This window comes from Sturnus vulgaris, chromosome 2, assembly GCF_052056855.1.
Source record: "Sturnus vulgaris isolate bStuVul1 chromosome 2, bStuVul1.hap1, whole genome shotgun sequence".
NCBI lineage: Eukaryota > Metazoa > Chordata > Aves > Passeriformes > Sturnidae > Sturnus > Sturnus vulgaris.
Window position 1 is genome coordinate 3,934,693 of NC_142244.1, and position 142,477 is coordinate 4,077,169.

A 142,477-nucleotide genomic window follows, 5' to 3' on the forward strand; every position below is an offset into this window, starting at 1 on the left:
CCAGAAGCATGAAGTAACGTTTAACAGAAAGTTGTTGCTTTTAGCTCTGGGAAAACTTGGCAGCCTCTCCAGAAATGAAGGGGGAGGGGGAACCTGAAGCCTCCGTTAACTAAAGAGGAGATGGGAGGCATAAAGAAACATTTTTCCCCTGTTAAAATTCTGAAGTTTAAAAAAATACACTAATGACAAACTGTTTCTAAGTCTAATGAGGATCTGCTGTCATTACTCCTCTCTCTTTATGCATTAATCTCCTGGCTCCTATAGGCTACTTTTGTGTCCTCATTTCATATTGCGTAGTAATTCATGTCCTGTTAGCAACGTGTATCACTGAAATAGTGCATTTCTCTTTTTGTTTAGAACGGGTTTCTAGTTCACAGGATGGTCTGAGGAGCTTGCAACTGAGATGCCTCCCTTTGAGTGCTTTAAGGTTTCAGTAGCACAAAGAAGGAGGGAAAAAAAGCAACATGTAAACAAGGCATTATGACAAAGACGCCAGACTACCCCCAGCTTCCTATCTCAGATTTTACAGTGGTCTTTAAACTACAGTACAAAATCAGAATTTATTAAAACAATGTGTTAAGGATTGTCATATGTTAATTTCCTGTGATACTGTGGGATCAACAAGCATATTTTATTGCTTCCTGTGGGCCTAATCCTACATCAGTCAGTGGGAATTTCATGGGAAACGTGTGATGTTGTGGCCACAGCAGTGCAGGGACAGGTGCTCTGTGAGGAGCAGCGTAGACAAGGACATGTGCATAAGACAGCAGACTATACAGCTCCTGTAAAACAGCATTTTCAAACCACTCATATTCCCAAAATATCTGTGTTTATTTGCTTTTCAGTTTACCTTGTACCATTAGCTGGGGTGCTGCCCTGTAAAGCTTTAGCTTCTGGTTAAAGAGCAGAGTTCCCACCAAGCACGGGCTGGGCAGATGCAGAGATGCAGAGCTCTGAATCTGAAGTACCCAAGTGCTTTACTTTCTTTACAGCTCAGGTGCCAAAAAGCTCTTCCAGCAGTTTGCAGCCTGCACAAAGGGCAAGGTGACCCAGAGCCCTCCCAGAGTTCCATCCCCTGCCCAGCCTGGCAGAACCCAGCCCTGCTCCTGGCCTGTGGCAGACCCTGTAAGGCAGGGATGGTGGCACATCCAACACAGGCACAGGGAACAGTGCTGCCTGTAGGATGGCTGGGCACAGTCCCCCACTGCTCCCCAGGGTAACCCAAACTGGGGCTGACATAAGGAGGAAAGGGAAGAACAGAATACAGATCACTCTGGCACAGGGCATCTGTATCCTAGCCTTAGGAGCCAGATTTGTAGAGCACCCATCCATTAAAAACCTGTGGGGAAATGCTGGGCCATCCTCCCCTTTCACTTGCATATTCTGTTGGGAGATGAACGTGGTGTATTCTTCTAGGATTTTGTTGAAGGGGGTGCAAGAGCAGTGAAAAGCTAGTGGGCTGTTGTTTGACTTGTATTTTGGTTCAGGTTGATTTTACCTTGGGTATTAGTGCATCTTCAGGATGTCTGTCTTTGGGTTTAGTACATTTTGTGTAAGCATTTAAGGCAATCTTAAGTATCTCTGTGTAGGGAGAGAATTGTCATAATTTACATTTTTCAGATGCTTTTAATCCTGCCTCTGTTAGGAGAAAAAAAGCCCTCAGAAATCTGAGGCTAAAATATATCCCTGCATCTTATTCTGCCCCTATTACCGTGAGAAAGTAGTAGCAATATTGTGTCATCCCTTGTGCTGCTAATGGGACATAATTCCACATTTGGGGGCCATCTGCTGAAAAGAAAACCTCTACAGCCCTTCTGAATGCACATATAAAAACTTGTCAGCAAAACCAGCTTCATTAATATGTTGTAAGAATATATTTTATCTAAACTTCATTAGGCAAAGCTTTTTCCTTTACAAAGGCCCAAGTGACTCTGAATAGAATCAAAGAAGTTTTGGCAACCATCTTTCTTTTTGGTACAAATACATTGTTTTACCTCTTTTGACTCCATACTAATTAATTTAATTTCACTTGAAGGGAAAGAATACTTTTTTGCAGGAGGAAGAAAACAAATGAGAATTTATTTCAACACAAAGAGATCCATCTTTACCCTGTGACATTAAAGTAGTAACTTTGGTTCTTCTGTTCCATACCATGCCCCCATTGAGATTTCTTGTGTGACCTTGGGCAAATAGCTTAAATTGCTTTAGATTTCTTCTCACTTCACATTCACAAAGGAAGTACTGTCTTACTGATATGACCCACAGTATTGTTATATATGCATCCAGATTTGATAAATAGAGACCAAAGGAGAATAGAAAACTTCCCTGGCTTGGTTTCAGAAGAAAATCATAAGGTCCCAAACTTCGGTGCATTTAAGGACTTATGAATCAGCCTATTGCTTGCTGGGTAAAAGACTAGAAGAGGAAACTCTGAAATGAAGGTACCCATGTATCCAATCACTGAGTACAAAACAAGTAGCTGTCCTAATCTGTGACTATAATTGTACACCAGTGTAGCTACAGAATTTACACCATCTCTTGTGCCAACTGCTTTCCTACTGCTTTGGCATTTAGGAGGAACACTGACCAAGGTTTTGCTAGTGCTTGTAGTTTTCAACATGTTTTCTCACAGATCATATATCAAAAATGTACTTGTGTACAGGAAAAAAACCACTTTACTGCCACTGTAGAGAGCTTAGCAGCAGTAGCAGAGCTGGCTGATGAAGCCCTGAGCCACCCCCACTGGCCAGTGCACACGCTGATTCTAGGAAAGGGAAGCAATTAATCAGCTGTGAAGACAGAGAACCATACACAAGCTAATAGGGGAGTGCTCTTGTGATTTGAAGCAATGTCCATCCTGTGGTAGCAAAAATTCTTTTGATTACTAAAATACCCTATTTAATGAAGAAATAGCGTGCTCTTCTATTGCATTAAATGGTCCAGTTGCTTAATAAAAATGGCTCCTTCTCCAACAAATCTTGTTTATGTCTTTAGGCCATTATGGATACAACACTCTTGCTACTTAAATTAGTCATTTTGAGTTGTGCAATTATAGACAGAGGGATTTTTTTTAAGGTAACTACTTATTATTAACAGAAAGTTAATTTTAAAATTAAAAATAGTCTCCTTTTAATGGTAGTTCTGCAACACAATTTTACTGTGGGCTGGTCAATCAGCATAAAGGAAGAGCAAACCTCCCAAATGTGTTGTAAATCTAGGCAAAAACTCACAGACGTGCAATAAAACTCACCTACCAGACCTGTCCCTTAAGCTCTGAATCCAGCTGAAAAGCAGCCAGTGCCTGACAACTCAGAAAAATGCAAAATATAAACGCTTTTTTTGCCTTGCAATTGCAACCTAATTAATTGTGTACAACTGTGCAAAGGAAGGGAGTAAGGAAATTCCTTTCTTGACCCTTCCAGCAATTGACTTGTACCCTGAAGCATAAGATTTGATTACTCATGTAACTCATTTTCCCCAGGCAGTTTCTTCTTGATAGCTCTTGTGTGACAGTTCAAGAAAGTTTCAGAACGAGTCACAAGAACACTGCTCTGGTTGAACCTCAGCCTCTTTTATTACGGATATACTTCTACTGTGTGCTGCATTAAGAGATTTTTAGATTTTTATCTAGGATGACCAGTGCAACTACAGGGTGTGGGGTTTTTTCACCAGAATGGTACTGATAAACGCAGTCATCCTCCACATTACCTTTTGATTTTGCAGAGATTCCCAACAAGTTTTAAAAATCAAGATTTTTTTCATAACCTAGAATCCAGCCTGCTACGCTGCCTCAAAATGTTTTTGAGGAAGTTACAGCAGAGGAATCACTGCTTGCTTTGAAGTTTCACCCAAAGTTCTGGTATTCAAGTTATAAACAAGTGCTTCAAAATGCTCTGGTTACATGCTGGAGAGCATTGAATCCTTACTACTTCCTTTGTTGTGACAGATTTGTTCAAAAAGGGTGCAACTTAATAATCCATTGGTGTGTTGGTGATGCTGGTTCAAGAAACAGGTTCAGTCTCAAGCACAACTGCTCAGATCTATTTGTTTCTCTTCTCATCAATCATTCAATGCAAGTTCTTTTTGGACCTTTTTCAGACAAAGTTTCACCTGGGTCATTTTCTTGATCTGGCTTTCATAAATAATTGCATCATCCCACCAAAGAATGTAACAAATCACAGACTGTGAATCCAAATGAATAGTTATGGCACAAAACGGAAGACACCAGACCAGTTTTGCCACCAAAGAAAAGGCTGGGTGTAACAGCACCCAGTCATCAATGGGAAGCTTTATCTCAACCGATTCTGTCAGGCTGGGAATCTCCTCTCCTCCTGCAGGTAACATAAAGCCTGAACCAACTCCCAGCTGTGGGCTCTGGCTCATTTGACAGAAATGCAGTCATGTCCACACCTGATGTGGATAAAATCTGTGAAGGTAAGGGACCAGGTAACACAGAGGTTGTGACTGTGGGTGCCTGATCAGAGATAACTTCAGCAGCTGAAGTGATCTCTCATATCTTATAGGAACATGGCATTGAAGTATGGTTACAAAATGCCATTTTATTACCATTTTCAATGCTCCCGATTAAAGCATGGTTTTTTTGTAAACATTCCAACATTTGATTTCTACTTACATGAATTACCATGGAAACCAAACTTTTATTGGGCATGCTTGCATACTGAAGGGTGAAGAATTTTAAAAGCCTCTGTGATATGCAGTACAGTTGATGTTGAAGTGCAATTGCCATGAAAACTGTTAATGCTAGCTAGATGGATCACTGAACCCCTCTATGACTTGTAGCTCTCGTGCAAGTTTCCATTTACTTTTTCCTGACTTGTTTTTAATAGAAGCATTGCTTCTTTTGTTCCAACAGGAGTTTTCAGCTCTTTAGTTTATGGAAGTTTACTTGCTTTCTAATTTTTAAGTATTTCCTACTCATAAAATGTATGACAGGGGGTTTTTGTTCCTGTTAAACACTACAACTTACCAAGTTATTTTAGAGCCTCAGCTCTGTCTGCTTTTGAGTACTTATTAATATTTTAGAAATAAGTCCTATTCTGTATTTTTATTTCTCTTGCTGAAGAGAAACAGATGACACTGATTTAGACAAAGTTTTCCCAGCATACAGGTATCAAGGGAAACATATGGTCTGCCTTACCCAGCTTTGCTGCCTCCTCACCTACTGGGTAGGAACTAAGTGAGGGAACATTTCATCTGACATATCATGCGTCCTTTATAGCAATAGTTTGACCGCAAGAGAAAAGTTTGTAGCTTTCTGTACTCCTAGGCTTCATGTTCCCTAGGGAGATTTTTGCAGACTATTACTTACAGTTTTTCCCACTTAAAAGGAAAAGGAAGATCATGTGAGATGAAGGGAAGGCTGGCTGCTTTTGGTTCTGGCTGTGGCAGGATTAAAAGTAATTTTCAGTTCTACCAACTGTGAGCATGTCCTTAACTCTGCATTTATTACAGGCATATGCCTTTATTTTTTATGTGTGTGTACTTCTCCTTGCTTGCTAAGTGAACAAAACAGAAGGGCCAGGTTCAATCCTAGTGGAAAATGAAACACTGGGATGTCTGTGGAGGCATCACAGAGGAGACCATCTAGGTTCTGGCCCGTTTAGAGTAATTAGTCTCAAAGCTTGTCTTTTTATAGCAAACTGGAGTAGACCTCAGGACAGTCAAGGGCGCGTTTAAAAAATGTTCTCTAGTATTGTGGGTGTCACTATACAGATTCCAGGTATTAACGAGTTATTGCCAAGTTTATATTGCAGTAAAGTTATGGTTCTAGCCAAGTAAAATATCCCCTGGAATATGTAAGGCAGGAAGTGTATCACAGCAGCTCCGTTTCCTCGTGGCACACGGGAACAGCGGCAGCAGTGGCAGCAGTGGCAGCAGTGGCAGCAGTGACTGACCTGGCCGAGCGCTGGGTGAGCTTTGACCCATCCCGCAGGAGCCCTGCACAGCAGGTAAGTGCTGCTATTCCCGAATTCCCTCGTGCGGAAACAAACGGGGAAAGGTGGAGTGCCGAGGCCACACAGCACGAAACAAGATCGCCGTGCAGGATACTCTGGCTCCCTGCCCCGAGTCCTGCAGGCTGGCTCGCATCTCTCAGCGCCGGGCTTTCCTTACCCAGCCTAACGCTGCACAGGCGCTCGGGAAGCGAAGCTTGGTTATGCTGGGCTGCCAGCACCGGTGATCCCGGGCGAGGGACGATCTATTCCCGGAGGCTCTGTCCCCGTTTTTTCCCCTTGTAAGAGCTCCAGCCCCGCCTCACTGCCCGTGTCACCGAGCAGCCTCCTGAGCCGGGACCTCTGAAGAGTCCGGGCTGGCACCTCCAGCCGCTTGCCAAACACGGGGCGGGCTGCTGTGGCAAACAGGCTTTGCCGAGCTGGTGCTGGTTTGTAGGATTGCTTTGGCGTGAAAAGCCCTCCAGCGAGGGCTCACCAGCCCGTTCCGTGCTTTGGGAACAGCAAAATGCTGCTGGCGGCAGCTGCATCCTCCGGTGATGCATGGGATGGGGTTCTTTCTGGGAGCCCCGTGTGTGTATATACACCATGGTATCTATGTATTACGCACATACTTTCACGGGTGTATTTCTCTCAGGTAAGAGAAAATCTTGAATTTCAGGACACCTCAGGCAGAGGCAACAGCAGGGTGTGACCCCGGGCTGGGTGAATGGCAGGGGCGCCCAGGGAACGGAGACAAGCCGGCTCCGCTCCGGGATCGGGAGGGCGGAGGGCAGCCCCCCGGAAACGCGGCTTCCCTAGTGATGAGGAGGAGGAGGAGGAAGGTGAGGTGGGGGGCGGGCGCAGGTAAAGCGCACCCCAGCCCCAGGCACGGAAAACGGGGCCCGCGCCCTGCCAGCGCCGCCCTGTTTGCTCAGCTAATCTCGCGGGCAGGAAATTGCCTGGCGACTCATATTTATGGATCGTGAAGAGCTCCACGGCGGCCCCTCCGGGGATATCCCCGTGCCCGTTTCCCCGTTCTCACCCGTGCACCCCTTGCTCCGTCCCCTCCCCCCCCCATCCCGGCTGCCCTTTGCCCGCCCCGCTCCCGCGACCCCGGCCTGAGGGGGAGCGAACCATTCGGCCCGCGGGGGTGCCCCGGCCCCGCCGGGGGGCGGGCGCTGCGGCGGGGGGCGGCTCCCGGGGGCGGCGGCGCTCCTGCAGCCGGGCGGGCGGCAGGGACCGGGATGCGCGGGGAGCGGCGGCGGGAGGCGGCGGTGAGTGCCGGGGAAGCGCCGTCCCGCGGGGTGGGGGAAGCCCTCCCGGGCCGCCAGGATGGGAAGAGGCGGCGGGGCCCCGCGGGGATGGGAAGAGGGTCCCTCTAGGGCACGCAGAGCCTGGGCTGACGCCGGCTCAGCTGCTCGCAACCGTCCCTGGTTTTTGGGTTACTTTTAAGGGAGTTTGTGCCACCACCACCCCCATCCACTCTCCCGCCTCCGGTCCCTTCGCACGTCTGACTGGTGGGGGCGGTGGGGTCCCCCCTTGCCGCCCGGCTCGGCAGGGACCCCGCAGCTGAAAGAGACAGGGCTCCCTCCCTGTCTTATCCCTTCCGTCGCCAGACGCTTCTCCCTCTTTGTCCGGGTGTTCGCCCCGGTTCTGCCGCGTCCCCGCGGGCGAACAAAGCCTCTGCCCCGGGGGCGCCGGGGACATCCGTCCGAGGAAGCGAGGGAGGAACGGCGGGGCTTGGCTTTGCTTGGTTTGATTTTCCGCCGTAAATAATCTACCTGGTGGAGGGGAAGACGTGGGACGAGGCTCTTTGTCCGCGATCCTTTGTTCGGCTGGTGGCTTCGGAAGGCTCCTGCGGCTGTGCGAGGGCTGCCGTGCCCGGCGGGGATGGGTTCCCGGCGGGGATGGATGGGTTCCCGGCGCTGAGCCGGCGATGGATGGATGCCGTCTCGGCATCGCTGGAGTTTAGCGACAGGACCCCGGCGGATCGGCTTGCGGACGGAAATCGGGGGTTTGGGCTCCATCTCCGTTGACAGATTCAGGGCTCCCGAGTCCCCCCTCATCTCCCTGTCAGCAGCCGGGTGGGATTCGGCGGCGCCCGCAGCCCCGCGCTCGGTGGTGAGTTCAGCTTGGAGATCTGAGCTTTTCTCGGCAACGTACCTGCTCCCCAAAGGGAGGAAGGAACAACGGGCTGGAAACTACTGTCCCCGCTCCTTCTCCTGCCCCAAAGCTGCCTGAGAAATTTATCCATGTGCAGAAGTGTAAATAGACTGTCTGCGCTTACATAAAGACTCGAGAGATGGGCTTTCTGCTCCTGCCACTGAGTGCTTGCTTGATCTCACACGCATGGCTTTTGTCACCAGTTCCTTTTCCCCCAAATGCTCATCCTGTCAACCTGTCATCTTGTCTCTGTGCCTTGACTCTGCACGTGCCCGAATCCTCCGTGTCTGCATCTTCAGGGCATCTGGGTGAACATGTTGCCAGTCAGAACATAGTGAATATTTCATTTTTGTGCCACACCTTCCCTCTTTTTCGGAGGAAGAGGGACACAAGAGCAGCCTTCATTGCAAATTTTCATGTTTAGTGAACTTTTTAGTTATTGCATTCTCTCTATTCTTGCGGATAATGTCCTGAAAAATAATTTAGTAACCTGGGAAAGGATCAGAGATGGGAGGAAGAAAGGCATGATAGAATAGAATTGCAAAGGGTGAGGATAGGCTTGCTTTCCCAGCAGAAGGAAGCAGTGTAGGAAAGAAAGGAGATTAAGTGATCAGAAGATGGGAGAGTGCCTACCTTTGCTGTCATGGGCAAGGGGTAGTCTGAACTAAGAGAATTAAAGACATACCTTAGGGCTGTCAAGCAGTAACATCCTACCATTTCTGTATAGTTCATTTTACACAGTTCCTTTTCTACACCAGCAATTTATTCTGCTTCCATTTTGACAAATGCTAAATCGACTCATTAGTGTGTCTCTTTTTACTGAGGAAATGGAAATCTTTGCCATCAGCCAGGGCAGGAAGAGTGGTCATTTTTTTCCATATCAGTTACTGTCTATGCTTATTAGGTACAATTATCAACCATATCCTTGGAAGTAGTCAAAGGCATCAGTTGACTATTGCTGAGAAGGAACAAAGCCCATCAGGAAAAAATTAAAGTATTTTGGATTTAGATGGGAAATGGAGATTGAGTGAGCTAAAGGTTGCAGATCCATCTTGAGGCTGGAGTTGGTTCAGAAGTACTGGAGATGTTTTAATGGGAAGATCTTTTTTGTCTTTTCCACTTGAAGATCCAGAGAATAGCTGAAATAATCAAAGTAGGTGTGGGCAAGTGCTGGTGGTTGTTAATGAAGAGGTTAATGCTGTCTTCACTGCACATGTAGTGTATTATTTCCATTTTAATTTGTTAAAATGAATGGTTAATTCTGGTGTGTAGCAACTGCCGGCTAGGCAAACAGTGTTTCCCACTGAATTAAACAAGCAGCTATAAAACGGTGTTCTGGGTGTTTTGAGCAGGTGCAGTTCATTTAGGATTTGTTTTAGACTGGTGGAGCACATCCAAGATGCCACAGAAATCCAAGGGGAGTTTTCCTTTGTAGAAAGAAGGTCAACCAGAGACTACAGTGTAGAGTGAACTGCATAAACATGCCCAAGTTTGGGGCTTTTTTCTTACTCAGGTCTCGTTCAGGTGGAGTCAGATTTTAACTGAACCACTTCATTTAACCTCCTTTATTGTAGTAAATGGTGTAACTGCAGGTGTAGCACCTGTGTTCCTCATCTGAGGGAACACAGTCCTGGGACCTGCTGGTAACTGCTGCCCCATGTTGGCCCAGGCAGACCCATGGCTTGGTAGCCCAGCAGCCAGGGCAGGTGCCACTGCAGCTGTCACTGCCAGGGTGAGGTTTGCCAGACACATGTGATGAGAAGCATTCAGTCTGGGGGCATGCTTGCTGCCCGGACAGTGCTGGGGAAGAAGGAGTGGTACAGAGCCAGAGGGGATGTTTGGAAATATGGGGCAAGCATCCCAGGAAGGAGACAAATTGAGGAGAAATGGACAAGTGAAACAGGAGAGACACAAGCTGTCAGAGTAAGTGGGCACTGGAGAGAACTGATTAATGGAAGGAAGTGACAGGCACAAAGTGGCAGTGAAAGAAATCAGCACAGAGGAAAGCAGATTGTGGGCAAAGGTTGCCTGAGAGTGGGAAAATGCAGTAGATAGGAGAAAAATCGTAAGGACATCCAAGGAAAACAAAACAAAACAAAACAAGAGTGGATGAAGCTGTTTTGATCGGTTTTTCTATCTGCTTAGATTTTCTGGGCCTTACCTACCTGTTCTCATTGAATTTGTCAGGGGTGCCCTAGGGGCAAGTTTGTCACAAGTAGGATGGGAACAGAGAAACTTCTCTTTAAGGTCCTTCTGCTCTTGTACAGACATAATTTCCGTTCCTGTATGATATGAATTTGGATACATAATTGTTTTGCTCTCAATCCCCTTCCTGGAATTTTAGGTGAAGAAAATCTGTATTTATTTGGCTTCAGGAATGAGAATTATGTTGGTCTAGAGTATTTAAGTGTATTTATTTGTACCAGCTATGTTGTTTGGTTTGGGTTTTCTTAGTCTGCAGAGTAAGCAGTCACAGCCCACCAGCAGAGCTTTCTATTTGCCATCTCTGTGTGAAACTTTAGAGTTTCAGTTTGCAAATCTTTTGAGCATACTCAACTTTTCAATAGGAAAGGAGTTAATGAAATAGCTTCAGAATGATACCAGGGAGCTTGTCACTGCTGTCATGAGATGATACAGTCATTGGGTCAGATAATTGACTCTGCAGCTTAACTACCAGAAAGGTACCAAAATAGAAGAGATGAGTATGACTGGAGTTTGGCTTGTCCTCTGTCAACCCTGTTTTTCTGCATGATGAAAGGAGTTCATTGTTTTAAGAGAAATCTCTTCAAGTGTGTTTCTACCTGTCCGTGGCTTTTGTTTGAGCAGAAAAGAATTAACTCTCCTTCCTTCAGCTTATCTCAGTGAACTTCTCCAGATGAAACAGTGGTTGGTGTGACTGTAAGGTAAGGAGGAGGCAGTGATGTCTGCTAAAGAAATGCTGATTGAGTAGGTGGTCTAGGATCTTGTCTTACATAATAGGAATTAGTTTAGATTCATTGAAATCAGTGCTTTAACAGTTTCCCTTTCAGGTAAGAGTAGCTGTTACGGCACAAAAGTTATAAAGCTTCAGCATTTTCCCCAGCATTTTTATTTGTGTCTCATATGTCAATGGCTTGACCCTCAGTTTGTGGTCACCCAGCTGCAGTATTTACATGGTAATGAATGTTTTCATTCTTGATGCACATTTAAAATTGTCAGCTGTTGTGACCTGATTAAAATGATTATGTCCATCTATTGGAAAGAGCAATTGATGTGACAAAGTCTGCAACATCAATCCTTATCAAATAGGAGAGAATCATGTTTTATCAGTAAGATAGAGTAATTAAAAATGTCATATTTAAGTGCAATTTTTGGGGTAGTCAGGTGGGTTATTACATACAGTAAAATATATGTGGTCTACGAGGGGGATAATGTTACTTAGGGTTTTTTCTGTTGTACTGTTTTTTATTTCTCCTCCTTCTCCAGTATCCAATGTGATAATTTCTCAGAGGAAGAGGTAAGCCATAAGTGACTTCCTCTGCCACTCCCTCTTCCACATCGGAAGCCTGCAGGATTGCAAGGGAGTGACTTAGTCAAATATGATTCACAGATATTTGACTTAATTTATTTCGTGCTCCTGAAAGTGCCAAGCTGTGAGTTTTAAGAACTAAAACACTCTTTGTCTGTAACCAGACCTTATGCTCACTTGCATGCAAGGACCTATGTGTTGCAGGATTTACATCTGGAAAAGACAAGGACTGAGCAGATTTCAGGGCTATGCTGGCAAGAAATTTGGTGTAGTTTGGGGTCTAGTGTATTACCGTGTGGGGGAGGAAGAGTCCAGTTTTTGGCAGAGATTAATTTCCTGTCCCTTAAGGATGTGTCCATTCATGGGTACAGAATCTCCATCAAATTATGCAGATGCCTTTCTGTGAATATATTGTTTTAAAATGACAGTGGGCTTGGGGAAAGGTGGATTTCCACCTAAGTGTTTTGGAGGTAAACAGTGGATTCCAGTGAGTTTTCCATTGCCATCAGATTGAGCCTATCAAGGCTTTTGTTTGTAAATAAACAGAGTAAGTCAGGAATAAAACCAGGTCTGATTTAATCAGGAGTAAGTACATTGTCCTCAGATTATGCAGGAAAAAGGTAAATGAGCTTGGTGATGGAACAGTCTGTTTATGCACGTAGGCATGCTGTACTGTGGGAAAATGAAATCTCCAGGCACTGAAGCCATCAGCACTCATTCACCAAATTTTGTTCAGAGTGTGAAAATTCAAGAGGCTTTCTTGGTTCCAAGACAGTGTGTGTTTTATTGAAATAGTTGAAACAGACCCCAATCATTTGAAGATCTCGTTGCAGAACAAATGAAACTCTAATGATGTGCAGACAGTGCCAGTGATGGGTTTTTGTCCTCACCCTCCATCAGCTGGGGTTTCATCTGTTTTCCAAAAGTGGTGATCCACTGCTGTGGGAGCTTCTGAAGAGAAGTGTCAGAGATAGTCGAGGTGCCAGGAGCTGTAGGGAGCCACTGTTAATGTTCAGCGAGAAACTGAAAATGAAAAAACAATGAAGAGCAGAAAAGCCTTAAAAGATAGATGGCCAAGTTTGAGAGTTTTGTTTAAAACTGTTTATTTTCAGTCAGAGAAGCGCCTTGGCAATGCCCGAGGCACTGCAACCCTCTTGTTTGGTAACATAAGGGCAAAGTGGGTGCCAGAGCAGGCTCTGCTGAAGGGAGGTGGGTACCAGCCCAGGCAGAAGTGAAGAAGAGGCGAGAAGCTTCTGTGCTGGGAAAAAAACTTTGCCCTAAATCTGTGGATGAAATGCTGTGTACACAGGTAGTGTACTTGTGGCTTGATTGAGCTGCAGGTTTTGGCTCCTACACTAAAGTGTCCTGGTTTTGGCTGGGGTACAGTTCATTTCTTCCTGGTAGCTGTTAGAGCATTGTGCTTTAGTGATTTTTGTGTTTTAGTGATTTAGTGTGAGAATAATGTTGCTAACACACTGGTGTTTTCAGTTGTTGCTGTGTAGTGTTTCTGTTGAGTCAAGGACTGTCCACCTTTTTATGCCACACCAGTGAGGAGGCTGGGGGGGCTTGGGAAGTTTGGAGGGGTCACAGCTGGGACAGCTGACCCAAGGGATAGCCCACATCCATCGTATGGCATCATAATCAGCATATAAAGCTGGGAGAAGAAGGAAAAAGGGTCTCAAACATTCAGAGTGATGGAACCCTACTTTCCTAGGGGTTTAATTCCTTATTTTGCTTTGCTTTGTACATGACTTCTGCTTTATCTATCAAACTGTCATTAATTTAATACATGTTTTCCCTCTTTCATGATTCCCTCCCCCATCCTGGGTGGGAGTTAGCAAGCAACTGGGGGGCCTGAGTTGCCAGCTGGGGTTAAACCACTGCACAAGGGAAAGGAGTTCTTACTGTAAAGCCACCCAGTGTTATAATATCTTAAAATTGGAATCCTTTGTTTGACTCTCTGCTTGAGTTGTGAATCACTGTTTCTTCTGGTCGTTAGTGAAACAAAACTTAATTTGGCCTGGGCACTGTAGGGATGAAACATGATTGGTAATGCTGTATACATTCACTTCAGATGACTTTATAAATCCCAGATGAAATCATTTTGCTTTGTTCCAGACAAGGCAGAGCGTGGCATGTGCTCTGTAACGAGAGTCAGCCTTGCTGGAGGCCGTGCATAACCTCATCTGAAAGGATATGATTTCAAGAGAGGAGATTCACTGTGGATTTTGAGCTGTTTGTTACGTTAGCCCATTAATTCATTGATTGTTTCTTGGCTTTGCACACAGTGGAAAGTTTTTTTAAAAGTTCTTTTCCCCTTCAAATCCAATTATTACTAAGTGATGACTTCTCTGATCTCTCATCCTCTAGGAAGGGAAATGCATAATGAGTTCTCAAACCTGAAATAAAACCATATAAATATTTAACCTTAAAAAAGGTTATTAACTAACCCAGGTATTCACCAGATTGAATAAAAGATTGAATTTGTAATTGCATAGAAACCCTTCCCATTCAGCTGTGCTCTCTTTAATGTTTGTCACATTGATTAAGTGGTAGCTATCACCTCATGAGATAGGAAGGACGGGGCTCCTGGTGATCTTAACCATAAATCAGTAATATTAGAGACATGGGAAATGCAATGAATCTTCCTATCTTTTTAACCAACCCCTTTGTTCTAATTCCAAGTTGTCCATGTTTTGTTTTTCTGTTCAATGATACGGTGACATCTTTGTTGCAGACAACTGTGAAATGTTGAGTGTCACTAGTTTTCTGTGTCAAGTTGAACATGGCCTGAAAAGTTAAAATTTTGGTCTTTTCCTGGGGACCTCTGAGCACAAAGTGCAGTATTTTTAGTAGAGATGGCACAAGCAATGTGCCAAGATGTCAATAGTGGCAGTATTAACTGGATTTGTGGCTGACCCTTCGGTGTTTGGTCTGCAGACAAGTGGGAGGAGAGCTGCTGTCACTTCTTGCTGGGGTCAGCTGCCTGTAGCTGCTGCTGTGCCAGGGCTCCGGGGCAGTCCCCAGCCCCAGTCCACCAAACCTGGGTGCCTGGGATGCTATGGACAACCTGAGGCAAGCTGGAATGAGCTAAGAAAGGGGTGTGACCATGGGTTGGAAGACGAATGAGATAAAAAGGGTGGTACATGTTTCGTGTCAATAAAATAACCTTTTGAGGATGAAAAGCTCTCTGCTGCCTAGGTCTTTCTCTGGAGAATTTCAGAATTTCAGCCTGGACATGCGGGTGAGTCCCTTCAGGAGCTGCAGTGCTCTGGGGTGTCTCCTGTTCTCTGGCTCCTTGGAGAGTAGTGCCATTTTCAGGGAACAGTGGATTATGTGACCTTGGAGCAAGCTGCATCTTGCTGTGAGGAGCCGAATGTGCACAGTGGGGTAAAAACTTACCTTAGGATTGAGAAGTGACCTCTACAGAGAAAGAAAAAGCGCTGCAAAGTGAGGCCAGCACAGGGGGATTCCTGGGGGAACAGAGTGGCCCCCAGGACTTGCCCCCTTGGGGGAGCAGCTTGGGGAGGGCAGGAGAGGCAGAAGCCAGAGGTCAGAGAGAAGGAGCCTCTCTCTGCAAGGATCAGCTGCCAGCTCCCTTCTCCCAGGGCTGTCCTCCCAGGAGAATAACATGAAAAAGCATGGCACGGAAAGTCTGTGCTCCACAGACCTGTAACCTTGGGGCTGTGATGACTGCAGTTAATTAAATAGGTGGCTTGTCTCTAGACAGCCCCAGACATCTGTCTCCATTCTTCACTTGTTTTTCTGACACATTTCTATTTGCTTGTCCAGAGCTAAGCCCAGAGGACCTACAGATGGTCGCCATTAATTTTGTCACTTGATGCAATTTAATTTTTTTTCTCAACCTTTTAAAAACAGATGTGTATAAAAAATAAATCTTTTAATAGAGCAACTCACTAGAGGTCTTCTATTTACATTTAGATTTAATTTTAGTTTTTAGTGGCTGGGATTCAATTTTGGCATTTCTTTTAAACCAAGTCTCTCTTGTAGCCATATCAGTTTCTAATTTGATCTTAAATGAACTTTCAAGATTCCCTTTGCATTCCTAGTCTGGCTTCTTTGGAAACTCAGAAGTCATTGCATGCCAAAACATTTTCTTTGTTTTGGATCACATACCTGGTTTTGTATAGGTTTATTCACGATTGCAGGATGCTGGTGTTGCGTGGGCTGAACTTGGGCTATGGGCTTTCCAAATAAAGTCTTCAGCAGCAAAGTGCAGCCTTGTTAGTGACTTCTTAAGGAAGCCACAGGATTACAGACACAACTCAGGAGCTGAGTAGTAACAGCCTGTACAGAGTCGGGATCATAGATAACGGCTTGTTATCAAAACTAATGATATGTACTTTTAAACAGATAAACCAGCCGCACACAGGTTTGGCACTTTTTTTTTTCCACAGTCACCATATTAAACATGGAGTGTTCTTTCCAAATATCTTTTAACATATTTCTCTTTGAATTGTCTCTGGAAATTTTACCATAAAAAAAGTTCTAGATTATGCACTCGAAAAATGTTCCCAAGATACTCTTAACACAATACTATTTTTTTTTCCTTTTTTTTTGCTTTATTTGCAGGTCAAAATTTATCTGGTTCACTCAAATTAGTGTCATTTTAACCATCCCGTAGAAGAGAAATATGATACCAAACAGAAGTAACCTCTCCTCCTTCCAGAATGTTGGATCAGGTAATCAATTAAAATGAAGTTTGTTTGTAATGCACTGAGATCTTTCAGAATTTTTAATTGACTTTGGCCCTTTAATTCTCCTGACATGTGGATAAGATCAGTGCTCTGTTCTTATTCCATGTCTAACTCCATTTACCAGGCAGAACAAGGCCACAGCTGGATATGCTGCAGACAGCCAACCCTCCCCCATCACTTCAGTGCCTGTCTGGAATAGATATCAGTGACCCCCAGCTAAACAACTCAGGAAAAGGAATGAGGGAGGGAAAATAAAATAAAAATAAAAAAAGGAAGAATTTCCTTCTGTAGCTCCAGGCAGCAAATACTTTGCTAGACAGAGGACCCTTGTGCTGAGCATGAAAGCTGGGTCTGACCTGGATGCAGGATGGGTTCAGGGCACATCACGAGCTGAAGCTCCCATCCTCAGTCTCTACAGCTGCATGCAGTTTCTACTCAAACGTTACCCTAAAAATAAACAAAACAAACAGGATCTGGTTGGTGGGAAGCAGCTATGGTTTATTTAAAAGTGTGCTGTCGTCCAGTTGAGATTTAACTGTATGAGTGTGATGCTGGAAGCAGAAACACAGAAGAACTGGCACATGGGACACTAGACAAAAGCTGAACTGGAATGGTTACGTGAAGGTATCATGACCTTTTCTTACTGTACTTGCTTGGATTTCAAGTACAATGAACCCTTCACTGCTGTGGTGAACAGGCATGAAAGTTTCCATGAGCTAACTTGTTTTTTGGCAAATGCACCCAGTCTTTGAAGGATTAAATGTGCCCTACTGCTGTTGCAAGGGAGTAATGAACAATTATTAATGTCCCATTAATATGTCTGCCAAGCTATTTATAGAGGAGCCAGTGAAATTTATGCAAAAATATTTGAACTTAGCTGTGTTAGTTAAGGTTTGGACAGTACAATTTTCATATGAAATTAGATTTCAGTTTTAAGAGAGATTTGGAAGAGGGGAGGAGAAAGGGAGACTGAGATGGAAATTAGGGTCAGTTCCACAGTGAAAGGTTAAGTATAAAAGGCATATGCATTGTGCTTTACATCTGGGATCTGAAATAACTTCTACATCTTATTCTCCTTCCTTAAAACACCACTAATATGATGAATGCTTGATTTACCCAGATGATGTTTTCTTGTCCTGACAAGAGTTCTTTTGAATCTGGGTCACATTTATTCTTTTGTTCATTTGGACTTCATCATTGCTGTTATCAAAATTTATGAATATAGCTAAAAAATGTCAAGTAAAATATCACAATATGAGAAGCTGCAGTTTCACTGCTCAAAGTGGTGATGATGTGATGGAGAACTCTGTGAACTCGCTGGTTCAAAGGCAACTTAGATAGTTGTATCATCATAATAAGTGTGTTAAAATTATAAATATAATATAAATCACATAATTACAGCCAGCATAAAAATATTAAATTCTGTGTAGTGGTTGACTTGAGGTTTAGTTTTGAAGGTGCAAGTTCATGCTTTTGGCCACTGTCAGAGTTTGTAATTAACAGCTGCTTAACTTGATCCACTATAGTCAAGAAGGTGTTGTATTTTACTTCGATTTTTGTGTGTGTCCCCTAATGCTGGCACCTTTTATTTTCTGCCTGTCAATTCCATTAGTAATGATGGTTACCTTTGTTCTCAAACTCATGGCTTTTTTCCTTAATAACTGAGGAGAGCCTGTTGTTGCATGCCTGGGTTGCAGCAGAGGATTGCTGATGCCCTGGGCAGTGGTGAATTCCATGGCATTGTGCCTTATCAGCAAGGAAGGTCCCAAAATCCAGGAGCCCTGTGAAGAATGGATTGCCACCTTCCATAAGATCTGAACCTAGTGATTCTCAGTGAAACCAGGTCATGTGAGCTCTGGTGATGGACAGGAATCCCAAATTCTGTCTCTTGGTTCATAGAATTGCCTGGAGCAGTACTTGGACCAAAGTATTACCCCTGAGGATGTTAAGGGCACTTTACACATTAGATTTGCCCACTGAGACAAGCTGAAGCTCAGTTTCTCATGAGGATGCTGAAGTCGCAGGTGAAATGTGACTGAGCCAAGAGTAAATTCCAGGTTTGACCCTTATTTTCAGAAACACCATTTGCTGGCACTGCAGTAGCTTACTCTCAGGAGTGCTTTATTAGTTCAAAGTGTAGACTAGCACATCCCAGGAGCTGCTGTGAATGTTAATGGTGTCATTTCTACATCAGCTGAGGTGTAAGTGTAAGCCTGCTGGGGGTCCTGTTTATGTTCTGCAGTAACTGGCACTGTCAGAAGCTGAATTCCTTTCTTTGCTTTTGGCAAAGTGGAGCTCAGAACTGTATGCTAGAGCTTCATACATTGTAGAACAGTGACATCCACCACAGCAAAGGCTTTTTTGGTCTGTGCTCTCTTCCCGAGTAGATTTCTGAAAAAGCATAAGGATCTGTAACCTTCCCCCAGCAGTATTTTTAAGTCATGGGTTTTTGTTGTTTTGAATGAAGTCGTGCAACCTAGCATTCTGCTTCCTTAAGGTTATCTTTTAACCAAAGTGCTCTTTGCTGATGCAGTTATAGCCTTGCATTTTTAGAGCAGTGAGCTGAAACACCTTGAAAAATATGCCTTGGTTTTGTACTTTACCACTAAGCTTTGCAGGACTATCCACAAAGTAAGCAGAAAGATGACAAACTCCTACTGAGCTTTAAATTGAGCTCCCTAGTGTGTCGGGGCTCAGATCCACTAGCAGCTGATTAAAGGAGGAGATGGTCCAGAGCAGTATCCGATGTCTTTGGCCTTGGGAGACCTGAGTTGGGTTCTTTACTCTGCTGTCTGTGTTGCATATTTTCCCTGTGCCTCGGTTCCTCAGCTGTAAAACATCAGGACAATAATTCTTCCTTACTTCATGGGTATCTCGAGAGGCCACAGGCTCCTGCAATGGATAGGATAGCAAAGAAAGGGTCTAGCCTCTTTCCAGTTGTGTTGCTGATTTTAGTATGGTTTTCTGCCTCTACCTCTTCTTTTTCAGTCTCCCATCTTTTGCAGAAACAGATGGGAAAATTATGATCTGAGACACATTTACTACAAGCACAGTAATTATTGCAAAAAGTGTTCACGTTATTTTGCAGGCATGCACGTGCAAGAGACTTCTTACTTGCTAAATTATTTTTCTTGTTTTGTCTTCTTTACAGATTCCAGTAAGATTATGGCAGACTATAGCCACTCACAAAAACAGATGGAATTACAAAATGCTAGTTTGGGAAAGGGTTCTGTGGCGAATTCCCTTGAAAATGGTCTCCAGGATATTATGGAAAACCTCAACACGAAGAAATATTCATCAACTCTTAAATTTAAAACAAATGGGGACTATGCTGGCTCTTATTTAACCCTTTCACAACCTATGCCAATTAAACCCAATCCTTCTACCAGTGTTAAAAATGCACACTCTATTAACAAAATACAAGGAGGCAAGCAGTTCCCCTGTGAAAGCCCATATCTTCCAGATAAAAGCATCTCTGTAAAGCATTTGGGTTCCATATCAGGCATGTCTCCATCCCTCAGCGGGTATAGTTCAGGAAGGACGGATTTTGACATTCATGCCAGCAGAGAAAATGAAAAATCCCTTGGACACATGGATAAGTTTCACTACTCAAAGTACAGTCAGAGAAATAAATCTTATGACAACATCTACTTCCCAGGAATGCTGGAGTCAAAGAAGATCTCAGGCTCTCTTCTGACTATGTGGAATGGAAGCTCGGGGAACGAGCTGGTGCTTTCACCTGGCAGCAGTTCAGGGGCAGCCAGCATGCCTTCTAGCCCAAAGCAAGGCAGGAGAATGACTGCTGAAAACAGTCTGGCCCTTCACATAAAGCCAGTGAAGTACAAGGATGGGATGATGGAAACCCTGGGTTCACGGCCTAGGAAATACTCTGGTGGATCTCTAAGTCATATGGGAATGTACAGTCGTTCCCTACCCAGACTTTATAAATCAACAGAAAACCAGCTGGTGCCATTAAGTTTGCCCCCCAGAAGCTCTCTGGGTAATAGTAAAAGGAAAAAACTTGGAGAAAAAGATCTACCTCAGAATGCTTTCGATGCTGATAATTACCTGAATTTTTCTTCTTGCAGCTCAGGGGTTTCACCACATGCAAACTCTGTCTCTGGGAGTAATCCCTATGTCAGTTCAACTCTTAGTGTTCCTGCAAGCCCTCGTGTTGCTAAAAAAATGCTTTTAGCACCTTCTTCCCCATATCTCCCTGATGATTTTGATAGACTTGGACTCTCAGGAACAAGTCCCAGTAGTTCTTTCTCCCCAGTGGACTTTGACAGGTCGTTCTCTGTCCGAAGAAACCTTTCCACCAGTTCCATGGAACTTGATGATCCAGATCTGGAAAGTTACAGGCAGACGCCAAATTCTCTGCAAACATCCATGCGAGAGCGGAAGAACAGCATCAGCTCCATTTCAGGGAGGGAAGATCTCATGGACTATCACAGGAGGCAGAGGGAAGAGAGGCTTCGGGAGCAGGAGATGGAACGCCTGGTAATTTGTTCTCTTCCTCTTAGTGTGATTATTTGTAAATACCTGTGATATTTAGCATTGGTGAAACACCCATCCCGGTCTAGCCATCAGGAAGGTACAGCAAAGAATAATAAGCTGATCTGTTTTGAAATTCAAATGCAGCCTGCTCCAGATACCTTGTTTATTATCACAGTCCATTAAGCCACCCTGAAAAAATGTTGGAACCCATGTAAATTGTGCTCAGTTATCCTGCAGGCTGTATTAAAATGTCTGCATACATAAAACCCACAAATTACACTGCAGGGATCCTGCAGGACTTTTTGGTTTAGATGATGGCACTGTTTTGTGATAAGTGGGCAAAGAAAAAGACATTCTGCTGTAAACTGCTCAGCCTTGTGTGCTGCAGTCAGGTATACATTGGTGTGGGCTAAAGTTTCTTCTGATTAGTTTTCATTTTTTCCTTCTGAGCACATTCATTAAAATAGAGGCCTCTTGCTTCTCCCCCTCCCAGGATGGAGAGTAGCAGAGGGAGACAGTTTCATTCTTTGTCTCAGTCAGTGTAAAGCAATGCATGCTGCCTCAGCTTGGGATTATCTAGGTAGTAAAATGTAATTTATGTATTACTGAAACAGCTCGTGGGTAGGAAAAGTAAAAAAAGTCTTCAGCACCCACAGAGATTTTTGAAACAGTTTTGTATTGCAGCTGTCTCTGGAAGAACACCTAACAGTTCTTCCAAAGGGTTTTCAAAGTAGCTTTGGGACTCTCTGACCGTATTAACATGCATTCATATTTTATCATCCACACAGAAACAGAGGTCATTAGGTGGGCCAGCTGGTATTCCCAAGTCTTAAATTTGAGATGTTAACTTTACATTTGTGTGCTTTAATGCACATATTATGAATTTGACTAAAGTGGCAATAGGATATTCTTAAAGCTGTCTAGTTTGCATACAGGCAGCAAGCCTGCAGGAAAATTCACTTTCTGGGCAGGTTGGGATGAAGAGCCTTGGGGAGGATGGATGCAGGGGTAGTGGGAATGTGGGAGAATGGAATGCCTGTCAACAACCACGAGCAATGACCTGGTGCCACAGTTCCCATCCTGAACTGAATGAGCGAGCAGGCTCAGGATAAAGAATTGTAACCCAGTGAGAAGTCTCCCCTCTCCCCATCTCTGTGCCCTTGATGCAGGTTGGTGAGGAGCCTGTTTCACAGACAGGAGAGTCTGCCTTTCCCCCCATTCACTGATCTCTGTAGTTTAAAAGATGCACATTGCTGTTTGCAAGATGTGAAAAAGTCTTTGCCTGCTCAAAGGCTGTAGAGTCGAGGCTGAGGTGTGAGAGGGGGGCAGGCACTGCCCCCTCCCCACTCCATGAGTGTCAGGGCAGGTCCACCCCTGCCCTGTTTTGCTCCCCAAAAACTCTGCTGGCACCCCTTGAAGCTGCAGCCTCTTGGGAGCAGGGACTGGGCTCCCCAAGGCAAAAGGACCAGCTGTGAGTGAAATGGCTGGGTGGCTTAGGACAAAGGTTTTGGGAAACATAAGAAGAAATCTTGTTTCTCCCTCTTCTTGCTGTCTTTGTCTTGCCATTCCTCTGCTCCTTTCAGTAATCTTCTCCGTGGTCCTGGTGTGTTGTGTGTGCAGTGGTGATTGCTTCTTTGCTTCTTATCAGAAGGTTTTGCAGGCAGTCATGCTGTAAAACCTGAGATAATCAGTCATAAAAGCAACGTATTTGTATTTCAAAGAGAACAGCCTTTCTTTTTTTGCTGTTTTAATTATTATTTGTAGTGAGTTACGAAAGATACTGGGTTGTTTCAATTCAGTGATGCTGATAATCATTCTGATTTTATATTTGGATGAAACGGCTACATTCCCATCCCTCAATATTTCCTCTTGCTCAACTACACTTCCTTCAACTCCCAATTCTTCAGGAAGAGAATTTGCTTACTGTTTTTCCAAAGCTTTTGAAAACAAGATTATGTTTTGTATATTGCATGTAATTTGAATGTGAAGAATTTTCCTCTTGCTTGAGTTCATCTTTATACTCAACATACTGCTTCATACCTGCTCCATTCTCCATTTGCTAGAGCTGTCTGGTAGAAGAGTGAAATATTAGGATAGTGCCTCCTTCCAGTGGTTTGAGTCTGAAAAATGCCATAAGCAAGTTTCTAGATTTCTGAGAAGTAGAAAGATATATATTAAAAAGTCCACACATCGGTTCTTTGTATGTTAGAGCCTTTCCTGTTCTGGTGTTATTTTATTTTGTCGTTCTGTGTGGATCCCTGTCCAAAGGATAGTCAAGGATCTGTTCAAACAGGGTCTCGATATATCCAGCCAGATCTTCCAAAGAACAATTTTGTTTGCCTTTGTGTGCTGACATGGGCAAAGGATCCATTTCTGCTCAGGTCACTCTTTTTTGTGGGGTTGGGGAAGGTGTGAACAAAAAACCCCAACTGAAGAAGCACTCATGGATACCAAAACTGTGTGCTCTGAGCTTTCAGTGGTGTGTAAATGCACAGGCTGAGTAGCTGGTAGGTAAATGGCAGGGGAAATGAAGTCTCACTGTGCACAAGTGTCAGGATTTTCCAAACTGGGTTTTTGTAGCACGCTAGGGAGAAGAGCAGTGTAGGAATACTCAAATAAGTCCATCAGAAAACTAACACCCTTTTTTAGAGGACTAGACTTCTCTGTGGCCCAGATAAGAAGTGGAGAGTGTCTTTCTTTGCACCAGCACTGCCCCTGTAGCTATTCTGCTGGCACAGAGTGGCTTGAAAATGTTACATTTGATAGCTGATACTTCCGGATTTTTTTTGGTAGTAAAATCCATGCACTCATTGCAATCTGACCTAGTATCTGCCCTTGAACTCTTCTGTTTACTTTCACTTGTTTACTTTTTCTTTTCCATATAAATTATTCAATGAGTTTTACTTGTGTTTAGTTTGCTTTTGAGTGTCAGAGGCTTCTCTGGAAGTTTGTGTTTAGAGTTGCTGCTGCAGCCTGCATACGAAAATAAATGATCTGCTGTCATTGCCTTACAAAATAACCGGAGATTTTTAAAAAAAAAAGAAGTAGAAATAGTGAAAATATGCAAGTTGTTTTTTTCTTTAATTATTTAAAAGTCCAAGTGTCAATTTGTTCCACCAAATACAAAAGATACATATGTACTTGTGTAGGATTTGGAGTTTTTCCATATCTATTTCTTTAGATCTGCTGTCTGTGGCTGGGTTCACATAAATTACCTGAAGACTGATGCCACTTCTGCTTTGCCAGACTTTTCCTGTGTGGCTTGAAGAGCAGGGGGAGCTGGCCTTGTCACTCCTGCCATCCCTCTGGGATGGGGGCTGGTGCTGGGGGCTGTGGGAGCAGGTGGGGCAGCACAGGGCTGCTCCTGGCACAGGAGCTGGGTCACGACCTGCTTCTGCTTCCTCTGCAGCCCAGCTGACCGGACACCACAGCCCGGCATGGGCTGCTCATGCCAGCTGCACACAAGGAGAAGCTGGAGCAGCTATTGCTGACACTAGCCCAGGAGCCTTATAAACAAGGGAGAAAGTTGCTGCTGGGATCTAATAATGTTCAATGTGGTTCAGCTAGCTTTTTTTTTTTTTAATTATTATTTAAAGAGGAAATCTCATTCTTTTATTTTCCTATCTGAGATGAGAGCCCAATTATGATAGGTGCTGGAACTAAAAGGGGCTCTTTTTCTTCAGCCGAGGGGGTGGTTGGGAGTGGAACTGCACAGGCAACATAGTTGGGTAGATATTAAGGGCCATCTGTTTTCTATGATAGCTGCTTGTTTAAATAGCACTAAAGTTTTCAGTTGCTGGTTTTTGGGCAGTTCAGTGTATTTCCTCTAGATGGTGGTAGGTACCTTAAAATTAGATGTGCACTAGGTTTGTGGTGCCTCCTGTTGCCCAGCTGTCTGTAGGGATTTGTGAACGTACATTAACATTGTTAATGAATTTCTACGAGATGCAGGATTTCTACTGGGAGAGGTTTCAATTTATCAGTGACTGAATGAGCAGTAATAAAATTCAAGGGTCTTATTCCGTAGTCCACTTTGTCACAGTCAGAAGAGCACTGAATTTCATTAGTTTATTCAGAAGTAGGGAATAATACAGAATATCCCAGTGCCTGGTTTGTATTGATGCCTTGCAATTTAGTAAGATGTGCTTATGCAAAGGAAAAATGAAATGGAACTAGAGTTTATGTAAATCTTCTTATGGTTTGTGTGAAACCTCATATGCATGTTTTGTAAATCTGTATTGGCACTGTGTCTTTCTATAGACCCTTTAAGCATAAAGTACCCAAGCTGTATGTAAAACTGCTAGTGATTAGCTCTTAAAGGAGCCTCAGCCAAGTAGACAAAGGCTAGCTTCAAAGTAATTTTTCCCTCTACTAGTATTTGACGGTCTCTATAGTGCTACAGAATGGCTACTTAACATCATTTAGTTTTGTAATTGAACAAGTGCTGTATAATTGGATAAAACCCCCTGCAGAATATAACTAATATTGATGACTCCATAACTTTCCAGGAGCATTCAGTTTCAATTGTGTTGTAAAACATTTCTGTGGGGTCTTTAATAAGCCAAAATCTGGATTACATGCGCTTAATTTTTGCAGCTGTATATATTATGAAAATTAACACTGCGGTCCAGGAAGAAATCAATTACAGGAGACCTGTTCTCATTTACAGAACTTAAGTACTGCTCTGTAACTCTGGTCTTCAGGCTCCTGCCCTCAGTGTGGTTCAAAAAGGAGCATCTGCATAGGTACTATAGGGAGAAAGGGGCTGAACAATGGTGTTATTTTGGCAGCCAGTGGCATTCCCTCAGGAGCAGGACACATGCCTCAGGTACGGGAGCTGATTCTTGGAAAGTCATCTGCTCAGCTCCTCCCTGCAGGCTGTCTGTGCTCTGTGCCACTGCTCTCTCCTGCTCTTACCAGTCCTTTTCTCCTGTGCCTGCTCTGGGGAGGAAAGGACCAGGCACAGCTGCTCCTCTGCTGTGACCTGTGCCTCTCCACTGCTTCTCTGTGCAGGTGTCTCTGCTGTCACATCTGCCTCTGGGAGAGGGGCATGAAATACAGGTGCTGCTGCTGGTAACTCTGGAGCTTGAGCACTGACTATAGCAAAACAAGGACTGGCAATGAGAAAACAAACAAGTCTGGAGTGAGAAACTGGTGCAAACTGGAGGGAAGGGAAAAACACTTGGCAAACTCTTCTCAGTCCCAGTTCAAGTTTATTGCTGAAATAAGTTCCTAAGAAATGTAAGAAAGAAAGAGAAAGCTTTCTCCAGCCTCTCATCCATGAATGTACTTGTAAGAAAGAAAGTTTGGGGGTTTTCTGCAGCCCTTCCCCAGTCTGTCTGCCTCTTTCCCCACCATCCTTTTTGACTAGCTGCTATTCCCAGCTTTTACTGAGAAGGTGGTGGTTTGTCTGTCTGAGCAATAGCAGGAAAACACTGTTCTTTGGCAGCTGAAAAGTGCAACAGCTTCTTCAGGCAAAGGGAACCTGGCTGCATGGAATAGCCCTAATTCATGTTAGTCTTTGTCACAAGGGATAGACTGCATATGTATTTTTAATGAAATTTGAGGTTAGCCAGTTCCTAATGGCACTTACCTGAAAAGCTTCCTGTTTACCACAGCTGATTAACCAAGGCTTGCCTTGGTATCCAGATATAGCAGCACTTCTACACATTTGTGAAATTCATAAATGTGATGTGTAGCAGATGAACAAATCTAGGAATCACCACATAGTTGCTGTTTAAAAAAGTGGGATATTAATCTCTGCTATTTTGGGATTTTTTTGCAGTGTACCTGGGATGTCTCTAAATGTCACTGATAAACAATAGCAATAGAGGTTATTATCTCCTTATCCCACCCTTGTCCTTCCTTAAATTTGCAGCCAGCCATGGGTGATGTGTTGCTTTCTCAAAGCCAGGAGTAGTGAAGCTGCTCAGGCAGAAGCTGCACAAGACCTGTTACCTCTTTTTGTAGTGGGGAAAAGAATTACAGAAAATAAACAGAGATCTGTTAGAAAGAACATTTTATGGAGAAACACACTGACCAGCTTACAAGGCTTGATTCAACATCCCCCCTTCCCACCAGAGCCATTTCCTGCTTTTGACATACCTTTTTTTTTTTTCCTCTGCTGTATTCAGTGTCACAAATAACTTGTGTTGTATCTCGTGCAAAATTATTGACTGGATTTTCCACTCGTTCTGTGTTTTTCATTGCAAGGGTGCTTTCCCAGCTTGCTTCTTCACTGAGAAATTAATTCTGGAAGCAGTTACATGCAGGTGTGCTGGAGCTGGAATGAGCTGGCTGAGATGAAATGATGAGAATAGAGTGTATAAAATAACCAGTGAGCTTCCTGTCCATAAGCCTCTCAGCTCATGTCAAAATAGAAGTGAGAAATATCAGTATTTCTGTAATGTGTCTGAAAGCTCATCAGGAATTTTTTGAAGACTGGTTTTCCTGCAATTTTTAAGCTTTTTCTGAGCAATTGAGACTTGATGGGGGGGGAAAAAAAGAATAATTTTTTTTCCTGACTGCTCAGCAAAGGGCTGGTTTGCAGCCAGAGCCCCTCACCTGAGCACTTAGGCTGGAATGAGCAGTGCCCTGCTTTGAAATTTGCCGTGTCCCAAGGGATGGAAGCTTGGCTGGGGTAACCCAATACAGCCTGTTGTTGCAGGAGGGGAGGGACCTCGTGTCCTGATGTCCATGTTTCCCATTAGGACAGGCCAGATGCTGTCACAGCAGGGAGAGCTGCATAATTACCAGCTGTCCCAGCCAGCCCTTGCACAGGGCTGTAGGAATTGGGTTGCCTGGCCAAAACACTTAGTGAAGGGGAGTTAGCAGCGTTGGAAGGGTAAGGGCAGAGCTTAGGGTCTGCCAGTGGTTGCCTGGAGGGAACAAGGCTTTGGGGAGTTATAATTATGTCGACTGTTTGGGGTTGGAGGATGTGTGAGAATCTGCTGGATGTATTTCGTGGAAAATAGAAGTTTGCTCCGTTATTTCAGCGGCTCATCTCGTACCAGGAGGATTCCGAGGGAAGCTGCAGTGGGAACCTGGGAATAAACCACCCAAAGGCAAAATTGCTCTCACAGCACTCTCTTGTTTGGGTAGTGCTTGGGAAGGGGTGGGTTCAGACAGGTTCTCCAGCTCAGAGGTTTTAGTATGCAGGTGATGTGCACGTGTGATGCTTACAGCCAGGTAATCTCTCAGCAGCCATATGAAACTCTGGGTGCCTGTAACCAGTGTTAAATTTTCATTCCATGCTTCATTTTCATTCCTTGCTGCAGGGAAAGCTGAGGCAGTGCATTGCCTGCCCTGTTTTGCTTGATCTTTGTTATCACTTGCTGTTGGGCATAGGAAATGCAGGGGCTGGCAGAAGTAGCTGCTGTGGAAAATCCTCTTTGCCAGGTGAAGGTAGTGCCAGGTGGAGCTGGGAAAGCAAATATGTCTCTAGGGGTTCCTGGGGAGGGAGGTTGAGGCCATTGGTTTTTTGGTCTTCTTTTTAAATGCTACTGTAGAAGGATTTCCTAGATCATTAGTGCAGATATTAATGCCAGGTATGGAACTCTCACAGTGGTCTTTTTTCCAGCAAAATTTTCCATAGACTTATGGTAAGCAACTTTTTGTTTATTTTTTTTCTCTTTAACAAAAGTAACATGAAATTACATAAATGCTTTATCTCTTAAAAATGAAAAGGTATTAAAAAAATCCATCTGAATAGAAGTTACCAGAAGCTGTGCGTACAGTAAAATAAAGCAAATATATCTTGCTAACAGTTGATAAAAGGTATCATAAAGATCTAGAAATCCTTCAGAAATTAAATGTTTACCACAACTTCAAGCATATCAAGTCAAATGGCACAGCTACTCTGAATCTCAAGTTTAAAATGTTCTATAAATCCATAGAGAATTTGAGTAAACTGTAAAAAAATATTTCCTTCACTTCTGTGCATTTGACAGATGTTGTATTTTAGATGTGATGCCTCTTTTTTTCTGTTAATGCTTCTAAAACTGTTTTTCAAAATGTGGATTAATTTTCTCAAAAGGAGAAATCACAGTTAACGAAATGGAAAATCTAAAAAAGTCAGGAATAGGTGAGTTCATGGAAAATCTGTGCAATATTTTGCAGCTTGGTAGGAATATAGCGTAAGTGTGAAGTGGAATTAGTGATTTACGTAGTGAGATCACTGGACATGTGTACATACAAATGGGGTGTGGACACAAAAACTTCAATAAAAAAATTTAAAAGTACATTCATTTCACAGAAATGAATAGCTAGTTAAATTAGATGTCCTAACTCTTACTTATCTTTCCAATGTAGAAAACGTTAGTATTCTTAAAATCTTCTTTCACATTAATTTTGATTTTTCATCTTGCACTGTAATTTATCTATTACAGTTTATTATCTCTGAGTGGTAGACGGATTTCACATGGACTTCAATCCTTCACTCTAAAATGAAAAAAACCAAACCCAAAGCAACGAACAACCCAAACAAACCAAAAAAGCCCAGCAAACTTCTTTGTAACTTCATCTTACTCTATCATTTTCTGAACTAGGAACGGCAGCGGCTTGAGACAATCCTCAATCTGTGTGCAGAATACTCCAAATCTGACAGCGACCCTGCTGCAGCCACTACAGTTGCTGACGTTCAAAAAATCAACAAAGAGCTCGAAAAGCTCCAGCTCTCTGATGAGGATTCGGTGTTTGAAGAGTCCCAGATGAATCTGGAGACGAGGTTCAGAGGCCACTTGAAATCATCGGCGAGCGACTCGGATTTCTCGGAGCTGAGCAGCCACAGCCGTGGCACTGCTGCTTTCCTGCCCTCACGGGGGCTCAGGGCTGATGAGCACTTCAGTGAAAGCACCAAGCCTCCTCCTTTTGCTGCTCCCAGCTTCCTGAAGGATGCCACTGAGTCATCCTACCTGAGCATCACACCAAAGGTAATGTTCTGTAGGAGGAGACTGTGTAATCCAGGCTTGAAGTCCTCCTCTAGGAGTTGGCTGTCCTGGTAGGGGCCACCATTAGGCTGGCTTAGGTATGAGAGTTAATCTCAGAACTCATACAGCTTTATAAGCCATCAAATGTAGAAAATACAGCCAGCAAAATGTAGCAGCCAGCAAATGTTTATTCCATATCTTGTGGAAGCTAATGGTTCTGGAAGTTGTTTTTTTTAGTGGGATGTACTGTTCATGAAGATAGATCTTCAAGATCTTCCAAGGGAGAAGGATTTGCTTGAACAATTATAGCTACTTAAATAAACCAAAACCCTGCTTAGCATCCTGCCGAGGTGTAGGAGGGAAGGGATGCTCTCCTGTTTTCTCCCTGAGGCTCTTGTAAGAGGAGTATGTTTTCTCACACTCACATGGGAGGTGAAGAGGAGTTGCCTGAGCTGAATTTACTGTCCTGTCTCCTTTCCTAGGGTTGGGCTTGAGGTACTTACCAGATCAGCTGTTGTCTCTTGGGGATGATGCCGTGGCAGCAAGCCTCCTGCCCCTCCAACCCAAGTGCTGCCTTCAAAAATAAGCTGCACCTCCTTTCCTGTGTGCTTCTCACTGCTGTTCCATTACCAAAAGCAAGTTGTTCTTTAATAAAGGAGCTGACAGCATCCCTAACCATTTCCTTGCTAGGGCAGCAGCAGCCTCCTCCAGGCTGTGCCAGAGCAGCAGTGTAGCAAATCCCAGTGACAGGCAGTGTGGTACATAACTGGATTCAAGAGCTGGAATCAGGAGCAAAATACAAACAAGCAAAGCCATAAAAAGAGGTTTCTGTTTAACAAGTTCACACCTTCAAATACTTAGTCTCTTCCATTTGCTGTTATTTACACACTGTATGATCTTCAGCATGGCTATATGTCTCAGGTGAATTGTATTTAACAACCCTGATACACTCACAACTTGAGAGTCAATAGTGTGTGTGTGTGTAGAAGAAGAGAGGGGTGTGATAGAAACACGTTTTCACTTCCAAAGGGTGATCTCTTTGGAAATCTGTCTGCTGAGTCTTCTGGTGTGAGATTGTGTTGAACAGAAACATGCTATTTATTATGGCTTGACTTGGTCTTTCCACGTTGAAAAGATGGTAACACATTTCACTTCCAAGCTGCTGTGGTCTTCCATTTCTTCCTCATTTGTTGCTTTCTTCATGCAAGTCAGGGATCCTATTTTAAATCCTTATTAGGAAGTTGAAATCAAAGATGTTAAGTCAGCATTATCCAAACAGGAGAGCAGACAAAAAGAGGCTTTGCTGCTAGGATTACTATTGCTAAATCAAGGAATACCATTCATTCATTCCTTGTAAAGGGAGTTCTGCTAAGCCCTGAGAAAAGCAGCAATAGCAAGCAACTGCCTCAGTGAAGTGCAGCTTGTTTTAAAATACTCAGCTCAGATTTGTTCAGGATAAAATGCCTGCTCTCAGAGTAGCCATTCAGTAGCTGACCTGAGCCTCTCTTGAGCAAGGCTGTGTGGCCCAGAGGTGCCTGCAAAGCCCTGCACTCAGCTCACCTCTAATCCTGCTTGGGCATAATGAGCCAGCAGCCTTCCCAGAGGAAGTGGATTGCAAACCCCTGGGGTCAGGTGAATGTGAAGAATGCATGTCAAACTCAGTGCTGTTTGATCTAGTGTTGGATGCTGTAAGATCACAGGAATTTTCTTCATCATCTTGTTTAATTCTTAACACAGGTATCTAGTAAGGAAATGGCAGTGAAAAGAGAAGCATTAAGGGTGCTACTTCCTCAGTGCTACCTGGGGAGATGGAACCAACTTTTGTCCTTACTTTACAGAAGCAGCCAATCTTAGTGGCTGGTTACAAAAATGTCCTGTCCTACCTCCTGGTCTCTATTAAACGAACAGCTGAAATTTACATAAAAAGCTTCTTCATCTATCTGTGTTATTTTTATAAGGGAAAAATGGGATTTTTACAACCTAAATAGCACAGCATGTAAAGTACTCTCAAAGGTTAAGTTTTAGTAATTCCTTTAGAATGAATAGTATTTACTGTTTAGTATTTACTTCCAATGCCTGGAAGTAAAGTATCATGTTTGTTTCTCTTGCACACCTCCTAAATATAGAAATAGCAATACAGTAGATAGGAAATATGCAAGGGTTCAAAACCAACAGTGCCATACTTGTCTAAAATGAAAACCATATGAAAGGAGGGAGGAAAAACAGTGTTTGCCTCTTTTTCTGATGAACCTCTTGTGATGTGCAACTGCAGATATCAGAATGCACCAGTGAAGAGCAGAGAAGGCAGGAGCTTGATCGACTGGAGGAGGAACGCATAGTAATACTGAATAACTTGGAAGAACTTGAGCAGAAGATCAAAGATTTAAATGACCAGATGGATGAATCCTCAAGAGAGGTATGAAACTACAGTTTTGGTTTTCAATGTCCTGTCTGTTACATGTGTCTACATAGCACAGGTCTGATGGGTTCAGCAAATACAACATGAGGGCACTTGTGGATGTGCATAGCCTTCATATTTCTGTGCTTTTTCACCAGAATGACAAACCTGGCAGTCTCCTGTTATGAAGGGTATTTTTCTCCAGCTGGGGGATGCTTATGATGCTTGGATTAGCCTTTCCCAGCTGTAACCATTACACTCTGAAGTGGAATTGGAACAATCTTGCTTGTTTAATGGTCACTCAGTTGATCCAAATACCTTGTGTCACTTGGGAGTTTTATGGTGGCATCTCCTGTGACTGTATAAAGAGAAAGGAAGTGAGACAACTTCCTTTCAATCCTCCTTGGCCTCACAGTGGCAAGGGTATGCTGGCACCCTCTTGGCTTCTGGAATCTCACAGTTGCAAACTAAGCTGGCCAGGCATTTGGGCTGTGCCTGCTCCAATTATCAGCAACAGGAAAGAAACAGCTGTTCCAGAAGGGTTTCCTACAGAGCCTGGGCACAGAGACAGTATCATAACAGGAGGAAGCACAGAGAAGAGTTAGAAAACAAAAAGTTTTGGAAAAAAGAATCTTCAAGCTAAAGTTGGTTTGGACTTTATTTTGCAGTGTTCTATGTTGCAGTTTTGCTTTTTCTCAAATTTGTGACCTCTTTTTAACTTTTGTGACAAAAAAAACCTATGGAGTTATTTTTTCCCCCCTCCCCTTTTTAAAAAATATTTCTCTCTTGTGAACCAACTCATTCCCCTCCCCCCAGAAAATAATGTGTATCAAGATTTCTTCTGAGTCTGGACTGCCTCTGAAAGATGTTTTGTGTTCCTAGTTGGATATGGAATGTGCCCTTTTGGATGGGGAACAGAAATCTGAAACAACAGAGCTGCTGAAAGAGAAGGAAATATTGGATCATCTAAACAGAAAAATAGCTGAACTGGAGAGAAATGTTATTGGTGAAAAGACAAAGGTAATTCAGTTATTGTAGCCTGCTATGTGCTCTATTCCCCTTGATTTTCAAAATATATTTATATGGTTAATATTAATGGAGCTTATTTGATGAAATACTGCCTGTAAGTAAATTTGCTTGATAAATATGGAAGAAAAAAATAATTGTTTCATCATAATTTGCCTTTAACAGTATTGTTTTCCAAGGTATGATTGACAAGCAAAATATAGTAAGCTAAAGTAAAAAGACCTGACCTACTGTGAAGATACTTTGATTAATAAAAACTCCATATAGGGCTTGTTACTTAGGTTTTCTGTTGTTTAAAAGAACAGTATTAACTGAACTGTTCCAGTACCCTTCATTATATAATTTGGGGGGAAAAAAATAAGTTATTTTCTCAGCAGAGGAGCATAATGAAAAAGGATGCAGTTTTTATCTAATGTCATATAGAATATATCAGACATCATCTAGTATGTAATTTTAAGGTAATTTCACTGTTTTGCTTTGTTTGCTGACTGACAATTTAAGCACTGTAGAATATTCCCTCTGTAATTAAGTCTCAGAAATCAATTAATTTTGATATACAGTCACATACTTAATTGCTCTCAACTACACAAGAAATAGATAGGCATATATTTCCAAAATAAGATGGCAGTATGAGAAGATTTTAAGTGCAGAAATGGAAAGGGCCTGCAAGATGAAGTTGCACCCCTCAAGGCAGGGAGTGCTGGTTCCCTCCAGTGAGTTTTTTGCTGGCCCCTCCAGGCATGCAGTGCCCTTCTCCACAGGGGATGTGCCATGGCCAATAATACCTCAAGGTCAGGAAGTTTTTCCAGGGATTTCAGCCAGTGTTGTTTCCTTTTTAAATTTCATCCTCTACCTCATAATTTAGAACTGTCACTTGTGGAAATGCTCTAGCTGGTCTCTTCTCTTCCCTTAAGCTTTCCAGAAATATCTGGCAGTCTTTGCATTTTTTGCTTAGAAAAGCTGCATGTTTTTAGCACTTTCACAGTTCCCATTTAATTCACACCTTACAGCTTGCATTGTTTTATTCTGAGCTTTCTGTTTTCGATTTCTGCCTGCCCTGTCAGGAGCCTGGCTGCTGTTTTGTGGCTGTCCTTATCAAGCCTGTGCCTGAAAAGGAGAATGGTGCTCCCACATCTCCACTCTGTGGGCAGACAGTGCACATCCAGTTCGAGTTTGAGCCTCCCTGGACTTCCCTGTCTGCACTTCTCCTTAGGCTTGGGTACCCCTCACTGATCCCTCAGCTCTCAGTGTTGCCTGTGGTCACATTTTAAGTTGCCTATGGGACAGGTTTCATATTTGCTTTTTAGCAGAAAGATGAGTTTATCGTGGGTATCAGCAGATAGGGTGTGCAACCAGATCCCCTTCAAAAGGATGCTTCTGGAAGTTTTGGTTGGTAAGTGGTAATAAATAACATTTTCAGAAATTCGAGAGATCTTTTGTCTTTTGTATTGGCTTTCCAGTAGCCTGAAAGTTCAGTTAAACTAATGGAAGTTACTGTGAAGTCTGGAGGAAATTTAAATTTCCTTGCAGCCGCTTGTTAGTGTGTAGGTAGCAGTCAGAAAATTCAAATGACAGGTCTAGTTTAAATTTTCAGTTGAAAGGAAACATGGAAAGCAGCCTATAAAAAGCACTTTTTGTTTAAAAGGCAAGTTCACTCAAGACGTTTTTTTCTGTATGAAGCATGGCACTAGTCAGATCAGCTGCAAAATTTTAGTTGTATTTTCTTTTGTGTTCCTCTTTGTTTTGAACAAACAAACAAACCCAGCTGTGAGTGTGTGCTCTAAACGTCAAGCCATGGCTCAGTTAATACTGAAATTATCTTTGATTTTGGGGGGGGTTGTTTTGTTTTTGGTTTTTTGTTTTTTGTTTTGGAGTATGTCTGAAAGAGTTGCATAAAAGTGAAAGTTGAAAATAGAAATGGGAGACAGGCTTCTACAAAGGCAGTAAAATCTAAAGTGACAGCTGAAGTGTTTTGGGGAATGTAGTGTCAGCCAGCAAAACAGATGGCACTGATCCTGTCAACAAATAAAAGTTCTGGCTGGCTTGAAACAGTAGTATTTTTTAAAGCTTGATTATTGTGTCTATGTTGAAATTCAGCTGTGCAGATCTGATGCAAGACAGTCAACATCTTGGCTCTGTAGTAATGCAGGATCAACCCCCACCCATAGAAAGGAGGCTCAGGTTGAAGTGATAGAAATAATTGAAATAGATAGAAACAATTTGCTGAAATAATTTGAAACTTAGGACAGAATTAAGGCCTGGGTTTGGACCAGGAGTTACCACTCTGCTAATGGTACTTTTTGTGTTGTGTCTTGCTAAAAACAAGTGTCCCAGTGTCCACTGGTTGGTCACAGTTTTTATTGGTTGCCTGAATATTTCACCCTTACTGATACCTGGGGTCTTGGTTTTGGTGGGCCTTCAAGGCAAGAAGCTGTTGGGGTCCCATATCTCAAACAGCAATTATATTTCTGCAGGGTAGGGGAGTGATATCTGAATACCCCACAAGGTGTTGGTTGGAGGTGAGAGGGAGAATTAATTTCACTTGTGAAACGATGGAGAGGCATTAGTGCTGTATATGATGGCACTTGTCTCTGGAGCAACTTGAGCATCTCATGGAATTTGCCACTGATCTTGGCACCTGTTTGACAGGAAACTTCTGCCTGCTTGAGTCTCATCCTTACTTGTGCACCTGTTTAAAAAACCTGTGAAATTCTTAAAAAGAGAGATAACAAATTGCAATCTATTTTTTGGGCCATGTTATGGACTTGAAATGGACTGTAGGTAGAAGCTCTTGTACTACCTTCTACCTGACTATTTGGGGTTTTTTAAATTACTATTTTTTTAAATGCCCTGTGCACATTTCATTTAGGTGAGGAAAAGTTTTGCCACCTTTTTAAGAGTGTTAAAGCCACAATTTTTAGTCCTTGCAAGGCAAAAGAATGACTGGAAAACATACTGGAAGTCAGAAGACAGGAGTGAGTTCAGGTTTGGGCTGTGCTCTTTGCTGTGGTGCAATGGTTCTGTGTCCCAGCCCCTTGTTATAAACCAGGGATGCATTTTGTGAGTGGGTTTGTACATTCCATGTGGAGCTGCATGCTGCTCTCATCCGAGTCCCATGCTCACCCCTCTTAGATCATGAGGCAGGACTAATGAGGGGAGAGAACAAGTGAGCCAGTGGGGAAGATGGTGTGGTGCACACCCTCAGGTGAGTTGAAAGCATTTCCCTTGCCTTTGTGATTATGCCACCGCACACCTTGTAAGGAGCGAAGCAACTCGTGTTGGTTTACTCGGGTTCTGCAGATCAGAACTATGGGTGATTGCCATTTCAAAAATGACAGAGCCTTTCAGCACCCCTGCAGGACTTGGCATAGTTCTGATGTGGTACCTGGCCTCTCTGCCAGCTACAGGTGCTGTCTGGACTGTTGTCCTGACTGGGGTAGCTACTTCCAGAGCTGGTTCACATGCTCTGTGCTTTCAGCTATGCTGGAAACCATGCTAGGATATGGAGAAAAGTCCATCTTTAGCTTAAGCCCTTCCTTAAGCCCTTATTAACACAATTTGACAGATACGGCTTGAAGCTCTCTGGGAAAGCTTAGTTATGGATCCTGAAACAACTACTGAGCACAGCCTGCTCTAGAGAGAGCTGGGCTGGGCAGTAGCCAAAACGAGCAAGCAGGTGAAGCTTTTCCCTTTTCCCTTCTCCCTGTCACCAGGGCCTAGCTGCCTGTAGTTTCCATGGCAGTACTGTCAGTGTACAATAATGATGCTGGTGTTCCCAGTGGAACAGCACCTCAGCTCCAGGGTGCTGTTCACATTTATGATTTCCTTCCAATGAACCTTCGCTCATGAGACTCAGATGAGGTTTGATGTTTGTCTATAAGGAAACTGGAGAAAATTGTATTTGCCCCATTGGATGCCATCCAGCTCTGCAATGTACTTTGTTTTTGCACAGGGCCTCCATAATCTGTGCCATTTTAAAGCTTGCCTATGTGAAGATGGTTAATGATTCCCCAAACCCCATGTCTCCAAGTAAATCGTGATGTTGAAAATAACAGATAGCCAGGGAAAGAAAAAATAGATCAGTAAGCATGAATAAACAAGAATAACTGAAAATTAGTAGTAAATTCTGCAGATGTGCTCTGGGAGGTAACCACAACTAAAAGGGAGTTTTGGGAGACTGTTTCGAAACAAGTATTTATGCAAAAGCTGAGACTCTTTAAAAAGAGAGGAAGATTATTCCTTTTCTTCTGGAGGACCTTTGCCTTATGTCATGGAGAAATTTGTACTCTGGAACTCCTTTATCAACCCAGGTTTCCTGTCACTCTTCAAGAGCAGAAAATGGGAACAGCTGGCAGGGGATAACTCATCTATTTTGGAATATATTTAATTTGGTCCACATGCTTTTGTGGAAATATTTTTTCAGTCATTAAGAGAAAATCCCAAACATGCCAAAATATTTCAAGCTCAACCTCTTTGCTGAATTAGTACTACAAAGAATTGCAAGAATAGAGTCAAGGAAAAAGCAGCTGTCTGGTGACCCACCAGCAATGAAAATTAAATATCCTGGTTGCCTCTCTCCTCAGTCCTTTCTCTTCTGGATGCAAAATTCCTGCAGCTGGATTTTATCCTGATGAATCTGAAAAAATTATGTCTTGTAGCATAACCTCTTAAATATTTACTGGTCAGATTCCAAGATACAAGATGTAAGCAAGTATTTTAAAAGGATGAGCTACCATGTCTAACATTATCTACCTCCTTAAGACACAACACACAAGATTAAATATTTAGAGGAATACTTGTATTGCTGGATATATCCACATAAGGATGTCCTGTAGAGAGAACACTAATGACCACAAAGATGATTACAAAGACTCAGGGAGAAAAACCTGAATTCACAAGCTTTCTTTTAAAACATTCATGAGAGAAATATCAGAATGGGTTACACTCCTCATGGGAATCCTCTTACTGTCATCTAGATGTTGAAGACTATAAGAATTTTAATTTTCTGACTTGAATGTTTTTTTCTTGTGGTTTGGATGATGATTTCCTTATTTACACTCGTGAAGGAACAGCACTTTAGAATCAAGACTTTCTTTTGCCCCCTTGCATCTGTTCACTAGGACAACACATTGCAATGGTCAGAGAATGAGCTTAGAAATTCCAAAAAACTTCAATTGTCTTAATAGCAGGTTAATGTGTTCACCTATTGGGATTTCTTTACTTGAAGCAGAGGGATCGCTTACTCTGATTTAAAATGCTTTTTAACAGTAGATTGATGCATGCATCTGAAATAAAATCTCTTGTATAGATGCCATCACTGAATACAAACTGTTATATAATAAATTAGTTACCACTCATACAGGGAAAAGAACTGTTATGAACAACCTTCTATCTCGCCATGCTTCTTTTCATATGCTTGGCATACTTTTTATTTTCTCCTCTTAAGAGCTTTTGTCATGAAAGTGACAGGGATTTAGTGACAAAGAATTCAATTGTGACAAGTTCAATGCATCTGTCCTTAAAGAGATTGAGGAATGCGAGAAAGAGTAGTCAGAAAGTACAGAAAAGGAGCATGTACAGTTTGCACAGGAGACTCTTTTTATTTCAGTGGGGTTTTCTGGTCAGTTGTATGCAGTTACATTTCTCAGAAAGCTGTGAGACTTATAAGATTAGCTGGTTCCATAATGAAAGGGACTGAGTGTACATGTCTGAAGTTTAGTGTGGATTGTGAGTTGTTGCTACCTTAAAACATGATGACTTATAGGTGAGTTGGACTGAAGAAGATCCTGGAGTACTTCAGACTGGATCATGGAAAGTATTAGAAGTGAATCATTCAGCTTCTTGGGGTTTTTTTCTTTCATTTGCCTTGTAGACTTATTCACAATTTCTCTCTAAAACATACCTAACACAGACCTTGGGTTTTGGAGAGGGACTTGTTGTTTGTTTTGGGGGTTTTTTATGTTATTTAGGGGGCAGGGAGATTTGGAACATAGATGAGTGAACCCAAATCACCTAGCCCTACAATTCATTTTACAGTGAGCTGGTAAAATTACAGGGTTCTTACTTGTTGAGGGGTTTTTTGTCCGGTTTTTAGCTGGGTTTTCAATAAGTTTTCTTTATTTCATCCAATTTAATTTATTCAGAGTTCCTATGAGTTTATGCAGGAAGGTTGGGTCAGAGGACACATGTCCATGCAGCCACATGTTGCTCTACAATTTTAGCCAGCCAACCTGCCTGCAATAGCAGACTGGGGTGAAAGACAAATTGACAAGTAGCAGTTCTCTGCAGAAAGGGTGTGGAAAAGCACTAAGGCTTGAAGTAGCAGTATTGATCAGGCATAGGCCATCTTTAACCACTGGAGACAACACTGAAGCAATTTGTTTCTCCTTCTTCCTGTTGTTCCCATTGCTGTACTGCCTATGATTGCCTTTGATCCTATCCTTTCCTCTCCTCTCTGGCATGATCATCTATGAGATGTGTTGTATATAAGTCTTTGGTTTTTTGCTCTTTCTTTGCCCTGAAATCAATTCTACCAGATCTAAAGATGGATTTCTTTTTCTGGCCCGTGTTGATCACTTATGGTCAATGTTCATACCGTGTGTTCTCTGCTGACATCCCATCTCTGCCTTTGGAGACAGTGTCATACATCAATTCTTTCTACTGCTATCCTTCACAATTGCCAGAAGTCCTCCAGAACTGACCCAAGCATTGCCCCTGCATCATCAAGCCCCAAATCAGTCCTCCTTTGTATTTGGGCTGACCCCAAATTTGTTCATAGCATGTATGCAGAGGCCAAGTTGGGCAGTAGGCAAAGACCAGATGTTGCACTTGTTTTCTCTGGAAACAGGATGTTAAGAATTCAGCCAGACTGCAGCTGATGTGCCTCTGGTGTCTGTGCTGGGGCTGTCTGCAGAGAAGTATGAACCAAGTCCCAGCCCCTGTGGTTAAATGAGGATGAGCAGCAGGAGCTTGGGTTCTGTTCCCAGCCGTGCCGCCGGCTGCTCTGCAGCAAACAGATGTGGAGCCAGCCACAGACCTTGCACTTGGCTTGCAAAGTCATGAACCTTTCCCCCTTCTAGAAGAACTTGCCTTGATTCACTCATAGAAAACCCTGTATGAAAAATTCCTCATTCGCATCTCTTTTCTCATTCTCATTCAAATTACTTTTTGTGAATTAAATGGACTTCACCAATGCACAGCCTGAGACGTCAGCAAACTTAACCCCACAGCTGCAAAACATGTAATGCCTCTCATTGCTGAAAGTGATATTTCCTGTTAAGACTGCACATTTTGGAGGGAGCCAGTTTGGTGGGATGTTAGCACTTCCTATGCTATAAATAGACCAGATGAGTATCACTTTCAATCTCAAAGGAATACATTTCTAATTTCTTGAGGCGTGTAACAGTATCTCCGGCAGGATTCTCAGGGAGTTTTATCCTGGCTGATGATGTCTCCTCACACTCGAGGTTTGACTTGCTGGTTGATGAATGAGCTTGCTTGTAGCAGTGTGTAGACATTTAGAGAGCTGTTTATAGCTTCAGAGGCACTGCAGCTAAGGTCAGAGAAGTCCTTGCTGCTTTGGATGGCTAGGTGGGCAGAAAAGGCAAGTGTGAAACAAGGTGGCAGACCGTGGGCTGAATGTTAAATGGGCAGCAGGGTTTGTGAGGAGGGGAACCACCAGTTTATTCACAGTTTTCCTTCCATGTTGGAAGTCGGGCTGATTCAGGAAATGGGGCTCCTTGGGGACAGTGTTCTGGAGGTGACCTCGCAGGAGCTGCATGCTTCTCCCTTATTGTGCAGCTCCCTCGTGCTAAATCCTCTGTATTCCTGATCCCTGCTGCTGCTGTTGTTAAGACAGAGTTAAGTACAAGAAGTTTAGGTCATAGAATATGCTGGTTCGGTTGCTCATTTTCACAAGCTTAATAAAATGTATTTGTGTTCAGCATATTGTTCATCTGATTGTATGAGCTGAGAAGCTGCACGTGCAAATGAACATAATGGAGCTGGGACTCTGGTTGACATTGGACTCGAATAAAAATTCTTCCTGTTGTTTTTAGATAGTGGGAAAACTGAATCCCAACGCCTGATCCCACTCAGATTTAGAGATAAAATAATAAAGAAAGCAGGCAGCTAATACATGTTCATTGCTATTCCTCTGCCATGCATAAGAGTTTGAGAAACTTGTGAGGCACAGCAAAGAGGAAGTTTTCCCACAGTTTGAAATGGCATGTACTGTATGCTGAAAGACATTCCTTCTCTGTGGCAAAGGGGATGCAATGTCCAATCATACAGCACCTGCTGCACCACACATTTGATCTCAAAATTAAATAATAGCTGGGATTGGAAAGAGTGGGAATGAGTAGATGCTGTGACAGAATTCAGCTGTTCTTGGAGTAATCAGAATACTGCTAATTTTTGAGTATTAAGGAGAGCTAGAGACCATCTGGAAGGAAATGCATTACCACAGAACAAGAAGTAGGAAAGGAGAGCTATACAGGTGTGATACTAGAATATAGCAGAGAGCCTGGCTTCAGGGACTTACTGGATTATTTATGCCTGGCATATCAGGCAAATTTTTTTTTCCCAGTTATTAATTGCTGAATTGTAGAAAATGCATCTGCCATGTCGGCCAGTGTAGAAAGACATTGGAAAAACGCTCTGTGCTCTGATTTATTGGTTCCCAAACTTTGGTCCACAGATAAATAACAGTCTAGAGGCAAGCTTTAAATGATGTACAGCCAGTCTTTGGAGCAGTGTTGCACAGGAAATCATGTAGTATTTGATTACAAAGATTAAAAGGCCAAAGGCTTTGGGGGGGTGAGAAGAAGGAGTGTGCTGAGTACTGTTGCTTGAGTGGAACAAAAGGAAAGCTGAACTAGTTAAGAAGATCAGGGGAACTGTCCCCAGTGATCCCCACAAACAGGTTACAGTTCCTATATCATCCTGAAGCAAATTTGCTGGATCACTTGATGTTTCTGCTGCAACAGGATTGCCTGCCCCAGAGTTATTTCTTTATAATGCTCTGTCTCATTCTGGCTTTTCACTGCTTGCTAAATGTACTTACCTGTACAGAGCCACACAGGCTTGAAATTCATTCTCTTGGGAAGGTCCATTTCTCCCTCACTGCCAAACTGCAGTCATTTTCCATCCACTTTGCTTTCTAAAAGCCACTCTTTCTCTCTCAGCTTCATTAGTTACCTCACTAACATGGCTACAGTTCCCTTATTTTTATTTTTTTTTTACATTAGGTGAGACAAGTGTTTGGGTGGGTGGCTTTAGCAGCATCATCCAGGTACAGATCCAAAGCTGAGTGATGAGGGAGAGAATTAATCGCCCCACTAAAATGATGAATATTTTGTTTTGATCCTTTTGCATCCCACCATTGCATTTCAACTAACGAGGTTTCTGTCTCTGACCTGTGTGCTTCAACTGTTCAGGAAGGTTTTGCCACACGCTGTCATAATCACTAACAACTGCTTCGGTTTGAAGGTAATTGTCTTTATTTTCTGGTTCATGCTTCAGGAAAAATTAAAACTTGATGCTGAGAGGGAAAAACTAGAGAGGCTTCAGGAGCTTTACTCCGAGCAGAAGACGCAGCTTGATAATTGCCCTGAGTCCATGAGGGAACAGTTACAGCAGCAGCTGAAGAGGGTCAGTAGCAAGTTTCAAGATTGCACTAATTTTTTTTTTTATTTTATTGACTTTTTTTTTTTTGGTAGTTAAGTGTAACATTTTCTTTTTTAAGTATTCAGTGTCTGAACATATTTGCAACTTAGAATTGTAATAGCCATGAGGGTTATGGATTTGGGGTTTTTTTTTATGGAATGCTTGTAATAGATAACGTGCATGATGGCAAACGAGTAATGTGCAAATGTGTGGATTAGAAATCATTTGGTGTTGAATATTTCTAAAGCTTTGGGTCACTCACTCACTGTAATTAGCCATTTAGGCCTGCTGGGTGATGTAGAATCTGTTGTGATGTTTAGATGGATGGTGGAACATCATTCTTTACCTGTGTGAGCAAAGACAGGAATTGACCATCTTGGTGAAACCATGGATAACTTCTTTTTTTCAATATATAACTTAGCTGTTAGCCTGAACTGTACTTGGAAAAATTAATTTTGAAGATTTTACCACTCACTAAAACGGCTTTATTTTGTTTTATATTTTCAACAGTGTCACGCTGGTATATACAAACTTTTCATAAAGTCTAACTGCAGCTTGATTTTAGTTTGTATTATTTGTAAGCAAAAAAACTGCAATATTTTCAGTGAAAGAAGCCTTAGTTTCTGTGGAAAAATCTTAGTATTCATTAGCCTTAAGTGGGTTACACAGCACATATAGTTAGCTTTAGTGGGTGGGGAAAATAATTTTAAAAGCATCGGTATGGGAAGCTCAAGAGGCCGTCTAAAAGTTAAATCTTTTTTTTCTGTCTTGTGTGTTCATATCAGGAATAAAGGCTGTAATAGCAGTAAGAAAAAAAGGCTTTTCTGCTTTATGGGAAATACTCTTTAGATGCTGTTTTATTTGCAGAATTGTTTTTTGTTTTTTCAAAGAGCAAAAAATTTAAAAGCCCAGCTTTGGAAACAACAATGTTAAATTCTCAGTTGCTAGAGAAGAAGTGTGCTGGTTTTTAGACACTTAAAGATTTTCATATGTTACCTTAAAAAAATGGGGGACTATTATGTAAGGTCTCATACATATTAAAAGGAAAGGAAGCTCTTTCTCTGCAGTCACATGCTTGAATGTATTAATTCATGAGATGCTGCAGTCTTGTTGCTCTGGGATGGTAGTAGATCTCTTTACATTATGGACCACAAAGAGGCTTCTAGAAATATGTTTGGTTAAATGTATTGTTTAATATTTTAAAATTTTTTTTTTTTGTTCCTTGAAAGTTGCCTTAATAATGATTCTGGATTTGAAAGTGGGACAAAACTTGAAACGTGGGGGTGTAGTTAAGTGTCCAGTCAGTTGTATTGCATATTATTCCAGGCCAGTTGTAGTGGGAGTTTGCTGTGGCTGCTTTATCAGTGAATTAGTGCCCAGTAGATCTCAAACTGATCTCAAGTGTGAGAGCAGTCATGAAATGATTGTAAGCATTGTACCCAAAATATAGAGAATATCTTCCCCAAAAATAACTGTGGCTCCCAACAAAAGAAAGGCATGGACCTGTGGGGGTGAGTTCAGAGGAGGCCACAAAGATGAGCATAGGGCTGGAGCACTGCTCCTGTGAGGAATGGCTGAGAGAGCTGGGAAAGAGAAGGCTCCAGGGAGCCCTTACAGCACCTTCCACTACCTAGAGGGGCCTTCTAGGAAATTGGAGAGGCACCTTTTAAAAGAGCAGGTAGTGATAACCCAAGGGGTAATGGCTTTAAACTGAAAGAGGGGAGGTTCATATTAGATGTTAGGAAGAAATTTTTTACTCAGAGGTCAGTAAGGCACCAGAACAGGTGGCCCAGAAATCCTGTAGACTCCTCATCCCTGAAAGTGTTAAAGGCTAGGTTGGATAGGACTTTGAGCAACTTGGTCTAGTGTAAGGTTCCCTGCCCATGGCAGGGCTTTGGAATGAGCTGATCTTTAAGGTCCCCTCCAACCCAAACCATCCTGTGAAATACCCGAGTCTGCAACAAGATTTGTTGTGCTACTTTACTGGCAATGAGGAAGGCATGAAGGAGACAAATTGCCTGGTGGTTCTCTGGTGACTTGTTATTTGTGCCCAGTAGCAGCAGGCTGCAGGATGGGTCTGGAGTTTGGGTTGGGGTGGGCAGCTGGCAAATTCTTGCTTCCCTGTGTCTGAAATGCATATACACTCTCCCTGTTAGGCAGGAAGTGTATTTTAAATACCCCAGTTGGCTTTTTCATTATTAGTTGCCTTCTCTGTGAAGTCTGTTCTGCTGTCTCAGTAGCAATTGTTGCTGTGTACAATAGGCTGAATTTACTGACTTTCATGGCCCAAGGGAAGCCCCTTTGGATTTTTGGGGATGCTGAAGATATCTGACCAGTCTGTACTGTAGGGTAACTGCTTTCCCGTAAATTTTAGCCCACACCTTTGCTTTTCATCTCTTCACTACCTCCGGCAAGTGAAAAGCACGTCTTAGGAGAGTAAGGGTAAGATGCTAGTATTCCATGTAGGAGCTTGGATTCTTCAGTTTCTGCATCCTGTGTCTTTCTCTGGTACACTGAAACCTGGTTTTGAATTCATTTTATAGAGACCTACCTTAGTAGTGGCATATCTTGGCCACTAACCTTTGCCTTAGGTTGAAATAAGAAAAGGAACAATTTTGCATTCCTTCCAGGATGTAGGTTTTCTTGTGTAGCAAGTCATGTGCAATGTGCTTATTTTAGACAGCCTTACTGTTTACTAATGCTTCAATTATTAAACGCACCCTTTTCTTCAGGATTCTGAAACTTGTAAGCAGGAATTCATATTATGAATGCACAGATGTTGCAGGAGGAAGATTAACATTGATTTCTTGTGCTGAAAAGCACTATGAGTTTTATCTCAGCATCCCTAAGCGGAAGGCACGTGTGTTCTTATTTCTTGGCTTATTTCTGCAGCATTCAACTTCTTCATTTTCTGACAAAACATGGTATCATTTCAGGGGAATGCCTAAAAGTGGGCTGATACTTTTTCTGAAGTACTGTACCTACTGGCTAGGGTGGAAGACTAGAGCCCTTAATTGCACAGAGAGCAACTTTCAGCAGTTAATTCTATGTGCAGTTCTCCTGGGTACTGGTGTGATACTTTGTCCATTTTGGTTGGAAAGCAAATGCCCTTTGAGTTTGGCATGTGACAGCCTCACCAGGTGGGTTCAGGCTTTGGTGGTGTCCCAGCCAGCTTGGGAGGCTCAGCTTGCTCTGAGTGCTGCAGAGCAGCTGCACTGTGCAGGTGCCTCTTAGCAAGGGGCACAGCAGGAGTGATGGAGAAAGCAACATCACAATAATAATTAGCCCTGTTTGCTCTCTCATTATGCAAGTGGGTCATTAAAAGTATTGAGATCCTGGTGAAACATGTTGTAGGAAATACGTAAATATAATTTGAGGTCCATTTTTGTGTTTGTTTGTAAGAACCTCTACTGTGGTATCACTGAAAGCATGATAATGGTTTTTTTTTAATATTACCTTTTTCTTTTTTTCCTTAAGGATGCTGATATTTTGGACATAGAAAGCAAACACTTTGAAGATTTAGAATTTCAGCAGCTTGAACATGAAAGCAGGTTAGATGAAGAGAAAGAAAATCTGACACAACAGCTCCTGCATGAAGTAGCTGAATATCAGCGCAGCATTGTCAGCAGAAAGGTGAGAGCACCAACACTCGATTAAGTTGTTCTCTGTTGCTGAGCATAAAGGCAAGGAAATGGAATCTACAACCTGCTCGTCTGCAAGAAATAATGCAAAATGTTCCTCTTTGAGAGAGTTTTTGAAGCAGAGCAAAGACATGGCCCAGTGACATCCTACACAGATCAAATAATGCACTTATCCAAGAAGAAAGTAATTAATAAATCCTTAAACCCTTTAATTTGCTCCAAAAATGTACCAAAGATATTTTTTTATCCTCTTTAAGAAAGGAGATTTGTACTCTCTGGACAAAACTACAGTTATTTTAGGCTTGTTCTTGATTTTGCTGTTTTGTTAAAATAATAGTAGAACACCAAATTAAGAAAACACTGTAGTTTAAAAAATTAGTTACAAAGGTCCTTTCACAATCAATTAAGTGCCTTTTTTTTTTCAGAAATCAAAAGTTGGATCCCTAAACCAGTTCTGTTCAGTATATGGATGCTTGTCACTACATTATCAAAGAATATATGCAATTATTCTTTTGTCTCTTGAATAAGTTTTCTTTTTACTGTCTAATTCTTATTTAATTATCTCCTTCAGAGCAGTGAGCTGTCTTATAAAAACTTATTTTCCTGCTGCTTAGTCATGCATATGAATAAGTGAACTTTCATGAATAGGATTTTTGCTGCAGGTTGTCTTGAGATTTGAAAATAAATCATGTAAATTGTGATTTTCTTATATTAGGAAAAGATTTCTGCTCTCAAAAAACAAGCCAATCATATTGTCCAACAAGCACAAAGAGAACAAGATCATTTTGTAAAAGAGAAAAACAACTTAATAATGATGCTGCAAAGGGTAAGTATTTTTTGTCTTTCAAACATTTTTAGCATGCAATAAATAGAGCATTTCGTAGAATAAATGAATGTAGAGCACAAGAAGACCATCAGTTGTGCGGAAGATAGCAAGTTGGTGATAATGTGGCAGACATTCACCTTTAAAGAAAAAGGAAAATCTTTTGCAGTCAATCAGCAGATATTCTTAAGAGAAAACACCACTGGTGTTTGATAATCAAGAGTGGTTTTAGAGGTGCCCTCTTTCCCCAGAAGCACCCACCCATGTGCTGAAGCTGGAGGCCTGTGCTCCCTGTGTGCCTGCTGGGACTGGGCAGAGAGTTCTCAGATTTTTGGCTTGTGACAGCCCCTGAGAGTCCATGAGATGAGCTACTTCACATCAGCTAACATCTGGTTAATGAGAAACTGGCATGAGCCCTTCACGTCTGTTTTATGTTCTGCTTTTAATCATGAGAGAAACCATGTTCAGCTCACTAAACAGAATCATCATTTTCAAAACGCTGGAGGAGCATTTACTTGGTTTGGCTGTGGTTGTTAAATAAAGTCTTTCATTTGTTTTTTGTTGTAAAAGGATAAAGCTGAAAGCTCTGCTGTGCAGTTTCACTCTTCTATCTCAATGTGTTTCTTCACATAGTTGAGGAAATGGCTAACATTTATTTTTCACTACATGGCTCTTGGTATTTAATATAAAATGTCTGGTTTTAACAGGAAAAAGAAAATCTCTGTAATCTGGAAAAGAAATATTCCACACTTTCCGGAGGAAAGGGATTTCCTGTCAGTCCCAATAGTCTGAAAGAGGTAAAGAGTTCCTCTGCTTTTGATATTACCATAACTAACTTTTAATAACACTTCATACAAAAGCACTTCAGTATGTAGTATTTAGTGAACTCTTAGTTATCAAATCTTTGCAAAGTAATTTCATACCATTTTTTAAACTTACTAATAGAAGTCTTAATTCATTAGTGAGCAAAAATAGCTTCTCTTGACGTTCTTCCAAATGCAACTGGTATCGCTTTAATCTCTTGCTGTGGAGAGATGATTGTTTTTATGTTTGTGGAATGTGTGTGTATGTTTAATTTTCTCAAAATAGACAATTAAACCTCATTGAAGTGAAGAAGAATGAGATCTGGGATTAGCTGTTCAAGTGAAAATACAGTTCGGTCTTATTTTTGCACTGTGGATTTTATCATTGCCTCCTCTCCCTATTCTAAGACTTTTTGCTAAAGCATGACAAATGTACATTTTGTTCTTTTTGAAAAGCATTGATTTGAAAACTTTGAGCTATTGTGGTTCTAAGATACATATTGAGCTATTTATTTCACTTTTTTGAACAGTTAGAGGAAGCAGAAAATTTAGCATTTAAAATACACTGACAAGCATCTATAGCTGCTTGATTAATTTCTGCTTAACAGTTCAGACTGGACTTGCTGGATCTGCTTGTATTGAAGCCCTGAACAAGGTCTCCCACATCTAATGATGTAGGTGTCACTCTGGCAAGTTGGGCTCTCAAAGTCTAAAGCAACCACATATCCTTTCAGCACCAGAGAACTGGGGTCTTGCTTATCTGTCTCCAAATTCCCAGTGTGCAGTTTCACATGCCAGTGGGATTGAGCACCCTCCCTTGCTTGGACTTTCAGTGTCCTAGGTTGTGTTCTGACCTGGACATCTGACCTCCCCCCAGGACATCTGGCAAGTCTAAGCTTCATTTTTTTTCCTTTTGAGATGGATCTACCCATTCTCTCACTAGAGAGTGGGTGCCATCTGGTTGGTTTTTTCACATACACTTCATGGCTTGTTTACTCACATGCTTCAAAAATGCAACTACATTAAGTGAGGCTACACTCTTTTTAACAAAATGGATTATTCAGTGATGTCATTCTGATCACTGCAGTGAAATCAGTCAGGACTTACTCCAAGGCAAATAAGAGAAGGAACAGCAAGGGTTATCTGTTTCATCCTCAATGTTTCCATAGGCTCTGTCCTACAAAAGAAATACCTTTGTCAGATGTCATATTTGTCTTGGTCCAGTTTAATTCTTCTCTGACTGTCCTCGTGCCTTTAAAAATCAGGCACCAAAGTCAGGCTTGGAGAGACTGCTGGCACAGCAGTTCATTTCACCATGGGGTTGCTCATGCCTCAGTCGAGTCTGTGGTCCAGTGTTTGCCAGCCCTCTTCACCAAAGCACACATTTGTAACCCTCTGCCATCCATTGTGAGCTGACTCACAGCCTGCACAGCAAGAGAGTAACACTGCCTCACGTAAAGAAGCAGGATGCTCATCCCAGTACTTAAAGAAGCAAGGAAAATCAATGCTGTTTAAAAGTTCAGCATTGAAAAAATTACTTGGATGACTTATCTGACTTGAAACCATTTATTTAATTAAATGTAACAGGGGTCTGAGCGAGTGTACAGCACAGTCATTTGTTCCTCACTTATTTTTTTATCCCCCTTCTAAATCCTCACTGGCATTGTGAGTCAGAACTGAATGTTGTTCATATAAAGGTGAAAGTGTTTATATCTTTAATATTAATGCAATATTGCGTTACAGAATTGCTGAGTTTTGGTTACTGATAAACTGCCACTACAAGATGGTTACGCAAGTTTTATGTTAATTCATACTGGATTCTATTTTACTGTACAGTTGTCACATGTTTTGAGAGATAAACTTTAGTATCTTAGCCAGTTTCCTCAATTAATGGGTTATCAAATAATATGAGAGTTAAGATCTGCCTCCCATTTGTAGAGTGCTTTGTTCACTGTATGATACATAATTTTCCAGAATTGTCTTCTCTGCTTGAAATAATTGATATCATACATTGAAAATTATGCTAATAGATAGTAATGTTGGCATTTCTTTTCAAGTTGTCTTCTATGATCATTGGTAAATTTAGGCATTTCTAAAAGGAAGAAATACTATAGCAGTCTGTGGCTTCTCTTATGGAATTGCTGAAGTATACACACTGGTATGTCACTATGTTGGTGCAGTAATAGAAACACAGCCCTTGCCACACACTGTCAGTGTGAAAGCAGCTTTACATCTTGATTTCAAAATAAACATATTTCTAGATCATCTTTATGACATTGCTTCAGCAGTGATTTATTCTTCCTTTTGCATAGCCTTGTTTTTCTATGGATAAGAAATTAGGACATTTGATTTTGTGCAGCCTAGTATCCTATGCACAGTGGATTAGAATCCATATTTTACTTTTTAAAAAACATTTGTGCAGTTAACACCGAAATACATGCAATAACTACATTTTGCCATCATATCTTCAATCTGCTTGCTTAAATCTTCTCAGCAGGCGGAAGCACACTGATGTTCCTGCCGTCCCTCAGTCCATCACTTTCTGTATGGCTGCTTAATTAAAAATAAAAAAAAAAAGAAGCAAATTGTAATGGCTGCAGGGCTAACACTAACAGCATCTTACCTGGTTCTTCTGGTAATGTATAAAAGTTAGAAGTGTCTTCCAGACAATGCAAAAGGAAGATGTGTTAGTGTAATTTTTGGGAATGGCCTGTCCTTATAGATGTTCTTCCCAGTTCTATTAGTCATTTAATTTACTCAAATTAGCCTAATTTGAGCCTAATTAGGCAAGAAACAAATCAGGTTACTTAATCGGAGACAAAAAAAAATTAAGATTTCAGAATAAGATTTATTCTTCCTTTTCGCCCAGCTGCTTTCCTGAGAAAGAGCTACATAATTTCTAAAGGGTATTTGCATTTTAGTAAAATCTTTTGGACACTTAATGTACAAATGCATTTTGATTACACAAATGCTTTTGGAATCAAATTAAGGACAATTTTCAGAATCCAAGTATTTAACATTTGAAAATCTTGATGCTAATTTTATTTTATGTATGATTAAGTAGTTCAATGATAACAAATATTTGGCTGAATCACTCTAAACTAACTTTCATTGTACTGGATACATTAATACTCTTGCATGTCTTTTGGCTTTTGCTCCTTTTAACTTCTGAATTCCTCCTTTTAGGGCTATATCAGTGTAAGTGAAATTAGTGAGCTGTATGGCAATTCCACGAATATATCCCCTTCCACTCAGACCCCCTCAGATGTTGAAGCAGTTGCCACTGAGCCTTCCACGGCTGTGCTGACGAGCCAGCCACAAAACAAAGAGGTTTGTTTGAGAGACATTTCCCTTTGTTTGCATTGTTCTTTCATGGCTGCATTTTTTATTTTCTTTATTTTTTATATTTTGGTAATTCAACATGTAACAAACTGACCCTAAAGCAAACTGCCCTCTGCCAGTTACCAAGTCAGGTAACAGGTTAATAGTAAAGCTGAAGGACTGCTCCAGCTGTAAAGTGTCTTTGAGGTAGATGGGACTCTGAAGGCCAAAAACCATGAATTCTTAAGACCCAAGCAGCACTAAGTGACAGATTTTGCCTGCCAAACACTATAATGTAATACACCTTTGGGAAACCATCTGTGGACAAGCCTATGACAACTTGATTAGTGGTGTTCAGGTGTTCATTTTGTGTCTTTTGTAACTTCTTATTCTTCCCCCCCTGTAACGTGGTAGAAGTATATCTTGAATTGTTATGGGAGATGAATAGCTTCTACCTATCTTAGCTATTCCATGGAGTCTGTCCAGTCTGTTTTCTAGCTTACTTTCTTTTCTTCATTCTTTGTGAAATTTTTGAATAAGTCCCCTTTTAAAGGAACAGAATAACCTTATAATTGTAAAGCCACGTACTTTTGCACTGCAGTAAGGCAGAAGCTGGTTTAGAATTTGGCATTTGTGTGCTGCTTCTGGTAGCTCAGTATGCCTTGAGAGTTGCAATAGAGTACACCTCCTTTCCTGCTAAACGCTCCAACAAACACAGTGCTAAAACTGCAGCTTTTATGTGCCGTATCTTTTGAGAAATTCCAAAAAGAAAACTCTGTGTGTAATTTCTCTTTTTTCTATAAAGCTAAGATCACCTCTCTGTTCTGGATTTGTGTTTCCTCACTCTCTTTCTCCTCGCTCTATTGCTCAACTTCCATCAGTCCATTGGCCTGAGGTCATGGCTACTCATGTAGATCCTATTCCTTTATCTGATACACCTCCACCTCTGCCAGCTAAGAAACACCGCAGGCAACAACAGGTAACAGATTCAAAGCTGATAACTTGGGATTATTTCGTTTTGTTTGCTTTTGTGATGGTGGCCACAAAGCTGATTTATGTGTGAGGATTTTAGAGTGGTAGGCTGTAAGTTGATTGTGCTTACAGAGTGTTGCACTTAAAGGTATTGTTCATTTAAAAATCAACATGATGCATTATAGAATGTTTCTGAACAAAAATTCACCTTATAATGCAGAGGCAAATATTAATATTCAGGAGCCATTGTAACTGTCAGAGGACTTGCAGCAATAATGCATGTGTGAAATCCTAAATTAATTTTTCATATGCATTTGAACAATGCCTTTCAAAAGCTGTATTGCTTTTAAGCCACCAATTCATTAGAATAACTTCTAAGGAAAAGTTTTTCTTTGTAATTGGGTTCCACTTGTATGCTAGACTTAAATATTTAACACAAAAGAAAAGGTACAGGGAGACGTGCATAAAATGTGCATATGACTTTAACGCATTTATTTAATCAGTATGACTTTAATGTGATGGAGAGCATTGTGAAGCAGGAGGCGCTCTGTATGTTAGATTTTGCTCTTTCCAGACTATCAGTATTTTCCATATAGAGTATAACTGAGCGAGTGCATCACTTCATTTTGTCGAAACTGTAACAAATTCCCCGTGAAGCATTTCAGAAGCCTGGAGGAGCGCAAGAAGCAGCACAGGGAGTGCTCGTACCTGAGCGATACCTTGCCCCGCAAGAAAACCGCGCCGGCCGTGTCTCCCCACTTCAGCAGTGCCACGCTGGGACGCAGCATTGCAAACAAAGTACGTGCCTGCTGCTAGCTACTGTTTCATTTCTGTTCTTTTATTTCCTCCGGCCTCTGCAGGAAATCCTCTGTTGGGTTAGAGGGAAGGCTGGGTAGTGCCCTAAGCATTATGTAACTCCCCCCAAATTCACGCGTGAAGTTGACTTTTTGAAATTACTTTGGGTTTATTAACAAATGGGAATGTATATGCAACCTGCTGTACTTCCAGCCATTCTTCTGACCTCTGGAAATGCAGTGCTGTTGTACATTAATCATAAATATGTGATTTCTGTCTCAAGGGTTGTATTTTTTGGGCTGCTTTAAATTGATTCTAGAGACACAACTTGTTGCTTTCTTTCCTACTGGAGGCCTCCAAATGGTAAAGATAAAGTTATATATAAAGTGAAAATACTCTTTATTTGTGACGTGGTGAATCAACAAACAGCAGGAAGGTGGAGGTACTACTTTGAAACATTTTGGCCTAATAGAGACTGTACATAATTGAAATATCAATGGCTGATTGACATGACATGACATTAATATCCATGGCAAAGCATATTATTTTGCCATTGCTGATAAAAAAAGGTCTTGAAATCAGTTTTAAGCAAGTATTTACAAAATTTCCTGCAGGGACATTTACCATTAGGACAGAGCAACAGCTGTGGCAGCGTTCTTCCTCACTGCCTGGCAACCATGACCAAAGAGTCAGAGTCGAGAAGGATGCACAAAGGTAAGACCTTTTCATTGTTTCATTTCTGTTTAAAATCAGTGTTCAGTTTTTCAGAAATAAGCCTAAAACTGGTGTTGCTATAATCAACAGGTCTGCAAAATAAAAGTTTACTTCTTGGTGACAAAAGCAAGCTCTAGGTGTAACTGATTTTTTTGATACTGGCAAAATAAGAGGTTAATATTATGATGTAGGTGCATGTGTAATTTTTAAGTACATGGTCACCAAATATAATTCAGTAAACAAGAAAAGTATATTGAAAATACATATTGTGTTAACTGGGTAATTTCTGTGAGTGATTTTGAAGCAATATATTACATGTTCTTCCTTTTTTTCCTTCCCTTTTTTTTATGTTGGGATCTTAAAAATTGTTTTTCACAGGCACATGTTTTTGCCTGGATAAACTCCACAGAGAGACATAACTTTGAGAAGCTGTGACTGTGGTATTATAAGTGGTCTTAAATATTTAGGCTACAAAATAGGAAGGAAGAGAGCTGTTCTGTTGTTGATAGATGGCTGTGTTTTTTAATAGGGACACAGCAATTCTGGATGCAAAAGCAAGCTACACCTCTGAAACATGATCTTGTAGGCTATGGAGTTCTGTGTCTGTTGTTTGCTGATTTGAGTCGATACATGCATTTTCTGCTTTAATGAGATGTATTATTCATCGGTGTCCCATCTTCAAAAGGAGGCACTCCTCAGTGCCATCTGTCCGTTTATTTTCTTTCCAGCATCTGCATCACCATTATTGATACCAGTGCAAGAGGTGCTTGTGTAGAACTGCACTAGCTGAGCCTGAGCTGAGCTAGATCCATGCTGCTGTTACAGGACTTGCCAGAGCTCTTAAAGGTCAAAGCGATGACTGAGGTCAGTCATACACACCGAGATGACTCAGGGATGGAACAAGCAAGCTGAAAAAGGATCATGACTTACTACAGCCCCTTTATAGAGCTGATCCACTTGGGATTTGTTGGTTTTGAGCTTTAGTTATGCAGCAGGCCTTACACAAACCTGCTGTGTTGTGGCTAACTTACCTTTACGTATTTCAGGTACAATACTAAAGGAGCTTCATGCTCATCTTGGAAAGTGTCTTCGATGTAATGTGTGTGCAAAGGTGGAATAGCTGGCAATTATGTTCAGACTCATCATTGTGATGATTTCAGTCTGAAAATCAATAGGGATGTTTTGGCTAAACTGCGACAAGAGATCAAGTATTTAAAATTGGAAATAATTCTGTTAAATGGTTGCAAGGAGTGTTAGTGTATGACCTAAAACACAATTTTAAAGTGTTACCAAACCTAACACAGGCAACGGTTTTAAAAATAAATCACTTTTATTGTTCAATTTTTGTCATTGTGCAATTAAGACAATCTAAAAGTAGGGTCAAATTTCTTAAGAGTGAGAAAGAGAGAAACCTCACGAATCAAAATCGAATTATGGTCTGACAAAGAAGAGAGGCAGGGGAGAAGGAGAGAGACGTATTCATTGGGCCAGTTGGCATAGCACTTTTCATATGCTCTTGAGGAATCATGTGCTGTACTGCTTGTCATACTAGTTGGCTGTTATTTTTTGAAAGATCCAGCAATTTGAATGGGAATAAAAAATTATGAAGAGAGCCTTAAGGGATGAATTTGTACTGGGAAAGAGGACAGTTCTACATGTCCTTTTCTAAAACATCAGCTTTGCCATAGGGAAACAGTGCTGCTCACAGGTGCTTTATTTGAACTGTCACAGGATTTTCAAAGTGTTAACAGGAAGATTTAGGAACACAAGGATCATTTGTGGCCTCTCTTAGTAGTTTATTCCCTTTCTGTTCAACCTCAAGCTCCTTGTGGCCTCTCTTAGTAGTTACTAAAGGGTTTATTCCCGTCCTGTTCAAGCTCAAGCTCCTACAATTTATTGCTGTGGGAGGAACTTGAAGAGTGTAACTGCTTTTGCACTGAAGTGCCACGTTTCTAGGTTGGGGAAAGTTCCTTTGTCTGGGTAACACATCACAAAAGTGTTTGCAGGGCTCTTTCTGCACTGCAGTGCAGAACTCAGCAAGCACAGGAATATCCAAGTCAGGTGGCTGGAGTCAGATCCCAGAGTATTTCTATCCAGCTATACAGGAGGGCCAGAGAAACAGCCTTCAGACACCTTTCATTCAGCCTTACAGGTAAAGCCTTAATAGAAGTCCCTTCGTGCTTTGAGCAGGGAAGGGACTGAGTTAAACTTGGTGGGATTTCTGGTTTCCCTTCACACTTCACACCCATACTCAGCACATGGAAGGAGAATAAACTTTCTCCAAAGTCAAAAGTAAAGAAAGTTAATTTCTGTGGAATAGTGAGATTTGGGTAATGTTCTGAACAGGATGTACTGCTTCAATGCACCATACAAGGCCACTGAAATGGAATATCATTGTCCATTAAAATTATGAAATCTTACTTGTCTTGCACTAAAATAAACAGGACTTGAGTCTGACTAACAACGATTAATTTAATCAGACATTTTTAAATACATCTTTGAAAACCAAGCCAGATGTCATGTCGGTGGACATCCTTGGAGATGTTTTTTTATTCCATCACTCAGTGCTAAATGTTTATATTACAGTAAATACAGTTTGTTTATTTATTGTAAAAGCATTCTCGAGGTAGGTCAGGTTTGCCTTTTCTGAATAAGTGAGTATTTTTCAGAAGATTTACTGACAAATCAGTGGAACTCCGTAAATGTATAGAGACTGATTATAGAGATAAATATGAGCTCTCTAATCTTTTCCTGCTCCAAAAGTTTCACCTAGAAAAGGTGATAAATAGATGAAAAGTGTTCTCTATGTGTCATAGGTAGTGAGTCAGTGCTTGCTTTCCTTGTGTTCCTTTCCCCACTTGACAGGTTTTTCACTGTCAGTTTTCTGAGGCCAGGGTGATCTATTGGAAACGACATGGGAGTCTTGGCTTCCTGATTCCTTGGGCATAGAGCTGCACCCAGTGCACTGGAGCTGGCTTCAGTGCAGAGCCAGGGTCTCACGTGATAAATGCCACTTCATCCACTCAGTCTGGAGCCCTGGCTATCAAGCAGTGACCCACACACTGCTATCCAAAGAGGATGGTGTGCTCCAGATGTGGTGTCAGTAGCTTCTTGTGCTCCTTAGGGCTCGACTTAGACAGCATTGAGCAAAGTTCTAGACCAGATGTTCTGGTGGGTGCATGTGGATCTGAAAGCAACTATATCCAAGGCTGGCTGGAGGCAGTAGCAGCTAAGCTGGCTTAAAGATACTGTCTGAGTGTTATCACTAAGCTAGTCATGGTCTGAAAGGAGTTTTCTCTAATATGCTTTCTTCAGTTTTTCTTATTTCATTCTAAGGAGGTAACTGTAAAAGTCTGAGCTGAAAAAATAAGGAAAAAGTTAAAAGTTAAATCAGGAAATTGAGAACAGCCTCTTCGGTCCGAACATGGATTTAATGGATTTTTCTTTATGCAGGAACAAGCAATATCTATGAATAAATTTCAGGCTGGATACAGTAATAAAGATTTTCATGGGTTTTTAAGTACTAAATAGTCTCTATTCCAGGATTACCAAACCGTGTTCAGTCAGTCATATGAGTTCAAGAATTGTTATTGAAAGAAACAGTCACTGTCAGTAACCATAGCCTGAGTTAAGGGCAACTTAAACATTTTAGAGGACACGTATTTGTTATAGATTATTAGTGGAAAAAGGTATTTCTTAGCAGCCATTCATGAGGTATTTTTGAAAGACTGTATTTATAAATTCACCTCCCATGGCCATGCCTTTTTGTAACCAAACCACATGCAAAGACAGGATGAAGAAGCCGCTATTTGTCACAGCCTCGAGACCTCCTCACCCTGTGCTTAGGTGGATGCTTGGGGCTCCCAGGAAGTGCTGGGTGCCAGAAGCTTGCACAAGGACAGGCAGGAGCAAGGAGGGAGGGTTGGCTAAGGCAGTCCCACTGACTGCAGGATGGACTCCAGAAGGGAAGAAGGAATGGTTAGCTGGGAATAAAGGTGTAAGACCAAACACAGCACTAGAAACAAAGCTGTTGGGACAGAGAACTTAGGTAGCAGCAAAATGATTATTTGTGTCCTTTCCAAGCTCTGTATAAAAAAACAGCATACTGCAAGCAAGGGATATTTGTACAAACAATCGAGAAACTTTTCAAAGCATTCTGCCTTTTTTGTTTGTTTTTCACTCTTGTCAAACTCAGGAAAAAACAGAAAAGGTATGAAAATATCTCCTTCCCTGGCTGTATTTCTCATGTGATGTTTTTGCAAAAGTACCAGTTGCATCAGCACTGTCAAGTAGTTCCTAGACTCTTGAAAAAGTTTGAAATAATTGTTAAATAATGACAGCATTTCAAAATTTTTTTTCCTGCTGTCAAATAACCTGTCACAACAAAACTTCTGACTTAAGCTAATATCTGCAGAGCTGTGGCTTTGCACATACCTAATTTTTTGCTTCTTTCTCATAGCCACACAAGTAGAGCAGAAAATTTAGAAATCTTTGCAGCTCTGTGGGTGACAATGACAAGGTAGACAGACTTGGGCTTCCTACTTTGGCATGTTTCCACACAGCAAATCTATCTTGACATGTTAATGTCAGTCTTTTAAAAAGGGGGAAAAAAGAGAAAAAAGAAAGAATAGGAATAAAAGAAAAAGAAAAGAGAAATGTAATGGGATCATTTTCATAAAATACTAGTGGGTTTTTTACATACTTGACAGTGCCACTTTTAATAACAGCTTTCACCTTTAGTTCTACTCTCATCATAATTTTGTGGTGGTATACTTGGATTTTGTGATTCTGCAGCAACTCCTTTGGAATATTTTTCTTTGATGACATGGCTTTATGGACTTTTGCAATATTTTTCTGAACAGTATGGCTGTTAACATGGTTAAGTTTACGGGTTTGCTGCAGAGCAGTGGAGCTCTGTAGTTCAAACCAACGCAACAACAAATATTTTAGCTCTTGTATCAGGTTAGACTTAACTGATACAAATCTTGGCTTGTGGGAAATTTTAGTTAAGTGCTGGATCTTACAAGGAGTCTAATATTTTTAAGTGCATGTTGTGTGAATAGGTACCTGAGCAGTTAAAAATTCCTTGAACAACAGATTGTGCCTGCCCAGTGTGTAGGTGTGGCTGTAACAGAGGCGAGTTGGTTGTGAAGCCTCGTGGTGTTGGTATGCAGCTGATCCTGAGCTTTGAGCTGCCTGCTGCTTACAGCATGAAGATAAAAGGAGAACTCTGAATTATGCTTTGTTTCTGTGAATGCATCTCATTTTGCAGCCTAACAAATGTTGATTTCTTCGAGTGATTAGTTATATTTGCATGATTGCATAAATTTGACTGGTAAATGTTTTCCTCAAAAATGGGTTCTTTATTTTAAGGGGTAGAGTGTTTGTAGCACTACTACGCTGCTCTATGCCTTTTAGATGGGTTTATTTTTCAGTGAAATATGAAATATGGAATTAAGGTTTCTGAGTAGGCAAGGATTTGTAGAGGGCTCAAAAGAAAAACATGCATTTGAATAAAGTGCTTTCAGTAATTAATTTTCTTCTCTCTTTCCCTAATGAATCATTGATAACCATTTTACAGGAGCAATTAGTCATTCCAAAGGTTCGAGTATGAAAGGTAATTGCTTATCTGCAATAACAGAAGCATTCGCCAAAATAAGGGGGAAAAAGCAAACCACACATGTGAATCAGTAACACCTGTGTTGTGTGATGCTATTACTTATGACTGCAGAGGTGTATTTGTGTCCCTTTTGTCTCTTTTACTAATCAATGTGATTGAATTTTTGATTGAAATGTGGTGTTCTTTTAAATGGCAAGTGAGTCCTCTTAGTTCCTTAGAAACCAGCTTTAACTGTCTCCAAGAAAGCTTTGTATGGTAGAGAGGGAGGTGAGGAAAAAACTACCTTGGAAATGCTTGTAGGGCACAGTTTCTTTAATGACATGCTTTAATTATTCAGCTGAAGACACATCTTTCAGATAACTGCAGTTGTTGCTCTCTGAATCGGGATTCTCCCAGCTCTGGCATGGCAAAAAATACCAGAGAGTAACCTTGTATGCACAGATAAGGAATGAGAATAAGGCAGAAAAGTACTGCACTTTAAGCATGCTTTCTTAACATCAGTGTCTTGATGGCATCTAGTAAAAATTTTTATCTGGACCTTGCTGCATTTGTACATTTGTCCGCATTTTTCCCATGTCTGTTTATCTTAAACATGTAGAATGTCAGTAGCTGCCTTCCTGTAAGAATATGAGGTTTTCATGTAGTCTATCAGTCTTTCCTAATCTCCAGCTCTGCCAGCAGCTCAGAATTTGGGTCAGAAATGTGCAGAGAATATTATAAACCTATCAGAACTATGAGAAAGTCTCACTTCTTGCACTCGTTGAAGGAAAAGATGAGCAGTGCAGTTGCATTTGTAATCACATAGATGGAACAACCTTAAAAGGGCACTGTGAAATACTTCAGCAGTTAAAATGACAGCTCTTCCTCATCAGGCAAGCTCAACAAGTCAACTAAGTCTGCATTACTTTCAAAGAGCAACGTAGACATGAGATAAAAATAATTGTGAAGAGACATTTTCAAAGGACACATTGCCAAGCAATGTTTTCAAGAAGGATGATTTTTCAGAAGTGTGTTTGTGGAAAAGTAACAGAAGAACCTTTGCATTAACCTTGTTTTTCTTCAGAATCATTGGGCTATAAGATTCTGCTTCAGTCTTGTAGGGTGAACTGCAATTTCAAAACTCCAGTAAAGTACCTCTATACTAGTAACTAAGATTTTATAACAAGCAGCCTGTATTATTTCAGCTGAAACTAAGAGTCCAATTGCAGTTACCAGAAAGCAAAGTTTCCCAAATAGACCAAAAAAAAAAAAAATCCATATTCACTGAAGTAAACCAGACAAGTACTTAAGAATATTGAATATCAGGATGTTTCTCTTTTTTCTCTAATTTAGTCAGTGTCATTTCTTCTACATTTCTGAATTTAACTGCATTACTTTCCAGATTAGGCCAAATTTTCATTTTAAAATGTAAATTTCATTTTTTCAAATTAGATTTTCATAATACACATACAAGAACATCTATTGAAAAGTCAGCTATGCTAATGTGCATATATTTGAATCCATCATAGATAAAACAGGTATTTAAAGCTTTTATTTCAGTGTGATTAACTTGTAAAATTAACCGCAGTGTTGTAGTATCTTGGTCACAGTGCAGTAAAGACTGAGGTGATGTTCAAAATGCTTGTGCTGCTAACAAGTTATGCTCCTGTCACATAATTTTGGTGTGAAATCAGTGTTTCCTCTGTGCTTTATAGGGTATAACCATCAGCGCATCTGTGAAAACCAAAGGCAGAAGTCTCCAGAATTCTACAGCAGAACAGCATCAGAATCCAATGTGTATTTGAACAGTTTCCATTACCCAGATCGTAGTTACAAGGACCATGCCTTTGACACATTAAGCTTAGACAGTTCTGACAGTATGGAGACAAGCATATCAGCATGCTCACCAGATAACATTTCCAGGTAAATCTTCTTTCTTTCTGCTCCTCCAATGGTCATAATGAAAAAAGAGAATATGTACATGTTGACACTGTGATAGTGTGGATGCTGCTGAGTGGTTAAGAAAATGTAAGATCATTAGACAGGCATCATATTTGTCTAGCTCCTCATAATCAGGTTTAACTACATCTTACCTGTTCATTGAAAGATGGAAAATAAAAATATGGAAAAGTTAAGTGACAGTGCTGAAGTTTACAGAGCAATCAGTGCTTCCTCACGTGATCACTGCAGGGAAGGAATTTCCTCTGATAGGAAATTTCTCAAGGACATGTGCCATTGATGACGTACACTTGTTCTACAAGTCCAGCATGTTTAAGAGCTAGATGCTTAAGCTGAAACACTGAGGCTTCCTCCAAATGTCTCTTTGCCCTTTCCTCTCCCTTTTCTGGATCAGTAAAAATGAAGATATGACACTGAAAGGCTTGCTTTTCTCCTCTTCAGAGGCTGTCAGTTCAGACACCATTTGTCAGATGAAAGGAATTTCCATGATGTGTTAAAAGTCCAGACGAGTCTCAAAATTGTGTGCAAACAATTTTCTCCCGACAGTCTGTTTTTTATTCCTGACATTATGGTAATGCTTTCATTCCTGCTCACAGTCCTGACCCAGCAGTTTCACAAGCATAAATAGAGGCTGATCATTAAGTACAACTTTGTCACAGCACTATGAATACCTTGTGAACACCAGGACAGCTTTTTTTGGCTAGCACATAGTGTTTTACTTAGCATCTGTTTCCTGTGGCAGGGAAGCCCTCTGATTTCCCCTTCTAGTCATTATCACTTCAGTGTTAAGAGTTTCAGAAAATACCAGTGGCAGTCATTCTGCTGGCTGGTTTGCTTGGGATTTTTTGCATTGGTTGGTGTTGGCTTTGGTTTTTTTAAAGGAGAAACATAAGGACTTGGCTTTTGAGGATGTCTGTTTTAAATGGATAGCCAGTGTGCCATGATAATAGCTAAAGTGCAAGTGATACAAAACCTTTCTCTGTCTCTGACTTCCTGCTCTGACCCTTTGGAAGGAGGATGGTGTTTGTCTGAGCTTACCATCCTGTAAGTCCAGTCTCCAGCCCAGGACTGGGAAGCCCCAACAGCTGTTGAATTTCACTGGTACTGTTTGCTCTTCTGCTTCCTTCTGACTCTCGCAGCCAATGCCAAAAGGGAAACAAAAAAAAAGCAATACAAAGAAACAAATAGCCCAAATCAATACAAAAGCCAGAAAAGGACCCTTTACAACAGATGTTTCTGTTTCTCACAAGGCAGACTTTGGTGAAAGAAGAAAAGAGTGTGAGCTGATTTTGTTGATAAAATCTGGAAGATGGGTGGTTAATTTTTCTTGACAAAATTTCCCTTAAGCAAAATTAATTCAGACTGTTTTAGATGGTGTTTGAGAATATTTTCTAGCCATATCAGACTTTAGAGGAAAACAATTTATGATACTTTGTTCTGACCAATTAAAAATGTATAATATATTTTACCATGTTTAAGGCAAGATAAATACTTTTTTTGTAGAAATGCATAAAATTTGTGGGTACTCAAAGTACAGAAGAAACAGAACCGTTGTAGTCATTCATCAGCTCACCACACGTGAGCTTCTTTTTTTTGTTAGTGGCTACTGCAGTGAATTGGATCTGAACACTGTCAACTCCATGCTTAAATTATGTTGGGCTGCAAATTATTTTTTTTAATACCAGCTATTACTTTAAATAAGAAATAATGGGGTTTTTTGCAGTGCTAGCACTTCAAACGTTGCAAGAATAGAGGAGATGGAGAGACTTCTCAAACAAGCACATGCTGAAAAGACTCGGCTGCTTGAGACCAGAGTAAGTGTAATTTTAAGTAACTAAGAGTAGGCATGTCAGTTTGGATAATATTCTTCTAATGCAACATAGAAACCTACTCAGCTTATACCTAATAGACACCTAAAAAATACCTCTTCCCCCTTGGCTTCACCTCACGCTACAAGCTTGAGCCCATGTGCAATATCTGCTACCTCAAAGGATAAGTTGATGGCAGAATCCCCAGAAACTTGGTCAGCATTGGTTTGACACCTGCTGGGGAAGCTGCTGAAGAAGAACTTTCATTTCTATTTCATTATCTATTTCTTATTCCAAATTTCAGTCCATTGTTCTGGATATAATTTCTGCTTACTTAAGGGACAAAAAGATATTTAGCCCTAGCTTAGAAATGACATTGCCAATTATAGTTTTGCATATAATTGAAGTTCTATGTGTGCTATGGTATTTAGGAACGGGAGATGGAAGCTAAGAAACGAGCTCTGGAAGAAGAAAAACGACGCAGAGAGCAACTGGAGAAAAGACTGGAAGAAGAAACGAGCCAGAGGCAAAAATTAATTGAAAAAGAAGTCAAAATACGTGAGAAACAAAGAGCACAGGTCAGATATGGGAATGTGAAATGGTTTTGAAGTGCAGGACTTCCCCTTCATATACAGAAAAGGACTAAGTGTATTTCTGCCAATGCCAACAGAACTGCCTTCAGCTGAACAGATGGATTTAGTATTTCTGAGGTGCAGTTGTTTTACTAAAAGTATGTTTGGGCTCTTGGAGCCAAGTATTCATTTCAAGTTAGATAATAGCATAGATATCTATTTAGCATTTTATATATAAAGTATCAATATTAGTCCTATAAAGTTTGTTACTGAATATAGGCAGAGCAGAATTTTTGGCCAGAACAACAGAAATGTGTGGATTTCTTAATTTTATAAACCATTGGTGTGGAGTTGGTGGGGTTTTTGTTTTGTTTTGCTTTTTCTTTCAATACAGAAAATACCTTGAAATGTGAATTTATACTTCCAAACATTTGACCAAAAAGAAAAAAAAAAAATAAGGAAGTTTTTTCAGCTTCACATCTACAGTAGAGAGTAAATATTATTTTTTTCTAAAGTTAATGGGACTGTACAACATGAGAAACATTACTTAATTGAAAAAGTGTTACCTCGAACATATTTTTGCTTCTTCTTTGGGCTTAGAGGTACCTTGAGTTTTCTTTAGGCTTAGGGTCTTACCTATTTGTTTATTCCTCCAAAACCAATAATATCTATAAAGTACAGCAAAGAGACTAGACAGTCATTACTGGTATGCCAGAGCAAGACAATGTCTCCATCTTAATCGATGTATTTGAGTGCAGAAGATTGGAATGTCTTTCTGGTTTCATCTGTGCTACCTTTGCTGATGTTTAACCAGCTGTTTCTAGTTCAATATATTCATTCATTTGTTTTTATCTAAAATATAATCGACAATGTTAAATTTTACTTGCTTGCCTTCTTTTTTTCTAAGAAATTTTGTTGACAACTCAAGTGTGGTGTAAACAACAATGCAATGCTGGTATCTTTATCCCAAATTAGAGCATGCATGTGTCATAATAGAATGTCCTGTCAATTACTGCTAATTGTCAGACTTGGCAGAGAGAAGACTGAATTGGCAGGAAGACAAAAAAACATACGTCAAAAATCAGTTAAAAATTACTGATTTTTTTTTTCTTTTTTCTTTCCTTTGTACAGAGAAACCAATTTCTTTTTCCCCAGCATGTTTTGATGTTTAGAAATGTAAACAAGAGGAAGGAACTCCACCTTTGCACTTGCCAGACCTGGTGCCAGTTCGTATCATACAGGACTGCAGAATTTTAGAAGGGTGCTAAGAGTTCTTGTGAGCAACACAGCTCCTATTGCACCAAGAGGCTCTTAAGAATGCAGTGAGGGAAAGTCCCTTTGATTTGAGACTCACAGTGGGATTTAAAAGGCTAACTTGAGGAATGGAGCAGGGGCAGATTAGTTTCTCCACGTCACCGACTTATCTGGAGTCCAGGGGGAGAGAGAGACAGGGAGATGCTCCTTTCACAGATCCTTGAAAGCATCTAAAATCAGTTTCTGTTCCAAAGTAGCCTCTCTGCCTCAGCTGCAGCAGGAGCCTTCTCTGGGGGAACTGCTTCTGTGTTTAAAATGAGGGGGTGGTCATAGTGCATAGATCCTCCAGGCACAGAAAACAAGAATATTCCCTCAGTTGGCAGAGGTTCCAAATGACTATCTCCTCCTGCTTGTTCTCCCAGCTGACACTATCCAGGCTTGCTGCAGTGTTGAACTGCAGTCAAGAAGGAGGGACTGTCTCCTGCACTGCTTTGCTGTCCTTGCAGAGGGATGCAGCTCTCCATACCATACTGTGAACTAGTTATCACAGTTCATTTATTCAGCCGAAAATAATTCTGTTTGTTCACCACAATCCCTGTGAAACTAACTGGCAATTACAGTTCATTCCCATTATTAATGTTACCTGCATTTGCATGTTCTTATTATTTATATATTATACTCTGCATGAAAATACCTGTAGCAGTAGAATTAAAATTAAAGAGTGACGTGTGCAGTGAGTATTTGATCCAGAAGGGTTTACTTCACATCCTACTTATGAAGTTCTTGGACTTCATCTAAGGCAGCAACACACCCTTACATTTAATTGTCTTAGAATTAAAAAAAAAAAAGTTTTCTAGAATTTAAAAAATTGTCTAAGACAACTTTTCTGTGCTGTGGCCTCTGTTTTACTAGCTTATCAGCTGTTGATTTCAAGAAAGTTCTATGCTCTATCTGGCTTTTACAAAGTTATCCAATACTGTAAAGTTGGAAGTTTAAAGAATTTTTCTTTTCAAGAAAATTAGAGCTGCAGTAAAACCTCTTTATTTTTCTTACATTTATTCTTAGACTTTATGAGCAGTTTTCAGTTATGTCCTCGCAACAGAAGGAGCAGGAGATGATAAGGCTTCTCTTAAAAACAATATTATTTTCTTTTCTTTCCTGTAGGCCCGTCCCTTGACTCGCTATTTGCCCGTTAGAAAGGAAGACTTTGACCTACGCAGTCACATTGAGACAGCTGGGCACAACATAGAGACCTGCTACCACATTTCTCTCACTGAGAAGACCTGCCGAGGCTTTCTCATTAAAATGGGAGGAAAAATTAAAACGTGGAAAAAACGGTGGTTTGTTTTTGACAGAAACAAGAGAACTTTTACTTATTATGCAGGTAGGTTGCAGGATTGCTGCTAGGGTATATCTGTTCTTCTATTTTCTTATCAAACTCAGCTGAGTTTTGAACAAGTAGGGAGTCCAGATAAAACTTAGATTTCCATTTCATCCATTCACTTAGAGGTCATGTGAACCCTTCCCTATAGCGTTTGATCCTCATGCCAGGTAAGGCGGAATTGAGCGTACAAAACAAAACCAAGGAGGAGATGCAGATGGGCAAGAGAAAAAATGGAAGATGATCAGTACACAGAATAATGGTTCCACATATTTTAAGTACTTCCCCCAGTGACTGAATGATTTCTTGTACCCTTCATACAATAATATAATTTATTATACTAATGATGAAAATTGAAGTGAACACTTCCACAGTCCTGTGCTTAATGTGAAGAAAAGGTTTTCAGGATATTAAACGTACAGGGGTAGACTTAGTGAGTTTGCCTTGTTTTGAAAGTGCAAGGAATTTCAGATGAAGAATACGCAGTACTCCAAAGGTGTTTGTGTACACGAAGTTGTGTTACCAATATCTGGAGCCATTATAAGCATTACATTACTCCATTACCTTAGGGTAAACCCAGAAATGAGGGATTTAAGAACATAATTATTTCTCCAAATGCTGTGCAAATATACACGTGGTTTGACTTTGAAATTTCAGTTCAGAGGAAGCCACAAAAATAACATTGTGCTCTGAATATTGTGCAGAGAGGCCAGAAAGAGGCATATGCAGGACGGTCATTGCTAAGATGCAGAAGAAAACACCGAGTACAAAAACCACCCAAACAGTTTCATTTACTTTACTGACATAACTGCTTTCCAGCAACTCATAAGGAAATTAAAATTGAATTAATTACATTCATTCATCACATACCCACTGAATATTTCTTACTAGTTTGCAGTAATACAATGAAGAATGTGACAAACATTTTTTATTTTGTTCTTAACATCTGGTTTATTGGTTAGGAAGGCAACACACAGTACTGTGTTCCCATCTGGTACTGATATTTGTCTTTTTTTAGTAGTTATGTTAACATTTAATGGTTTGACTTTTGAGTGCAGTACTGTTGCCGTAATGTAATATCAATTACCAAAGAAAACTTTTGTTAATGTCTCAAGAACTCCAGCCAACAAGCACAGTTTTATGAGGAGTCTGTACCAGCTGCACTAAAATGCTGCTGCTTGTATGAGTGAGGATCCATTTAGATCTTTAAATACATAGTAGATTTCCAAAATAAATATTGGTCCTGTAAATTCAGAGTTACTGAACTCTAAGTGAATGTACTGAGATAATGCTTTAGTTCTGCCAATGCACTGAACCAAGAACTTACCCTGAAGTCTGACAGCTTAGTGTGGTGACTGAAGCATCTGCACTTTCTGAACTGGAGCATTCAGGGAACTCTACCAAAATGCTTTTGATGGGAGCTTGTGGGTACCTGAAGTAGTCTGGTAACCAAGGCCCCAAGTAGGGCTTGAAAAGAGAGTGAATCCCCTGCTTACTTGTAGTGCACAGACAGCACACTTTGTATAGTGCTGTGTTTATCTCAGTATAAGTGTGCTGTAATCTCATAATCCTGTACCTCAGTGCTTCAGTACTGCTTCTCTGGGGGCTGGCAGAAAAGCTGCATCGTTTGCTCTCTGGGATTTCATTTTGCCATCATATGAAGCTTTCAGAATTGCCTGCAGGTATACGTAGCATGTAAGCTGAGTGTTCCCCAAGTGTTTAAATGACGGCAGAATCCCTCATGGGACTGATAAAGATGTTCTGCATGACTGTTCAGTGTTGAGATGACACTATGACTTGGGGGCAGAAAGCATTCTATTCCCCTCATACAAAAGTGCTGGGAATGAAAGGAAGTTTGCCTTTCAGTGTCCACATGCAGTTGGGATACTTTTTAACCATTTATCTCTCCACTGCAGGAAAATGGAGGGTGGATGCTGCCCTGCCCCTTTTTCTTCTAAAAAATTATAGTGGTGACTCTTAAGTTCACATGTGAAAAAGCATGTTTTTTAAAAAGTACATGCACAAACTGTGTTCTAATATAAAGGTTTTGCTGTCAGATTGTATGGAAAATTTATCATTACAGTTTTCCCTTGAAGGCAAACTGGAGGTCTTAGCCTTTGTGAAGTCTGGCTGGTTTTCATGGAATTGGAAGAGTGGATATATCTGAGAGACACCTGTCTTTCTGTGGGCTAATACTTTCCATAACATTTAGACACTTCAGTGAAGGGAGTGACTTGCAATTAGATGAGGAAATTATAAAAGCTCTTATCCTTGGAAACTAGGTGAAAAAGGAGACATATTAAAATCAAAAATGCAACTGTCAACAAAACAAAAAAACTAGTAAGAAAGGTTGAAGGTTTCCTTGGGATTTCAGAAGGACAACTGTTAAATCAGTTACTTATCAGCTGAACATCTATGGAAATGCAAATTAAGCTCTTGCTTTTTACTGTTCATTTCAGTTCTGAAATCATTCTCTCTTTTCCATTTTAGACAAACACGAAACTAAATTAAAAGGTGTAATATATTTTCAAGCTATTGAAGAAGTCTATTATGATCATCTAAAGAATGCATATAAGGTAAACTTTGCTATTGCTGTTTTAGCCACATATCACATAGAGTACCCAAAGTATGGTTGCTGCTGTAAAATTAAAGGGAGAACTAACATTATTGGGGGAAAAAAAAAACAAATACTAAAAAGAATCCTGGAGTGGAGGAAAAGGAAGAGGAAGCTAATCAGTGATCAGCACTGTTTTGGGGTTTTTTTATATTGATGGAAGCAGAGATAAGTGTCTACCTGCAAAGTGGGGTTTGCTGCAAGGAGTTCCTTAGTCCAGTGGCAAGACCATTGAAATCAGTGGCTTGGACAAGTCAAGGGCTGGCTGCATGTCTCTGTCCCAGGGAGGGAGTTAATTGTGCCAGCACCTCATGGCACCCCCTGCTTCTCATCTGTAATTTAAATAAGCTGTGAACAATATGTGAAAGTCACTGGGCAGAGTGGGTGAGTTGGTTATTTGGGCATGAAACAACAGCTTGGAGCCCTGTAGTACTGTATAATAGTCTACTGGGAAATGCTGTGAAAGGTGTTTATGGTGGCTACAAACACTTTAAATGCATCTCTTCTGCAATATAAGATGCGGTGGTACAGCAATTTATCTTTCTTCTTAATTCTATTCATAAATATCCCTGTAAGCAATTCCACTTCTGGTACCAATAAATGGTGCTGATTTCACTCTTTGGATATGCTCTTTGTGTTTTATCCTAGAGTCCCAACCCCTTGCTGACCTTCAGTGTTAAGACCCATGACCGCATCTACTACATGGTTGCTCCTTCTCCAGAAGCCATGAGGATATGGATGGATGTCATTGTTACAGGAGCAGAAGGCTACACCCACTTCATGTTATAATAAAAGGGGAGCAACAGGGCATCCTGCAATAACAAAACTAATGAAGTTAGCCATAGCTAGTGACAGCTGAAAAGCCAGTGAATAATTCCCTGAAATGTCCTCCTTATGATGTGCACCCAAAACCTCAGATTGACAGGAGGTTACAAATGCATTGAAAAGGGGGCTTGTTACCTGTTGTAGTTGATCTTTATAGGAATGAACCAGCTAAAGCTGTTGAGAGAATCATAGTGCTCCAAAATGGATAATCAGGCAATTTTAATTACTTGATTGAATGATAAGTTTCTACAAATTCTCTTACACAAATTCTCTTTATGAGAATGTCTTCATAAATTTATACTGAACAGTTTACAAGTGTGTATGTTCTCACTGGTATGCAAAAATTCTAGTAGTGAAACGAAAAGGTGTAATAAGCATATATTTTAATATGCAACATTGGACATTTATAGATGATTAGGTGACTTTTTAAAACTTTTAGTCAAGTATTTTATAAAAATACAAACAAAAAAACAGCCCTAAGGTACACACAGTTCTTGCCTTAGTAGTTAAGTGTTACAACAGAGCCAAAGAGTTACAGGATTCCCTTACGTTTTTCATATTGTTCCTTGTACCTAAGTTTCTGTAAGGGGACAGTGCCAAAACTCTTAATGACTTTTAATGTAATTAAATTGTTATATTCTGTGTGTTCAAACACTTCGTGGCAACAACTGTATGTTTAAAGTTTCCATCTATGGAGCTCAACAACAAAAAAAAAAATTTAAAATAGCTTTATAAAGATGCATTTTTTTCCACTATGATGAGAAATAGAAACACATGTATTAACTTCCTCATAAAGAGAGATTTTTTTTAATCTTCCCTGTTAAACAGAATAAGCTGGTTCTGGACCCTACAGCAATTTTCTTTAATGTAGTAAGATCCCAGTGTGGTTCTAATCTTACTCTGTGCCAAGTGAATGCTCTATTGAAATCTCTCAAGCATTGCCTGCCTTGAAGCCAGCACCAAAATCTCTGCCTATCTGAATTCTTTGGAGCCAAGCTTTCAGTCCCAGAGAGTTGTTTTGTTGTTTAATGTATATCTGCACAGAATAATGCTGTCAAATAGAATAAAAAGAGAGAGTTGAGTTCTAAGAGTTTACACTAAGCAGTGTATGAATAAAAACCCCTGAAAGTTTCAAGCCGTAGGGATTGAGATTCCTAAAACAGCAAAGATACTGAGGGTGCAGCGGTCTCCCATTTTAAAATCACCTCCAAGTCTTTGAGTAATATTGCAAAAATATAAATTATTTAATTGAAATGAACTTCAAGAAAGTGTCATGACTTTGAAGAGGTTCTATTTCAGTAACTGAAACTTACACGTTCTGTGGCTTGTGTACTAGAAGAAAGCACATTTGCCTTTTTTTTCCTTGATGAAAAGTTAATGGCTTTTGATTGAACAAATAAACTGAAAACAGAATAGAAGTATGCTGGCAGAATATTTTTGTTATACTTTTTAAACCCTGTAACTTGTAATGAACAGGTTTGTGGTATACACAGGTGATGTGGTTGTTCTAGCATGACAAATATCAGTTTCGACTTGAAGCATAAAAGAAGAGACTGTTGTTGTGAGATAATTGTTATCATCTGTGCAGATCACAACCTGTAATCTATAATTTAAAACACTATCAAGTAAATTGCTTTTGTTTATACAGTTATTATTTTTCCCTGATGTATCTTGATTTTACTCCTAAGTATAGTTATAAAGGTTTTCTAATAATTTTTATATCCTGCATGATGCAATGAAGGCATTTCAATAAACATTTTTAAAAATACATTTGTTTCAAATATTTTCTTGCTGCATTATCGTAACACATTTCTGCTTGTCTTTTAAACAGTTGTATACAGTTGTGCAAACAATACTGTATTTCTCAGTAACACTTAATTGAACTATTCCATGTATTTTCTCATTGAAGAGCTATTGAAAATAATCTTTCAGAGGGCAGTGAAATTAGGAGTGTAGTCTGTTTTCTGCTTGTACATAATATAATACATTTTTCATTTTTTATTAATGTGTTTGAAAAATTTATCACCAGCTTTGGATATTGGCAAATTTTTTTGTTGTTTAACTGCAAACCAGAAATTGCTGGAGTTTAAGGATTTCGAAGTTTTCCCAATATTTGATTTAGACATGACCTGAATGAGAGCATTAACTCACTGTGGAAATGAAAACCAGTGTGGTTTTATGACTGATTTGTTTTCACTGGGTTTGCCATCATCATCATGAAGTGGGGTGGGTTGTGTCTTGGTGTGCATCAAGACGAGGTCAGTAGAGCATGGTGGTAGGCACCCCCTTTTATGATCAGTCTGCACTGCTCATGAAAGCCCTTCAAGCTTTCCTGCCTGGGAGTCAAATACCTGCTTACCCTAAAGGCTCTCGGGCAATTGCAAACCACAAATCTGAGCCTTAAAAACCTCCTCTGCTGTGTCCTATGACCTATGGCCCGGTGCTTGGGTGGGAAAACATCCTTACCTTGGCAGGCACTGGCCTTTCCTAGCATTCATTTTCATGTGCCAGGGGAGGTTGGACATCAGAAGAATTTCTTCACAAAAGGGGTTGTCAAGCATTGGAATGGGCTGCCCAGGGAGGTGGTGGAGGGACATCTCTGGAGGCATTCACGAAATGACTGGATGGTGGCAGAGTGGTCTAGGTGACGTGGTGGTATTTAGTCAAAGGTTGGACTAGATGATATTTGAGATCTCCTATCTAAATGATTTGGTGATTCTATGATTATTTTCTTGTCTTTGTGGCTGCTATGGCCTGTATATAAAAGGAAATGAAGATGTAATTCTGGTTCCTCACATAGCTGAGAGAAGGTGAGGAGGTGTGAGCCCGGTGCTGAGGTCCCTTCTCAGGCGCCTGTTCTCCAGGCTGAACAGGCCCAGGCCTTTCCCTCGTTCTCCTCCGAAGGGAGGTGCTCCGATCCCCCTCATTGCCTGCCACAGGAGCTCCGTGTCCTTCCTGTCCCGAGGAGCTCAGAATGGACACAGCACTCCAGAGTGTTGTGGTCTCTCTCACCAGGGCTGAGCAGAGGGGCAAGATCACCTCCCTCGACCTGCAGGCAACGCTCCTCCCAGTGCATACCTGTGGCCTTGGCTGCAAGGTACAGCTGGCTCGGAAGAACCACGCACGCTAGAAAACGCATGCTCCACGTTTAGGCTTTTTTATTGACAAATCTGGAGTTTGGCAGGGAAGCTGGGCCCTGACCGTGGCCCGCCCCGCCCCGCCCCGCCCCGGCCGCCGCTCCCCAGGCGGGGGCGGCGCGCGGCGCGTGCGCGGGCGGCGGCCATGGCGGCCATGGCGGGAGCGCTGGTGCGGGCCGGCCGCGCCTCGGCCCTGCGGGGATCGCTGCCACCGCTGAGGGCGGCCCGGGCGCTCCTGGGTAAGGGAAGGGCCGCGGGAAGCTCGGAGCCGAAGGGGTGCCAGTCGGAGGGGACAGGATGTGTGTCTGTGCTGGCTGTGATGGGCAGCTGCGGGTGGCACCCTTTGCTCCCCTTCAGCGCCGTCTCCATCGGGAGGGGCCGGGGCGCGGCCCCTGATGCGGATGGGCTTCTTAAATAAATTCGGTTCCCTTGCTGCCGGGTTCCTGACAGGCTTCTGCTCCCCGCTAGGTTCGCTAGGTGTCTGTGGCAGCTGTTTTTCGCACGTGTGTTTTGTTGGCACTAAACTCTTGCCCCTGGTGGATTTTGAGGAGCTGGGAATCGTGCGCCAGTTCGCTTGGTCGGGTGTGGAATGTGCCTGCCCTGTTAAGCTCCGCCAGGCATAGAAAAGCTTTGCTGGCATCCACTTCTGAGTGAGCTCGGTCTGTGCCCAAACACGCAGTGTCCCTTCTTGATGTGCCAGACGCCGTCCTTGTCTGACCTGTTGAGTTTATTATTTGCCTTTAATTGGACAGGTGAATCTCACCTAAGGTTGCTCAGTGGATAAAACTTACTTGCCAGTAGGAGTGCATATTTTGTAGCTGCATAAAAGCTTGAATACAGGGGGATTTTTTTGCTGTGTTTTCCCCCCCTTCTCCGTGTTTATAACAGTAACATTATCAGAGTATTTGTTTATTTGAGTGTGTCTTTAGGTGCTTTGGGACCAGTTCCTGCTGGAATGGAAACCAGGTATGGACAGAGTTGAGTCCATTACTTGTCACAGCAGCATTAATCTTCTGCTGCTGGCAGTGGGGAGATCTCAGTGCAGGAACATTCCCAGAGTTGTTCAAGGAACTTCTTTGGCTTGGATGTGTAATGTAACACTGGTCTCAGTCACGGTTTCTGGTGTTCATAAAATGCACAGTGATTCCAATATGAAGAGAATTCCATAGATACCATCAGGCAAGGGTTCTGGGGTCTTCCTGTAGCTATCACCTTCGGTCTGTAGCTTGCTTTTATAAACACTAATACCTGCCTTGCACCCTTCAGAAATGCTTCCCTGCTTTTACCAAGGTCTTTCCTAAGATCAGGAGGAGAAATTACTGGATAGCTGCTGATAGTTTTGTCTGTCTAAAGGAAAATGTGAAAGGCTGACTGCATTAAGCTGTGGTGGTTGCTTTAGGGATTTGCATTATTCAGGTTGGGATTGCTGCTGGTGTTTTCATTAACTTACTAAATGGAAGAATAGTTTGTGAAATAGCTTAGACAGTGGTTGTGTTTTGTAGTTGCAGTTGGAACCCTGCCAGCGTCAAATTTGAGGACACCTCCAGAGTGCTGCAGCATGGAAGACATGCATGGCTTCAGAGATTGCTATCAGGGCTTAAGGGGGAGAAAAATAGTCCCAATTATTTTTCTATTAAATTTAGTGCTTCTTGGTGGGTCTCCTCTTACTGGCACTTGAAGAAGTGATTTTGACTTAGTGAGAGACACGCAAATTAAAAGCCACAGTGTGGATGCATCTGAAAACCTTTACTGTGGAAGTCATTCACCATTATAAACAACTCATGCCTCAGTGGGATAAAGAACTACCTCATTGTTTGAGGAGCAATTTAATGGTTTTAATCTATACAAAGTACAAATGATAGAATTTCTGTTGGACTGTAGGAGAGTGTTGAATGCTAGCTCTGCACCCTGTTGTATGTGTTATGTATCCATACTTACTCATGCACATCCAAGTTAAACTAACCCCCAAAAACCCCTCGAATGTAATCTCTCTGATACTGGTAAAACAGAACTCAAGGCTGCAGGACAACAAGGTAGTGTGATGCTGTCAGGGCCTGGGTTTTGCACTATTTATCCACCCCTAGGAAGCCCTGATGCTTTATTTTGGGTTGCATAGTTTCTGTACCCACTGTTGAAGAGCCAGTCTAATCTAAGAATTAAGAGTGTCAAAGTCTTAGAAGACTTGACCAAGCTTTCAGTTTAACAAATTACCTTGCTGGGTTGGATAATACAGTGGATTAAGTCTCCTTAACAGTTCTCAGTGAATTACTTGTCCTCACCTGCAGTAGAGGTACAACTGACTGCTAAAGTTAGATTAAATCCTGTAGCAGCTGTTGAGATTTAGTGGAATTATTAATTAGTTAGCATTTCCTCTGTTAATCTTATTTCCTTGTTTGATATTATTTATTTATTTATTTGGTTCTAACAATGCTAATGTTGTTTAATTCTGGTAATGATGAAAAAGTTAGTCACAAGATTCTTTCCCAGTTCTTGATTATGAACTTGCCCCTATATCTCCATATATTGTGTGGATCCAGGATCCTTCAGTTTTAATTTTAATAAAAAATTTGTCACCTCCTGTGCTTGTAAACTTCCATTGCACAGAGTACTCTAATCTCAAAATTAGGCTTTTTGAAAATAAAAGGTTAAACTAAGTAGATATTAAATGGGAAGGTTTTTTTGTAAAATGAGTGAATGTATTCAAGACGGTATGAAACATGAGGACTGATGAAGTCTAGGAAGCCTTAGTGTTCATTTTCAGTCAACCACTTTGCTAATTACTGAGTGAACTCTCTATATGGTTGGCGTTTAATGATTTGAGAATGAATCACAATAAACTTTTAGGTTCATCATCATTAAGTTATCAATCATTAAAGAATATAGGAGATGTTTTTTTCTTCTTTCTTGAGCCAGAATACCTTCTTTTCATGTAATATGTCCATATTTGCCAAACCCTGTGTTTATAAAACAAACTTGTGTTTCTGCCAAGGTTATAATGATGATTGTACTAAACGGCTTCTCTTATTAGTTTGCAGGCTGAAGTCATCTGTCAGCTTTCTTACTCGACCAGATCGACCAAATATTGCCTATCAGAAACTTAAAGGGAGGAATCCAGGGGTTATTTTCCTTCCAGGCTTCAATTCAAATATGAATGGTCAGAAAGCAACTGCCCTTGAAGATTTCTGCAAATCCTTAGGCCATGCCTTCGTCAGGTACATAGAGGAGTATTGTTCTTGAGAAAATAAATGAAACTGGTCTCATGGGTTGTGGGAAGGGGTTTTAACACAAATAAGTAAACTTTGGCATTTGGATTGGGATGCTCCCTGTGCTAAGGGAGCTTGTATACGAGATAAGAAGTCTTTCTTCCACTTCCAAATGTAGGATTTCTGTCAGTAGAGAGATTGAAGTAAATCAGGAGAATGTATTCTGAAAGTAATTCAGAAAATTCACTAATTTTCTGTAGTCTAACCAGTGCTACATGTTACAATCAGGCTGCAGGCATAAAACTAAAAATTAAGGAGTTCTGGTTTTTAAGTTATCTCTATAAGCACTGTCCTTACCTGCCAAGTCTGATTAAGTTACTCTGTTTCTTCTATGGGTTTAGAAGAACTTGCCCTTGCTTGGTGCTGCTGTCCTTTGATAGATGAGATTAAATGCTGTGTTTCATAAGTCTTTGTATTTGAGTTTAGTATTTGAAAGAGTTTGTACATTTAAAAAATACTTATAAAATTGAAGTTTCTGAGGTTGGGGGGGGGGTTTTGTCTGTAAGGGACGTTTTTTGTCTATTCTTCTAAATCATGGTGCTCTATCAAATGATAGATAATGCTGCATAACTTAGTTGTGTATGTTGCATTTAGACATTTTTTGAGTGGTATCTGGTCATCGTGATAAACAGGACCAAGTAAGAAAATGCTCAGTGTGGTATCTTGTCCCCTGCTGATTTGATTATACAGTAGTATTTAGTTAGGGTCTGTGTTGCTGTTGACAGTACCGTGACTTTCATGTTGGTGGTTATTTTTTCAGATTTGACTATACAGGATGTGGAAGTTCAGATGGTAAATTTGAAGAGTGTACAATTGGGAAGTGGAGAAAAGATGTTCTGTCTATATTGGATGAACTTACAGAAGGACCACAGGTTATATTTTATTTTTAAATATAGAATGCTGTTTTTCCCTCAAGGTAGAACTTTGACCAAAAATATGCCATAAGAGCTCTCGTCAACAGTAGCTTTTGCTGAACAGGTGACACCTGCTCTCTTCCAAGCTGAATCATTTGAGAGGTCGTATTCATAGGAGCTCTTTTGCAAGCAGGTAGGTCACAAAATCATGGAAGCATGGGTTGGCAGGACCTCCTGGAGGTTGTTTGTTAGAAACTCCTGCTCACAGCAGGGCTGATGTCCCAGAGAGTCTGAGAAAGTCTCATAGTGGAGGTGCCACCTGACAGGGGACAAGGAAGTGTTCCAGTGCAGTGTGGCCCTGTTAATGAAAAGGTGTCACTGTCCCATGCTGATGCATTAATTAAAGGATTTGCAGGAAGATTACAAGATACTCCATGTGATTAAATAGCTTTAAAAAACAGGCAGGAGAAGCAGCATTTGATTTCTTCAGTTACTTTAGAAATTACTGTGAGAAACTGGAATCTCCTACAAACCTAGAAATACCTACTATTGTGTTTAAAACAATTTTGTATTATGAATTGCTTTTGTTGACTTCTTTCACTGCACTGAGCCTTTACCATGTGCATTTATCTTGAGAAGGAAACATAAAAGTATGTATATGATACTGAATTGTTTCAACTCTCATTTTGTTTACAGTGTTTCAGGCTCAGACAGCAATAACCAGCCATGCCAAACAGAATAATAAATACCAGATCTTGTGGTGCTTACTCAGGCAAAATTTCCACTGGAGGTGACAGCAGTTCTGCCTGGGTAAGGACAGCAGGATTATGCCCAAGGTTTAAATAGTTAAACCAACTAGTGAAAACTGATACTTTGTGCAAGAAGAAAAAACCTATTAGCCATTTCCTGTAAAACACTATACCTTCTTCTCTTTTTTTTTTAATTTTATTTTCCAGATTCTGGTGGGCTCCAGCATGGGTGGATGGCTGATGCTTCATGCAGCAATAGCACGCCCAGATAAAGTAGCTGCTCTGGTTGGAGTAGCTGTAGCAGCAGATCATGTTGTAACATCTTTTAAGAGGCTTCCCATTGAGGTAAATATTGATGGTTGGCTTTTGTGCAGTCTAAAAATCTTACCAAGAATTTAAGAAATTATGTTATTTAAACTGTACTTTCCTGCAAATTTTAGGGTAAGTTTTCTGTTTGATTAATGCAAGCTTACAGTTATGAGACTAGTTTGAGCATTGGCCAGAGTGTGCTTATATTACTGTGGTTTAGAGGATGTGAAGTCAGATCCCTGCTGTTTGCAGTCCATTAGATTTCAGTGTTGAATATCTTATATTTGCATTGAATTGGATCCTTGTGCTTTGAAGGATAGAGAAGTAGCCACTAAAGTAGTTGAGGTGGCACTGGATGAGATGAGTATGACAGCTTGTGTGCATAGAAAGGAAATTCTTTAGATTAGTTTGTTTGTAAAGACTATAAGGTTTAAATAGTGGGAACTGCCCTTCTGAGATTCTTCCTTGATGGCAATAATGTCTAGTCTTCAGGAAAGTAAATGTGGTGTTACACGGCAATAAATAATGTGTATTTTAGAATAACTTAGGATATTTTCCCAATTAGTTGGGTTTTTTCTAAAGTACTTTGTAGTGTCAGTATTACTATTTAGGACTCAGAATCTGAAAATACTTAAGAATCTGGAAATACAGTATTTAGAGACAGCTATTGTGGAAAAGACTGATCACTGGAAAATATCTTTTCCCTAGGATTTCTCGTTTGAGGATCAGTGAACTGGTTAAAGCCAAGGAGATTTACTGTTCATGGTGGCTATACATCTTTTTCTTTTCTGAGAGATTCTGGCTAAGAAACTTAATTTCATTGGTGAATTTTAACTAGATTAATTTGCAGGAGAGGTTTGGAGAACAGCTTTTGTGACAATGTAGGCAATTTGTCTTCTCTGTTGCTGTGAGGAGAACAGGAATACACTTTTGCTAATAAAAATTAACAAGGTGAAATGTTATGCTTGGGGGAGTTTTACTGCTTTTAGAACAGAAATAACTCGAGGTACTCTTAAGCAGTCCTAACATCTGCCTCATCTGTTCTTTGCTCTCTTTTTTTATAGGCACAAAAAGAAATAGAAGAAAAGGGTGAATGGAAATATCGAACAAAGCACAATGAGGCAGGCTATTACTCCTTGACCTACGACTTTATCAGAGAAGCAGAAAACCACTGTGTGCTGAATAGTCCTATTCCTGTGACGTGTCCTGTACGCCTTATCCATGGCATGGAGGATGGGGATGTCCCCTGGCAGATCTCTATGCAAGTTGCTGACCGTGTTTTGAGCAAGGACGTGGATGTTATCCTCCGCAAAATCGGCCAGCATCGGATGAGTGACAAGGAGGATACAAAGCTCCTTGTGAATACTGTTGATGATCTCATTGACAAGCTGTCAACAGTAGCATAAGCTGAAGAGTAGCATTAGTGCATGAACTCTACACCTGACTCTTTTCCTTGAGTAACAGAAGCCTTGTTCTTACCCAGATGGTGGCAGGCCTTTGACTGTCACAGTAGGAACTGAGCTTTATCTGCTGTTTCCTTACCTCTGTTTCGTAAATACAGGTATTGTATTATTGCTGCATTTGCACACAGTCCAAAGTGTGAAGGAGTGCTGCTACTGTGTTCAGAACCTCTCCTTCACCACTCTAACCATTTTTTTCACAAATTTCCTACAGTTTTGTACTGACATGTTGATTATTTTTTGTTACTATTGGGCTGCACAGTAAAACTTTAATTTCACATCTTTGACACCTGTTATTGTCCTTCTGCTGTAACATCATTGTATCTTATGTCTGAAACCATCTGTGCAAGGCAAAATACAACTTGAGTGTTTACTGAAGTTAGTTATTAGAATAGTGAGTACCATGAAACACAATAAACAGATTTCAGATAAATGGTTATTTTGTTCTGAAATGCTGTTAAAAAGTGGAAGGCACACCCTGATGGTGTGCTTGGGGTACTACATAGGGAAGAATTTGACTTTTAAGAATGCAGGGCCTCAAAGCCTTAAGAGCTCTTTATCTGTGCTTATCAGGAGGATGTGTGTCATCTTCTCCAGACTGTCTGTCGTTGTTCATTTGTGGGCATACTGTTAAGGGAACAATAAATAATCTTGGTGTAAACTGAAACTGGATCAATAAGGTGACTTTATAGTAACTTCTTCAAAGTGGGGAGTACAGTGCCACCGAGCACTGCTGCCTCTTTCCCATGACTTGAGAGCTGTGGATTGCTGGGAACAGTGTCTTCTTCAGCTGAGTCCAACCCTGAGAAGCTGTAAATGAAACTTGAGAGTTGGATAATTCTTAAAATGTAAGTCCATAGAATTTAATAGGAAATGGATTTAATTGCAAATAGGATTGTTAACTGGGTTTTATACAGTGCCATTTGTACACTTGAGAGAGAGGAGCTTAGGTGAGAAGTTGGAATTAGTTCAGGCTGGCCTTAATGTGTAACATCAGTCAAAAGCATGTAAATTGTTTCTGTGTTCGTTATTTGAAGTAGTAAATGGCATCACTACTGTTACCTTAAAAGACTAAAGCTGCTGGGGGTAAGGTATTTCTAGAGAGTTTGTCATTTTCAGTTCTAGCTATGTCAGTAGAAGTGTGCTCAATGGGACTTTGCTGAGGTAGTGGGTTTTAATTTTTAAAAAAACACCGCAAACAAGTAAAAAAAAAAAAGAAAAAAAACCAGCAACAACAAAACCTAAATTTCAGATGAGTTCCTGTGAAGTACAGTTTTATTTAGGCTTCAATACTGCAAAAAAAAACAAGAACCTATGATGTAAAAAATTTGAATTTTGATATAAGAGGAAAAAAAGATGGCTCTTGTTTAGATGCAAATTTTCTACTTCAAGTGTACCAATTCCCTAAGTCAATTAGTCATAGAATCATAGAATGGTTGGGGTTGGAAGGGACCTTAAAGGTCATCTAGTTCCAGCCACCATAGCAGGGCAGGGATATGTTCCACTAGACCAGGTTGCTCAGAGCCACATCCAACATGGCCTTGAACACTCCAGAGATGGGGCATCCACAGCTCCTCCAGGCAACCTATTCCAGTGCCTCACAGTAAAGAATTTTTCCCTAATTATCTGATCTAAACCTACCCTCTCCCCCTTGTTCTGTCATGCTCATATAAATAGGCTCTATCCAGCTGAGGATAATCTAGAGTGGGATAATTGCCTGAGGAATTAGAACATTTCATGAACTTCTTCCATAGTATTTCTGACATAGACTGTTCTGTTTGTATCACTATGGAGTTAGAGCTGTGTTCATGTTTATGTTAACTGTTAAGCAGTTGTCATCTTATATATGTTTGTATCACTTGCATCTTGATAAGAGCTGAAAAGCAGATTTTGCAAGTTTTAAAGATGTAGCCGAATCAAAATTATTTCTAAACTGTGCCCTAAGCCATGATGGGGTTTTTTAATCTTGCTTTGTTACATTTTAGATTGGTTTAGCTTGTAATGGAAGAAAAGGCTGAAACCAGAAGACTGCAGTAATTCCAAAGTAATTAAGTTTAATTAATGCCAAGAATTACCAGTTGTAATAGATGTACTTTTACTTCACATATATTAAAGTTACTTCAGTGACTGAAAAGTTTTGAGCCTTTTTTTTTAATAGGGACTTATACCTGTTAACATTCAGTTTAATTCCTCAGGCAAGGAAAAGGCTTTGTGTGCCTGCATAAAGTACAGCTGTGTATTCATCTTGAAAGAGTTGCATTTTATCTGTGCTTCGTGTTAGCCTTTATTAAATAATTGATATTTTGCAGGTAAGGTGTCTATTGCAATGCCTTAGAGGAAGATAGGTGAAAGCAAAAGTGAAGTGGAGCAGTTGTGTAAATAGTGTTCAGGAGGGTTTTTTCCTTGTTTGCTGTTGATGTTTTGTATTGTTGCACCCTCCATTATTCTGCTGTAATAACGTGAGGTGGGAGAGTTGAGTGTAGCAGGGTTGGCACAATTGTTGGGAATACAAAACTGCAGCATCGGTTGGTGAAACCACAGCATTACTGAAAACTTAATCCTAGGGGAAGGGCTTTTTGCTGCCATTTGTTTTTGTAGTTCTGTTTTCCTTCTCTGCTGGCTAAATGGAGACCAGTGGTAGCATTTACAGTACAGGTACATCCAAAGTTTGTTACATATGGCCTAAATGCAAAGGTAGAGATGATAATTTCTTCATAAAGACAATATTCCAGGTAGTGTTTTGAAATTCAGGGAATGCTAGTGTCCTCTCTGTGCTCACTTTTTATTTTTGTAAATGTTAATTTATTTTGTAAATTTATTTCTCTTAAATGTGAAGAGCTGGCTCTGAGGTAGACCTTGTGCAGACAGACCTTTTTCTCTGATTTTGCTGTGGTAGTTCCATTGATATTTATTTGTCATAAGCATTTTCCCTGTGTTCATGCTGGAAATTACCAGAGTTTTGACTGTTGGCAACTTGGCATGTTCAGATGCCTCAAAGAAGGGATAGTAATAACTAGAGAGATTTACATCCTACCTCTGAGCAGCTGTTGACCTACCAGGAAGTTTGGACAATCTGAAATAATGGGATATTCACATATTATGGTGTCATTCCAAATTGGTACTGTTTTGTCCTCTGTGTTAATGCCTCGGGCGTTGCTTTTTTCTTTGCCAGTAGATGCCTACATAGTAATTATTTTCAGTATTAGTCATGTTTAAAAACTAGTATTTCAGTCCTTTGTAGAGATACTGTATTAAAATAAGATACTGCACACTTGGAAAGCTCTGCATGGTGCAGATTTTATAATGAATTACCTTCTGGTTTGGGTTTTTTTTAACAGACTGCTGACTTGTTGACAAATGCAAAGTATACTTTGTTAATATATAATGTACATTTCCTCAACAATAATCTTGATTTGCATGAAATAATCAGTTTCTAAAGCTTATTCAACTTGTTTCCTAATAAACAAGTGCTCTTATTCTGATCTGAGCTAGACTTACACAGTTTCAGCTACATGTATTTTTATCTTGTTAAATATTCTACTTGTTTTGTCTCTCCTCTTGCCTGGCTTTGTATTAGACACCATCTGGTTTGGCTTTTTTGGTTTTGGGGTTTTTTTTAACTTAATTGGTGTTAAATGTTTCATGTAGTTTCAGTTCAGCTAAGCTGTTTTCTCTTGCATCAACACTAAATGCAAACAAGGCAGTGTTCACCAAAAAAAGCCTGGCTGGATAGGCCTTAGAAGAACCACCTCCTGCTGTTTCATTTTTATGTTAATTTTGGTTACATGCTCTCGTGGACATGCTGTTATTCAATGGGGCTAAAAGATTGATGGTACCATACTTTTCATATCAAATTAAACCGTGCTTACAGAGTAGGACTCAACTGGTGACTTGTCTGCAGCTGCTCCACTATCTTCAGTGCTCCAGTCATGCTGCAATACAGAGTTGCAACATTTTCTGAACCAGTGCTGTGGTCAGAGTTTCTGCATTAGGTTTGTGCTTGTAATTTCTTTCTCCTCTGTGGCAAGAAAAAGCCCAGACAAGTAGGAGGGAAAATCGTGTCCTGGGGAATAATGAGATTTTAACTTGTTCTAAGCTACTCAGTTGTGCTGGTACAAAGAGACCTACCTTACCCTTTCATTTTTTTAAGTTCTGAAAAATTATGTTATACTAAAGGCTTCTGGGGAAATAGAAGAGGGTTCTGTGTTTGACCTGTCTTTGAGATGAGCAATCTCGCTGCTTTGTGTTGATGACCAAATTCATTAAGATGTGTATGAATGTAACACATCAGTGTGCACTCTCACCCTTCTAAGTTTGTTCTCAGGCCAATCAGGGACAGGAAAGGCAGAGGGAACTCAGCCATTACATTAAATAGCAGCCAGCTTGCTGAGCATGAGGTTTTAATGCCGCTGTCCATGGCACTTTGCTCCTGACAGGTATTTTCTAAGGGAAGATTTTACTGTTGGGAAAGAGAGGCAGAAATGAAGGTCACAAATCCACTGCTCATAGATTTGCTGCTTGTTGGTCAATTTTTATAGCTCACATTTGCTTTGTGACTGTAGCACCTCATCTCTGTTCAATATATATTTGCCTGGAACAGAAAAATGCTACAGCCTTGGTCATGTAATGTGTAACTCTAAATTACAGGATTTACTGCAGTCTGGTTGTAGGCTTGACCTTGTATTTCTCTTTCAAGTCCTGCATATGTATGTTATGTGGTCCAGTGGTTCTTTTCCATTAAAGAGAAGTGGGCATCCTCCATGTCATGCAGAAATTGCAGCTCACAGGTAGACACATTTTCAACTTGCTACAGTCTCTTGGTTTGTGTCTGGCAAGGAGCTTCAGTCAGCTCTACATTTATATTTGGAAGGAAAAGCAAATGACAGCTCCTAAAACTTCCAGTCATTTGGTTCTGAAATTAAAACACATATTTGACGTGTTTCTAGGCCAGCACGTGAAAGGCTGTGTTCTTTTTGGGCCTTCTGATCTGCTGTCCCCTTGCCTCCCACGTGGCAACATGAGAAGGTCACTGCTGCCTGCTGGGGTGGAAGCAGGTGCTCGTGCCAGTGGCAAAGGTCTGCTGAACAGTGGCGTGCTTAGGGGTTGGAGTGATGCAAGTGGGCTGCAGAGACTGTAACCTGGGGAAAGCATTCCCTGAAGCTGCCTAGGATCAGGTCTTGTCCTTACAAGAATCCTTAGGTTTGGGGTTTAATTGGTTATGGCTTGCTGGCAAAAAGTGTGCCAGGATGTGCTAGTCCTTGGGACAGTAGGTCTTGAAAAGTTCCTTAGAGCAAAGCTAAATCCCTAACCATAAGAAACAGCATTTACGTAGTTCCAGGATTTGGCCTTTTAGGGGGGTTTTGTTTGTAAATTTAGCTGTCTGTTTTGGTCTATGTTTCAGTGAAATAAAGATGTTACTTCCTTACTGTTCTACTGTGAATGTCCCTTGCAATATGTGTAATTTTCAAACCAAAGTAGTTCTCAGGAGGTACTGTTTTAGTTGGGGACAGATAAGCAATCAATAGGAAACCTGGGTTTCTTTCAAAGGAGTCTGTTAATCCAGCACAAATCTTAAGAAGTCCTGAGAATTCAAATGCACAATTTACCTCCAAGGTCATCTTGAATACTGGGAATGCTGATAATTATATCCACAGGAATTGGTTTCCAGTGCTAAGTGGTAACTGTTTCTGCTGGCAAGCTGCTTGGAAGGTGGTCAGTGACTTACAAAATCTCCAGAAACAGTGACTCCAGAAACACTCCTGTTCATGGCAGCCTTAGGAGCTGCCTTGTTCTGCAGGGTGGAGTATTGGTGCATTCTCTTTTGTCACACAAATAGAAATGTCCTTATTTCCTGAATTACTTTTCTTTTAAACACAAATTTGAGGTGTTCCAAGTATGCACTTGCTTGGGGCATAGCGTCTTCAGAGCTGGCAAAGAAACCTTTTTGCAGGTGCAAGACACGTGCTTAAGTTAGCACTTTTTGTCTTCGAGGACCTCTAGATTGTAGATTTCAAAGTAATAGGGAAGTTAGAATTTCTAAAATTAATGTTGTCCCCTGGTTCTGATAACTCTTCCACCTGTTTTTGCACAGTTAAAAAGAGGGCAATATTCCAATATTACCTTTTTCCCCTAGTCTGACTAGTTCTCTTGTGTAGAACATCTTGAGGTATCTTGCAACACAGCAAGGCCACACATAAAACCAAGGATCTGCAGAGTATTTCCTGCCTTGAAGCTCCCAGAAAAAGGCCCTGTACTTGAACTGAGCTTGTACTGGACCTGAGCATCCTCTCTGCAACTCTAGAAAACCTGACATCACACATAGACATTCATGCAGGGAAGGTCTTTGAGCATCTCTTCGGATGTTTGCTGTTGAAGGGAGGTGCTGCTAACTTAAAGTTTTGGAAAACACCCTCTTTTTGTTTTGGTTGGGGTTTTTTTGGTTTTTTTTTGTAAACTTAATAATGAAAGATCCATTATTGTACAATGGCCTACCAGGGAAATGGAGCCTGGACTTCACAGTTATTGCTGGATAGCTTTGGTGATGGGGATTCAACCCACCATACTTTGTAAGATCGTGCTTGGGATAGCTGAAATACCAGGCTTTTTCTAAGGAATGAATTGCCAAACAGTGAATCTGAAAAAGGTTCATGATTGCTCTGTGGTAGGGTAGGTTTTGCTTTTTCTTCTGTATTCTAGTTGGAAGACACTGAAAGCTGTTGAGTTACCCTGGATCTACACGTGGGTAGTGAGCTAGTTAATGTCAGTTTTGTTGTTGATTTTGGCAGCATTTGTTTATAGGCTTACAAGGATTTTTTAAATTTATAGGATAATATTGTGATTATCTGGGAGCATAAGGTGAGTCATGGTTCTTACAGGCATGAAATGCTCCTTCAATTACTCAAGCTTCAGCCCTAGTCATAGATTTTTAGTCATAAATTCTAGTCTTGTGTTGCCAAGAAAAATAAGAGGACAAAATCCATTAGAAGCAGTAGGTGAAGTGTTCTAATGGTAGTACCTTGATGCTGTAAACCTGCCCCTTTCTTCCACATCACATTTCTAACCATCATGCTTTAATCTGCCTGTGTCTGACATAAGGAATTTGAGCTGCTTCAGTTTTTCTTTAACTCGTAGGCACACGTGCTTGCCAAACTTCTGGTTTTGGTGAGATAAACAGGTAATCTTTCTGATGTGATTACTGTAAAAGCTCTAATTTTCAATCCTCCAGTTACTAGAATCACTATTTAAATTTACTTTACTCTTCCACTCTTTTTTATGAAGAGTAATTGTCAGAAAACTAGATGTGATATTCCTTCCCACTGCTGCTGGTGCACCTCCCATATTTTATTCAGCCAAGCCCTTCAATCACACTGTCTTACCCAACATCTTCATTATCCTCCGCACTTTTTTTTTTTTTTACATCTATTTTGTCGTAGGACAGAGTGCTGCATTCTTAAAAGTACTTTTTCAATGATGGCTGGGCTTGGGCTGCAATAAGACACTTTTTGTCTGCTTTCATGTAGACTGCTTTCAAGGAGGTTTCTTTATCTTTTTTGCTTACTCACATGAGCCAGGATCTTCTTAGGAGCCTGGGGGGGAGGGGGGGGGGGTGTGACTTCTAATAACATTAAATATTTCAGGCCTGGGAACATATTCCTGTACAAACTGAATAAAATATACACCATCATTAATGATTTTTCAGTTACAGTCATATTACAGGATCTACTAGTTAGCCAGCTTTAATCTCTCTAATGTGTCATGTTGTTTCAGAATTGGTTTAGTTCCCTAATCAACATGTCATGGAGTAGCCAACTGTAATACATTACAGAGCATTTAGCAAATTGCATCAACATTATCACTTAAAAAAATTATTCCATTGTTTTCCCCAGGATTGATGGCACAGAAAGCAGGCTTATGATTTGTTTAGTGGTACTTTGAAAAATATTGGTGGGGAGCTGGCATTTTTCCAATCTTCTGCAGTTTCCCAGTTTTTCAAAGCCTTATTAAAAATTGATATTGATGGACAAGCTTTTCAGCTCTCCCAGTGTGGAATGGTCCCTCGAGAACAGGTTGCATAGCCAACATCTGTGAAGGGGGAAACCTCTGCTCTGCAGCTTAAGAGAGTTAAATCACTCATCCCTGCCCCCAAGTTAGGAAACAGAGGCTGATGCAAAGTTAGGTGACTTTAGTGAAGTCTTGTTGCCGGTGAGCACTGAGCCCCTTGGTGTGACCAGAAACAGCCAGGCACCCTAGGTACCTTCATTCTGACCACAAAAAGTGAAAGTGCAAAATAAAGCTTATTGGTTGTGGGACTGGCCAAAGAGTATGAAGCCCAGCCCTGAAGAGCTGCTTGAAAGGAAAGGATGTCAAATTCATATTCTGCCTCTCCTTGTTGCAGCTGCAGCCTGTTCCTTCTCTGATCTCCAGGCTGGGCTTGCAGCCTTGGTTCCTGCGCATCCGCTGTGCCTTCAGCCCCGTGCTCACTGAGATGGAAATGCTCAAGTGGTGGCCCTGTCACGTAGCACACTCTGAGTTATGTAATCAACTGCTTCATAGGGGTTTAAAACTACCAATGCAGAGAGGAGAAAGCACTAAATGAAATGCCTGTGGAGGACAACAATGAATTAGGTCATCTATTAAATTTTTCATCTCTTGAGTCTGTTCAAGCCCAGCAGCATCAGAAGCAGTATAAGTCTGAGAATTCAGAATCTTAAAATGAGAAAGTAATGGGTGAAGAGCCCATTATGAAACAGATATAAAAATGAACTGCATTGCTTCTCTCCCTTTCTTTTTGCCTTTCAGAATGCAGCAGAAAGACTTTTGTTGGTCAAACTGACTGTGTGTCCATCTCGAGTTTATTAACCTCCTTGCATATCAAGCTGAACATTAATCATTTGCCAAAAGGAAACTATTTCGTACCAGGATGGATAATGCAGCATGAATGAAAGATATTTCACAAAGTCTTGTGTAACTCAGAAGGAAGCAAAATTATTTTATTTAATATACGATTAAATCAGACCGCAAGAAAAGTCTCGCCTTAACTCTTCTCTCCCCTTCCACATTGTACGAGTGGTATAATCAAAATTTAAACCACTGTACATGGGCATAGCTCCCTTCGTATCACTGGAGGTTAGCTGACTTCTAGCAGCAGAAAGTAAAATCCTTGTGCTTCATAGTAGGTTTGCTGGTTTTTGACTTCCCCTTGGCTTGTTTTTCAGGATACCACTCTACTATTTGATAGACTAATATATACTGATGAGAGGGTGATAATAATATTCTACCACTTGCCTTCTCTTCCCTCACTTTTCATCATATTGTCCCCTTGTTCAAACTTTTTATCATCATTTGAACAGAGAAGAGGAGAAATCGTCACACTCTCAGCCTGTTATCGAGATGCAGAACAGGGAGAAAAAAGGTTTGTTTCTGGCTTATGGTTGAAAATAAGCTAGATGTGTGGCAATTTCTGTCACCCTCATTTGAGGGCCTCTATTTGTGTTTCTGCCTATCTGTCACGGGGATGCTTGGTGCAGTTTGGGTTGATGCAGACTAGGTGGAGTAAATCTGAGCCGGTGGGGTGAGCAGCGCAAGGCTGAGCAAAGATGCATGGAAACAGAGCACAGATGGGCGAGACAAACAGGCTCCCTGGGCTGTGACTGAGGAGGCAGGTCTCTTTAATGGCTCTTAGCAACGCCCCTGCTCTGACCCTCCTCATATGTGAGGAAAATCAAATCAATACACTGCTCTTCAAACCACGATGCAGCAGCAGCAGCAGGGCATTGTGGCAGCCTTCGTCTCTTAAATTCATCTTCGCTTTTCAGTGTGCTGATCTCTGGATATCCCTCCCTGCATCTCTGCTGAAGAAGACACTGACTGCATCTCTAATCGGATTGCTTAAGCTCCCATGCACAACCTTCTTCTTATTAGCAAGTATTAGGTAGGCAATTTTAAAGTGCTTTTGGATTTGCAGGCAGCTGTAATGTTGATCTGACAACCCTATTGTATTCTCTGTAAACATAGCAGAAGTCTCTCTTAAAAACCGACTGTATTTTAAATCTTGCTTTTCTTCTGTTTTTCTGTGGTTGGGCAGGGGGGGACTGCTGTTTTTTCCTTCTTTTTAAAAAAGATGTTGTAGCTGATTTGTGCTTTTGGAAAAGGATATTCCCTCACTGATCCCTCCCCTGTTCTATGGGGCTATAACCCTGTGCCATACAGTTACTTTCAGTGTTGATGAACATCTGTTCAACTGTTTAACATTTAAGGCAGGCTGCTCACTCTTTTATCCTTTAATTTTCCTGTGCATACTTCAGAGGTGTAGACTGGGACTCTGCCCACTAAATTCTCCCTTGTTTCCAGAGATGGCTAACAGAGGACCAAGCTATGGCTTAAGCCGAGAAGTTCAGGAGAAGATTGAACAGAAATACGATCCGGAATTAGAGTCTAGGCTGGTGAACTGGATTATTGTACAGTGTGGAGAACAGATAGAGCACCCTCCTCCTGGAAGGCAACATTTTCAGACCTGGTTGATGGATGGAACGGTGAGTGTTTTGTCCAATTGCCCACTTCCATGTTTTTATTATGCACAATGCCCCTGTGTTCTGTCTTCATTTAGATAAATTGTTCAGAGCTCACGGTCAGTGCAGAAATAGATGTCTTAGTATCAGAGTTATTTCCTTTTGACCAAGAGTCTTAATCTTAGAAGATAAATTATTCTACTAGTGCACTGAGATCAGTACAATATTTATGATTCTTATGAGTCATGCATGTTTTATATATAAGCATGACTCATTCCTTCAGCATTTTTTTTTCTCATGCAGTTAAATGAGATCTTTTTAAAAATGATAAGTATACTTTTATCTTAAAGAAATAATCAGTTTCGACAAGGAAAGGCAAAGAGATACAGCAAATTTGAAGGATAGGATTGTGTCATAACTGTCTTCTTGGGAATAATTCTGTAGCTAAAACATTGAATTCCATTGGTTTATTGAACAACAGGCAGATGCTGCTGTTTGCAGTGGCTGTAAGACTATGCTAATCATTGAACCTCTGCCAAAGTGACTTTAACAACATTTCAATTGACATTGCTTATTTTTTGGCTTGGGCATGAGGATTCTTCTCTGTCAGTTGTTATATAAGCTCTACCAGTGATTGCTTTGTTGTTTCTAGCAGATTAGGATTTGTATGGTTAGGCTTTTGCCTCAGTTAATGAAAGCTTTAATGCTTTTCTAATATACTTTGATTATTATCAATCCACTTTTTTTGTTTTTCACTGAAGAAATTACGTCCCTGACAGAAACTGGCCAGGTCAAAAGCATTATGCAGCATCATTTCATGTGCAGAAATTGCCATTTAGTTTGGTGCCTGCTTTCTAATTTTGTTTCTCTCTTTATCTCTCAGCTGTTATGCAAGTTAATAAACAGTTTGCATCCAAAGGGAAATGAGCCTATTGCAAAGATCTCTGAATCAAAAATGGCTTTCAAGCAGATGGAACAAATTTCTCAGTTCTTAAAAGCTGCTGAAATCTACGGAGTAAGAACAACAGATATTTTCCAGACAGTGGATTTATGGGAAGGTAAAAATAATAAACTGAAAGTCAGTTTACAGTCTTCATTTTACTTTGCTTTGATGTGCATTTTGTCTAGGCATATTCTCTAATGTAATTATCTTTTGTTTCTGTTTGCCTTACCTCATTACCATGTTCTTCCAGTGCTGCATTATTTCCTCTGAGGGATTTATATTACCCTGAGGGCATAACAGAACCTTTCCAAGCTCATGTGTTATCCAAATCCTCATCATTCTGATAGAAATTCACAGACCTAATAAAACAACTGTTCTCTCTGCTAATTATTTAAAAGTAAATAGCTCCTAGTAAAAACATGGGAAACCCTGATTTTCTGATTACAAAATTTTATCGTAATCTTTGAATTATAAGCAAAGCTTAAATTAGAGCTAAGAAATGCATTCCCAGGAGCATTTAAGCCTCTATGAAGCTTATGAGAGTTCATTTATGAGTTGTGAGAAACAAAACTCACTGCTTAATGCCATGTTAGCTGAGCTTCTCTCTCTAAGGAGACAGTCTTTTAGGAGAGGTCACTATGGCAACAGCAAAAAAAACTCAGGGTGCTCCTGTGGTTTTACGTTGAGACAGGTGAAGTCTGTCTCCATCCCATGCTCAAAATGGAAACTGCTTGTTCTAGTTGCTGAAGAGCTGAGTCATTTGTGCATCCATGGGGCTGTTTTTTGCCCACTTCTGTGGTGGTACATCCCATCCTGGTCCTCTAACCAAACGTGCTGCGTCCTGCATCTCCCTGGACAAGGTGATGCGATGCTTTGGCTGAGCACTCAGAGCAAAGACAGCTGCAGGGTAGTGAAAGGCACATATGAAAGGGTCAAAAATCTTCCATGAGAATCAAACAGTGGAAAGAGGAAAACAATCCACTGAGAAAGCTGGCCAGCATAGTTTGTGTAGGAGTACACATCGAGAGAATAAATTGGGGTGTGTTTTCACAGGCAGTCGGGATATATGTGGAAGAGATCACTCCTCTGAAGGACAGCTGGAGAAATGAAGGACTAGGGAGCTCTTCATGAATGGGTTAGAGGGAAAAGACATACTGACAGCTGGAGTTACTGGGATCTGTAAATGTCTCAGAGTGCCAGATTGGCTTGACAAATCCGTACCTTTGGCACAAAGGCAGGATTGCTTCTTCCAGCTCAGTCTTTAGTGTTTTATGCAATCTATCTTTACATGTCTTAAATGAAGGGATTTTCACTTCCCCGAAGTAGCACCTTCCCACCCCTCAGCCTAGCAAGCTGTTGAGAGAAAAGCTTCATCTATCTTGTAGGGGATGATAATCACTCATTTCAGATGTTGTTCTTTGCAGTCTTTTGCAACTCATGATGGCTTCCCACCATGCATCTGAAAATCTGGAACATTTATCCTTTCCTCCTGAGGAAAAGGACTTGCTTTGAAGACAAAATGCTCTTAATGCTAGTAGTTGTCTCCTAATTTCCTTTCACTCATCACTTTTCTCGACAGGACAGGAAGTCAAAACACAACTTGCAACCTAGGAGGAAAATATACAAGGCTTTTCTTCACTGTTATTTTAAGACTTCCCAAAGCTAATCTGTGACTCCTCACTTTCCCACTCCCTTTTCATCCTTCCTGCTGCTCATTTCAGTGCTGGGATGAAACAGTATGTCTCCACAGCAGTGAGAGCTCTTTGTGTCTCTCCCTAACTCTGGCCTCTGGCATCTGTGCTGCTTCAGGGCTGAATTGTCTGAACAGGGACGCATTAGCTGGGCAGAAAGGACAGTCTCTTTTTCATTGTTTCATAATTGCAGCACTCCTACACTTCACACTATAATCTCTTTAGAAAGAGAGATGTCAATGTATGTTCATAGGGAAAGAAAAGCGTGTGACTGAGAAACAGCTTTCCCCTGGCACTAATTGTTTTCTGTGAGCTTTTGCTTTGAAATTCTTAGCAATGATTAATGAAAATATTTTAGGATATGATCTGCTGTTGGCTATTTCAAACTCACTTAGTCCATCTGTTGCATTTTTCTTCATCTCTGAGGCTTCTTGATCCAGGGGAAGTATCACTTCTCTTTTGGCCCCTTCTTACATAAATGTACTGTGCTGAGCAGCTTTCCCTGATCCACACCCAAGACATGTTTGCTACCTTTTACAGCTTCCTCCTTGATATACTTCCAGGCAGGCAAGAGGCAGCTGCACCACTGGATATTTGTTCAACATTTACAAAAAAGCATTTCAGGAGTACTCTGCAAAGCAGTTCTCCATCTTTGTGTTTGAACCTTCTTTCTGGACCTAGAGAGGAGGTCCTTCCAGATAGGTTTCCCCTAAAGAGAAAGGCTTAGCACAAGAAGTGAGCAGAGACCCCTTCCTCCTTGTTTTAAGAACAGTGCCAAGGTCCTCTACAAGGCTGTGCTATTCAAAGCACACTGCAGAGGACACTGAGATGCAGGAGTGTCATCAGTGTGGGTCCCTGCAGAGAGGCTGAAGCTGTGGGCCAGGTGGGAGGCCCATATGGCTGTCAATAAAAAAGTCCTGGAGCTGAGGGAAGGCACTGACTACAATTTGCTGCAATACCAGAGTCAAGCCCGGCTTCAGGGAAGGTGTATGATCCCTTCTGTCAGGTGACTGCACTGGAAATTTAATTTTTTCCCCTATAGATATATATTTTTTTTTAATGCTGACTACCAAGCCCTTTATATCCTTCGCTGGCAGAGGGCAAATGACACGAGACCACTGGGATTCAGATCTTCCCTCACCCACAGCACTCTGATATGCAGCAAGGAGTCTCTGCAGAGCAGAGCCGTGGCTTTGTTTTGTCACGTGTCATTCAGCTCCCACTCACTCCGTTTCCCCCTGCAGCATCTCCCACTCGGCACCGACAAATAAAGCTGAGCTGAGCACAGAGCGTGGGGGGGCTGCCAGATGGCTCTGCAAGGCTGATCATCATATTTCACTGCCTGCCTTTTGTTCCTTTTGCTTTTTCCCTTCGCTTGCCGTCATTATTCAGCTGATTCACTTTTAAATCCTTCTCCGCATCCCCTTTCATCCCAGGCAGTCACTGCACTCCTGTTATATGGGAGGCATCCCAAGGATGCTGTACGTGGCATCTGTTGCAGCATATGGTGCATCTGCTGTTCGGGGGAGCTCTGAGGCTCCTGCTCAACTCCTCTGGGTGTGCCTGTGGATGGGAGCCTGGGGGATGTCGGCTCTGCAGCCACCCTCCCCAGCAAGGACCCCGTCTGATGCTCTTTGCCTTAAACGCGTTAAAATGTAAAATACAGGATGTAAAATGCGTCCCTTCTGAAGGGCTGACAATTTATTTTCGGAGCAAATGGTCCCCTGCAGATAGGATTTTTATAAACTTTAGTAGTCTGTATGACAGTCACAGTTGGAAGCTGGTAGTGTTTTCAGTTTTAGTGTGCTGTCCTCACTTCAGCCACTGTTACAGAGCCCTGGACTGCATCTGCCTGTAGGCAGGGTGATGCACTACATAAACACAGAGTGTGCACTGCTCCCTTCCCTCTGTGCTCCAGCTCGTCTACAGTGACGTTCATTAATACTGGTCCACTGGAGGTATTTCTGAATTCTGTTATCATCCTGTCTCTGGTGTCTCCTTTTTTCTAAATTGCTTATTTTCACATGTGAAGAACCAGAATCAGATCTGTTAACTAGATATATTACTTTAGGAAAGAGGAAGAACTGGATTGAAAGAGGGGAGGGGAGTAATAGAAAAGCTTATGGAAGGATTTCATAAGGGAGAAGAAAAGGCAGATTTCCAATAACTTACTACCTCACACAATTGAAAATACCTGCTCCAACTTATTTTTGCTAGAAAGCAGCATGTCTGGATTGGGTAATGAGTTATGTAACTTTTATTTGGCTAATGATGAGACAAGCCCTGATTTTTTAAAGTGAGGCATGAAGTGAGATAGCACAGGGAGAATGTGGAAAAATAGTGGGCCAAATGGGAAAAATTAAAGGTATGACACTGAATAGCATTGTAGGAAGGTTTAGGGAGGGGTTTCAATGGTTAATTTGGGAAGGACTAATAGAATTTATCTGCACAGGAGCTCCCAGAACTGCTGTGACCTCTGTTAGCACAGGGATCAAACTTACTCTGAATTAACTGAGACACAGCACTGTTATTTAACACACTATTCTCCTTCAGCCACATTTCACTGACTGTATTACCATTATTTGTACACCAAAGTAATCTCTCCTTAGGAGAAAATTTTGTTAAAGGGAGTCTATAGACTTAAAATGGTATGAAGGAAGGCATTAAAATAATCAAAGGCCTGGAAATCCAGAAATGTCTGAAAAAGTAAGTTTTGCTTTAGCTCTGTCCCTTTGTTGACTTTTAATAAGCTCTTGCATTAAGTACTTTTATTTCAGCAATGGTAAGATAGCATTTATAATTCTATTAATGCACATCTTCAGGGACCTGAGGGAGTTAGTTAATACATCAGATAAAACTGTTTTTCAGTGTGCCAAGCTATTTGTTGTGCAAGGATTTCCTATGTTAATTCCACTGTCTGGCTTTCTAGGGAAGGACATGGCAGCAGTGCAGAGAACCTTAATGGCTTTGGGCAGTTTGGCAGTCACCAAGGATGACGGCTGCTACAAAGGAGATCCCTCCTGGTTCCACAGGTAAAGTCCAGAGCTCAGCTGCCCAGAGCTGTCTTCCCTGGGAAGCTGATAATACCATCTGCCTTTAGGCTTCAAGGAGATTTATTGGGAAAGGAAGGGAAGAATATTTCCCAAGTTGCCTTGTATTAGGGAGGTTTTTCTCTCTGGAGGCTAGAGAAGGGAAGCAGGAAAAGTGTACATTTGTCATCAGGTTTGCTCTCTCACGTCAGACAGAAAGACTAATGAAGACAAGAATGTTAAGGAAAGGATGTCTGTGAACCCCCAAGTAGTGACCCCTTCATTGAGCAAAGAGAAGGCATGAAGTGTGTTTACTTTTTTCATCAAACCAAAAATTATTTGATTTCCTAGGGTTCTTTTTTCTTGGGGAGCACCACTTGTCTGTGAAGAACTCTCTGTCTTGGCAAAGCTGTTTATTTGTTCTGAAATTCCATTTGTTTTGGCTAGGGAGGCTGTAAAGCAGGAACAGGAAGAAAAGGAAATCCTCCCGCAGTTACTCTCCTGCCCCACAGGCATATTACTGACATGAGTTTCTGCCATCCAAGGGTATCTCTTACACAGAAATGTCAAAGGCAGGTTAGCAAAAAGAGTGCTGACTGCTTGAATTTTCTTTGCTTGAATTTTCTGATGTCTAGGTGAGGCTCAGCAAAAATAAAGCAAACTTCACTTTGTCTTAAACCCCGAGCTGGCTAAACTGAATCTGAGATTTGAATTTAGGTGAATAGATGCAAACTCCTACGTATTCTTTTTAGGAAATCAGGTTACCTTAACTTAATACACTGCATAAATAGATTTATATTTATGGAATATAATTAGGTTTAAAACTGATTTCAAATCCAGTTGCATTCTTTAATATAAACCAGACATGAAATCACTATGCCCCAGACAGACTTATTTGTTTTATGTAACTAAAACAAAGTCCCACATGGAAAAATTAATTTTCATCTGGACTCTTAATTGTGGGTGGGAACAGTTTTTGTTGGCACGGATGAAGATGTGATCACCTCCCTTCTCTTCTAGCTGTCTGTCCAGCCCGTACTGCATGGATAGCCAACCCCTATCTATTGCAGTTCCTGTAAATGTCATAGCCACTGCCTTAAGGAAAGCTGGTGCTAGAGCATGTTGCCAGTCAGGAGCTGTTTTCTGAGTAGCTTCCCTATCCCTTTGGGCAGAACAAACCCCCTCCCTCACTGCCACCCAGTGTTACTCATAATTCAGGGCTTTCAGGCTGATTCTTAATCGCCTTAAGTTAAATTGAGAGACCAATGTCAAACGGAACAAGAGTATCCGTGCAGGGATCCACAGTGATTAGGATAATGCCACACTTGAGCTAAGCCATTTAACTTTCCATTGCCAGTGTCTCACACCCCCAGTGCCATCAGACTGATGCCCCCTTCCTTGCATGCCCTAGCAAGGTTCATGGATCCATAGCTCTTTGTTATCCAGTGGCTTGGCAAATACAAGCACTGGTGTAAAGTTGGCACAAAAATTTGACATATCTGGTTTGAGGTACGAGTGATGCCAGACAGGCCAAACAGAACTTGACATAGTGTGACACATTCCAGGTGAGTAAACTTGCCTTCACCTCTTTCCTTAGTCTCAGTTAAGGCCATTTCCACCCCCCTAGAAACAAATCTTGTACATGTTATCTGTAAGACCATCATATACTAAATATGGGGCTTGTGTTGGTAAAAATCTATATGATCCAAGCTATGTATATAATCAACTTTTATTAGCATATCCAGGCTGTCCTTTAGTCTATCCTTTTATTTCTTCTTTGCAGTTCTCATTTTTTCCCGTTTAATTACTTTTTTACTTTCTGTGGAAGTACTCATCAACATCGCAAAAAATTCTAGGAGAAAAGAGAAAAGAACAGTAGAAGGCTTTCCTGTTTTTTTAATTAAAAGAGAGGCAGACACAGTGAACCTGAGATTCAATTAGGTAATAGGAGTTGTTCTAAAAACATCCTCTCATGGAGATCTTGGCAGTAGTTTGCTGCCTGTGTAAGTATTCTGGAAAATAAATTAAGCAGCAGTGAGAGGGGCCTGCTTTCTGATCCTCCAAAACAGTGAGCTTTCTGGCAAAGAGCTCTAGTAGGATCTGTACTTCCCCACCTGAGGACTCATGCTGAAAAATGACTGGTCCTGTGGATCTTTCTCCCCCTTCTGCTTTGCTGGGCTTTCACATGGACATGAGTTCATCTCCTGCAGTGTCCTGAATGCCCTGGGCTTAGCAGAGAGTTTAAATGCTGTTTTGGACTTGAGGCAGGGTTCTTAGCACAGTGCAGGGTCTGACCCTCACAGAGAGGATCATGTTGATGGTTTTCAATCACAGCAGGTACCTAATCTAGTATTCTCATCTAGTGGAGGGGTGGGGAAGAAAAGGGGGACTGTAACTCGTTGTCATATCGCAGCATAACCTGTAACCTGATCACGGGACAAACAGACACAGCAGGGAAATCGATTCTACCCTCATGGGAGTAGGGTCTGGTAGATGGAAAACTCCCTCAGCCTGGGACTCTGCTGATTCATATGGCTCATTTGATAGCAACACACTGATCCTTCTCCATCGTAAATCACTTGTTTTCCCTTCCTAGTAGATGAATCCAAGATGAACAATTTCTTGCGAGGCAGCAGTGTGCAAACTTTGTCCCTCTTCTTAGCTGCCACTTTGGCCTTCAGTAGTATTTTCAGGGAGAAAAAGGCTCCTTTTATGCTCCAACAAAGGTTCATTGATCCAAAGGGCTTTTGAGACTAGGGACTCTGAACAAAAGTGGTCAGTATGTTTTGACAGAGGATAAAGGACTGTCATACAGTTAAGACACAGGTGCAAAGGGCAAAATATATTGCTTAGGAGGTGAGAGATCTGGAAATGGCAACAAAGCAAACATTCTATCCTGCAGACAGCCAAGGTCCCCTCTGCAAAAATGAGCAAGTCCCTTCTCTGACCCATTGCTGCTCTGGGTACACTCAGCTTTTATTTACTCCACTGAGTGAAATTATACCAGTTTTTACTGTTGTTCTAGACAGGTATCAACTTGTAGTACAGCACAGGTAAGTGTCTCATGGATCAGATCCCATGGACTACAGCTGTTAAGAGCTACAGGGCTCAACGCAAATTAACCCTATTTTATGTTTTATATACAGCACTACATAAATAGTTTACCTGTCACAGCTTCTGGGGAAGTCCCTTGGGGTTCTGGAGTAACGGACAGTGAAAGTCTAAAATGTTGTAGGTTTGAGTAGAGCACTTCTATCTGCAGGAAAGCAATTAACCCAGCCAGTATTGTCCAGCACTGATGGTGAAAATGTCTTATTGCATTACAAGGGATATGAGCCAATTTCAGATCGATTTTCATGATCACAATCCCCGTGTGGTTTCACGATCATGCACAGAATGATGGTATGTATGTATGTTGCTTTTTTTCTGTGTGTATCTGGACAGGAAAGCACAGCAGAATCGACGAGGATTTTCAGAAGAGCAGCTCCGGCAGGGACAGAACGTAATAGGCCTTCAGATGGGCAGCAACAAGGGAGCATCACAGTCGGGTATGACAGGCTATGGGATGCCAAGGCAGATCATCTAAAAGCATCTCTGTCTGTGGAGAAAACACTCTTTCTGCAGCATGGTCTGTTAAGGGAAAAAAAAAAAAAAAAAGAAAAAAATGCTTATTAGTTCCCTTTCTGCCTGGTTTTTAATAGTTAGTGCTCTCTAAGGTTTGGGGTATTTTTGGTTTGGTTTGTTTTCTTTGCAGCTGCAAGAGCTCGCCTAGGAACTTGGGTTTTTGTGGTGGTGTGTGTCAGTTCACAGCACGTGCGCACTGCTGCCTCCTACTTTTCACTTCTGAACTATGCAAAGACAATTATTCTGTATTAATTTATTTGCAAAGTGTTATCTTCCATATTTGTCTCACACTGCACTTGTATTTCAACCAGTAACCTCGTTCTTCAATTCAGTGATGATATTGTTTGACTGAAGAATAAAGACAAATTAAAGACACCTCAAAGACTCGTTATTTAAAGGAGGTAAAAGCCAAAACCAACGACCACATGGTACAGTGCAGATGAGTTAAATATTTTCAATGGTCAATCCCTCTTATCTCTACCCCAGAGCCCTCTCTGAGTGACTCTCTGCTATAGTGTTAACAGTCTGTGTTACATGTTCAATTTAGTGTTTGTCTGAAGGCACACCCAAAGTATTTTCCTAAAAAGAAGAAAAGATTTATTATCCACTGAGTCTGATTCATGTAGTCCCAGCCAATTTAGCTCAAATTTTTCTCGACCTAGTGTGCTGGGTCATCTGCAGCCCATGAACTTGTGGATCGAGCTAAATCAGTTTTGTAGGGAAAGCAAAAGCTGTGTGTGAAAACAAAGGAAAACCAGGATTAATTCACAATTTCCCTTCAGCAGGCAGACATTTAGCCACTTCCTGGAAAGCATGGCCTCAGCATGCATGATGGTTACTTGTCACCATAGTTATTCCCTTCCTCCCCTGAGCTCTTGCTGCTGACCTTGACACAATATGTGTGGGATATCCTTTGGCCAGGTGGGGTCAGCTGTCCCAGCTGTGCATCTCCCAGCTTCTTGCCCACTCCCAGCTGTGTGAGAAAGAGAAAAGACCTTGGCACTGTGCAGGCAGTTTAGCAGTAGCCACTACAGGTGAGTTATCAACTTCTTTAGTCCCCAGTCCAAAGCACATCACCCAGCCAGACTCAGTATACCCAGTAGCAGGTGAGTCTTCAAACTTAGGGAATTCTCCACTGTGAATGAACAGTCTGTCAGACAGAGACTTCATCTTGTGATAGTTGATACTATACCAAGCAAAGCACAAAACAAGCTGTGTTTTAAATGCAAAGTAGAAAATAGAACAAAAGTACCAGAATGCTTCTAACCTGAAAAACACCCACAGTTCAAATTCAAATAATCTCTTATGCTCATCTATGAAAGGCTGTAAATGTGGCTAGTGGTTCATTTGGAGACAGTTTGCTGGAGTGTGAATAGAAGGGGCTGGCACAGTCACCTGGCCACCAAAGATTACCAGAGCATTCTCTGAGTCCTTGACTTGCCAGCGAGCACAGCTGCCTTGGGGCTGTGCCCCACACACATTTGAGGGGTGCACACAATTTTCCCTGCAGAGGTTCCCTGCTATTGACTGTCTCTGGGCTTTCACTCACAAAGCTTATTCACTTCTTCCCCACAAACAAGAGGGAAGGGAAACATGATAGTGGAACTCTGTGGGTTCTTTGGGTTTTTTTCTTTTTAATTCCTGACAGACTTCCATGAAGGCCTAAAAACATAATATCTAGGCAGGCAACAAATAAAGATGAATCTGTTCTGACAGCTCTCTGAGTGCCTACATACATAGATGGGGTGATTTCTGTCTGGCTTTGAACCCAGTGACACATGCTGACAGCTAGGTGTTTACCAAGAAGCTCTAGCCACACACAGGTTCATGTGGCTTCCAAGATTTCTACCGTTGAGTAAACTGAAAGGATAGTTCATTTAGCTCATGGGAAGCTCTAACTTCCCTGTCAGGAGAAGAGAATAACATCTCCCCACTTCAGCCAAGCACTACAGAGAAAGTCATGTTATATTTGTGGATCTGCAGTAGCTGCCACTGAAAAGGTCCTGTCCCCACTTGTACCTCTTCTTATAGCTGCCAAGGCATCTTGGCTCCTCCACTGTCCTACTGTCACACTGGTTTGTGTTTACTACCTGTTCTGGGCTATTCTTCTGTTACTTAGGTGAATTAGCTCAGCAGAGGAGCAGATGACAACTCCAGATGGTGCATCTCAGGTAGGGGAGCTCACATTTCAGCTGTGGTAGGGCAGTAGCTCAGTGCAAAGTACAGCACATAACTTCCCCCTAGATATGCCATTAGTTGTAGCATGAAGAGACTAGAAGGTTTTCTTACTAAAGACAGATAAGCTGATTAAAGAAATCTGGGCTGATGGCAAGACAAATGCCTGCCACCACAAATTTCACCTTGGTGAATGTGAACAGCAGCCACCTTCCTCTAATGGAAACTACAAAGTCATAGCCACAGAGGGTGAAATGGCTGGATGGGAGGAGCTGGAAGAACTGCCTTGCAGGTAGGTAAGAGGTCTGAGAAGTCCCAGCCTGACCCTTTGCCCCACACCACCCTCACAGGGGACACAGCCTGCAGGATCCATCCTGAATTCGGTGACCTTGACCTCCTCTCTCTGGCTGCAAAATTTTCATTCCATTTTCCATTCATACATCCTCTCTGAAAATATCCATTTTTAAGAGCCACATGACAATTATATTCCGAGGGTACATTGCTTTCTCTATTTCTGATGCTAACAGCCTCATTAAAGTTATAGAAAACATTGTGTGCTTGCATTAAAAAAAAAAAGAAAAGAAAAAAAGAGTAAAAACAAAGAAATTTGACCAACTGTATTAGGGAAAAACAGCAAAGTGCACTGGTAAAGAACATCTATACCATGTAGCTCCAGACACAGGACCTGGTTGGCCAAAAATGACCAAAAATAGCGATTCCCCATGATCTTATTTTTGGCAACCCAGCCTCAAGGCCATAACATATTCTTTCATTACCTTAATCCATCAAACTAATCTAGCTGTTAATATCTGGAAGCTGATGCTGCAAAGTATCCTTTATCCTGGGAGTTAGCTTTATCCTTTGATATCCCCTTATAATAGATATAGAAATATTAGTGTTATTGTTAATGAAATGCTAATATGCTCTGGCCTACTAATATTCTTCTGTTAAAATGTCCTTACTACTAAGTTTACAGACATCCTAAGCTAAGAAGTAAATTAATACAGTACCATGTTAGTTGCAAACAAGTTAGCATAAACCATCATAACTTCTCTTATATTAGCAATAGCCATTATAAATTTGCTCCTACTGCATCAAAAGCACCTATGCAGGTCTCCCAGAAGGCTAATTAATTTATGTGACAACCTTCTGCATTGTTACTAGTTAAAAGCCTTGATATACCTTAGAATGAAGACATACAGGAGCTTTGAACCCTGAGGGATAATGTGTTTGGGAGGAGGGGTTTATGTGTTTCCTCTCCTAGCTCTCCAATGCTTAGGGGAGGGTTTCCCCTGCAGATGATGAACAGCATCTCACTGAAGGGTTTGGACTCAGTTTGGCAGCCAGGACAAGCTAAGATAAGATTCCCCACACACTGCCTATAATCCTGTTTGAAGCCTGGTTGTAACTTGATGAGCTATCCCAGGAATAGAATAGAATAGAATAGAATAGAATAGAATAGAATAGAATAGAATAGAATAGAATAGAATAGAATAGAATAGAATAGAATAGAATAGAATAGAATAGAATAGAATATTTTTATGATGAAGTGCTTTCAACATCATCATATCATCTCCCTTCAACAGCTGTACTAGAGAAAGCCCCATCAGAGCAGGCTGGACCAGAAACACCTTAAACCTTGTCACCCTTGAGCTTCAGTTTGCCATACTTGTAGACAAGTAAATTACTTTTATCTGCCTTAATAGAGGTTTTGAGACTGTGACTTCATTATGGACAATTGTTAAATAACTTCTTTTTAACATTAAATTGGCATCCAACAGCCTTCTGAAAAGATGCTCTACAGCTGTGTGAGGGAGGAAGAACTGCATACATGAGTATGGCATCCAAGTTTATCACCATGTGTAAGAAGAGTAGAAGGAAAATACAGGGAACAGAAAGTCAGTATTAAGTTCAGCCAGTTCATTGGAGTGGAGTTTGAGGATTGTCAGGCTAACATAACAAGATGGGTTTAAAATAAAAACTAATGAGGGTGAACAGCATGAAGAGGCTTCGCTCTCCAGTAAATCAGCCTGCAGCATCACTTTCTAAGATGCCTGTGCTATACAGCATCTCCCACACTCAGCAGGGATGAGAGGAGAATGAAGGTGCTCCTTGCAGCAATGGGCAGCAGCAGCCCTGTCCCTTTCACCTGGGAGCTGTCTCTGTGGGCTGTTCACAGGCCAGAATGCATTCAGACCAAGCTGTCTTGTTTTACTGACTTCTTAGGCCAAAACAGAGTCCCCAAGGAGCAAGGATAAGGATTCAGGACATGAAAGTTTCATTTCTATGCCTGTAATGGATTGCATTTGGCTCTGGCTGCATTTTTGGGGTTTGCTACTTCCATTCCTCTAGTAAGAAATACTAACAATAGCAGTGGTGTGAATAGCTCAGATATAAATAGCATCACTGATATGGTAATGTCTTCTAACTAGAAATAAGCTTTAAATATGTTGAGAAGGGAAGTGAGCACCTTTAGAGGAAAGAAATTCAGTCATTTACTCCAAGCCTGCTCTGCCTTTGCCATGGTAAGTCCTGAGCAAGGGAGCAAGGCGTTACCAAGGCTGCAGATAAGCCTGTGTACACAGACCTTCTAACAGCTATTTTGTCTTCTATAAACTTTTAGAGAAACATAAAAGCTGATAATTTTAATGCATGCATGAGCTACCAAAGGAAACAATCTGCAACAACCTAAATTTAAGGCTGTCACCAAACAGACAGTAACAGACAATTTTATCAGCATGGGTTTTGTGCACAGTATGCTCTTGATGGGAAACAAACTATTTTCCTCTTCTATGGGGCTTGCCATCCTGAAGAAAGGGCAGGCAAGAAGACAGCACAGGCTGCTAGAAGGAAAACAGAGGCAGGTACTACTCCCCACCCTAACAAATTGATGTATCTATTTTAACTTTGCTGAGGTTGTTCTGCCCCCGTGAATCTCCAAAATAAAACAACCACAGTTCTACGACTAAGGCTGAGCAGTACAAAACCATGAGATAAAATGGCAGAGGGGGACAGAAAAAAATTTAACTGTTGCCACAGAGTGAAAATCACTGCCTTGGATGGAAGGAAATTCTTCTGCTTTCACCTGCATTGTTTATACTACCACACAGTTGCTGTGACATTCACGATAAGTTGTAATGCCATTCCTCAGATGTAGAAATAGATTTGTCTGTGGTACTATTGGATTTATAGGGGAAATTAGGGAGGTGACCTTTCTCCCTAATGAAATTTCTGTTAAAGGGCTCGCTTAGGTAGAAATGTTACTCTGTTATTGGGCAGCTGTAAATCTATGCTCCAGTGAGTCAGTGCTCTGCAGACCATGTGGCAGCTCCCATGTTTATGGCTAGGTTCAGAAGTGATGTCCAGAAACTCAGGAGAGAGTTCTGCTTTCCTGAGATCTGCAGGGCCCAGCCTGCTGGCAAGGGGAGAGGCAGTGCTAAGGGAAGGAGCAGGCAGTCCCAGGCATGTGGCTTTGGGGGGCTGGAAGCAGCACACATCTGAGATGCTGCCTAGAATCAAAGACAAAAACTTTCCAAACTGTATTAAGAGAGCATATCTTGAATGAAAAACTGTATTAAAAATGAATTAAATGAATGAATGAAAGCTTTCAGATGCACAAATGTGGCTCTGCACACACCTACGATTGATTTTCTACAAATTTTATAAGGTTAATTAATTCATATATCTAGCAGATACATCCAATAAGAGGCCAGTTGCCCCAGGAACCCACCCTTGGGGTCTGCACCTTAGAGTTGTTCCAAGGACTTCTTTGCCCTTTTTCTTGTTGTGTCTTCTAAGTTGTAGTGCGAAACAGTGTCCTTGTTAGAATTCCTGTTCTTGAAAATAAGACTAAACAGAATTTCAGGAATGTGTTAGAAAGGGTTAGCTTATTGTTCTAAAATGTGAGAGAAAGGGCAGGAAAAGTACTAGAAGCTATATAACTATCTGTTAACAGTCTACAAAACTACAAGTATATGAAAAATATATGAAAAGCAAAAATCTTCAGGCATCACTGCTTCCAAACTGAATTTTAAGAAAGGGCATGCATTGTCATCTTGTCAGCAAAGATGTGAGCTTTTTTGTTTGCACAAGAATCAACTAAATGCTCTGTTTCTCTCATTTCTTGTCAAGACACAGAAAGGCCAGCAAAAATGAGCAGGGTTTGTTTTTAGGAGCAGGTTTTGCATTAGTGTCATTATGAGTCAATGCTTCATTCTAAGTTTCTTTGTATTATCTCCCACACATAATGTAAATGTGAGAGTAACTCTGCTGCTTCCAGCTCCTTCCAGCACTCAGCCCAAGTATCGTTTTAACCAGGTTCTCTAATGTGCTGGAGGAGTACTTGTACCCTGGGTATGCCCCAGCACTCAGGGCTGCTGAGCACTGGATGTGCTCTTTGTTGGTGTGGTTCTTGCTAAAAGGGGGCAAATCCCCTTCCTCATCTTCAGGAAAAGTCACATAAATTCAGGTCTGGATTTAAAGTACTGGGATACCATGGCAACATTAGTTTTCCAAGAGAATAGAAAAACCTTTTGATTCAAGGAGGAAAAATCAATAATTCAGGTTTGGAAGGTTCAAGTGGGAGATCAAGGGACTCTGTGCCTGTGCCAGGAATGTTCATCATCTCCTAGCATTCTTAAAAAGACCTTTTCCCTGGATCTGCCACAACAGCTCTGACAGTGGTGTTAAATCAAAGCAGCATTTCTTAGATTCCCCTGCCTCAGAAGCGTATTTTGGAATATGGATAATGGTCAGACTTTAATTAAAGTTCTCGATATTAGGATCTTTTGCAACCTAATTGATTGGATGATTCTGTGAAGATGAGCTACAGCTGGGTCCCCACACAAGTAGCAGCTGAAGAAGGTCTTGCTACTGAAAAGCAAGAGCTTGAGCTGTAGCTAGGTGAATTTGGCAGCTAGAGTGCCTGAAGGAACTGCAGTGAAAGGTTCAGACCTTGCCTGAGGAGAGAGGAGGTGAGTTAAACAGTACCCAGCCTCCTGTGTAAGCTGAAGTAAACTTTGTGATGGATTTTGCTCTAGGTGTCAGGAAAATTAATCCCCAAACCAAAGGTTTATGTCCAAAAAGGAGACAGAGGAGTCCTTTTCCTTTACTCGAATAAAGGGAGAGGCCATGGGGCATTCCCCTGAGTTCTCTCAAATTTTTGGAGGATGTAGCCTCCTTTTTATCCTAATTTCCCAGCCACATTTCCCTCTCTCTTTCCCCATTGGCTGAGGTACTTGAGAGGTACAGACTTCCCATAATATCTGATACTTAAGATTCCCCTCTAATGTATAACCCTCCCTTTTAATTTTCAGTTCTTATGGAATTCATGTTTTTCCCCCATTGTTTCTTTCATCTTTCAATATCCAGTTTCATTTATCAGCAAACCTGCAGTTTGTTTGTAAAGGCAAGTATCTTTTTTCTATTCATCAATCAGTGGAATCCTTCCCATTGTTTGTTTTATCTACCAGCAGACCCACAGCTTGTTTGTAAACACAAATCTATCATTCCTCTCATTACTGCAATTAAAAAACAGCTCTGCTTAGGTCCCAATCATATTGAGTTTTGTAAGAAACTTACTTGGCTCTTGAGGTCTTGCTTAAAAGCACAAATCTTCTTTTGAAAACATGTTTAATTATGTAAATCCTTGTCCCAGAAGCGTTGCCACAATGTGAACTGGATTATGAGGTGCTAAATACAATGACTAGAACAGAGATGGGGTTTTTTTGGTGGTGGTGGTGGGGGAGGGTTATGCATTAATAAGCCAAGCTTTTCCATAACCTTTCAAGAAGGAATATGAAGAGAATGATTATGTGAAAGTGTTGTGGTATATTTCTGTGTTTTCTGAATGTGAGACACCTGTAACCCATTGAACCAAAGTAAGTAGAAAAAAGAGAGTGATGCTTTTACAGTAATTGTCTATTTTTCTTTTTTATTTTTCTTTCTTTATAGTTAGTGTAGGATGAGAATCAAAATCAAAATTACTGTTTACAGCCTCTGAATTCTGTAAAATGAATCCATGAATGATTAAACAGTTTCTGTGCTGCTTGCTTTTTAAGTGGGAGTTGTGAAATAAGGCAAGCCATAGTACTGCCATGTCACTGCAGCATGAGTGTACCTCACTCTGGCAGAATATGTTCTCTATTTAAAATGCCTGTCTCCATGTAATATGATGAGTCCCTTAAGAACTACCTTCTGCAGTTGCTCTGTGAATTGCACTCCTACTGGAGTCAAGTACATCCAGGCAAATTGGATTATTAGCTGGAGATAAATGGGCCCCGGGAGCACTTAACTGCAGGAGCAATGATGCTCTTGCCCTTTAGCTAAGTGTAAATGCTGGCTCTTACAAAAGCAGGAGGGATAAAGGAAGGAGGTTTTAGCTCTGAACATTGTCTTCTTCCTTTAAGAGGCTCTCTACTAGCTATAATGGGATGAATCATAAACCTTAACATACATCTAGAATGAATCTTTAGTTTTTTAACACAATGAATTTCAGAAAATGTTATGTTATTTATAGTGATTTTGAAATAAAAGGGGCATTTTAGCTTTGTGTTTAAGAGAACCTCCCTAACATGATGGTTAGTTTAATTGTATTGTAGGTATAGCATGTGTGATCGAGCCCAGCAGAGAACAGTTAGCATGCTTTAAACTTCAAAGCCTTACAGTGACATTTTTAGAGTATAAGAAGATGCAGGATGGAAACAGCTGGATTTATTTGTTTGCTTGCTGTGTCATGGTGGTGAGATGTGCTGTGTGGTCAGCAAATCCTGCAGGGAACTGAACTGCAGTGGTCATGGCTGGCCCAGGTGGGGCTGAGGAACATAAGACCCTCCAATGAGCAGAGCAAAAGAGAGAGAGAGGGTTTTTGTTGTTGATGGTTTTCTTACTAGTCCTGGGCACCTTGCTTAACTCTGAAAAGGGGAGCAGATGGAGTCTGATAGCAAATAAAAACTAAATGCAAACATTTCCTACCTGCTGCTAACCTTCCTGTTTTATATATGTGGTACATCTTTTGGAAAAAAAAAACCTGCAAATTAGAAAGAAAAATTAATTGGAAGAATAAATGTTTTTAAAGCTGTCTTTCCTGTGAGCAGGCTTGAAATAACCAATGAAATACAGGAAAAGATAATAAAACACAGGAAAATATGGACAGAATGCAGTAAGTTTTTGGGAACAAAAGACTACAGTGGATGGTAACCAGCTGTTTCTTTAGAAAAAAAGGAGTATCTCCCTCATTTGGGAGAAGAGGGAGATGAATGACCTCTACAAATGGAACATAAACCAGTCATATTTAATGTCATCAATACCACCCCTTCTGTCACCAAAGGTCAGCAGGGGCCTCGAATTTTAGTTGTTCCTTTGGTCAATGTTTTCATAGGCTCAGTTAATATTTCTAATTTAAATCTATATATAGCAAGTGAAGGTGCAAGTCCTGTCATCTTGGCTGGGAATGAGGGAAGGGATCTTCATTCACATTAGTGGGAAGTTGCTCATAGCCGAGACCGGTAATGTACATTGCTCAAAGAGAGCTGGCATTTGCTTGTTTACTTGGCTGTCTTAAAATAAGACTGAATGCACAGCAAAATGCACATGCTGTCTCCACATCCTCCCCTCTGTGCAGCAGAGTTGCTGTGCTGGGAAAAATTGTTCCTGTGTCCAGCAGGAGCTACTCAAAAAGCAAAGAAATAAAAGACAGTGCTCTGACTAAGGTGTTTTTGTTCCAATATAGATGAGTGTCTATCCATCAAAAAGGCGACCAGGACCTCTAAAATAACATTTTTTTAAATTTGATTTTTTAAGAGCAGAGTTTTGCTCCTTGGAGCAAGAAAAACCTAATTCCAAAAATAGTTCTGTAAAGAACATTACTTATGAGCTGTGTGCTTGTAACTACACTTTGTCCTTTGGGATTGAGGATGTGGCTATTGCCACGTGCTTGGTGTTTTACAGAACAGATCATGTTTCCTCCTTTAGGATTCATTACAAATGCAAAGCACTTCTCAGACTTACTATTGTGTTTGGGAGTTCTTTATAATCATCATGAGGTGGGCTGCACTGAAAATGCAGGGGTTTATGAAGATTCATTGAAAAATACAGTATCTATAACCAATTTGAAATCATATACATACAGTTATGTGTCATGTCTTCACCTCCCCACGTCCACCCCCAAAGGGAAATTGGAGTTAAATATATTCTTTAAGATATTATGAAAAAGAAGTTTGAGAAATGATGAGGCTGAGGCAAGCTCTGAGATTTGATGTCTTGAACAGGATCCCAACCATGTGATGGGTTCAGTGTGTAATGAATACTCTGGAGGAGAAATAGTGACAGCCTTGCATGCCACTTGCAAACCTAAGAGCTGAGACAACATAAGGGTGCAGAAAATTCTGAGCTGTGTGAGGAGGGGTCCAGGCTGTCTTTATAGAAGTGTAGGCGTTTTCTGTCTTGTTTATATTGTTTCATGGCCATGGCAGTAAAAAAGGTGGCTCTGCCAGCATCTCAGATGATCCTAAATTAGCTCTTTGCTCCTTTTGACTCATCAAAACACCATGAGGAATCCATCTGGCCTGTTAAAATAAATCCACTACAAGTCTGGACAGGCAAAAGGTGGGTAGGTAGCCAACATGGAAGTGAATATAGGGAGCTCCCTGTGTCTGAAGGTCAAGAGACACAAACATTGAGCACTACTGTGTTACATGGAGGAAGTGCAGTCTTTGCAGGTTCTGACATTACTGTACACAAAGGATTTAGTGTGGGGATCTTATCTCATGCTTTCCAGACAACAAAGGATACTGAAATTTCGCTGCCATAGGCAGGTGCAGCTTATGTGGCCAGCTGTCCTTACTAGGCACTGTACTTGTACATGTGTGACCAGCTTGTGTGCTGTGATACCACCTGATCCTTAAACAAACCTCAGGTGACTTGCCTGATTTAGCAAATTACTGATAAGACTGATTTCCTCTATGGTCTTGATTAGCTTCATTTTACCGTTTACAAGGTGATTTGCTTTAACATTGGGAGAGTTGAAACTTCTTGAAAGAATATAGGATAGGACCTGCTTATGGGGAAAATACAGAATTTAAATCCCAGGTAAAGCTTTTGTCCAAAAAGCTGGCTCAAGTGGTGTTGCTGTGAGATGTTGACTGATGGAGCTGGGTAACATGATGGTGCTGCAGAAAGGTTCACAAGCTCTTTGTGTGGAGGCAGAGCAGCTGGAAATGGTGTTTCTCTCTGCTGACCTTCCACATGGCAGACACAAACATAAAAACAAAGCCAAATCCCCTCAGCTGTAATTCAAAGTACAATAATTTTTTTAAGTGATTATACTGTAAATGGAGCAGACAGGGCTGTAGCTCCCTCCTGTTTATAGTTCCTTAGTTCTTACCATTTCTTCACAGGGCAGTGAACGTGTAAGGACACTGCCATATGTAGAACATGCCCATATCCAGCCCTTGAAGCCCTGCTTCTCTAACCAACATACAAACAGCAATCTCTGTAAGGCAGAACCTAGAAGCAGGCAGGGAAAAAAATGCAGCTTGTGTGGATCACAGTAACAAGTTTTATATTTAGACTTTCATTTGTTTCCATCAGTCCAGATCCTCTTATCTTCTGTTATTTCCCTGCACTCAGCCCAAGGACATGAGCAGAGCTGGTGATCAACCCTTAATGAAGATTTGCATCCCTGCAGCTGAGATAAAGAAATTGCCTGCCAGTACCCAAAGATGTCAAGGTCAGAGAAGACTGCAGTGACCTAGGTAGAACATCAAGAGCATCTCTGGAAAAAAATAATAAAATGTCAATAGGACCCAGTGCAAATCTTGGTCAATTATATTCATGGTTAACAACCCTCATCTTGACAGGCTTGTCTGTGCTTCTGCGTGGTTTTTATTCTGAACACCAGATTTTCCTTGTAAGTTATCTGAGAATAGCAGAGCTATGTTATTCAAACACTAAAAATACTTTTATGTAAACTTTTCTTTGTCAGATTAGGTGGATTAACTTCCTGGTGCGCCTCCCTGTAGAGTAGGTTTTTCAGTTCTTGAATTATCTCTTTAGGTCTTCTGGGTACTCTCACCCACTACTTCTTGAGGGATACTTCTGGATATCCCTCACCCACTAAAAATTTATCAAAATCTTTAGTGGGTGAGGGATGATAACAGTAGTGTTGTCACTTCTAGGGATGTAATATCGAGCTGCCCCATGACTCCTGAACCGAGAAACTGAAACCCCAAACTCACCAGACTCAGTGAAATAGCTTGTTTAATACTTGGAAGTGCAAATAATCTGTTTCATAGTAGATTAGCTTGAGTTACTTGCTTTAAAAAGAAAAAAAATCTGTATTGCTCCTTAACAATTTAAACTTGTATGTGCTTGCTGTATTCTCCCTGCCTGGATCATAACATGGAAGGACTGATAAAGTAGAAATAAAAGTATCATAGGTGGCATCAATGCCCTCCTGAAGTCTTTTAGGTAAAAGTAACAAAGCTAGGAAAAACTCTAGAGATTGGGTTTTGTTTGGGTTTGTTGGTTTTTTTTTCCCCCAGGCGTTTTTGAAGGAAGGAAGACAAGGAGTTAAACATCCAGTGCTGGTCTTCTCTCAGGGTATCCGAGATCTTATCTGCCTAATTGCAAGGAAAATGGAACTGTGGAAAGGCAGAACAAGAGGACTATATTAGTATTTTTATGGGGCATTTGTTTGTGGCACACACTGAGGCTAGGTTGGCATGGGGCTTTGTGTTTCCTGGGGAGATAAGCATGATATTTGTGGTTTGCTTGCACTAAACATTAGACTCACATCAGCTGGCATCTGTTGTGGCAACAGATATGACTGCTAAGAAAGTGAGATTAATTTACCAATCAGGACCAGGTCACCAGCTGAAGTGGGATTTGCAGGCACAGAGACTTTCACCAGTAAAAGTGCTTTGATTTGGCTTGTCAGACCCTGCTCAGGCCTGATCTATCCAAGCACACATGACTGAGCATTCTGAAAAATGGGAGCTTGCACATCAGGAAATCACCTGAAAAGCTACAAACGTGGCTTTTGCTTGGCTGAAGAGCTGTTCTGACTTGGCCTCTGTAGAGGGTGTTACCATTGGATTCAGTGCTACTTCAGCTGGGTCAACCTCATTATTGCAGAAACTTTATTTTTTGTAGTATTATTTTTATTTGCAATGCAGCAGGTTTCATGCCACTGTGATTGTCCTAATAAGTCATATTTAATCTAGCAGTATTATTCCATGTATGCTGTGTCAATATTGCTTGACTTGTTCCTTGCTCTGCTACACGTAGCAGTTTCATATAAGCAAGAGAGAAATGGAGAGTAAAATTAGCTAGTGGCACCAATGAGCATTGAATAGTGCAAGACTATTAACTGATGGAATAGCAGGGCTTGCTGTCCTTAAAAATGGCACAGACTGATGAATGGATGTTGTGTCCCAAAGATGTGCTCACTTAGCAGTTTAAATCTAATTTAAATTGATGTGCTGCGAATAACTAAGCTATTCTCAGTCCGCTGTTGAGATTAAATAGCTCTATTAGAGCTGCTGTGCAAGATGGTCAGCTGCTTCATTTCAGGTGATGTGCTCTGCCAATGGCAGTTATGTATTGTTTCTGGATCCTTCAAGACAGCTCAATAGCCCGTAATTTCCAAGGTGATTTTGTCTGTTGGAAATGTTTTGTTACATCAGAGACCTCTAGTGCATAGTCAAGCATTGTCAGCAGTCAGAAATCGAGTAAGAGATCAAGGAGAAGAAAAATAAATACAAGCACTGTGATCGCAAGTTGAATCTCTAGATGGGAAAGATCTGGAGAGCAAGCAACATGGTACTCATTCAGTGGAGGAGGGGGAAAGAGGTTCAAAGTTGATACTGAAACGTGTTCCTAGACAGTTATTAATTTAGTAATGGATTGTCACCCACTTCCATACTTTGCTAAAAGCGTCACTTTATCTTGCTTGCAATTTCCACTTTCAAAAAATTGAAATAGAACCAGCACACAATAGACCCTGTCTTCATTAGTGAAAAACTGTATTCAAAATGTTAATAACTTGCCTGTGTGTATGCAGATCTTCACATTCTACTAATACCACAGTAGTTATTATTACATGATTATTGAAGGTATAGTATTTGACTTCCTCTGTGTCCAAAATAAAGCTGAATAACAAATTCAGCTGCCTTATTAGGAAGGACAGCAAAAACCTTTCCTTTCTCTATTGGAAGTAATCTCAGCTGCAATTTGAAGAAATTATTTGAGGGACAAAGTATGGAATCAGACAGTGTGACTGTGTACCAATGAAAATTGATTTAAGAACGTTTATGAATGCTTCCTGAAATGTTACTGTAAATTGCCATTTAAACTCTTGTTTAGTTTTCATAGACATGTTAAAACCTATGCTTTACCTGAGTTTTGATTAAAGAAAAACAGATATAAGCAGTATGCAAGAGAGTTCTTATAGGTAATAAAACCAAGTTGTAATAGAATTAACTTTGCTTTGTGCAGGGACTTTCCTCCATGATTCCATGCAGCTTGTTAGGCATTTCTGGTAAGCAATCCTGCAATACAAGCAATCTCTGTCACTTCTGATGTTTAGTTTGGAAAAAATGTCACGCTGAGGTTAGTAGCTCTGTGGAGCTCCCTGCTGTGTCAGTGGGCTGATGCTGTCAGGCTGGTTCTGGGCTCCATCAGTTAAAGGAGCAAGAAGACAGCTTTGGTCAGAAGGGAAACATTGCTATTACACAGAGATGATCTTGTAGAGTATAGGTTTGGGAAGATAATTGCCTCTTTTCTCTCTGTACTCAGTGGTGTGATTCATCTTCTCTGCTTTGAATGCTTCTCTGCCACCATCATGTATAGACTTAGTCTAGAAAACAAACTTGGGTTTACATGCCTAACTTCTAGACAGTCTAAGACAGGAGAGATGAAGCCTACCTCCCCCCAGCATAGTGCTAGGTCTGTGAAGCACAAGAGAAGCTTTTTGTCCTCGGAGGCCGAGTTGCTGAATCCTTCCAGGATACACCCATGCAATCCAGACAGACACCTCTGCTGAGCCTCGAGGCTGTGCATGGATCCTCTGTAGCCTTTCCCTAAATCAGGGACTCGGTGGGCTAGGGGATGTCCATCTCCAGTACCATTTCTGAGGCTGACACAAGGAAAGCATTGAGATTGTTAATCACTTAAAAGGAAAGACAGCTCTATACTTAGCATCCATTGAGGAAAGTACTGGTTTACATCCTCTATAAATATTTAATTAACAAAGACAATAGGACGGAACTGTTATAATACAAGCGACTTCCTGCATCTGATTACAAAAAGGATTCTCAGTTTGAAGCCTGATCTATTTTAACAATATGACATAAATTGAGTGGAGCAGTTTATTTTTCAGTTACAATAATATAACCAAATTTGAGTGTTCAACAGGTGCATTACAAAATTTTAGGAGAGAGTCCAAATGCACATCTTGATTTGCTATTGTTATCTGCAATTTTTAACACTCTTATTTAGGATGCTTACATTTCTTTCCCTTATTTTAACATGGTTTTGCTCTCACTTTTACATTTTACTTGCCACTTTTCTTGTTCATGTAACTAATGTGACATTTTCACATAATCATAGAATATGCTGATTGGAAAGGACCCATAAGGATCAGTGATGTATAGATTTCACCACTGCAATTTTGTATTTTAATATTTCAGCTTTATGAAGACCATGAAAAGCCTATTTTATCCAGTCTGAATTTGAAGTCTAAAGTTACATGATAGCAGCCTTCTAACATTTGCAAAGGTGCAGCAGGGCAGATGAGGTTACAATTGGAAACTCATTGAAGTAAATTGATGCTTCTTTTGGTCCTGGACATTGCAATTAGCTGTCTTCAGCCTCACAAGCAGAAAGGGGTGCCTGAGAAAAGGTGCAAGGCTCTTTCTCAGTTTGGACTTAAGTCATAAAATTAATTCTGCTGAAATGGATGAAAAAAATGATCCCCCAACAGCTAAACCTGAAGATGAAGTAAGTGTAAGTAGGTGACTTAAACGTTCTTGATTTTTCTATACTTCTTGACATTATCTTGACATTATTATATGTCTTATGACCTAATTCTTAAGTATTAAACAACATGATGGTTAGATTATGTATAATTTTCTGGTTTATAGCTCAGTCTGAAAATGTCAACATGTGTTTATCTCTGAATTGCTAATATTATGTATTTTCAGACAATTGAAATAATAGACATGTCAGTGTGACAACATAAATGCTTATATTGGTGTCATGCAGCATGTTTTTCCAAAAAGAAGTTAACTTCTAGGCAAGAAAGGCAGCTTTAAAGGAGGCAAAATGTTTTGCTTTTCCAGAGAAGATAGAGAAGGGGATTGTTGTATGAATGCTAACTCAGGACAAAGATGTAATTAAATAATTTAGTGTATGGTGATAGTCAAATAGCAATGTTAGCTGGAAACCAGTTCTAGAATACAAGAACCAAGCTGCAGTAGAGAGGAAAGCTGAATTGGGAATTATGGCCCTTATTGAGGGAAGGGAGCATCTTAACTTTGCTTTCATTTTCCTTACTATAAAATGTTTATAGTCAATAAAACATATGGAAGTAATGATAATAAAGAACACAACAGTTCGTGTTCCTATGAATCCCATGTAACGGAGAACTTTGACATGGAAAGCTTGATGCATTAATTGCTTTTGTTTAAAACAAATAAGATGAGGATTACAGTAGAGGCAATGAAGACATCGGTTGTTTCAAGCGCCCACTTATATATCCAGTGATATCAATGTTGAGTGATTTTTAACCATACTTGACAGGATTTAATTTTTAGTAATAAATCTGTCTGTTTAGGTCTAGAGCCACAAAAAGGAGTTACATGGGGAAACTTTAATATAAAATATTATTGTGGGAATCTTGATGAAAGTGACCAAAATTTCAGATGTCAGAACTCAGCATTCATTGAGCTGCCTCAAGTTGGCCTATTCAACACCTGAGTGTACAAAAAAAACTTTGTGACAATCCAGAGCTTTAAACAAACAAACGTTCATTTTCATCCTTAAAGAAACTCAGTAAGGTTTGTAAAATATACAGAATATGGGTAAATCAAGTGGAGAGTACACAAAACAAGTCCAGTTAATTACCTAAATAGAAGACAATAATCTGGGATGTTCCAATTCTGTGGTTAAAGATTTTGTTTGAGGAAAATGTAGAGGGTCATGTTTAGTCTTTTAATTCTACTTGTAATTACTTCTTATCAAGTTTTCTTCTCCTCTTAGAACATCCTCCGCTTTTTGACCAAAGATTGCTATCTGTTGTATTTAACTATGGGACCAGCAGAATATTTGTGGGGATGTTTCTTATGCTTCCTCTGAGGATACACAGAGGTCTCTTCTTGATAGTATTATGCATAATATCAGATAAATATATTAAAAAACGTGTTGGTGAAGACTTCTGCAGGTTTTAATTTTTTTTAAGAATGGAGCTAACATCTTGTCTCCTGCTGAACAACCCTAAGGCTCTCAGCTTTTTGCTGTACATCATATCCTCCATCTCCTTACCTCTGTGATCTTCTCTTGGAATCACTCTGGATTATCCACATCTCTCTTATCCTGATATCCCAAAACACAGATGGGTTCTCCTGCTGTTGAGCAAAAGGCAAGAAGCACTTATTGTAGGTTATTTCACAGCACTACTTTTGCAAATGGCTGGCAGTTGTGCTTGTCATTTCCTGTGTGTCAAGCTACATCAGCACTGAGCTTTTGTAGCCACTGCATTAAACTTGGCATCCCACACTGAAAACTCAATAATTAAATTCTCAGCCAGTTACTTCCTGACTTTCGTGGTCTTCTTTCTCATCAAGTGTAATATAATTAGTAGGCATGAAAAATTACTGTGTCCACACATTTAAGTCTACAACAGGTCACAAACTCTTTGTAGGGTACCTTCTGAGAGCCTTCAAACAATGCAATGCTGGTAAATAGGTGAGCATCTTGTTGCACCCTTACTCCTCATTGTCTACCTGCTGTAGCTCTGCAGAGGCTAAAAAGGGTCTATTGAGCAGAGGGAGCAGCTGGATCTGCCCAAGGCAGGGGCTCTGCTGTTTAGTGTGTCTCTTCTAGTATGATTGTGAATTCCTCAGTGTATTTTGTGTGGGCACAGAAGGGGATAGATTATAGGACAGTGCTTTGTCCCTCAGAGTGAGGCTGTCATCATCTTGAGCAAGTCATAGACCAGTTATCACTGGTTGTTGTCAGAGCTCTTTGATTTGCATTGCTTAGAAATTATGTACTACTTAGGCCTCTGAAAGGCATAGATTCAGCTGTGAGGTGAGGGAGACTAGCTTTGAAGAAGTGCTTAAAATTAATCAAGCTGTTCCAAAAACAAGGAAAAAGACCTCTTTATTTTGGTCTTCATCTTTAAAATTAGGCAGTTCAGTTTAATTCTCATATATATGACCTCCTGAGCCATGTCATTTTGTTGAAGACTGTTTTGTGCTTCACAGAACACTGTGCACTAAAACCCTTGCTGCTGATTGCTGACTGGTATTTGTCAACACCTCCAGCCATGGACAACCCACACCTTCCTAAGGCCACTCCTTGAGAGCTTCCCTCTCACTGGCATCAACATGTTTTTTGAGCATTTTTTTCTGAATGTTCCTTGTTTATGTAGCAAGGTTATCTATAGCAGGACCTGCAGCTGGTCTGTGTGTTAGAGAGGGTTAATAAATGAGATTTGTTTTGAGAAGTATTCTCTGACCAAGGCTGTTGGATGGAGACCAAGAAGGGAAGAAGATAATCAGGGACAAAAAACTCCGCCGCTGGGGAAATTATTCTGAGAAATGTCCTGGGAAGAATAGGCGTGGAGAACTTTCTGCCAATGATTGCTCTGTTGACTAATTGTGACCAATAAGAAAGTGTAAACTGTAGAGAGGGTATAAAAGACGGTGCAATGTTGTAATAAACAGGTATTAGCCTCCTGAAGTGTAGTGTGCCTTTTGTGTGTCACGCCCGCCCCTACAGCGACAGTTATCTAACTTATGCTATAATTGTTATGTAAGGAGCAAATGCATGGTGGGTTTTGGTTTGTTGGAGTTTTGTTGTGGGGTTTGTGTTTGGTTTTTTTTCTTGTAATTTAATTATGGTGCAGCTGGTTGCAACAGCTAGAACTGTATTCATATCCAGTTCACTTGGTCAGTAGTACTCTGAATGGTCCAGGAATTTGCCAGCTAAATTCTACAGAGATAAAACAATGAATTGACTTGAGAAAGGTGATTGAACCTCTACCTGATCTACCACAAACCATTTTACTGTGACAGGAGATAGCTTAAGAGAGAATTATATTAAATGCCAGAGACTTCTCCAGGCAGCTCTTGCTGTGTCTGCAGCAACTGATAAACATTTTTGTCTGCATAAATGTGTTGATTATCTTCTGCAGAGGAAAATGCCTGAGGGGTGGTGGTGATGTCTGGTACAAATGGGCTTTCCAGAACAAACAAGCTGTAGATACCTCATAGGAAGTGGAAACTACTCCTACAAATATAGAAACGGTCCTGTAGTCTTTTGTACCTAGATGAGATGGTCAGGACATATTTTGGATCCAGCTTAGAAAATTTTGGGGCTGTATTCAAAAGAAATGTCAGGCGTTTGGATATCCAGGTGATGATTTTGTGCAGGTTCCATCTCAGCAAGACCTGTGCTGTGCTCTCCTGTTCACTGAACTGGAGTTAACTTCTCAGAGGGAGCTAGATAGGCAGGAAGAGTCTGCTCCACAGCCTGAAGGAAGTGGAGACTTTTCTCTGAGGAACAAATTGGTTGAGACTTGTTGATCAGTCAATTCCTGCTAGAAATGTTCCACGATTTTTGTTGTCTTTCACCTTATTTTAGGCAGCCAACATTTCAGTCCAAATGGTATCTGCAGAAGACAAGTTGGCAAAGAGGATTCTGGCAAGGAAAAAGCATGAGAAATTGAAGAAAAAAGATAAGTTGCTATGGAATTTTCAAAACAAAATAATTCTCTTTACCCTCATTCTATTCATTTTAGGAGTTGTAACCTGGACATTACTGTGGCTCTTCATTGGTGAGTTGCTGAAAGTTCATGCCAACTCCATATATCATTATCACCAATAGTACTTTCAGACAGCTTTAGGATCTCAGTTGTCCTGAAGGCTGCTTCTAAAGTAAACATGGAAATTTTAAAAAGGGGGGCTTGTCTTTGCTAAGACTTAACAAGTAATTAGAAAAGCTGGCTTTAGGGAGCATAACTTTATTTCAGCATTTTGCAAAACATTTTAATGTGCAAGCTGATTTGCACAGACCTGACAGGCTTTTATGAGCTTGATTCCTCAGAAATTTTGCCTTCCACTGTGTTTCTTGGCCTTCTCAAGTTCAGGTAAGTCCTTTATTTTTCAGAATAGATTTAAGCAAGTAAAAGAGGCGTAAAATAAATGTGTGCAATTAAGCATTAAAAGCTATGTTTCCTCTTTAGGCCCCTGATGTTAATACTGCCTAAGATACCTTAGGGATGCTCCAGAATGTGGATGTTGATACTGGCTTTAGTTATGCTGGCTCATTTGTATGGTGTTATCTTATCTTGTATGTAGGTAACAGGAGCTCAATTAACCATAACTTGGTACACATACATCTAGAACAGTTTGGCTATATAAGTGTAGTGTTCTTTGGGTAGTTGTTTCTAGAAAGTAGATTAGGCCAAATTGATTAATTTGGTTTTGAATTTAATAAAAAACCTTAATTGTTATTAAGAAAAGGTTAACTGTCTACTTTGTTTCTTGCAGTTCAGGCAGAAAACAAAGATGCACTGTATTTTGTTGGACTGTTTCGTGTTGCCAACATAGAGTTTCTTCCAGAATATAGGCAGAAAGAGTCAAAGGAATTCCTCTCTATGGCACAGACTGTGCAGCATGTGGTAAGATGGGTGGGCTGCTTGGTTAGCAGAAAAGATCAGAGCTGTGAACAAGTGATGTTCAGATGCCACTGAGGCTGCTATGGTGTTCTTCTACCCCTTCCCCCCCAGAGGATTATGTGCAAGCAGTGGCTGTCTGGAGGTGTGAAGGAACTGACTGCTTTCAGCTTGGTAATCACAAACTGAGTTTTGAATTTATCTGGTTTTTACATTTGACTTAAAACTTTACATATTTTCACCCATAAATTATGATCTATGACTAAAATTCTACAAAAGTCCTTAAACACAATTGTCACTTTTGAAACATCAAACAGATGAAATCTTTTGCATTTACACTGCTTTCAAGCATCTCTAATTACCCTAGGGATCACAAACATATTTACATTTACATTTCCTTCTGATACTAGGTATTGTAAAGACCACTATTCTTCCCAAATACCTTGCATCAGTCCAAAGCAGAAATAGAACTCTGGATCAATAGCTGCTCTACAGTGGGAAGAAAAGGGTGGGAATCTTGGTTAAAAGGGAATTTGACATTTGGTGTAGGGAGAAAAAAAATACATTGTTGCTAGGATCTGTAGTACTGTCCACGTAAGGATTCAAGCAACTGTGTGAAAACTGCTAAACAAAAAAATAATGCTAGATACAACTAAGAAATTTTTCAATAATTACCAATTGTCATCTTCTAATGTGAAAACTAATGTTCCTGTTTTCCAGCTCTTTCCAAGTCCTGCATATTAATCCTTAAATTCTCCCAGATAACCAGTGCTGGGCACCACCTTTCCCTGCTCTCCATGGAGCACCTCTAAAGTCCTGTATTCCCTGTGTCTTGTTTTGCTCTCAGAGCATCCTGACCTTGTCATACATGGTGGAGAGAGGCAACAGACAGAAGGTGTTGAGCTGCCAGTGTCACCACCTCCTACTTGAACATTACTTGGAATTTATTTTTTTATCTGTAAACTTTGCCTGAACTCATCAATGGATTTTGCATTGCTGAAACTGGCAACCTTAACTGTTGACTAAAATTGTTAGTAGAGAAGTGGGGGAGGGGGTTGGGATTTTGTTTGTTGTTCTCCTCAAAACCCTTTTGTTAATGGTTGCTGGCCCAGAGAACCCAGGTGGCAGTAGGAAAACCTCTCAAAATAGGTTCTTTCCATTTGATAGTAACAGTAATGCATAAAATCCCTTGTACCTTAATCAGGAGAAAGCTTGAGCTCTACTCACCTTATTTAGGCCCTTAAAATTATTGTCTATTCCTGTTTCAAACTATGAAAGCTAGAGAGTAATATGGATGTGATTTTTACAGCCTTTGAAACATTCTATGTCGCAGTCCTTGGCACATGAATCATAAAGCAGCAGAGTGAGGTCTGAACAGCTGGAGGTACATGCCACCTTGTGGCTTTGAACAGGAGGGGGAGAGGAAGGTTATTGTCCCACTAGTATTATCACAGCCCAACAACAGGGAGAATCAGGAGCTTGCTTTCCCCAAAGACAGTCCTTCAGCAGGGAACAGGCAGAGATTTTGCTTCTCCACGTTTTACACTGTGTGTATTGGAAAGAAATATGTTAATACTAAGCTGTTGATGAAGAAGATAGACAAAAATGAATCAAAGTGCAAGAAATTCCATGGAAATATTAAAAAAATAATTCCTTTGCTGTGAAGGGAATCAAACACTGGGGTTCTCATTCAGGGAAGTTGTGAAGTCTCAATTCTTGAAGGTAATCAACTGGAAATGGCCCTGAGCAATGTGGCATAGTTGACCTTGATTTGAGCAGTAGGATTGGACTAGATGGTCTGCAGAGGCCCTTTCCTATTTCAGTCTTTCTCTGATGCTGTGGGAAAAGCTCTGGTATGTGCTGTTCACCTTAGTAACAGCACAAAAAAAGTGTAGTGACTGTGTGCACGTTTTGAAGTTTGGCCTTAAGTTCTAGCATCAGGATAGGGAAGCCTTCCGTGTCTGGGATTTCCTGGGTGAAGGATGTGCATCTTTTTGAAAAATCATTTATATGGAAAGAGCATTGCTGTATATGTCAGCTGGCCATGGGCAGAAGATTTGATTTCCTGGGGATATTAGATTTGTTATGGGTGCATTGAAGAGCTGATCTGTTCATCTCCTGTTCTGCCTAGCTTGGCTGATGTATGTCTGGAAGTGTGTGCATGTTGCAAAATCTTGTTGGAAAATAGGTTGTTCCTAGGAAAGCCTAGGCATACAGCATCTCTAGGTGTGACTGATTTTCAGAATGCTTAATCTTTATACTTTGTCTTTCAGATGAACTTGGTCTACACAACTTCTTCTTTCTCCAAATTTTACAAGCAGTCCACTGTCTCAGAAGTCAGGTAAAACTGTAGTTGATGTAATTGCTTTTCTGCTGGGCAGTATATAATGTAATAAGCCCACAAAACAAGATTATTTTTAATGGTTATGATTCAAAGTATTTACTATGTACTTGAACTGATAGGAAAATAGGCTTATAACCTATACCAATTCACTTAACAAAAGTAAGGGCAAACTAAAGTCATATAAACAGTTCCTTGTCTGCCAGAAATACAATGCCAGATGAACAGAAGAAATGTCAATAAAGAGGTTTGGTGATCCTTTGGCTCCTGCAGAAGTTTAACCACTTAAACATGCTGTTGGAGCACAACTCTGTTATTGACTAAATTGCATGTATTTTGTAAGTAATGTTATGGAATAAAACTATTTTCTATTTAAGAAGCAGGAAATCTCTATGCAATAAAGTATTCTTACTCTAACGTTAATGTTTGCAGCTAATGTTAGAAGTTTAGTTATTTGAATCCTCTTGAACCAAATGCAGTTCTGGTTCAGAAACTGGAGGTTTTCAGGCTGTGTTTCATTTAAAAGTCTTTCTCCTCACTAAGGAGATAGAGATTAGTGTGATTGTACATGGCCTGTAAGGTGTTACCTAAATTGTCTAGGAATCATTCCCTACACAGTGCAGGGTGAGATACATATCAATTGAGAGCTCTGGAGATGATAATTCTATTGTTTCTGTTATACTGTTTCTGGTTTTGATCTTTAGGAAATAGTCCAGCTCTAATTCATGTGTAGACAATGTGATTTCCATAGATCTCAAAAGTTAGGAACCCTCAGGAAATCAGCCTATTGAATATTCCCAACTGGATGTGAAGAGTGTGTTCTGGGGTTTGTCTTATTTGTTTGTTTTTTAAGGGGGAAATATACATCCAGTGGGTTTAAGTAATTATAAAATATGGAAATGAGCCATGCACTTCTGAATTTGTACTTCAGAAGCTTGGGCTAAGAGTCTGGTGTTCAGAGAACTTCCAACAGGATGATGATCTGAGCTCTTTATTTCAGTAACAACAACAATGGAGGCCTTCTTATTCATTTCTGGATCGTATTTGTGGTACCACAGGCGAAGGGGCAAGTGCTGTGTGAGGATTGTGTGGCTGCCATTTTAAAGGATTCCATTCAGACCAGTATCATTAACAGGACTTCGGTGGGAAGTCTTCAGGGCCTTGCAGTTGACATGGATTCCATTGTCCTAAGTGGTTAGTACTAGAACATATCCATATCCTTGAGGAAATGCTTCATTAAGCAAGTGTTTTTTATCTTGGAGTAGCAAATTCTATAAATAAATTAAAATCTTGTTTCTACATCTCTAGCTTCTAATACTAAAATTTTAATAGGAAAAAAAAGAGTGAGAAGGAAAATAAAAATGAGATTTGAGGTCAAATCAAGGTACAAGTTGTCCTTGTAAACAGTGATTGCAAAATTTCCTGTACTGGCAGTGCTTATGCTCATAGTCAAGAGGTAAAATGGATACTTTTGTAGGCAAACTTGCGTTTTGATTCTGATTTTAAAAGCATAAAAAGAAGGGTTAAGGTGATAAGATTCTTATCACTCCTTTATTAAAGATTCAAAAACGTTATAAAACTGCCCATTTGGTAAATAACTCCTGTGCCATTCTTGTCTGGGAACAAATTCACAACATGTGGTTCAAGCACGTTTAACTTATTTAGCTACAAATCATTTAATGATTTTCCATTTTAAGGACATCAGACAGAACAGTTCTGTCAAACTGAAAGCTGAGAGAGACTTTATGGCTAAAAGATGAGAAAATTACCTCCTGGCTACCTCTTTCTCAGTCCTTCAATTGACTTTGCCTAATTGTCATGTAGCCTCTTCTTGCCTCACCTCTGCTTGCAGAATTTCCAGAAATTAAGAGGGCTGTGGCAACCCCCCTCACTGAGAGAAGTGTTTTGTCCTGTGTGTTCAGTGTTAGGACTGAGGCGAGATTGAATTAAACCCTGAATTCTGGATTTCAGGCAAACAAGAAGACTCACACAACTCTTTTTCTATGCAGCAGGTCTTCGGTCAGATTATTGGTCAACAACAGGAACAGGTAATTCACCCTCTTGGCATCTTCCTGCAGAGGAGAAGTGGAGAACAAAGCTTTTAGTTCATGACTTGGCCTTAAAGATACTCTTCAGTGTTAAATTTAAGAGGGTTAAATTCAGCCTTGGAATTTAAGTCCTGACTTACTAGAAGAATGACCAAGAATCTCGCAAGTAACAAATACAGAAACTGTCTGCCTTTAATCTGCCTGGTAAATTTTTAGATGTACTTGGTGACATAGTAGGAAACAAACTGAAACAGGTGTTTGCTATTCAATGTGTTGTCCAGCAGATTAACCTTTTCTAAACCGAACAGTAATTAATTTAATACGCTGAACAAGAGCAATGCTTTCTTTCATCCTTTATTCACTTAACTCCCTTTTCTCCAGGGTTAATGGTGAGTTACTCTTTTGAATGTATTCCCTAAAATAATTACTTTAGGCAGTCAAATTTTGCCAGGGTTGTGGGAGACACTATTTGTAGACCTGCTGGGTGAGTGTGGGCCAGGGTTTGCAATGTTTAGGGTTTGCTAACAGCCCATAATTTCTCAAAACTCAAGTTTGCTACAGCATTCACTTGTTTAAAGCCTCTCAACTTAAACTGCAAAGCATAACAATATTGGCTTCCATCACATTTCATTTACATGAATTTTATTCCTATAAAGAGTTCGGTGTTTACTTGCACAGCTATTTCATTTCCCAGTTTTGTGTTCCAGGGTGGAGAAATTAGCACAGTTGGAACTTGGTTCCAATTTATTCCAGAATGCAGCCCCTAAAACGGACAAAATTAAGAACAGCACAACACAAGTATTGTTGCTAAGGCTTTTTAGGACTTACATAGTATCTTTCACATGAAGGGAGAAAGATGACCTGCCATATTCTAGATCTTTCAGAGATTTTGTGTAGGCCACAGGTGTCAGCTGGTATCTGTGAGAAGCATGGAGCATACATGCAATGAAGTTTCTGAGGATGAACAACATGGATGGCCACAGTAGCTGAGAATCCTCTACTGGTGCAATTTTATTTGTTGAGGTTCTTTGGCCATGTCTGTTTAGAAGTATGAAATGTGATGCAGAGGTGAAAGTGAACATGCAGCAGGACAAAAACAATGAGCATTGTCAGGCTGCATTTTAGGAGCAGTGGAGTTAACTTTGGGTATGGAGATGGACCCAGTGGTTGGTTTGGGCACAGACTGGAGTGCAGATTTACTGAAGGATGGTGCTAGAGAAGGGACTTGTGGACATTCCTCTGATGTGAGGTTCTTGCATTGCAGTAATATCTGGTTGAACTGGATTTGCTTGGGTAAAGAATCTATCCAGCTTTGGTTTCAAGCCAGCATGCTTGAACTACTTGTAGTTCTAGAGTCAGCTTTGAATTTTCTTGACTGTGCTCCATAGCAGCAGCGACCTCATTCCATTATTAATTAATTAGTAGAAATAATGGTAGTTACATAATTTTAGAGATTATGATCAAAGTTGGCTCTGCTAAGGGTGACTAAATAAGCATAAATAACTATTATAAAAAAGAATGTTATTGGGAAGAGATAAGAACAAGGAAGAAGGAAGAACAATGACTTAAACAAAGCTTTTAATAGGTATAACTGTAATTCATTTAAATGGAATATGACCCTTACAGATTGTTCATAGACATTCTTAGCATTAGTTTCAAGGTTGTAATTTAGAAGTGGAAGTTGGACAAAGCCTGCCACTTCCTGTCTTGATTAACTGCTGGTCAAAAGGTCAACATTTAATTTGACTCAACAATTGTTAGTAAATTTTCACAATGCTCTAATTGGGTGTTCCATTATGGTAACTATTTCAGAGACTTATGTTTGTAATAGGCAGAAACTAATGCAAATGTTAACTTTGGATCTTATTCTCCCTAATTTGCATTTTCCTTCCTTCTCATCTTTCAAAGAGCTATGTTAAGAGTTTTAGATATGACAAAACAAAAACTCCCTAAGCTTTTTGCTGACTGTCAGATGCAATTTGAAATAAAGTCCTCAATATCTTTTATTTGGAAATTGCAGTTGTTTCAGCTCAATTGGAAAACTGGATGCAAGTAGGGTAATCTTCTTATCCTTGTCTAAATTATGACTGAATTTTTTACCCTTTTTTTTATAAATGTTGTGTAGGGTAGGTTGCATAATTTTTATTTCACAGTATTTTCATTTCTAAACGTGATTTCTAATGATGCAAAATTTTTCAAGTCTGGGCAGAACAAAGTTCTGGTCTGAATTCATTTTGATCCTGATTTGAGCAGAATGTTGAGCAAGAAAAGTCCTAGCATTCCTTCCAAACTGAAGGACTTGGTGAATCTGAATTTGTTGCTAGCACTTCTAACTCATGTCATGATAAAACATCAAAATGTTGACATTTAATCAATAAAAAAGCTAGGGGGATACAGACAGGCAACTGCATTTTTACTTTGATTTTGTTTTATATATTTTAAATATCCTAATGCCCATAGGGGCAAGCAGTTCCTTTAAATGTAGATGAGTATCTCCCAGTGAAGAATGAAGTAATTTATCCTCTAGAGACTCCACAGAACTTTAACTGCAAATTGCACAAAATGGCACTGCTTCAGTGCAAATATCCTGCAAGAACTGAATTTACAGCACTGTTGGCCATGCTCTGTACTTGTTATGAATAGACTCTTCTTTGACCACGGAGTTGTAACTAAGATGAAAACAGTGAGTGACACATACAGCCAAGAAGGGGTACTTCACAAGGTCAAGGGGAATGGCTTTAAGCTGAAAAAGGGTAGGTTTGGGTTTAGGGTAGGAAGAAATTCTTTACTGTAAGGATGGTTGCCCAGAAAAGCTGTAGATTCCCCTTGGAAGTGTCCAAGGCTGGGTTGGATGGGGCTCTGGGCAACCTGGTCAAGTGGAAGGTGTCCCAGTCATGGCAGAGAATTTGGAACCAGATGATCTCTTACAACCCCAACTACTCTATCTTCTATTAATACTTTGTTTTCCAAGTTTGATATGCTTTCATACTTCAGTTTAACACAAGGATTTCTTGTTTTAATGCCATGTGGATTTAGGAGTTTTGGAGTGATTGCATCCAGTGTTGAAATATGTGACATTTTCGCAGGAACAAATTGCATGTATGATGTCTATGCTGATCGACTGCATGAGCACTTTCCTCTGGATACCCGAGCTACCTCGGAGGGAACAATCTGCTATTTTAAGCTCATTGCATCTGTGGGCCACCTCATCCGCCTTTCAATAGCATCCCTGCAGATTGAAGCAGATAACTGCATCACTGACTCGCTCACCATTTATGACTCTCTGATGCCAATCAAAGATACTCTACCGGTGAGTATAAACGTATATTAAGAATTGACAACTTTTGGGTTTTTTTCTGAAGACCCGTCATCTTAATTTTTTTGGTTAGTTTGGTTTTGTTAAAATTGCTCTGATCTTCATGTATTACTTACATAACACCTGACAAATTAAAACTAAAATTTTCAACTGGAATGCATCTTCACCTAGCTACAGACCTATGAAAAAATCACATGTTACTGGACAAAATTTTCTGTTTCTTATCAGGAAACAGATGCTGACTAAGAGACAATGTCAAAATTTCCTCCCTTAAGCAAAATATTCTGTATTTGAAAAGAAGTGCTTTCCAAATAAAGACTGAAGTTCTGAAACTAAGTCTCGTGATTTTTCTCTTACTGACACTCACTAGTTCAGTGCTTTTTTTGGTCTGCTCTATTTGTTTAGAGGGTTATAAAAATCTTGACTTGAACCTGTGATGGGTTGAGGGATGTGGACTATTACTTTTTTTTTTCTTCTCTCTTTAAGATTCATTATGCTTACTTAGAGACTTTTTCTTTTAAATCCCTGATAATTAATTCCATAGGACTATAAGTCAAAAGGAAACAACAGCACCCTCATGAAGTAGACAAAAAACTCAGTGTTTTCACCCCTGAAACCCTTTTCTCTGGCATTTCAGACTGTGTATAAGCCTCAAAACCAGAGCACTGGCGTTTCAGTCCTTTTTGAGAGCCATCCTATACTAATTTTTATCTCAAATTGACTTGGATGGTGTTCACTTACATGTTAGTATCTGTAGAGGACTGAAGATGTCTAGGTAATGCATATGGAAAGTAATTTTTTAATGAGAGTTCTTGATTGGCTCAGAATTGAATTCTTGACTTGAAGAATAACTTTCTTGTCTTTCCCACTCCCCAACAAGAAGATAAAACTGTTGGTCTAATAAAATAAGATTTCTTTCTTCCAGCTTTTTGTCAATTTTGGCTTCATTCATTTTTACTGGGAAGTCAAGGCTGAAAGTCGTTATCTCATAGAACTAACTATTCCATGTTCATTTTCATGTTTGCAATTTCCTTCTTTTTGTAAGAAGAATTTCCAGTATTGAGGTTCTAACTGGCATTGTAACAGGTACTTTTGTGCTCAAGAGCATGGAGATTTGACTGGACTTTGAAGTAGGTAAGATCTGAGCTAGTGGAAAATTTATGCATAGCGTGAGAGTCATGTGTTAAGCTTTTTGCTTTTTAGCGTTTGCTTAAGTATTTGCTCTTCCTTCTTCCCCCTCAGAGCCTGTGAACCAGCTGATTCATTGGTGTCACTTGTGTCAACAAATAATCTCATGCTGGTAATATTTAAGGCAGCACAAGTAAAGGAGCAAAAGGAATTCCATGGCTATTTTGAGGTCATTGCACAAGAAAGTAGGTTTGTTCTGTGTTTAGAAGTGCTTTTATTATATTGTTTCTTCTAAGATCCTGAAGTGTCTGTCGTGTTTCTGACAATGGAAAAAAAGATTCCTGTATCTGAGTTTCTTCTTTTTACAGGTGCCTGTCTCCCCTTCATCTCTTCTGCACTGCTGTGTGCCTTCCTGTTGTGTAATGTAATCTGATCAGACTAGTTGTGCAGTATGAAGGTAAAAGGCTGAAAGCAGCCCCGAATTCAGCTGGCGAGGGCTGCAATGTGCCAGCAGATGGGGCTGCTATTGCAGGTGTAGCAGTGCTCTCCCTTCTGCCTTGGGATCGTGTTAAAGCTGGAAGGATGTCAGCACTAAAAACTTCTTTCAGAAAATAAATCTTCAGTTGCTTTGTCTGAATTTGCTATCTGTCCCTGCCTCCTCAGGAGCACAAGAGTCAGTAACGTTTGTGCATTAAGTCCATGACTGTATTGCTTCAATCTTTAAGAAATGGTGAGATCATAATCACAAATAGCACAAGGAATATCATGCTAGCGGCACAAGGAGAAAAATCTCACACAATTCAACACAGGGAAATTCAAGCTGCTCAAGAAGATGTTGCATACTTTTCATGTTGACAGTAATTAATTAAGCATTAATATACCATCACAAATGCATGTGATAAATTCTCCATAATAATTAACTTCAAGTTCTCTTCTGCGTGGGTTGTGGGTGGGTTGGTTTTCTTTCTGTTCAAGTCTGGGTTTTCTTTGTTCGTTTCTTTGTGCGTGTGTGAGTTTGACTTTAATGAAATCTGTAAACCCATTGAGCAGTCATACAAGAAAGCTTTGGGTTCCAGAAGGCTGATTAGTTCAGTATATTCTCCATTTCACTTCTAACTGGCTGCATTCTAAGGCTAGAGGTCCCTGTGTAGTGCTGCAGTATGGATGCATTGGTATTCTTGTTTGCAAAACTGTCTTCAGTGAAATAATACAGATAAACCTTAGTGTGTTCTTCTGGTCCTGCAGAGCCCAGCACTCATCCCTGGATCTTTACATCCTTTGTCTTCTGTAGGTATCATTGGAAAGGGTCTCTTAATACAACTTGAATTCAGCTAAATGTAGTTCCTCTTCTGCCCAGCTTTGCAGTGATAGATTTCAGATAAATTTGGATGCTTTAGCCCACTGAATAGCTTTACAGAAAGTATATCAAGGTTTGCCAAACTTTGCCTCTTTTTTTTTTTTTTTTTTTTTCCCTAGGGTGTGGAAAAGCAATAGTGACAAAAGAGGAAACTGGCTATGAAGGGAGAATCACAAGTCCATATTACCCAAGCTATTATCCTCCAAAATGCCTGTGTGCATGGAACTTCCAGGTAACATGATTCTGTCTGTCTTTAGGCACTGCTGTGTGTTTTGGGTGCATAGAGCTAAAGTAAAGCAGAAGTGATTGAGTTGGCAGTAACCTGCATCCTCCCAGATGCAGTAGTTTATAGAAATGGCATTGCTGAGGAGCTGGCTGTGCTCAGGTGGTTTGTATCAGTTTTTCCCCTTTCTGTGCACTTGTTTTTAAGGAAGAGAACATAGTTCCTAAGCTGTCCTATTACAAAGGTGAAGAGCTAAGATAGGTTTTGATGTTTAGCCTGCAGAATTCCTTCATTGCAGGTAATGTAAGACTCGACTGTTTTCTGTTTCCTCTTTTCCCACTCCCCAGAAATTTGGATGAAAAGTATGTACAAAAAAACCCTCCTATAACCTAGTTATTACTGCCACTTCTCTGGTATCTTTTCGTATGCCTAATACATTTAGTTTGTCTTCAGAATGGTCTGTCCTATCAGCACAAGCCCATAGACCGTTTTTTAAAAATTTGGTATCCTTTTTCTGCATCTTTTCAGATACTCTCCCGAAAGCAAATTATTGAAAGTTGACATTGTTTTAAAGTAATTATTTTTTCTCTGCCATGAGTATTTCATTATTAGTGCTGCTAAAATAAGGTCTCTGATGTAGGGTTAACCCTTCAGTGTTTTCCTCTCTAAAGAATATAGCAATGGATATGAGGTCCACTGTTTACCCATCTTTCTGCTTATGTTACTTATTACTTGTTAAGCTAGCAGCTATCCACATTGAATCATAGCAATATAAATTAAGTCCTGCTAGCCATAACCTACAGCCTCCTCCCTTTCTAGAATGATAAGGCAATTTTTGGGGGCTAAATTTACGATCTTCAGTTCACCCTGGACTTCTGATTGAAAGGTTTATTGCTCAAAACCAGTTTCATTTTCAGTACTGTGTTTTTGTGCAATATTGAAACTTCACTTGTTTCCCAAGTTATATTTTCTGTAAGAGAGGGGGAGAAAAATTTTCGTTTCTGGATTTTTGCCCTGAATCAGCCCTTGTCTTTGAATGAACACTGCAAAAAAGGTTCGGTTCCTTTTATGAAAGGAATTTCCAATTAAGTATGAACACTCGTGATTTTGCTGGGTTTAGAAATGTTTTGTAAAATACTAAAGAATGCATGGCTGAGCAGGTGCTAGCAGAAGGCTATAATATTGTGGCAGAAGTAACTCCTAGCATTACAAAGGTAGCACAAGTATTCCAGGCAGTATCTAAACACTAAAAATCCTCTGGGGCTCTGTGTCCCTACACAAGTACATTTGGATGTGTTTGAGTGCTTTGATCTTGATACAAAAGCCGCTTTCTTTGGCCAGTGGCTCTCTGAAGATGAGAAGGCTATTGGCTAGAGGGGGAGAAAGCCTGCAGCTGTGGTGGGGCTGTGCCAACCCTTGCTTTGACTCAGGACCGAATAGCTTGCAAGTGTGTAAAGTGCTGGCTGCTGAGCTGGTGACACAGGGTGTGTCACACACAGCTCCCAGGGTGTGGCAATGCCAAGCTCCCTAATTCCTGAAATACCTTTATACACTTTTGTGTTCTATGCCCACGAAAGGAAAACGACTGCTTGCACTGTCTTTCTTGCTCACGACAGACTCCACAGAAGAGCCTTGGTATAGCTCTGAAGTTTCATAACTATACCATTAGTGAGAAGAATATTAAAGGCTGTGAGCGAGGGTGGTGGAAAATTAATGAACGCATGTAAGTACTCTTCATGGATTATTAATGTAATGGTTCCAAAATAAACCTTCCCATACTACTGCAGTTCACTAAGCTTCCACAAGGACTGAAGTAATTCACTGGGGTGTCCTACCATTCTTTCATTTTAGCTGATGCTGTAGCAATCTTTATCAAATGTATGTGTGTATATGTATATATATTCTACTGTAAAGTACTGGGAAGATGAAGACAAGAGTCTTTGGTACTCTCTGGAGAGAGAGAAATGGAAAGAGTTGGATGAAGATTGATGTCCTGTGAACCCTAAAATAATTGTGTGTTTTCTGGGGCCATTAAACAAGGTCTGTTTAAAGCCCTTTTAAGTGTAACTTAATTCCATGATTGCTCAAGAGGACGGTGAGTCTAATTAACTTCTTGGTGAAAGCCATTGCAGTGAGATGATTGGAAATAGAACTGTAACTGCTTCCCCATTCCAGTCAGCGGCTCTTGAAAGAGAAACTGCACAAAGTGGCATCAAAGGGATCATTGTATTTCTGAAGTGTTTGTTAAATAGTTTAATAATTAATTAAATATTTTATTAAAATATTTTTATTGGAATATTTTTTAAAATATGAGTTTTTTAAGATACTACTGCTTTCCCAGCACGTTGTCCAGCCATTTTTTTCCTCAGTTTTGAAGTCGTCTTTGGAATGCTGGATGATGGGGCAAGGCTAGATTTAAATCATCGGATTTCTTTTTTCTTAAACTTTGTTCAAATGGAAACCTCAGCAATATTAGTCTTGAAACTGAGTTTCTGAGCTCACCACTGGAACTAGGTGAACTAGGTCCTTAAGAGTACAATTGAAAGAATTACAAAGAGAAGAAAAAATGTATATGTTCTTCAATAGTGTGTTGTATTTATAGAGTGAAAATTCAGTTTGAAGCTCCTATAGTTGTGCCTTGATGGGAATTGGTTGCTGGACTAGATGAATGCACAAAAACACCAGTCAAAATCACACCACACTTAGTGTGTTTGTGGGGTTTTTTGGTGGTCTTTTTATGACAGAAATGGAAAGATTTGTGATATTTGGGATGCCTGAGGTACAAAACAAAGGCAAAATCTGGAGGAAAAAATGATAACAGATTCATAATGAAGGATTCTCTGACAGAGTCCTGAAAGAATCTGAGCAGCTTTTTGACAAACCTGCCAATTTTGCATTCCACAGAATTAAATGTCCATGGTATGACTCTTAGAAGGGCACTCGGGCTTACTTTTGAAGTACTGCACAAGAACACATGCTTCTGCTTTCTGTTGCAAGTTACTGGTTATAGTAGTAGTCCAAGACAAGCTTTCCTTTGAAAGAGTGTGTGTTTCATTGAAAGTAAGGCTTTTGAACTTCTGATTTTTCTCTTCTATATTTACTTTTGAAGGGGAGAAATTATGACTTCGAGCATGAAACATGGTGATGTTTTCTTTTTACTCCTAATTATAATTTTTAATGAAATGGGGGGGGCAGAGAGGGGACCCTCATTTTTTCAGCTTCTTGCAGTTGCAGCCTATGGGATCCTTATTCTGTTACCTTAGGTAAACGTGGTTAAGAACCTATGGGATACTGATATTAGTAAACACTGGGACCAAGCAGGTGGTGCAGATAAGGTTCTTTCAGACCTCTAGGGAAAGCTTTGTCTAATCAGGGACACTGGACACAACCATGCAGTTCTTCCTTGTCTTTCTTCCAATGGACATCACTGCCTTGTCAAAGAAGTTACAGCTGATTAACTTCTTTACCTGAAATTCTCAGAGGCAGGAATACCAATGAATCTCTTATGAGAAACCACTAGAGGTTTATGTGAACACAGAAGTGCTTTATTTAAAAAAAAAAAGTGCAATATCCCATTGTTTCTGCTACAGCATGCGTGTATCTGCTCATCCCCTGAAAAACTATCTCACTCACTTCTCCAACATATGGGACAGGATCCCCTTAATCTGTTTCTCTCAATGGCACAGAGTTACAGATGGTGCTTTGAAACTTCCATTTGCCCTGGACTTGGATATAGGACCAGTAAAACACCAGCAAAAGGCTCCTGAGGGCCTGTAGCTTTGTTTTGCAAATCCCATGAGCATATGGCATTTCCCCCTGTGTAAACGAGATGTACCTGTTTCAGCTTTTCCACAGATGGGCAGCAATTTCCTCTGCTTATGGTGAAATAACTTGTTTTATTTGTCTGAGAAGGAGTCAATGCAAACTTCAATTTTTGGGGGGTTTGGCGTTGTTTTGTTTTTTGTTTGTTTTTTGTGTTGCTAGAGTTTGTTGGAAGGAAAGTTGTCTAAGTCACTGACAGAACGAGAAAAGTAGAAAATATCTGTGAGCTAGTTGAAGGGAATCAGACTGGTAAATGGCATTTTGCTGTGCACTTCGACAGGCTGTTTTAGGTTGAGAGCATTGGAGACAACAGTAAAATTAGTGACAACTAGAATTCCTTTTGTAGGAAGTCCTCACTCAACGCTGATAGATTTGATGGATGGGTGTACTGGTTTGAAGAAGGCAAACCAGCACGAGGGATTAACTCTACACAAATATTTTGCAAGAGCTTCGAAGTCAGCCCTACAATTTAAATGGAAAATTACAACAAAGGCAATAGTACAGAAACACTGGCTTAAACTGATGAAGTCAGAATATGACCTGACACCCTGCTGGTCAGGGTGGCAGCAGCAGTCCGATTAAATGGTGGCTGCAGTCCTGCTGCAGTGATGGATGTGGTTCTGTCAAAGCAGTGATCCTGTGGAAAGGTCTCATCCTTCTCCGGAGATCCAGTGGTGCTGTCAAGAGCTCTTGTCCTCTGGGTATAGGGTGGTGGTGTCGTGGTGTCCCAAGCCCCAAATTATGTGCAGGTGGGACTGTTCAGAACATCCCCCGGGGCAGGGAATTTCACAATGGGATAATGTCATTCTGTGAGTCATTCTGGGGAGTTCCTGATGGTCCGTTAGCAGAGATGGCCCCTCAGTGACAGCTGCTTCCCCAAGGGAGTTATCATGAGTCAGGGAGAAGACAAAGAAACACTCATCCACCCATTTTAACAGCTCATGTAGGTGATAGTAGAAAACTTTTGGTTACACCTTACACTGTAACCCAAGATAGTGGTTTTGTGGGTTTTTTGGAGGGATTTTTTTGTGGTTTTTGTTATTGTTTGATGGCGGTTTTTTTTCTTGGGGTTTACGTTTTGTTTTGGGGTTTTTTTCGGTTGGTTGAGGTTTGGTTTGGTTTTGTTGGTTTGTTTGTTTTGTTGTTGGGGTTTTTTTGTGGTTTTTTTGTTGTTGTTGTTTGTTTTGTTTTGAGGATTTGTTTGCTTGCTTCTTTGTCTGGGACTTCTCTTACAATTAATTTTCCCATAGTAAAAAGCTGTAAAATTAACTGGCATTTTTGCATCTGCTTTCAGGATGTCAAAGAAGAGTCTTGTTTTTTTTAATTGTTTTCTTCCTTTATTTTTCCCATTGCCGGAACAGAATCTCCTAGATCTACTAAGAGGATGTTTCATTTTAGTAGGGTGAAATAAAGCATACATGAAAACATATGAATGTGTCCATTCCCTGTGGCAGACTTCACTGGGATGCTCAAGGACACTGAGGCAACATCTGTTCACACTTAAATCACTGACCAATTTTTCTCCATTCATTGACATGAAGAGTAGTCCTGGTACGATGTTGGATGTGGAAAAATACACAAGGGAAATATTTACCTCTGGCTAACAGTCCACTACTCCATTTAACAACACAACATGCTTTTTTTCTTTTTTTCTTTGTGTTCATTTTGTTGTCAGTGAGTGACCTTGTACTGCTCTCAAACAAGCGTGTGTGCCAAGTCGGCTAAAAATCAATACATCTCCCTGTGCTCTTAAATATTAAGATTTGTACATACTTAGATTTTGGCAGGAATATTAAAGCCAAATGTTTTTCTTATAAGTGTTGCAAGAGGAGAGAGTCTTTATTTCCATTTCTAGAACAACCTGTACTATTGATGTTCTTCACTGGTTTACTGCACTGAAAACTGTCTCCATTTTAAAATAATGATCCAGCAATAATTGATCCCTTGTCAAAGAGGCTTTGTTTGGTTGTGGGATTTTTTTTTTTTGCTTTGGGGTTTGTTTGTTGCTTTTTTTTTTAATGTAGGTTTTTTGTTGCCCACCCCCCAGATAGAGATTGATATATTTGATGAAAGAAACATTAGAAATTAATAAACTATGGATGGATTAAATGTTTGCTGGCATCAGAAAGCATTTAGGTTTCTCTGAATCAAGTAGCAACTAGGCAGAAGTCCAAGGAACCTCTTTGCAAAAATAGCAGTTTAAAGTAGATGTGCACCCAAGGCATTATTTTGGGGACTATTTATTTGAAGGTGTGACATTCAGAAGTAAATTTCCACAGTGTTAATGGTGGATGAAGGCTGGGTGACTACTGGGAAATATTTTTTGGTTTGGTTCTTAATTAAAGTAGGCATCAGACTGTATTTCTGAATTTCAGTGGTGTTGACATTTTAAATTGTGTGTAAGGCAGCTTTCACGTGTAGGCTGCCCTGGAACTCACTTGCACACTTTTAGGTACTGTGGTTACTATGTGGATCACCAAACAGTCTTCCACGTTAGGAGTTCTGCTGTCAGTGTGGAGCTGCAGTGCAGTTCCAAGGTCTCGGAGAAGCCCCTGCTGGTGGAGTATGGCAGCTATAACATCGGCCAGCGTAAGATGGATTTTACCTCTCCCAACCCTTCTTTGCCTTTCACATCTGTGAGGTAGCATTTTTGGGGGTCCAGTAGGGCTTAATTAAGTTTATGCAGGAAATGATCTGTTGGGTTTCAGTTCTCTTTCTTTTCTAATCTCACTGAGTCAGATGACTAGCAAACAAAGAACCTTTTCTAGGCTGTGCATCTGAGGTTTGTGGGCATGTGCAGCGTGCTCTGGTTTCCTGCATGCACACTGTGCTCTTCTGCACAGTCCTCAAAGCTTCCTGCATGGCTATGACTATGGCGCAGTCACTTTAAGTCTGCTGTTCCTGTTTGTTTTCATCCCCAGCTTTTTGTTTGCCCTGTTTCTATTGCTATAAGGCTTGTAGGTCGTGAAGAGAGTACCAAATAACCACCTGTTTATTTCAGTGTTTCCATGTGTTTATAGATAGTGTGTGCAAATCTGAAATCTCAGCTGAAAAAACAGCTCCAAAAATTGATTAACTCTGAGACTTTCAGTTTCTTCCAGTCCTGAAACAGACAGCTTGTTTACTGGTACTTTTTCACCTGTGTTAGTCTTATATATTCTTTTTAAAGTAATAGAGAAGCAGTGGTTTCTATACATAGTTAGTTGTCACATAAGAGGAACTCTATTCAGTGTATATATGTAGAGTATATAAAAAGAGGGGAAAATTGATTATTTTAGTTTATAAGGCAGAATTATGTAGTTCATGCACCACCTCAATGCAGGTTACTTACCAAAGTTGCAAAGTGCTGCAAATTTTGGTTATTGGAAGCGAGGCTGTCTTTTTAAAATAAAGGTGGCATTCTAAGCAGTCTTATGTCGCACCATAAAACGCTGGCTGATTTGGTCCAGCCCTAGAGAGCCTGTGGTACATATTCTAGGAATATGAATTGGAACTTTAGAGACATTTTTTCCTCTTCTTTAAATCCCAGTTTTCAACATTTGAATTCAATTTAAGCGCTGGCAATGTATACAGACCATTAAATTTAGATCAACTTTATCATTCCTTGGAGCAGCTTAGTGACTGTAAATTGAAACAAGCTGTCAGTATTTGTAAAAAGAAAATTTTGAAGTTTGGTTGCTTGGTGGTTTTTTTGTTTTGTCGTTTGTTTTTTTTTTTTCCTTTTTACCCTCCAGCATGTCCACCTGGACATTTCAAGTGTTCTACTGGCTTATGCATCCAGCAGATGCAGCGCTGTGATGGCATAAACAACTGCTTCGATGAAAGCGATGAACTCTCTTGTGGTTTGTATTCACTTATTAGAGATCTTGACTGGAAAACACAGTGAATGTACTCTCTAATCTTAGAAGGCAGCTGAAACAAGGTGAAAATTTTTAATGGGGATAACAAAAGAGGTTTTCAGCTTCCTTTGTACATCCGAGTACAGGCTATCTGAATGCTTAACTTGTAGTTAACTGGCAAGGGACAAAACCAAGAATGAAGAAGGTATGGCACTGGGGAGCACAGGGAAGAAATTTACATGTGCAATAATAGCTGTAGTAGGCTATGTCTTAGTTTTTCCTCATGTGATAAAAGCAGGCAATTATTAATGAAGTTCTGTCCCATTTTGAGATTACAAAGGGGGGTTCATAGAGTAGATGAGAGTGATACTAAACATCTCCACCTGGGGAGTTCACTGAAATCCTTTGTGCTCTATTTCACCATGCATAATGTGGCACTGAGGCCCATCCTTGTACCATGCTGTGAAGGAATGAATGCTGTATCCAGCCATAGTCAGAAGGGGATGTGTTAGCATTTGCAGGAATGCTTCTGTACCTGATTGGGCTTATATTCTTTAAGTTGTCCCTGAGTGGAACTGTAACTCCAGCTTCGCAATGCAGGACAACGTGCTTGCCTGCGATGGAGTGAGTGATTGTGAGAACGGAAAAGATGAGCAGAACTGCACCCACAGTAAGGCTGCTCTCCTGAATAAACTTTTTATCTCTTTTGTCGTCTGTCTCTTCCTGACTTGAATTCTGGATGCTGCATTCAAAAGGTTGAGGCACTGTCAAATCTCACTTGGGCTATACCATTCCATTCAATTCTTCTGATACACTTAGGAACAAGTCATTACTGATTTTTAAACTGTTTATCTTAATATACTCATGAACATCTGTTTCTGCAAAATACTGGCAGAAGAATTAAGTACTTCAGGTGCATGATGGAATCTAGACATTTAAAGCTTGAATATGAGATTTTTATCTCTTTACAGCATAATCTGTGCAAATTAATTCCTGGATCTGTTTTACCATCTGTAAAATAACTATAAAAATTATGGTTTCTCTGTAGCAGCTTTCAGAGTTATAAGGTTAGTGGAAGCCATACATTTAGCATTAGGCAAATGAAAGATTTGAATCAGAACTTCATTGAACTTTTTAGAGTAAATGGATGCTGTGACGTATGAAAGGGACTTACGAAAGGGAGCACAACTGAAAAGTGCTGCAAGTGACTTTTTTTAAAGAAAACTTTTTTGACCCCTCTGACAAGACAATCTGTGTAAATGATTACAGGGTACTTCTGTGTGTTGACAAGCAAAACAGATTGGGTTTGAGTGGCCTCATTTATTGCAAGCCACAGGGAAAAAGGAAAATGCTGAGTTTGGGGGTTGCCTTTTTACTGGATACAATTAATAAGGCTGCTTTTACTGCAATCTTTCCTTTCACATTTAATACTGAAATACAAAGGAGAGCTCCTTTCCAGAGTACTGGATGTTTTCTCTTGCTGTCCTTAGGCTCTACATCTAATTTTCACTACTATATCTGTGTGAGTTAATGCTGTGGGAAAGGATGGGAGAAAATCTTTGTTTGGACTTGGCCAAGTAAATGCACACCCACGTACAGATACAGTTCTGTTTGAATAGCTTATTCTGTTTTGAGGTTAAGCCATCCCAGCCAAAATGCTTTTTTTGTCATATTACTTCCTATCTATTAATACATGTACATCTTCTATCTGTGCAGACATGTCTTTGTGTGTTAAGCTGAGCCAATGGTTATTTTGGGTTTTTTTCCTCAAAACTATTTCAGGCATTCCCTGCACCAAGCACACATTTAAGTGCAGGAATAACATTTGCATTAGGAAACAATATGCAAGATGTGATGGGACTGTGGACTGTGTCGATGGAAGTGATGAAAGCAGCTGCAGTAAGTTCCTCTCAAATATTCTTCTTTCTGAACTTTGAACTTTTTACACAATAAAGACTTTATTTCTTCCTGTTTTGGAGTGGGTACAAGTCAGGCTGCTGAGTTTTTATTGCATTCTCTCTGTGATCGTTGGGTAATGATCAGCTATCATTTTACCTCAGATCTTGTTGCAGAATTTGCCAAGTTCCTGTGGGAGGGTGGGCTTAAAGTTTTTGGGAGCCTTAGACAACTGTACTGCTTATTGCAACTATGCTAAGGATTAGGACAGCAGGGTTAATTACAGAGTGAATTTGGTTGGTTGGTGAGGCAGGAACTTCTGTTGTCTGCAGCAATGCCAGGCACTTTATTGAAGTTGGACTGTATTTGGACTTCAGGAGTGATACAGCTGCAATGAGGAAAAAACGACGAACTTTTCACTTCTCTGACTCTTCCAGATGCTGAAGACCCCAATACTTCATAGTATCAAGTTAGATTCTAGTCTTAAATCTTCCTAAAGTAACCTCTCTACAGAAGAGTCTTTCTTCCTTGCTTTTCAAATTAAGAGTTGAGGGGTTTGTTCTGATTATACATGGCTTCTTCACCTGTTAGTAATACACATTGTCAGACTGTCATTTCTATACAAAATAATGAGTGTACCACCTTGCTTCTCAAAAAAATGTCCAATCTCCACATACATTTTTCTTGTATCATCTCCAATGTTTTGGCAAGAAGTGTTCTAATGATGTTGAAATTCTGTGTTGGTCTCCTTCCAGGTCAGGGTTGGCAGTATCAAAAAGAGATGAGGGTTTGCCTATTTGTATATATTCATTGTGATGCTTATTAAATCAATGGATCCTTTGACATTTCTGACACAAGGAATATTTAGGGGTTAATTTCTGCAGCAGAGCTAGAAAAAAGGCTTAGTAAAATTTCCAGACTAGTGCCTTTTTATGGAGTCACCTCTTGTTTCATTAATAGAGAAGCCAAAGAGAGAAGTTTTGAAATTATTGCAAGGGAATGAAATAAATTTCAAAATATTTCAAAGTGCTATGTTCTTCCATGCCATGTGTGGAAAGCCCCCTCATTAAAGGAAAGCACTGGAGATGGGCATTATAACCTGAAATATCTCTTGCAGGTTGTGGCAGTAGCAAGACCAGCAATCTCATCTCTCGGATTGTAGGTGGCTCAAACACTGAGGAAGGTGAATGGCCCTGGCAGGTCAGCCTTCATTTTGTGGGAGCTGCTTACTGTGGAGCATCAGTGATATCCAAAGAATGGCTTGTATCTGCAGCCCACTGCTTTCAAGGGAGCAAGTAAGCAGCCATCTCTCTATATCTGTCCAGAATCCACAAGTGCCTTTAGCTTTTGGAGTTTGAGCTGCATGGAGGTGCTGTGCTCCCCTTTCCCCAGCCCTGCTGTCAGTGGATGTTTCAAGGTACTTTTTTACTTCTTGTTTTGTTCCCACCCAGGCTGGCTGACCCCAGAGCATGGCGTGCCCACCTGGGCATGCAAATGCAAGGCCGTGCCAAGTTTGTGTCGGGGGTGAGGCGGATCGTGGTGCACGAGTACTACAACAGCAGGAACTACGACTACGACATCGCGCTGCTGCAGCTGAGCACGCCGTGGCCAGACACCATGAGCCACCTCATCCAGCCCATCTGCCTGCCTCCCTCCTCCCATAGAGCCCGCCACGGGGACAAGTGCTGGATAACAGGTTGGGGCCAAAAGCAGGAAGCGGGTGAGTTTTATCCCTTCCATTGAGCTACTTTGGTCCCAGGAGCCTTCTGTCTTGGTTTGAAAGACAGGTGTCTGCTAAGAAAGGCAGGAGCCCCTCTTTGAAGTGGAGAATGTAAACCTTCCTCCAAATTATTGTAATTTTGAAATTAAGGGGCTCTCAGGCAAAGATATGGGAATAGGAATAACAGTTCTTTACTAGGAAAATTAAAATAC

At 40.6% G+C, this 142,477-nt stretch overlaps 4 protein-coding genes across 11 annotated transcripts in view; all 4 read left to right on the plus strand.

Moving 5' to 3' along the window:
* Positions 1 to 5,887: 5,887 nt before the first annotated feature.
* On the plus strand, positions 5,888 to 71,703 carry PHLDB2 (pleckstrin homology like domain family B member 2). Of its 7 annotated transcripts, none has more exons than XM_088156886.1 (20): positions 5,888 to 5,969; positions 16,216 to 16,325; positions 19,492 to 20,840; positions 29,384 to 29,767; positions 32,037 to 32,180; positions 33,045 to 33,182; positions 42,711 to 42,839; positions 46,332 to 46,487; positions 47,211 to 47,321; positions 48,026 to 48,115; positions 51,308 to 51,451; positions 52,248 to 52,421; positions 53,072 to 53,212; positions 53,824 to 53,923; positions 61,238 to 61,445; positions 63,205 to 63,295; positions 63,721 to 63,867; positions 66,280 to 66,499; positions 68,987 to 69,072; positions 69,759 to 71,703. In XM_088156886.1, the coding sequence occupies exons 2-20, from the start codon at positions 16,277 to 16,279 to the stop codon at positions 69,897 to 69,899; spliced, it is 4,002 nt and encodes a 1,333-aa protein (XP_088013012.1). In that variant the 5' UTR covers positions 5,888 to 5,969; positions 16,216 to 16,276; the 3' UTR covers positions 69,900 to 71,703. The 7 variants fall into 7 exon arrangements, with proteins under 7 accessions (XP_088013012.1, XP_088012994.1, XP_088013034.1 ...); XM_088156868.1 differs by lacking the exon at positions 5,888 to 5,969 and adding an exon at positions 7,143 to 7,225; XM_088156875.1 differs by lacking the exon at positions 5,888 to 5,969 and adding an exon at positions 7,697 to 8,072.
* Positions 71,704 to 73,204: 1,501 nt separating this feature from the next.
* On the plus strand, positions 73,205 to 80,374 carry ABHD10 (abhydrolase domain containing 10, depalmitoylase). Its single transcript, XM_014882097.2, has 5 exons — positions 73,205 to 73,311; positions 76,101 to 76,284; positions 77,096 to 77,207; positions 78,146 to 78,283; positions 79,312 to 80,374. Exons 1-5 carry the CDS (start codon positions 73,218 to 73,220, stop codon positions 79,651 to 79,653), a joined length of 870 nt encoding a protein of 289 aa, XP_014737583.2. The 5' UTR covers positions 73,205 to 73,217; the 3' UTR covers positions 79,654 to 80,374.
* Positions 80,375 to 89,178: 8,804 nt separating this feature from the next.
* Positions 89,179 to 99,877, plus strand: TAGLN3 (transgelin 3). 2 transcript variants are annotated; one of them, XM_088156938.1, is made up of 5 exons: positions 89,179 to 89,638; positions 90,058 to 90,239; positions 91,099 to 91,273; positions 95,779 to 95,881; positions 99,323 to 99,877. In XM_088156938.1, the coding sequence occupies exons 2-5, from the start codon at positions 90,060 to 90,062 to the stop codon at positions 99,462 to 99,464; spliced, it is 600 nt and encodes a 199-aa protein (XP_088013064.1). In that variant the 5' UTR covers positions 89,179 to 89,638; positions 90,058 to 90,059; the 3' UTR covers positions 99,465 to 99,877. The 2 variants fall into 2 exon arrangements, with proteins under 2 accessions (XP_088013064.1, XP_014737582.1); XM_014882096.2 differs by having other exon boundaries at positions 89,248 to 89,638; positions 90,012 to 90,239.
* A 20,573-nt stretch (positions 99,878 to 120,450) lies between these two features.
* Positions 120,451 to 142,477, plus strand: part of TMPRSS7 (transmembrane serine protease 7) — a 25,978-nt gene continuing 3,951 nt past the window's right edge. The window contains exons 1-15 of the mRNA XM_088156957.1: positions 120,451 to 120,581; positions 122,849 to 122,916; positions 123,917 to 124,110; positions 124,926 to 124,964; positions 128,051 to 128,274; positions 129,029 to 129,033; positions 129,523 to 129,653; positions 130,885 to 130,997; positions 132,605 to 132,711; positions 137,263 to 137,399; positions 138,545 to 138,652; positions 139,209 to 139,319; positions 140,432 to 140,548; positions 141,663 to 141,840; positions 141,997 to 142,265. Of these exons, the coding sequence (XP_088013083.1) occupies positions 120,558 to 120,581; positions 122,849 to 122,916; positions 123,917 to 124,110; positions 124,926 to 124,964; positions 128,051 to 128,274; positions 129,029 to 129,033; positions 129,523 to 129,653; positions 130,885 to 130,997; positions 132,605 to 132,711; positions 137,263 to 137,399; positions 138,545 to 138,652; positions 139,209 to 139,319; positions 140,432 to 140,548; positions 141,663 to 141,840; positions 141,997 to 142,265 (1,825 nt within the window). The 5' untranslated portion in view covers positions 120,451 to 120,557. The remainder of the gene's footprint in view (positions 120,582 to 122,848; positions 122,917 to 123,916; positions 124,111 to 124,925; positions 124,965 to 128,050; positions 128,275 to 129,028; positions 129,034 to 129,522; positions 129,654 to 130,884; positions 130,998 to 132,604; positions 132,712 to 137,262; positions 137,400 to 138,544; positions 138,653 to 139,208; positions 139,320 to 140,431; positions 140,549 to 141,662; positions 141,841 to 141,996; positions 142,266 to 142,477) is intronic.

Bases quoted from the DNA above. Each gene is read 5' to 3' on its own strand.
- PHLDB2 (XM_088156886.1), top strand. From the start codon at position 16,277: ATGATACCAAACAGAAGTAACCTCTCCTCCTTCCAGAATGTTGGATCA. The intron at 48,116-51,307 runs GTAAAGAGTTCC...TCCTCCTTTTAG, and splicing joins GTCCCAATAGTCTGAAAGAG to GGCTATATCAGTGTAAGTGA. The intron at 66,500-68,986 runs GTAGGTTGCAGG...TTTCCATTTTAG, and splicing joins AACTTTTACTTATTATGCAG to ACAAACACGAAACTAAATTA.
- ABHD10 (XM_014882097.2), top strand. From the start codon at position 73,218: ATGGCGGCCATGGCGGGAGCGCTGGTGCGGGCCGGCCGCGCCTCGGCC. The intron at 73,312-76,100 runs GTAAGGGAAGGG...TTCTCTTATTAG, and splicing joins GGCGGCCCGGGCGCTCCTGG to TTTGCAGGCTGAAGTCATCT. The intron at 77,208-78,145 runs GTTATATTTTAT...TTTATTTTCCAG, and splicing joins AACTTACAGAAGGACCACAG to ATTCTGGTGGGCTCCAGCAT.
- TAGLN3 (XM_088156938.1), top strand. From the start codon at position 90,060: ATGGCTAACAGAGGACCAAGCTATGGCTTAAGCCGAGAAGTTCAGGAG. The intron at 90,240-91,098 runs GTGAGTGTTTTG...TTTATCTCTCAG, and splicing joins CCTGGTTGATGGATGGAACG to CTGTTATGCAAGTTAATAAA. The intron at 95,882-99,322 runs GTAAAGTCCAGA...GTATCTGGACAG, and splicing joins GATCCCTCCTGGTTCCACAG to GAAAGCACAGCAGAATCGAC.